Genomic DNA, 136,192 nt, shown 5'->3' with positions numbered 1-136,192 from the left:
ACCTGCATAAACATCAAGCAAGAAACAAGTGGACTTTATTTTTCTTGACTTTCGTCACATTCCCATTTTCTCTCAATCTTAGGAAACTTTTTCAGCTTTGTGACTGAGAGACAGCCAGCCTTTCAGCTGGGTGAGCTTTCCAGTTGCATGAGAAAGGGCTTCATAAGAAACCACCTACACTCTTCCCATCCAAAAAAATAGAAAAAAAGAAAGAGAAGAATATAAAAAGAATTGCTTCTCCTCCAAAAATACAGGTATTTTTGCTTTCTTTTATGCTGACTTTTTGTGGGTTACTAAGTGCATGTTTAAAATTTTGTCATTTTTATGGTTTATACAATTCTAGACAAAATACTGTTTAAAATCACACAAAGCATAAAAGATGGTACACAAATACAATGAAAATATAGAGATAGCTGTCCCGTCTGAATTCAAAAGGAGAAACCCCACTGGGAACTGACTACTACAAATAATTTAGTCAGCATTTGGCAGCCCCAGAAAATTACAAACCTGGAAGATAACAAACAATATTATGTGCATTGCATTGCAGAGCATCAGTCAGGCTTGATATGAGAAAAAAACCTTTTTAGGAAAAGGAATTAAAATTATGAAATAGAGTTGTGTACATAAGTGGGAACTGTCTAAAAACTATTAAGTAAAAATATATTTTTCCTCTTTTGAAGCCCACTTGAAACAAACTTTTTAAACGTCATTTCGAGTTTAGAATTAGGCAGGTATTTTATATTTTAAAGAGTCCTATTTACTTAAATTCCCAAGGCTGACAGAAAATTAAGGCACCCATATTGTTTAGTAGAACATGGCAAAAATTTGGTTTCATGGTTGTTTCAGGTGAGCTATCACGTTCCAAAAAAGTCTGTGTATGGTTTGGGAAGCTGATTCATGGAGACTGGAGTCAACCTGGTTCTAGCCTCTGGGCCAAAAAGAATCATGAAAGAAGTGATTACCTCAGTGACCTGATGTGATGTCAGGCTTAGTCTGCCACAGTCAGCTGGTGAACAGTCTTTGGACGGTTTCATTAATGGCACAGGAGAGACCTTGTCCACCTCCAGTAACAGAAAGAAGTGACCAAGCAAACAGCCCAATAACAGAGCCAGCCTAAATTCTTTTTTTTTTTTTTTTTTTTTTTTGGTAGTTGCAAGATTTAATAGAGTGAAAACAGAGTTCCCACACAAAGGGAGGGGACCCAAAGAGGGTAGCCATTGCCGGCTCGAATGCCTGGGTTATATCCCGATCATTGTCCCTCCCACTGTGCTCTCAGGTGATAGATGATTGGCTATTTCTTTACCTCCTGTTTTTGCCTAATTAGCAATTTAGTGAGCTCTCTTTACTACCTGATTGGTTGGGTGTGAGCTAAGTTGCAAGCCCCGTGTTTAAATGTGTGCAGTCACCTTCCCAGCTAGGCTTAGGGATTCTTAGTCAGCCTAGGAAATCCAGCTAGTCCTGTCTCTCAGTCCCCCCTTTCAACAGGAAAACCCAAGTTGGGGAGGTTGGCCGACGACTGCTCTAACTGATTCCTGCTGAATTGGGGCATGGTAGGGGTCGTGCAGTTGAGATTTCCTCGAGAGGAGTGCCTTCAATGTCATTAACATCGGAGCATGGGCTAGCAGGCCGGTCCAGGGGTCCACGGTAGATCTTAGTCATGGGCTATATCTGGGGCTCCATTTGAAGAACATTTGTAGTTTTACAGCTTTGATTCTGGAAGAGACAAACTTAACAAGGAGGTTTAAGATACAGGGATTGAAATGTATGGCCTGCAGTGCAGGGGATTATTTCCTTGGCACACTTCACAGGCCCTGACTATCTGCTTGATAGTTTTGAAAAGGCCCGGTCCAGTAAATAATAATTTGGCCATCTGATGGGTGCTATCAATGTCTAAGTGAAAGGTTTGGTGAAGGGTTTTAAGTAATTTCCATTGCTTAGCTGCAGGCAAAAGTACTTTTCCTCCTTTGGTTGCTAGCCATCCTGAGGGTAGGAAACTATGTCCTTGTCAGGTTCTCCATTCTATTTCTCCTGCTGAGTACTGGGGCTTGGTTTCCTGGAGGGGGTTACCCCATACTAGGGGTCCTTCTATAAGCATTTCTAATGGAGGGTCTTGTCTTGCGGCTCTTTTGGCTTCAATATCTGCTTGGCGGTTCCCTTCTATTTCCCTTTCCTTTCCTTTCTGATGACCCTGGTAGTGTAAGACTGCCACCTCTTTAGGTTTCTGTACAGCCAATAATAATCTCCTAATGGCTTCCTGATGCTTGATAGGTGTTCCCTCGGAAGTTAGGAATTCCCTTTCTCTCCATATTGCTGCGTGGGCATGGAGGACTAGGTAAACATACTTAGAGTCTGTATATCTATTTACCCTTTTTCCTTCTCCTAATTCTAGTGCCCAAGTGAGGGCTATTAGTTCTGCCAGCTGAGCTCTAGTTCCTGGAGTGCGGGGATTACTTTCAAGTATTTCATTAACACTGACCACTGCATACCCCGCTTTTCAAAGTCCTTTTTGTACAAAGGAACTTCCATCAGTATACAAGTTGAGGTTGGGATCAGTCAAGGGAACCTCTAGAAGGTCTCCTCAAGCGGCGTAGGTTTGAGCGATTACTTGTTGACAGTTATGTTCTATCTTTTCTTCATTGTCTGGAAGAAATGTGGCTGGGTTAAGAGTTGCACAAGTGCACAGTCGCAGCACTGGCCCTTCAAGTAATAGAGCCTGATATTTAAGTAACCGGTTATCTGACAGCCACTAGTCTCCTTTAACAGTGAGTATGCCATTCACATCATGAGATGTCCACACAGTAAGATCTCTTCCCTGTATTATTTTAACTGCTTCAGATACTAAGACTGCTACTGCTGCCACTACCCGTAAACAATGAGGCCAACCCTTTGCCACTACATCAATTTCCTTACTCAGGTATGCCACGGGTTGCAAGCTTATCCCTTGGACCTGTGTAAGCACTTCTAGAGCTATTCCTGTTTTTTCTGTGACATATAAAGACTAGGCCTTGGGCTTCTAGGTCCTTAACAATCTTTTGGAGTCCTTGTTGGGCCTCAGGTCTAAGGGGGTACTGCCTTTGGTAGGGAAAGGAGGCAGAATCTTTTAGTTTAACTTGAACAGGATGGGCATTCTTTGCTTATCCATATTGTCCTTCTGTTGCCCAGACTTCAGAAGAATTAATTCCTCCTCAAGCAAGGGACAACAAACGGGTGTTCCTTCTCCTATGTTCAGGTGTATAATGGCCCCTTCTTTTGCTAGAATGTCTCTCCCTAACAAAGGAGTGGGGCTTTCAGACATAATTAGAAAAGCATGTGAGAAGAGTAAAGTTCCCCAGTCACAACTTAGTGGCTGGGAGAAGTATCTAGTGACTGGCTCTCCTAGGACCCCTCGGATAGTGACAGATCTGGAGGACAGTTGTCTGGGACAGAAGAGTAAGACTGAGAAGGCCGTGCCAGTGTCCAGGAGATGGTTAACCTCCTGGCACTCAATGTTCAAGCATACCCGGGGCTCTGTGAGGGTGATGGCATGGGCTGGCGCTTGCCCCGGGCACCCTCAGTCCTGCTGCTGGATCATCTGGTTAGTAGCTTCTGACTCAGGACCTTCATCCCCTGGGGCAGTGGGCCTTCCAGTGATTCCCTTGACATAAGGGGCATGGAGGAGGGGGCGGCTTATTTCTATTTGGACAATCTTTTTTAAAGTGTCCTTGTAGACCGCACTGGAAGCAAGCCCTATTAGGTATTTGATTTGCCCAGCTTTTCCATTTTCCAGAGACTCCAAAGTCTACTTCTCTGAGTGCCATGACTAAAGCAGTGGCCTTTTTTTCAATCTCGTTTGTCCCGTTCCGCCTGCTCCTCCTGATCTCTATGATAAAAAACCGAGGTTGCCAAGTTCAATAGGGTTTCTAAGTTTTGCTCTGGGCCTAAGTCGGACTTTTGAAGTTTTTTTCTAATGTCTGCAGCTGACTGAGTGATAAACTTATCCTTTAAGATTAGTTGGCCTTCAATAGAGTCAGGTGACAGAGAGGTATGCTTCCTCAATGCCTCCCTTAGTCTCTCCAGAAAGGCAGTAGGATTTTCTTCCTTTCCCTGTGTTATAGTGGACATCATTGAATAATTTACAGACTTCTTCCTAGTTTTCCTTAGTCCTTCTAGCATGCAAGTTAGCAAATGTCTGAGGCACCAATCTCCATGTTCTGATTCTGTGTCCCAATGAGGGTCTACACTGGGAACTGCCTGCTGGCCTGTGAAGAATCATTTTCTTTCCTCTGTTGTCATCCTATCATTGACCTGACTGAGATACCAGAGATCGCCAAACTCTCGAGCTGCAGTTATGGTGGCACTTCTCTCATTTGGGGTTAGTGTCTGATCTAGCAGTAACATTATATCTCCATGTCAGATCAAAGGATTGTCCTAACCCTTGTAAAATATCAGTATAGCCATCAGGGTTATCTGAGAATTTACCTGGGTCTATTTTAATTTGCTTCAAGTCTGAGAGAGAAAAAGGTACGTGCACTCTGGCTGGGCTGAATTCTCCTCCTCCCACAGCTTGGAGGGGGCATAATCGGGGAATATTGGCACTCTTTGTTTCATTGTTTACCCCTTTGTCTATCTCCTTTTGGACCATTTGGGTTGAAGGGGGGTCCTTATTAGTTGGGGAAGGAGTCAGGGGGATGCTGGAGAAGGGAGGTAGACTCTGAGGGCTTTCTGTAGGGCATAAATCACACTTTTTACATAATTGCGAGTTGTCTCTTAATGAAAAGAAAGTTTGTACATACGGCACTTCACTCCATTTGCCTTCTTTTCTACAAAAAAGGTATAGCTGTAAGATGGTGTTATAATTTATTCTTCTGTCAGGAGGCCAGGTTTCTCCCCCTTGAAGAGGATATCGTGGCCTGGCGGTACTGCAGAAGAATATAAGTAGTTTCTTTCTTAGCGTCTGAGGGTCAAATTGGTCCCAGTTCTCCAGAATACATCTTAGGGGTGTTTTTGCCTTGGGGGGAACACTTCCCATCACTTTGGAGGTCCCATCTGGGTCACCAAATGTTACCGGGTGGGGGTCCTTGCTCCCAGAGCTCCCAAGATGATGGCGGGCTGCTTCCAATATGGTGGTGGGCCACTTCCAAGATGGTGGAAAGCCTTGTGCTCTCTGATCTGGAGTTCTTGGCCTCACGGATTCCAAGGAATGGAATCTTGGGCCATGCAGTGAGTGTTATAGCTCTATTAGAAACTGTGGGTCACAGAAGAGAACCATGGAACCCAGTGACTAGTGTTCAGCTCTATTAAGACAAACCCGGGCACTTAGCCATGCAGGAACAATGACAGGCCTTTAGCCCAATTGGGAGCGGCAATGGGTGCCTCATTGGATCAGGAGCACAGCGGACACCCTGCTGGATCTAGAGGGATGGAAGTCAGCGGTGGGTCTGCGATGGCGGCAAACAGCAGTGGTGGACGGCGAGCAAAAGCTCAGCTCGAGCCGTAACAAACACAGACTAGAAGAGTGTGCAGTTTCAAGATTTAATAGAGTGAAAACAGAGCTCCCATACAAAGGGAGGGGACCCAAAGAGAGTAGCCTGAGCCAGTCTAAATTCTTAAAGGGATTCAGCATCTGCTGGGTTAGATCAGAGGCCACGGAAAACAGAGGCAGGAGAGAGACCAGGACTAGTCATCCACTAGACCAGGACTTCTCAAGCCTGGCTGAACATTAAAATAACCTGGAGAATTTTAAAACATTCTGATGTCTGGGCCCCAACCCCAGGAAATTTGAATAAATTGGTTTGGGGTGGAGCTTGAGAACAACAGTGTTTTAAAAGCTCTCCAACGTGATTCTAATGGACACCTGGACTTGAGAAACACAGCACTAGAGTATCTTGAGGGCACGCTTATTCACCACTGCTCATCAAGCATGTACTGTATAATACCCAGCTCATGGCACATGAGAAATGGTATTGGGTTGAACAAAGCATAGTAAAAAACCAAAGATTTCCTTCTAAAGTGGGATCTGCAGTGTAACTGCTGCAAGTCCTCCTTTTGTTTCTCCAAGCACCTTTTTTTTTCCTTTTTAAATTTTGTCCATATGCATGTGCACTTATTTAACTAGGTCCCATAGCAGTTAGCATACTAGTCACTTAGACCTAGACAAGTAGGACCCTGTACTTGGGAGTGCCTTTCTCAAAATTTCCAATCTTTTCCAGTGCCTGTGACCAACTGGGGATGGCAGGGCCTTCTGGGTGTGGCACTGGAACCCAGGGTAGAACCTCTATTTCTTCCCTCCTCAACACTCTACCCTGCATGGGGCACAACCAGATGCCTCCAGGAGCTCGAGGACTCAAATGTACAGGGTCATCCCAGGGCCTTGGTTCCAGGAGGGTAGACTGGTTCCAGGAGCCTGGCCAGTAGAGTGCCCCCACCACTGGCAAAAATGTTTCTCTCCTGAGATCATGGGAGAGTATGCCTACAGAATGGTGCTGACGTGCTCATTTTGAGTGACTCAAATTATTTAGATAAACAGGGTCCACACAACAAATATTTGCCTGGGCCTTGCATACCCTTAGAGTAGCTCTGCCTCTAGATTATTCGTTCTTAAGTTTCTTAGGGATGAAACTGTGGGCTGTCTTACACTGAAAAGATTACCACAGTAGTAAACCTTGTTTCTTGGGAAAGAATCCAAGAGGATTTATGGAGACAAGTCAGTTAAAGCTGTTGACCACATTTTCTAGGGGACATTTTTATTTAGACAGGCATTTATGCCAGAATTTTTGTAAATGCATCATGAGAAAACGTCCAAATGCCTTAAAAAGACTTTAAAAAGAGGATAAGGACTGAAAGAGCTCTTTGCCACTCTTTTTCTCTCTGTCTTCTCAAAGCAAACCTAATAAATGTTTAAAAATATTTTAAAGCAATGAGAGAGAAAATCATGACCTTCTGAAACTCAGACTACTAGCTATCTGATTAATCTTCCTGGGAAACTTATCCTTGTTAATAATGTTTATATTGGGCTAAGTGCTGAAATAAGATTTTGGATGTATTTGGATTAAACAAAAATATATTATCAAAATTAATTGTACCTGTTTCATCTTACTTTTTTTTTTTTAAGATGGAGTCTTGCTCTGTTGCCCAGGCTGGAGTGTGCAATGGTGCGATCTTGGCTCATTGCAACCTCTGCCACCCGGGTTCAAGCAATTCTCCTGCCTTAGCCTCCTGAGTAGCTGGATTACAAGCACGCACCATCACACCTGGCTAATTTTTGTATTTTTAGTAGAGACGGGGTTTCACAATGTTGGCCAGCTGGTCTCGAACTCCTGCCTCAGGTGATCCACCCGCCTCGGCCTCCCAAAGTGCTGGGATTACAGGCCATAACCACCCCACCCAGCCTTCATCTTAGTTTTTTAATGTGACTATATGAAAATGTAAAATTACATAGGTGATATATATTTGTGGTTCACATTCTATTTCCTTTGGATAGCACTGTGAGTTGTTAAAATTTCATGAACTGTGAACATAGACATGGAAGCTTCCTTAAAATTGGCTAGACATTTTAATTCAGCCAAACCGAAGAGGACAGTCATTGGCTGAAAATCTAGTGGAAGAGAATGGCGGTGAGAGGAGAGATCGCAAGGGTTAGAAAAGTGCTTACCTATCTGAAAGGGGAGGGTTTGGGACAGGACTCAGAAATTGGTGCATCCAAAGATGACAGGAGGATGATCTGTCATCTTTGGATGCACCAATTTACTTCACAGAAAAAAGATGAAGTACACCCAACCTGAGATGTGCACTCACTGACTCGCCCTTGGGCCAAAGTGTGAGTTCCTCATTCTTAAATCTAATCCCCATAAACTTGATTGCAGCTAATTTCTAGGACATGGCACAAAACTCTGGACTGAACTTCAATCGAGGGGGGATAATGTTTCAAAATCAACCTGCTAGGAACTTAAGCCATAGTAATTTAGGCATTCAATGCACACGTGACCTTGATTTTTAGTCGGAAGCTTGTGAGATGCAGAGTTTTTTTATATTGATACAAGAAGGAAGTCTGCAGGGATGGATTGATACATCTAGCTGCTTCACGATCCAGACAAGTCCTCAGGGATTTTTTTTTTAATTTTAATGTCTAATGTAAAATGCTTATAAGAAGTAAAATATCTGTCACGCTTTCCACTTACAGTGCTTTTGTTCTTTCTGCCATTTGTCCTAACACCTTCCAGCTTCTGGGTGCTGCTGAAATGAGTGAGCAGGGTAATTGATGAGAGTTTGGGAGCTGGGAGAGCAGTGAGCTGATGCTTGGAGCCTTGCCGCGATCGGACACAGTAGGTTAATTTTCCCCTCAACATGCAGGACCATACCTAATGATTCCTTACATCAAAACAGAATACAAAGTACAGAGGATTTGACACACAGCAATTCCTACCATCCTCTTGGCCCCTCAGCCCGGGATATTGAAGCCAAAGTTGAATTTGAAAAGCACATTTTCCCAAACTCCTATTTTAAAAGCAGACACTATCTTAATGGCACAGTGATAAAAATTATATTCAGTTATTTTTTCTTCGATCCTGCCAAAGAGATGCTTGGGAAAAGCAAAGATTTTTAACATCTGGCTTGCCTGAACAGAATTCGTACTTCAGTGAAGAATGCTACATTATGAAGACTTCTCTTTCAATTCTTTTAGTTTCTGGATATCAATGAAGATATCACCACTAATGAAAGTGGTAAATCTGGGGAAGATTACTCTGAGTGGCAAGATTGCAACATTTTTCCCAGGGATTTTTAGGGACCCTCTCAACTAAACAAATAGCAGTAAAGAAGAATTACATTTTAAAATATCCTTCTAATGTACTCCATTTTAAATATATACACCTACTGTGTACCCATGAAAATTTAAAAAAAATTTTAAGTATCCTTCCAGAGGTTTTGTGGAAAGGTGGGGTTTTATTTTCTAATATCACAAATATTACTTGTTGATTCAGGCCAGTCATCTAGCCAGTTACAGCAACTTCTCAAAGCTATTTTAGGAAGAAATTTTTGCTTCTTGTCATCTTCCCACCAAAGATAAGTTCTGGAGAAGTTCATACGCTATTAACTATGACAATAACTGAGACCTCAATTTACATTTTTCTCCTTGCTACAAACTCATTCCTGGGTCACCAGAATAGACATAGATATGAATGTGTAGGCTCCATGAGGACCACACCAGGCAGGATACAAAAACACTGGAGTGTATCAGGAGAAGTGATTTGCCCTCCTCCTACCTGCCAAAGGTGGTGATTTAGAAGTGATTTAGGAGTAAGACTGGGGAGACTTCTTGAAGACATCTTGGGATATTAGAGTCATTCTATTCACACCCTCGCTCCTTGAGAAAGGGGATCATTTGCCAGGGTCCCTCATAGAGAGGATCCCTAGAGACAATCGCGCAAAGCTCAAGGGTACATCTGAACATAGGGACTGGCCCCAGTTTCTCGTTTGGAGTGTGCCAAGTGACAGAACCCATTGGCACATGCCAAGCCCCACGCAAAGGCCACCAGAGAGCTTTGGACATAGGCAGAGGGCCTCAGAAAGGGGGGCAGAACAAGTCAGGAGAGGGCACAAATCACCTCCCAGTTCTTCAAACACCCAAGGTGGTTGTAATAGGGAGTCTAAGATTCTTGGGGCCCGAGAGGCCCCATAAGATGGCTGACTGGCTGGTTGAATTGCTAAGCAAACTTCCATTCCCTGGACACACAGGAAGCAAAGGGACTCAGTAGTAATATTAGTCTCAGGCTAAAGTGTCCCCTGTCCTGGACCCCATGCTTTACAGGGTCCTGCCTTTGCCAACAAATACATTTACTAAAGAACACGCATTGCTGCCATTCTGGGTCTGAGATCAGAGCTCAGAGCTGGCACAGACCAACCTAAAACTCTAAATATTTGCTCTCCCAGCTGACATTATGCAGGCCCCAGGGAAATCTCCACTTGCATTAGATCCTGTAAATAAAAGATGGTATATGCAAAACTCTGAAGGTTTATGGGCTGTGCTGCTACAGAGGCTGCTTTGGAGTGTGAAGAGGATAGCAGTATTGTTCATATTATGCTTAAATATGTATATATGTAGGTTTAGTTATATGCCTGAAGCATAATTCCTGTTCTTTACTATGGCAATTTGATGGACATTAAATACTAGAATTGCAAATAGTTTTTTTTTTATAAAATAGGCTTTTTAATTTTAATAAATCTTGAATATTTGACATGAAATCTTAATTATTCAGAAATGTAGGAAAAGTAAATTTATTTACATTTATGTTTACTCCAATTTAAATTTTCTTAATTCATTCAAATTGCATATATTTTTAATATAATTACATTTAATTTTTAATCCATTTGATCACTGCTGACACAAGAATACAAGTTATATATGAAAATATTAATTTTATCAACACAATTAGTGACTTTGCTAGAAATGACCAAAAAATTTTGATTCTAGCAAGTAAGTACATACTAATTTCTGAATTATTACTCATCCAAACATTGCCAGCCCATGAAGAGAATGCCCAGGTACATGCAATACAAATTAAATTCAATAGTCTTTGATATTTGGCTAATTCTGGGCTTTACATATATTTTTCTAATTTGTCCTCATAAAGGTATGTGTGTCAAGTGAGGATGACAGGACATATTTCATTTAGCAATTTGTTAGTTTGATTTATAATTCTAAAAAATATATACTTAGGGAATGGGGTCTCCATTTGCTCCATGCCTTGTAAAGTTTGGGTGGACATGAAGGAATCCCATCTGTAGAGGCTCACGGTAGACCACTATCCTGAGACTGGATGAAGCCGAAGTGAATGTCAAAATGCCATAGGCATCCAAGGATCACTGAGACAGCAGGTGGTACCCATCGACCAGACTGGGTGATGACATTGGCAGCTGGAATCAGCAGACAGGTGACTGAAATCAGCTATTCCACTTCCACCTGCCCCACTGCCTGCACCAGTCAGCTCATTCTTCCTCATCTTCCCCTCTCCCTGCTGCCTTCACAAGAAGTCAAACATGAGATTCCTTCCCTGGAAATTCACCAAGAGTTGAATGCAGTTTGAATTGCAGTTGAATGCAGGGAGTGAAGGCAGTGTGAAGAGAGAATTTTGAACTGGGTAGTAATTGAAATGATAATACTTGAATTTGACTACAGATATATTACATTAAACCAGTGCTTAACAGATTGCAGTATTTTCCTGCTATAGAACATGAGTGGGAACTTATAAAAGAAAAATGGGCACCAAAATGAAATGTTTCATGTTTGCTGATATTTGGGTTCTTCTAATGCCTACCTTCTACTGGTAGCACCATGCCAGAAAATAGGACACTTTTTTAATTGGTGAAATCATCAAAGATAGAAGGATTGGGATTATTCATTTGTTGGCTTGATGCAGTGACTTGTAATTCTAGCTGCACAATAGAATAACTGAGAGCTTTAAAAATGTTTCAATTTCCAATTTTGCCCCATCCCAGAATAATTGAGTGTGAATCTCTCTGTGTACAGATTCTATATGTCTTAAAAGCAACCCAAGTGATTCTAATGAGAAAATGGTGTTGTAACCCACAGGAGATACCTGCTTGGTCAATTGTTTGCCACTTTTGTGTCTGTGCTGTCAGATATTCACAGATTCACCAGTTAATGCTGTACTCTTTCCTCTTTCCCTAGCTGTGTTGTCATGGTCCAAGACCCTGCCTCAGGCGCCTTGCACAAGAGCTTGTTTACTGAGGGGTATGTGACAGCCACATCAGTGACCTGGGGAAATTAGCCTGTGTCAAAGCCAATTAGTCACACTGTTTCCACTTTAATAAAGGAGATCAATTAAGAGGAGAGCTGCACTGGAAAATTCCCAGGCCTGCCAGACCTAGGGTGTTATGTTGTTAGGCACCAAATTCATTCATTCACTCAACAACCATATATTTAGTGCCAGCTATGTGCTGGACACTGGAAATAAAATGATAAATACAGATACAACAACAACAACAACTTTCAAAGCGCTCTCAGTTTTTTATCACCTCGGAAATCAATTTCTCACCTGCCTATTTTTTTAAAAATTGCCTTCTCTCTTGCATTGTTTCTGATACGGAATCTTGTTATCTTTATCTTTACTCTTCTGTATATAGCATGTGTTTTCTCTCAGACTGCTTTTAAGACTTTAAAAGCCCCTGAATTTCAACGACTCTTTTCTAGACTTTGGAATTTGAGAGGTCAGTAATCTTTTTAGTTAGAAGAGTTACCAGTTTTAATTGTGCAAGATAAAAAACAAAATGAAAGATTTTTTGACACACAAAAAGTAGCAAATAGATCATCTCAGTATAAGGAATTACAATTTAAATTAAATAAATTTAACTTCATGAAAAACTATACAATTTTTTTCTCCTTTTGCTGCTTCCTAACAAGCAGTTGTTTAAAACCTTCCTTACTTCCTTTTTCCTTTCTTGTTTAAAGCTTGCTTTCTTTGTTTCTTTCTTTCTGTTTCTTTCTTTCTTTCTTTCTTCCTTTTTTCTTTTCTCTTTTTTCCCTTTCTTTTTCTTTCTAATGAGCAGTACCTGTTCTCATTCTCCAAATAAATATTCTATGATCAAATTACACTTCCAGCCAAGATAGAGAAAAAGACCAGATTTACCCTCTCACCTTAACCAATAAATTTTAGAGTATATGAAACAATGGTTTTCAAGACACTGGATATCAGACAAAAACAGTGATTCCTGAAAGACAGGAGATGAATGAGGTGAGTCCTGTGATTATCCCGGTTTAATGTTTTGAGAGAGAGTCCAGTCTGTAGTGCAGGGGGGAAGAACCCAAGTCGAGCCTGGAAGACTCCCTGACTAGAAATAGAGCTAAAAGTTGGGAGTGACTAAAGTGACAAGAGTCACTGGAATGTCTACCAGGCAAGATATCTGAAGATCTGTAACTCCCTTTGAGTTTTCAGCTGAGCAATAATTAGCACATGCATGGAAGGAAACTACCTGAGGCCAGGAACAGAATCACCTGGAAGGACAGAGGTAACAGTGTCTGGCATTCACACAGAGTCAACATCGTGCTTGTACCCAGAAATCACACTGGAAAACCTCATGTTTCATAAGGCATTTGGTAGAATACTCAGAAAGGTCTTGTCTTGGTAATGGGGGATAATTAGCCCTGTAATACGAGGACTGCTCTCGTCCCATTTAATAAATCATGAGACCAAAACCTGAAAGGACTGAACTATTTTCACATACATTAACTGTGTCCCAGAACAAAGCTGATTTGGTTTGGCTGTATCTCCACCCAAATCTCATCTTGAACTATAGTTCCCGTGATCCCTACATGTCATGGGAGGGACCCAGTGGGAGGTAATTTAATCATGGGGGCCGTTACTCCCATGCTTTTCTCATGATTGTGAATGAGTTCTATGAGATCTGATGGTTTATGAGGGGCTTTTCCCCCTTTTGCTTGGCACTTTTCCTTGCTGCTGCCATGTGAAGAGGGATATGTTTGCTTCTCCTTCCACCATGAATGTAAGTTTCCTGAGGCATCCCCATCCCTGCAGAACTGTGACTCAATTAAACCTCTTTCCTTTATAAATTACTCAGTCTTGGATATGTCTTTATTAGCAGTTGGAAAATGAACTAATACAAAAACACAAGAATATTTACAGAGATATAAAGCTTGCAACAAGGTAAAATTCCCAATCGCTTTGCGTTTATACTGAGTAATGGGATTGCTGGGTCAAATGGTATTTCTGGTGCTAGATCTCTGAGGAATCACCACACCATCTTTCACAATGGTTGAACTAATTTCCATTCCCACCAACAATATAAAAGCATTCCTATTTCTCTGCAATCTTGCCAGCATCTGCCAGTCACCATTCTGACTGGGATGAGATGGTAACTCATTGTGGTTTTTATTTGTATTTCTCTAATAATCAGTGATGTTGAGCTTTTTTTCATATGTTTATTGGCTACATGAATGTCTTCTTTTGAGAAGTGTCTGTTTATGTCTCTGTCCATCAACAATAGACTAGATAAGGCAAATGTGGTACATATACACCGTGGAATACTATGCAGCCATAAAAAGGAATGAGATCATGTCCTTTGAAGGGACATGGATGAAGATGGAAGCCATTATCCTCAGCAAACTAACGCAGGAACAGAAAACCAAACACCGCATATTCTCACTTATAAGTGGGAGCTGACCAATGAGAACACATGGACACAGGGAGGGGAACAATACACATTGGCGCCTGTTGAGGGTTGGGGTGAGAGGAGAGAGAACATTATGAAAAACAGCTAATGCATGCTGGACTTAATACTTAGGTGATGGATTTATAGGTGCAGCAAACCACCATGGCACACATTTACTTACATAACAAACCTGCATATCCTGCACATGTACTCCAGAACTAAAAATAAAAATTAAAAGAAAAAAACAAAAACAAACAAACAAATAAAAATTCCCAGTTGTTTACATCGAATTAAAAATTACCAGGCATGCCAAGTATCACTAGGGATAAAGAAAAACATAACCTATAATAGGAAAAAAGCAATCAACCAAAATAAACACAGATCTAGATACATGGAAGAAATAACAGACAAAACAGTGATTACAGCTGTATTGCTTACAGGCAAAAAAGTTAAACAGAGACACAAAAGATGTTTTTAAAAAACAAATAGAACATCAAGAGATGAGAACTACAGTTTCTGAGATGAAAAAAATTCACTGGATGAGATTCACAGAAGATTGAACATAAGAAAAGAAAAACAGTAGTGAATTTTCAGACAGAGTAATAGGCACTATCCAAAATGTAATATATAGAGAAAATAGATGTTTATAAAAATGAACAAAACATCAGTGTACTATTGGACAGCTTCAAGTGGATTTATATATGTTTAATCAGAATCACTCAGAAGGATGAGAGTGGGAAGGGGCAGAGAAAATATTTGAAAAAATGATGACTAAAATTATTTCAAGTTTGATGAAAGTTTCAAACCCACACAGCACAATCAAATTATTCAAAACCTGTGATAAAGGGAAAGTCTTAAAAGCACTCTGATAGAAAACACATGCTATACATAGAAGAGCAAAAATAAAGATAACAGTAGATTCCATATTAGGAACAATGCAAGAGAGAAGGCAATTTTTATTTATGGTGATTTTAGAACACTCAACAAATTAGAAATAGAAGGAAATTCCTCAACCTTATAAAGAGCATCGATGAACAACCTACATCTAACCTCACACATGATGATGAAAGACCAAATCATTTCTCCCCAAGATAAGAAAAAAGAAAAGGATGTCTGTTCTCACCAGTTCAAGTCAACATTGTACTGGATGTTCTAGTCAATGCAATAAGGCAAGAAAAAGGAATAAAAGTTATCCAGATTGAAAAGGTTGAAGTAGATTATTTTTTTTCAAATGATATGGCCCTTTATGTAGAAAATATAATGACATCTATGAAAAAAACTACTTGAATGAATAAATGAGTTTAGCAAGGTGGCATGATATAAGAAGATTGATGCACAAATTAAATTGTATTTCTATATCGTATCAACAAACAATTAGAAATTGAAATAAGACAATGCCACTTACAATAGTATCAAGAAATAGGAAATACATTTCTTGTATAATTCTGACAAAATACATGAAAGACCTATACACTGAAAACTGCAAAACATTGCCTAAAAACAATTAAAGACCTAAATTAATAGAGATACATTATCTGTTCATGAGTTGAAAGACTCAATATTTTTACAATTGCAATTCTTTCTAAATTGATCTGTAGATTCAACACAATCCCAATCAAAATTTCAGCAGACATTTTAATAAAAATTGGCAAATTGATTCTAAAGTCATATGGATGGCATTCAACCAAGGTGGAAAGCAAATAAATAAATAAATAATCATATGGAAATGCAAAGGACTTAGAATAGCCAAAATAATTTTGAGAAAAAAACAATATAGAGGACTAACACTACTTGGTGTCAAGACTTTAATTATCAAGTTACAGAAATCAGGACAGTGAGATATTGTCATTAATACAGACAAACAGATCAATGGAATAGAATAAAGTGCCCAGAAATAGACCAACACATATATAGACAACTAATTGCTGATAGAGGTACAAAGGCAATTCAGTGGGGGAAAGAATAGTTAAGTCTGCTCTAACAAATTACCACAAGCTGGGTGATTTATAAAGAATAAAAAGTTACTTCTTGTAGTTACAGAGGCTGGAGGTCTGAGATCAGGATGCCAGCACGGTTGGATTCTGCTGAGTGCCCTCTTCCAGGCTTCCGATTGCTGTCTTCTTGATGTATCCTTACATGGTAGAAGAGGACAGGAGAGCTCTCTGAGGTTCCATTTACAAGGGTGCTAATCCCATTTATGAGGGCTCCATCCTCAAGATCAAATTACCTCCCAAAGGCACCACCTTTTAATACCATCACACTGTGGATGAAGAGTTCAACATATGAATTTTGGAGGGACACAAACATTCAATCCATTGCAGACAGCCTTTTCAACAATGGTACTGAGACATTTGAATATCCATAGGCAAAAATAAATGAACTTAGATCAATATCTTCCACTACATAAAAAAATTAACATCAATGGTCATAGACTGGCAAGCTAAACTCCAAACTATAAAACTTGTAGATGAAAACATAGAAAAATACCTTTGTGACCTGGTGTTAGGAAAAGATTTCATAGATATGATAGGTAGCATGAACCATAAAAGAAAAATTTGAAACATTGAACTTCGAAATTAAAAACTTTTGCTCCTCAAAAGATTTTAAGAGAATAAAAAGACAAACTACATACTGGAAGAAAATATTTACAAATCATATATTTGATAAAGAATGTATAAGAATGTAATAAGAAACTCTCAAAATTTAATAACAAGAAAACAACCAGTTTTTTAGGATTAATTTTAATTTTGCAAAACAAGTCTTTAAAAAAAACAAATCACTAGGAAAAGACAATCTAGACCTAGAATTTTTGGCAAATAAACTCTACCTCAATTTTCAAACTATTGTGGCTACAAGAAAATAGAAGAATAACAATTAGAATTGGAGTTAAAACTGAATAAACAAATATATAGTTACTCACTAAAATAATAGTTTTAGCCAAGTCAACTGCAAAGAGATATGCAGAATGTTTATAGAATGAGTTGGATCTTAACATGTATTTGATAATATCTTATATTCTACTGGCTACTTAATAACCTGATGCAAAAAAAAAAAAAGCTTTTTTGAAGAGTAGACAAATACTGATAAAAAACACGTGCTCAGCACTTCTGTGTACCACTCATGAAGACATCAAGGACATCCCTGAGAGTTGGGAATGGGGAGGGCATCATTCATCTACAGGAATGTGGAAGATGTAGAGAAGCCTGGAGTCATCATATGCATAATATGGCATATAAAACACATCCAGAAAATGCAAGTAAATTAAAATTGAAAATACTTTGACCCAATCCTCTTAAGCCAATGAGAATATTCTCTTTTTTTAAGAAAGTAAAGGAATGAAAGAATGACTACTCCATAGGCAGAGAAGCCGAGAATATTCTTAAAATTGCACTTTCTTAACATGTAAATTATGTCTTCCAAATAGCCTCCTGAGCTCAAAAATAAGGTAAAAATCCCTGTTGAACTAGTATTTGCTACTTTACCCTCACCGTTGCGCTGTCTCTCTCTCTGTAGGTAAGGAGAGGATGTGTTCACAACAGCTAAGAAACAAACCTGCATGCGTACCCTCTGAATCTAAAATAAAATAAAGTAAGAAATCCTCAAGATAGTATAACTGAAAAGTCAAAAATCAATGGGTTGAATGGTTGATCTATACTGAGGATATATTTGGCCTCATTACCCATACTTCATATTATAGTTCTACATTACTTTATGACAATCACAGATATTAGGAAGGAAAACCATAAGGCAATGCAGAAAAAAATTACTGTGAACCAAGAAGCCTAGATCAAATTCTCCCATTGCTTGGGGATTCTACAAGAGTTGTAATCTTCAGTTAATGGACTAAGTGGTCTGGAGGTCCTGTTGCTCCTATGTTCTTCAATGACACAAGGGACTTTTAGGTCATCCATCCATGTATCATTGGCAAAGCTTCTGGGGCTTTGTACACACCATGGTTGTGGATCTTAGCAGGTACGACACCAGTCTGGCTAGCTATTGGACTCAGGTTTAAAGCATTATTGCCTGAACCAGGGCTAAATTCTCCCAATAGAAGGGATGTAAATTTAGAAATTCCAGAAACAAAGTCTAGGACAATGTTTAGATGTCTAGTTTGTATGACAAAACAGTAACAGCCCTATGATTTGTAGGGGGTCTATATTGTCAATTCTACTGGAAAGAACACTTTGCAAAATATTTAAATCTTTTCTGCACTTAAAAAAAAACAGCAAATGTGTCTTCACACCTTCATTTTAGCTGCTAAATTTTATTGACCAAATGGTTTTATTTAATGCTTTTGCATTACATCTTTAAGTACAGTTTCTCCAGGTATTTTCTTTTCCAGGAAAAATAGGTAGAAATTTTGCCTTTGTCTCATTTTAATAAGATTAGCTGCAAGCCTGTATAAAACGCCCATTTTGCTGTTGTTATCAGGAAAATGCAATGCCCTGGATTCTAAATATTAAACTAAGAAAGACTGTAAGGCAGAACATGCATTTTACACAGCTTCAATTACTGACTGCCTTCTGCTTGTGCTGGGGCAACACCTTTTGCCCCATCTTTCTCTGGCTGTTGACCAGAAGCAGGAAGTACAGAGATACATTTTAGTGATGAAGGAAAGGGGCTGCATCAAGGGTGTCTTCAGGCCTTAAAAATATTTTTGACCACATAAATTCTCATTTCATCTAAACAGGTTTCTCACACACCTCTCAAAGAAGTCTAAAAAGCCATTCTAGCAGAGGTAATGTCAACATATTCAATTGTAAATAAACTCTGAATGTGAAGTATATGAATGAATCATTGCTTTGTCATTTGTTTTGTGAAGTTCACTTTTCAGAAAATATTATTATATTGAGGTTTACCTTGTCCAAACTCAAAGACCTGAAGACATTCTAACAAAGCTTTTGACTATTTCCCTTTGCCCTTAGCATATATTACAATGACTTTGGCTCTTTAGACTTGTACATGCCGGCATATAATTTATAAGTTGCTAGAATTCAGTTTTTCTTTACCAAATTAAGTATGTTTATACTAGAGATAAGAAAAATAAAGCTTACCAGAAAAGCATGGTCTTTTTCATATTTTTCCAGCTGTCTCTGTCAGAACTCACTGCCCGTTGCTTGGAACAACATCTTTCTTCCTGGCTGTGAGCTCCTGAGATGTTGGATTTGCTGTCTATATAATCTTTTATTCAAAACATCAAGAACTACATCTTTGGGCAATTTTTAAAAATTAAGGATACAGCAGTAAGCAGACAAAGTCCCTGCTCTTTGGAGCTTTCTTTAGATGATGAGTGTGAAGTAATGTAAATAATCAACCATACATTAGGAAGGGGTTCATATGTACTCAGTTCTGTCCTAGGGACTGTATTAGTCCATTTGAGCTGCTATAACACACACACCATAAACTGGGTGACTTAAACAATAAACACTTATTTATCACAGTTCTGCAGACTGGGAAATCCAAGATCAAGGTGCTGGCAGATTTAATGTCTGTCGAGGGCCTGCTTCCTGGCTTGCAGATGGCAGTCTTCTCACTGCCATGATGTAATTATTAGGTTGGTGCAAAAGTAATTTCGGTTTTAGCAATTTTAAAAGTAATATCTCCCCAAAGCCCCACCTCCAAATGCCATCGCCCTGGGGATTAGGCCTCAACATATGAAGTTAGGGTGTGGGTGACACAGCATTCAGTCCGTAGCAGGGAGCCTTGTGGAGTGGAAGGATCCAGGTTCCTTAGGACTAGAGCGGCAGACAAGCTTTTGCTGGGACTTCAGCTGGTGTCTCACTTTTGTAACACTGTTTTCATCTCACAGGGTAGGGACCACAACAGAGACAAGCTGGGCTGCAGCGCTCATAAACTGATTCCAGGCAGATTCTCTTTAAGCGTGTTTTACCTTTCTTTCTTTAAAACAGCCCTTACCTGTTTACTGGAGAAAAACTTCTTTCCTTTCTCTTTTATTCTTCACTTCCCGCTTGATTTCATTTCATTTCACCTACTGATGGCTTTTAAACATTAGAGTAGTATGAATAAAACATTTTAAAGCCCAAATAAAATCTGTGTTTTGAAATAAAATTAGCTAAAATTAATAAACAGTGACAGCAACCTCACCAAAAAGCCCTGACAGGCATGTAGAATTCTCCTTAAGGAAGTCTCCATCTGACTCCTTGTCATACTTTCATTGGCTCCCCTCTTCCCCAAGATGACCACTTAAATCAACCTGCAGACTTACCCAGTTTTCATTCCAGAACATGACCAATTCAGACAGTATTTAAGGATTTAAGAAATTCTAGCCACCTCTCTCCACCCAGGACTCAGCCTGAAGTCATATTTTACTGATGAATGAAAATAAATATCATTAGGCTAAGGTCTGGGGTGTATATTATTATTATTGTTGTTATTTTTAGAAGTATGCTATAATAAAGAATGTTTCTTAAAATAAGACTCTAACCAAACTTAGGATCATTTGCTGAGTTTCTTTAAAATGCCTATGTCTGGGCCTCACATCATATGGTTCAAAATTGCTGGGGTTGAGACCTGGAAATCTGTATTTTAATAGCATCCTATGCGTTTCTGATACACACTCAAGTTTTGAGATCCTTAAGGGTCCCAAACACAGTCCCAAACACAGGGAAAATATATTTGTATCTACACATAAGTCATTTTGTTTATCTGAGTATATAGGACCAGAGAAATTACACTTAAAAAATACTTTTTAAAAAATTACCTTTATAAATTACTTTTTAAAAATGACTCTTTAAAGAAATTAGTATTATGAAACTTCATGGTCATATGACTGGAACTTTTAGTGATTTTTCCCCATATTTGCATATTAATTCAAGTCCTTCTTTATATTTCAACCTCAACTTGAATTATGTTATTTTATTCTACCTGATTCCATTGAGTAATTATTTATGTATTTATTTACCAAACAACTGTTTAGGGTCACTGTGGTCCAGGCACTATGCTAGGATTGGGGATACTTTTGAGAACCTTAAAAATTAAGGGGAGATGTGGTCAAGGGAGTATTGAAGTCATCTAGGTAAGTAGGAAATTATAACACAACAGGGCAAGCATCATGATGAGAGGTGCACAATACTCATGCGAAATAAACTATTAACACAAAGATGAGCCATTTTCTTCTTCTTATTATTATTATTATTTTTTGAGATGGATTCTTACTCTGTCACCAGGCTGGAGTGCAGTGGGGCTATCTCGGCTCACTGCAACCTCCGCCTCCCGAGTCCCAGTTCAAGCAATTCTCCTGCCTCAGCCTCCTGAGTAGCTGGGATTACAGGCACGTGCCACCACGCCCAGCTAATTTTTATATTTTTAGTAGAGATGGGATTTTACTATGTTGGCCAGGCTGGTCTTGAACTCCTGACCTCATGATCTGCCCACCTCGGACTCTCAAAGTGCTGGGATTACAGGTGTGAGCCACCATGCCTGACCAGGTGACCCATTTTCTAACCACAACACCAATCCTCTGACTTCTACAGCTGCAGAGCCACCCAAAAATGAGCCTTGTCTTCGTTTTTCTGCCACCAGCAAAATGCTCTATATCAGTAAGGCTTTAGAAAAAGGAACATAAAAAGTAGTTTAGATGTAATTGTAACTGGAATAAAACATCCCCAATTCTAAGGGACTTTTTCTGAATAGGGAAGAATAAATATTTCTATTGCCCCTCTTACTTTCCAGAAATAGGTAGGTATAATAATCCTGCTCAATAATGGAATCAGGAGTTTCTAAAGAAAAAGAAGTAATTTCAAAATGTTCACTGATTCTTTAGATTGCTAGAGATGGTCTTGGAGTAAATTGTTTAGCAAAACACCTTAATCAATCTCCAGATTTGGAGACATGTGACCTGATCCTAGTTTGGTTCCAATGGATTGTAGTTAGGTCAGTTTCTCGACTGCACATTATTGACATTTGGGGCTGGATAATTCTTGGCTATGAGAAGCTGTCTTATGCATTGTAGGAGTTTTGCAGCATCCCTGTCCTCTACCCACTAGATGCCAATAGAACCTCCCTGCTCAGTAGTGACAATCAAAAAGGTCTCCAGATATTGCCAATGTGCCCTGGGAGCAAGGGAGCAAAATTACCCCCAGTCAAGAACCACTGGGTTACACGGGTTAACTACCTAACTGTAGTTAGAAAGTACTAGAAAGTAACAGCAATTTGGGGAGGTTAACCTGGCATCTGGGGAGAAACGTAAGGAAGAGGTTAGCTTCCAGCAACATACCAAGCCTAGTTTGAGAAAATCCCAGTGATAGGGAAGTTGTTGGTTTTATAAGAAGAGTAATGTCTAATAAAATTGTAAATTTAAAATTGTTTTCTGTTTTGTGCTGAACTGAAATTTCTCTTCTCTCTCTCTCTCTTTTTTTTTTTCTTTAATGTGCAAACATCCAGTAAAATTCTATTGCATAGCAAAAAGGGAATTGTAGCCTCTTCAACTTGACCCCACTGGTGACCAGAATTCTAGCGACCAAGAGTGAAATAAGCAAGATGACCCTGGAAATTGTGGGTAGGAGCCAGAGAACAATGGAGAAGCCACACTGACTTACTTAGATGAGGACGTGAGACATGCTGTCTTTTCCCCAAATACTGCAGGAAGGTAACCACTGTGGGAGAGGAGATACATTCTCTTATTGTATCTTTCTCTTTCCTGGAAAAGTTTTTGAATATAATAGCAGGTTATCATATTTCAAATGGATTAGGCACCCTATTTTCTATATGTATGAGAAAGGATTAGACAACCTCCTGGAACTTATTTTTAAATTGGTAATTTTAAAGGAAGACATGAATGCTGAAACAATGAACACTCAGTACTTTTGATTTTAATTATATTTTTAAATGAATGATTGAGGTAAGGGTGTTTTTTGGGGGGTTTTTTTGTTGTTTTTTGTTTTTTTTTTTGAGACAGAGTTTTGCTCTTGTTGCCCAGGCTGGAGTGCAATGGCGCGATCTCAGCTCACCGCAAGCTCCGCCTCCCAGGTTCAAGCGATTCTCCTGCCTCAGCCTCCTGAGTAGCTGGGATTACAGGCATGCGTCACCACGTCCAGCTAATTTTGTATTTTTAGTAGAGACGGGGTTTCTCCATGTTGGTCAGGCTGGTCTCGAACTCCTGACCTCAGGTGATCTGCCCGTCTTGGCCTCCCAGAGTGTTGGGGTTATGGATGTAAGCCACTGCACCCGGCTGAGGGAAGGTATTTTTTTAAAAACTTACTAATTGTGGAGAAACTATAAGAATATACAAAATAAATCCTTGCATTTTTTGCACATAGTCAAATTAGGATAGTGGGGATATGGATAATGCTTTTTTTCCTGCTAATTTTTTTCAAATGTCACTAACCCTTTTTAGTAAAAAAAAGTATATATATATATAAATTATATAATAAATAGCTAGTATGTGTATACGTTAGTTAGGTGATCCCACCACAATTAAGAAATTTAAACAATGGATTCAATATAAAACAGATAAGATTACCTTTATACAGAAGTGCTTCCAACAAAGTAGGATTTCCTCAGGCTGAATGTGGGACTAGGATCTATAATGTAATCAAGACTTAAACAAATGTGAAGGCCAGAAAACTGGACCCCAGCATTTCTACTGCTGTTCATGCTGAGGGAATTACTTGAGAAATAAAAGGTGCTCAGATTAGCTTGAAACATGCCATGAAGTAGGTTCATAATTCACATCAATACATAAAGACTCTGCAGAAGTCTTGCAGGAATAAGCACTTAACATTGCTTAACCCCAAATTTTCCAAGCTTACGTGTTATTCTATGGGATGTACTTTGCATAACATGACTGGTTTTAGCATCTGAAGAAAACATGAGCAAACAAGTATGAATAGAGAGATGAGAGAGGTTGGTACAGAATCAAAAAAAAAAAAGGAAAAACCCCCAAATTAACAAAGCATCATCTCTCTTTAGCACCAGGTGGAGAAGACGCTGACTGATGACCATGGGTATTTGGTTTGGTTTGTAGGCACGCACCCAGGTGGAGATGACATGCCAGGGCTTTATTGACAATAGCCATTGAGATCATTCAGTTGCTCCTCTGATTCCATTCTCAGAAAACAGCATTTTGACTACAATTTGGCTTTTCATATAACTTTATTCATAGGGAGAAAAAGCAATAATGCTATTCCTGTGTGCTTGGTAATTTCCTTTTGCAAGTAATTAACTTAGCTTTCTGGCATGAGTCTCTTCTGCACTTTATCAGCTGACTAAGTCCATCTAATCCTAACTACTTCAGAAAACTCTGGAAAAAAATCAGCTTTGTACCTGCAAGCTAAGGATTAAGCTTAGGTTTTAATGGTTCTTCCTAGTTACTCACATTTCTTTCTAGTTCTTGCCAAAAGACATGCCTAACTTTAACATAGCTATAATCACAGCAGAAATGCAATTTATATTCTGCTTTTTTCTATGTTTCCAGATTGCTACATAATTTCTGTAATGATCATTTTTAATGGCTGCATCATAGCTAATGAAAGTGATAATTTCTTAAGAATAATTTGCCAAGCCATTCTTTAATTGTTAAACTGTTAAGCTGCTTTTGATTTTTCCATAGATATATAATGAACACCTTTGCATTCTAGCCTTTTCTTTCCTTAGAATTTTGATTATTATATCAAGTGGTATAAATGTTTTCATGGTTCTGTAGATGCATTGCCAAATCATTCCTTAAATGGAGAGAAATAATTTACATGTTTAATGCCTCTCAGCACTGATTTAAATTTTGAAAATAAATGCTTAATGGAATAAAAAAATGATGTTCTTCTCATTAAAAAATAATGGATTCAACATACAGAAATTTAAAAAGAATGATTCTGTTCAAAGAAGAAATTCCAGGAATTAAGCGTTAACCTAGCTGAGAAAAAGGCAGGGTGGTAGCGCCTGCTCCCTCAGATATTTCACTCTTACCAGAGCCCAGGACAGGCGGCAAGTGGAAGGCATTCTGTTCCCCCCAGCATGGACTGCTTTTGGGGAAGGATGTAAAGGATAAAAGAAGCTGGGCGCGGTGGCTCACACCTATAATCCCAACACTTTGGGAGACCAAGGCGGGCAGATCACTTGAGGTCAGGAGTTTGAGACCAGCCTGGCCAACATGGCGGAACCCCATCTCTACTAAAAATACAAAAATCATGCCTGTAATCCCAGCTACTTGGGAGGCTGAGGCAGGAGAATCGCTTGAACCCTGGAGGTGGAGGTTACAGTGAGCCAAGATTGTTCCACTGCACTCCAGCCTGGATGACAGAGCAAGACTCAGTCTCAAAAATAAAAATAAAAACAAAAAATAAAGGATAAGAGAGCAAAGAGGTGAAGACGGTTTTGATAATGTCCACCTAGATCACTGAAGAATTGTTGTCCCGTTTACAGAGACAGAAAAATTTGTAGAAAAAAGCAGCTTTGCGTTGGGAAGTGATTCATCTCCTTTCAGATATTCTGAGTTCAAGTCTTGCAAGAGTGGAGTACAGGTTGTAAGAGTGAGAGATCAGAACTGCAAATGCAGGAGTAGAATCATTAGCTAAAGGTGATGATAATTGTATCTTTGAGAGACACTTACATGAGAGAGAGGAAGAGGCAGAGAGAGATTGCAAGAAAAGAGAGCAGAGGGCAGAAGGCTGCGTTCTGTGGATATTTTCCCAGGTTCAGGGGACAGGAGGAAACAGAGTCGATGATGGAAAGGGAGGGAGAAAGGCAGTCAGGAGGATGTAGAGAGAGGAGAGAGTTTCAAGGAGGACATGGCCAAAAAACACACCCTTCAACAAAGTGATGAAGAACTTTGGCTGGCCAGGAAAGGCTGAACTTAGCATTAAGGATCTTTGGAGAATGTGTATGGGAGAAGGGAGGTGGGAGTTGTGGGGAACAGAATCTAATTTCCAAGGAGGAAGTGCAGAAGAAAAGATGTTGGTGAACGTAGACTACTCAGTTATAGGTGATCGACTGCTCCAGGAAAGAATGAAGTGGAGAGAAAGTAGCAGGATCAAGCAGATGTTTAAGCAGGAAATACATATTTGAAGAAGGGACCAGGAAAGACGCTAAGAATAAAGATTCTGAACAAGTGCAGGGTGCGTTCAACATGCATAAACTCGCTGTGGTAAGAGCAAAGCTGTGTATGCAAAAATCTCTTAAAACCTGCTAATCACATGCTCTATAATAGTAGCTTTCAAACTCCGTTGACAGTAACCAAGAGTAAGAAAAACATATCTGAAACAAAAGTTTCACTCTGATATTTTCTATTGTTATTTTCCATTTGTTCATCATCTTCCTCTTCCTTGTCCTCCATCTCTCCCTTCCTCTTCTTTACTCCTCCTCTTCCTACTCCTCCTCCTGCTCTTCCTTCTAGTGGAGTCCCACTAAATACATTTCATAACCCACAATTTGGAAAACTCTGACCTACAGGGTGGCCTTAAAAGCAACATTTATTTTGGGAGAGTTGTATTACATAAATATTTCTCCACTATATGCAAAAATATTTTATCATAGCTCTTAAAATATATATAATTCTGATTCATATCAAATACCAATACACTATAATCTTCTTCTTCCTTCTACTAACAAGATTAGAAGAGCTAAATATTTCGCCAGACTCCCTTACAGCTATTCAGCTGAGGGGCCAGGTGTCCAAGTTCTGACCAATGAGACCTAAGCAACTATCTGCTGGGATTATTGGAAAGCATTTGTTTTCCTGCTGTTGCTGTTCTGTGCCTTTCCTTCCTGCCTTAAAAGTGAAAGTCATGCCTGAAATGGAAGCAGCCACATTGTGACCATGGATGAAAAGTCAAAAGAATCCCAGGGGTATTGGTCCTGACAATGTTGAACCTCTGAAATGAGGCCAACTTCACTTTGTGACACTTTCTGCATCACTAAACTTCAGGAGAAAATGGTCTTCATGTCCAAAGCACAGAGCAATTCTATATCTGGTCCTTCAGTTCACACATTTGCCTTATCTTCATTAAACCTGGAGGTCCCAGCCAGGTATGGATGAGCCTTGCGTGAAACAGAGAAGAGCAGGGCTTCACCATTGCACCTCAAAAACCAGAGAAAGCATCAAATGGAGCTTGTTTCATATTAGTTTCTGTAAAATTTCATATTGGTTTCTATAAAAATAGAGGGTCTTCACTACAGTGGGCTAGTTTATTTTGAGTCTTGAGAGGATAAATTGACGGTAAGCATAGAAGACCCTAGCCCTGAGCTTTACGGCTTCCCTGGCTTTTTCTTCTCACAATTAGTAGCTTTTCAGAAACACCATCATTGGCACAAAGGGTGGCAAATGAGTTATGATGTTCAGGTTTCCCTGGGAATTCTGTCCAGGTGGTGAGTCTCAGTCTTATTAATTTGCACTTCCTGTTGCTGACCTTGTGGGGAAGGTCAGAGTCTCTCCAGGTGATAAGAACAGACAGGACTGAACCATTCTTTGGGCTTAGTGTGAGTCACTCACTGCAAATTGATCAAGTTACTGTGATACCCCCTGTATTAGTCAGACTTCCCCAGAGAAACAAAACCAATAGGATGTGTAGATAGACAGATATGTAGATAATAGATAGATATTAGTCTTTATATATATGTATAATATTGATAGAGCTATAATATAGATAGATATGGATCAATTTATCAATCAATAGATAGATTTATTTTAAGGAATTGGCTCATGAAAGTATTGGGCCTGGGAAATCTGAATTCTGCAGGGAAGTCCAGCAGCCTAGAGACTCAGGGAAGAATTGCTGTTGCAACTTGAGCCTGAAGATTGTCTGGAGGCAGAACTTCTTCCTTGAGGGACCTTTTTTTTCTCAATGTTGTCAACCAATTGAATGAGCCCCACTCACATTTTGGGGAATAATCTGCTTTATTCAAAGTCTACTGAATCAATGCCAGGTGCAGTGATGCACACCTATAATCACAGCACATTGGGAGGTCAAGGTGGGAGGATCACTTGAGGCCAGGAGTTTGCGACCAGCCTTGGCAGCATAGCGAGATCCAATCTCTGAAAAAAAAAAGAAAAAAAAAAAAAAGCCTACTGAATTAAATGTTAAACATATCTTAAAAATACCTTCACAGCAACATCTAGGCCAATGTCTAACCAAATATCTGTGTATTATAGCCAAGACAAGTTGACACGTAATGGTAACCCTCACATCCTCTGATTAATAAATCACACTTCCCCTTTACTGAGCCTCTCCAAATAGGAGGACAGAGGTGTCCCTAAGGAGCTGTCTAGCTTTCCAAGTACTTTTTTCTACCTCTGTCAGCTGAATTAAGATTTTCTTCAAAGGAAAATGCAGCACTCAGATAAATTCTTTGAATTTAAGAGGTTTTGTTCAGGAACTTGGAAATAATCAGTTTATAAGTGCAGCCTAAAATATTTCTGTCTGTAATTTTAATTATCTTGAGTTTGCAGATTGAACTAAAATAGCTAGCACCTATTTTCTTCCACTTAAAATGCTCCAGAATTTCTGGCAAAACGAATAAGCTATAGGAGAAAACAAATTTTTCATATTTTCATGCATATAGATTTTAATTTTCTTATCTGCAAATTTAGGAAGTTAGACTACATTATCTCTAAAGTCCTTTTTAAATGCAGTGTTTTTGAGTTCATAATCATAATGAGTAGAGTGAGTAGCCACTTGTCCCATGGAAGAGTAGAATATAGGTGTGTGTAAGGTAGGGGCCTGCTAGGTATTTTGTTTTTACATATGGCAATGACTCAAGTCACCAAAGCACAGTTCTGGTCTTTTTCCTTCCTTGTCATCACTCCCCACACTCTACCATTCCATCGTGACTGCCAAGAACAAATAATCTAGGTTATCAATGGCCAGGTTCAGTGGCGACCCTGCCAAGTGTAAAACAAAATTTATTTGCATAAACAAGAAGACCTGGTTTGTGAGCATTGCCACTAGGATCTATACAAAGGGACTGGGAGGGATGAGACTGGCTCTTTTTGGACAGATGAGGGTTTGTGGAGCCTTCTAGCCTTATGGAAGGATGCAGGCACTGGACCTGCCCAATCTCAAGGAAGAGGCACCAGGAGAATCCACCCAGAGACTTTTGAAGGAAGCATTCTGGAAGATAGAGCTGGTATGCATTTCTCATCTTGAATCCTCTGAAAAGCTGGTGTCAGCCAGTACAGCTGAGAGACAGGAAAAACATGTCTGAGATAGCCCACGTCCCCACTGTGGGGTGTGGCAAAGGCATGTGAGATTTCCATGGGCTCAGCATGAGCTATAGAAGTTGGTGAGCCCTAGAATCTGGCTGCTACCCAGGCCTATAGCTGCGGGATGACTAGAGATGGGTTCCTGGGGGCAAGGGAAGGAAGTGCATTCCTGTGGGTCTGTCCATATCTAAAAGCTATGCAGAGGGGAACATTAAGTGCACCACACATTACAGCTTGCAACAGACAAGGACAGATCGGCTGGAGGCAGCCAAAAAGCAGACCAAAAGCCAGATGCAGAACCTCCCCATCACCAATATTCAGCCAGGTTCCTGAGGCCTCTTCCTTCTTTTTCTGAGGCTGAGGCTGCCAGGAAATGATCAGAGTGAGGGCCTGTGGGAGCTTAAGAGTCAGACGGGAGGAAGGGGCAAGCAGAAACTCAGAGGGAGTGTTAAACTAGATGAAAACTGGTAGTAATAATAATAATAATAATGCCTGTACTTGACCGAATGCATACTGGAGAGAGATCCTGTTACAGTTCAGTTGAAAGGGGCTAAAAAAATGACAGGGTTGGCCTCAGCTGTCTAAATTGTCCTGAATTCAGTTTTCCTCTCTCTAGGCAGATATGAGGACTAGTCAAAGAAATGTGCACACAGATAAAAACAAAATGAGATTTATATTTGCACATCACCGCTTGGTGACTTTGCAATGCATATACGCTGCATGGAAAGTTCTAGAATGATTCTTTTAAACCCAGCATTATCTTTCAAAGATATTTAAGCATGGCAAGTGTTTGCCACACTTGTTTATGCCGAGTGGTTTTATATGGACTGATTTAATCTGGCTGAATTCAGCCTTGCTTTGCTAATTTTGGTAACCTTCCCAGTGGAAAGAAGGGCTGAGACGATTGGAAAGAGTTTGGAAAAGGGGAGAGGGGGCTAGGGTGGTCATTAGTAAATCTGTCTTCAGACTGCTGGCTGCTACTTCTTAGAAGGACAGTTTGACCAAAACAAAAGGTCAGGTACCTGTTGTTTTCAGGTGAGAGAATGTTTATTATACATAATGCCAGCATACAGGTGGGACCCAGTAAATGATAATAGCTTCTTCTGTTATTTGCAGATGCATAATCTTTCATGGCATCATCACTGCTAGGAGACTTCTCTTAAAGTGGCTCAGCCAACTTCATACCTGAGTTCCTGGAAGAAGTTGGTCAGCAGGGGTGGCCCCATGACCTTCCAGTGTAAAAGGGCATTAGTGTATCTGGGTAGATAATCCTGTGCTTCCGATTCATTGGCCCTGTGTCTAGTTGTTTTGCCTGCATTTCTTCCCGTAGGAAATTCCTAGTATGTGCTAGTACCCAGCAAATTTACTCTGAAACATTTTTACTCCACAGGGCTTTTTTCTTCTTCATTGATTTTTGGCTTCTGATTTCAGAACTTCTGCCCCAACTAACTGGTAAATGCAGCTGGATACCATCTGGTTTATGTGCTTTCCCATCACAGATGACCTACCTCAGGCAGGTACCACTTGATTTTCCTTTCCTTAAGGTCAGCCAGTATACGGAGAGCACAAGTGGGAAACGTTCAGAGACTTTCTGAATCTAAATTAGCTTTCCTCAAAGGGTGGTATATGCTAAGCCCTGCAGACAGCGTGTAAGTGAAAGATAAGTCACCCTGCAGATAAAAAATATACAGAACAACTGCCATTTAATGTGCACTTGTATAGTCTCTAACGCCCCCAAGAGTCTTCTGGGATGAGGACCCCAAAGCGTGAGGGGATGAAAGAACTTGCTCAAGCCCACACAGCTGGAAAGTGGGTTTGAACCCAGTCCTGCCTGACTTCAGAGTTCACATTCTTGCCTCTGTGCCAAACTGCCTCCCAGGTGTCCTTGACCAAAGAAATAATATGCATTGGTTGAAAGGAGGGATTTTGTGTCGCTTCAAAGGGTAGAGGTGGAATCACAGGGTGAAGCCAAAGGAGGCAGATTTCAGTTCAGCGTAAGACAAGACTTTTAACCACGGGAGGTGGCCAAAAAAATGGGATGAGCTATTTTGCAAGCCAGTGAGTTCGTGGCCTAGAGGGATTTGTTCAAATCCAGACAAGTGCAGATCTGTGCTACTGCCCGGAGCATTCCTGCTTCAGCTGGGAGGTTGGACTGCACAATTTTTCAGGCTCTCCCAACTCAAGAGTCTATAGTTCTGTGATTTTTAGAGGACATGTCGCAGAAAGGTGACTTCTGTTCCTCAAGCATGCCAGGTTCATCCCTGAAGCTGTTGTAGGCCTGCACTTGCTGTGAGGCCTCTGGGCTGGTTCTATCCTCTGCTGAATGTTCTCTCCCACACGATTACCCCCAGGCTAACTTTACCTCCACATCTTTTCAAAGAGGCCTACCAGACCACCCTATTTAGAATTTACCCTTTACAAAAAGTGCATCTCTGCCAGCACTCCCAATTCCTCTTCCTCTGTTGTAACTTTTTTTTTTTTTTTTTGGAGCACTTATCATCACCTTTTATACTATGTAATTTACTTTGTTAATTCATTAATTGTTTATTGTGTTTCTTCCTCTGCCAGTTCTGTGGGGCCAAGGTTTTTTGTTTTTTAAAAAAATTTTGCATCCTAGTACCTAAATGGTCTGTGTGATGTTGTAGGCAATCAATAAATATTTGTTGACTAAACGATGGAACCACGCAGGGAAGTCTGAGCTCAGGCTGTGCTGACACCCAGGTAGACAATGTTGGGTAAATCACTTCACCACTCTGGTCTCAGATTCCTCTTGGCATCTGTACATCTGTAAAAATAATTGTGTGATTTTAAAATTCAATTGGGTGAGTTGTTGCATGCCTCTTAAAAATACACCAGGTAATTTCAAATGAACACCATACAAATGTAAGAAGAAAATATGCCAGTCATCACTTTTGAACCACACTTTGGTCTTTCTGCAGCTGCGTGGCTAACCTAAGCCTTTTCACACTCAGGTTCTTTGTTATTCTGAGAGCCATTTATTATTGGAAACACATCACTGAAAGATAAATCTAGTGACCAGTGCACTTCCTCTATGAACCCTTATGCTGGGGATTTTCCACTGCTTGGTTACTGCTTAGGGGAAAATTTTAGAGCAGCAGGAAAAAACATTGATGATTTGCTCCTGTTACTGGCATAAGTCATGATTGGCACCTCTAAGCACACTGGGGATATAGCAGCTAGTCTGATTGTTTGTTTGTTTTTTTTTAATCCACACACATTTTGTGAGTTTTACTATTATTTTCAGGTGTAGTTAGATGGCTTCACAAGAATATGGGGGAAGCATGTTATATGGGCTATGTGAAAGTATATAGTTGTTAGATAATCATAATTATTAGATAGCTAGATATTTGTCAATCTAACATATGTACAGTCATACGTCACTTAACAATGGGACTATGTTCTGAGAAATGTGTTATTAGGTGATTTTGTCATTGAGAGGACATCATAGAGTGTACTTACACAAATCTAAATGGGATAGCCTTTTGCTCTTAAGCTACAAACCCGTTCAGCATATTGCTATACTGAATACTGCAGGCAATTATAACACAATAGTAAGAATTTGTGCATCTAAACACATCTAAACATCAAAAAGGTACAGTGAAAATGCTGTATAGAAGATTTTTTAAAATGCTAGACTGTATAAGGCACTTACCATGAATGGAGCTTGCAGGACTGCAAGTTGCTCTGGGTGAGTCAGTGAGTATGTGAGGAGTGAATGTGAAGGCCTAGGACAATTCTGTACACTACTATAGACTTCACATACATTGTTTTCTTAGACTAAACTGAATTTATTACTTAAGAATTGTTTTTTCTTCAACGATGACTTAACCTTCGCTAAATGTAACTTTTTAACTCTATAAACTTTTTAACTTTTTGACTCTTGTAATAACACAGCTTAAAACATGAACACATTTTACAGCTACACAAAAATATTTGCCCTCTTTATATCCTCACTCTAGAAGCTTTTTTCTATTTTTATAAATTTATTTCTTCTTTTAGTTTTTAAACTTTTTTGTTAAAAATGAAGACTCAAATATACACATTAGTCTAGGCCTACACAGGGCCATGATCATCAATATCACTGTCTTCCACCCTCACATCTTGTCCCACTGGAAGGTCATCAGGGGCAATAACATGCATGGAGCTGTCATTTCCTATACTAATGCCTTCTTCTGGAATCTCTCCTGAAAGACCTGTCTGAGGCTGTTTTACAGTTATTTTTTTTTTTTTTGTAAGTAGAAGGAGTATAGTCTAAAATAACAATAAAATATAGTATAATAAATACATAAACCAGTAACATAGTCATGTATTATCATTACCAAGCATTATGTCATGGACATAATTGTGTGTGCTAGACTTTTATACCACTGGTAGCAGCACAGTAGGTTTGTTAACACAAGCTTCACCACAAACGTGTAGTTCATAATGCTATGACATTAGGATGGCTATGTCATCATTAGGCAATAAAAATTTTTTAGCTCCAGTATAATCTTATAGGACCACCATTGTATACGTGGTCCATATATGCCATTGACGTCATTCTTCGGTGCATGACTGTGCTGAATGTAGTAAAACACATACATAGATGATAAACTGAAGTAGTATTTTCCTGTAGAATAAAAGGCTTCAAGAAACTAGAAAAATAAGGACAAAATCATTCCAAAGCAAACAGAAAGAAGAAAATAAAGAACAGAAATCAATGAAATTTAAAGCAGAAAAAGAATAGAGGAAATCAATGAATAAAAAGTTGGTGTTTTGAAGAGATCAATAAAATTGATCTAGCAAGACTGACAAAGAAAAAGAGAAGACACAATTACCTACATCAGAAAGAAAATAAGGAATATTACTACAGACCCTACAAACATCAAAATAATGATAAGGGAATACTGTGAAGAAGTCTACATAGAAATTTGGCAACTTAGATAAAGTAGACCAATTCCTTGGAAAGTACAAATTACCACACTTCATGCAACATGAAAGATATAATTTGAATAGTCCCTTAACTATTAAGGAAATTGAATTCATACTTTCAAAACTCCCAGAAGATGAAACTCCAGAATCAGATGGTTTTACGAGAGAATTCTACCAAATGTTTAATAAAAAATTAACATCAATCCTACACATCTCTTTCAGAAAATAGAAGAAGAGAACACTTCTCTGATGTTCCGAGCTAGGTAAACTTTAAAATTGGCTAATTTTTTAATTATTATTTAAGTGTTAAAAATTTCACCTTTCCTTAGAAATTGGTGATAAGTTTTTCTCCTTAGGTTATACTGACACTCATAGTAGAGATTCTTGATAAATATCTATTGAGTTTTTCCAGCACTTTGCCCATCTAGACATAACTACGTAATAAGTGGAATCAAAGTCCTCTCTCTAGGCTGCATTACTCTTTGGTTTACTTATTTGAAAGCATCCTAATATTGCTTTTATTAATGTCATCCTTAGATAAAGAAAAAAAAAATCTGCTAATAAAAAAAAAACCCCCCACTATAGTTTAACTGGCCTCTCAACTAGGATTCTATGTTTTAAGATTCCTCTGTGTATCTAGAGTGCTCCAGTTGTGGCTCATAACTGTTTAAATTACCCATTTCTGTACAACAAATCTCCCCAAAACTTAGTGGCTTAAAACAATAATAATCTATTATTTCTCATGATTTTGTGAGTTGAATAAATAGTTCTAGTTTTGTGGGGGTCAGTTCTGTAACTGCAGTCAGTTGGGAGCCAGGCGGGGCTTGTCAGCTGTGATACCTTCATTCTCCTCTATGTGGCCTCTCCTTATGGCTAGCTTGGGCTTCCACACAACATGATGGTTTCCAAACAGCATTCCAAGACAGCTTCATCACATGTCTGGCATTTTGGCTGGGAAACTAGACTAGTTGGAAATCAGCCATGTGTCCTCCCAAGCAAGATACCTGGACCTCTTTACATGGTGGCTCAAAACTCTATTAAAGCAAAGGCTGCTTATTTTAAGTCTAGCCTAAACTATAATTGATTCTGCTACATTCTGTGGGGAAAAGAAATTCACTATACCATCCCAGATTGAAGGAGGAGGGACAAATAAGCTCCATCTCTCAGTGGAAAGAAAGTATAGAATTTGTGGCTATCTCTGTAGCTCTAAATCTAAATCATTTATATTCCTCTAATCTGCAAAATACACTATTCCTTCCTAACATCCTCAAAAGGCTTATTCCATTATGACATCAGGCTCATACTTAAGATCCAGAATGTTTTCATCTAAATCAGGTCCAGATATAAATGGGGTTCCGAAGGTGCAGTTCCCTGAGTACAGCCAATCACTGTGACTCTTCTCTATCTAAAGATCTCTGAATTAAAAACACAAGTTCTTTTTCTTCCCAGACACTCAGCTTACAAAGATGACACAGTAATGGGTACTCCCATTCAAAAAGGGAGGAAAGGGAAGCACATAGCAGCCTCTGGCCCACAGTAATTATGAAATCCCTCTGGGGAGAGGTTGTCAGGTCTGCTACTACAGCACGGAGACTATTCCTTGATTAGGGCCCATGTCTGCTCTCTCCTTTCTCATTTGGCTCTTTGGCTGATTTTTCCCAATCTACTGTTAACAGCTGAGTAAACTTCTCTGCCTGGTTTCTGCTTTTGTAAAGTTTACAGCCTGGAAGCCTCATTTTATTTTGTACTTTTCTGTCCCTTTTAGTCAAAACTGGTAAGGCTTTTACCAATAAAATTCTCTTTAAAATGTTGTCTATTTTCTATTCATCAAATAGCAAATTGACTTTATTAAATAAACATCACACCTGGCCGGGAGCAGTGGCTCATGCCTGTAATCCCAGCACTTTGAGAGGCAGAGGCAGGCAGATCACTTGAGGTCAGGAGTTCGAGACCAGCCTGGCCAACATGGTAAAACCCCGTTTCTACTAAAAATACAAAAAATAGCCGGGCGTGGTGGCTCATGCCTGTAGTCCCAGCTGCTTGGGAGGCTGAGGCAGGAGAATCGCTTGAACCTGTGAGACAGAGGTTGCAGTGAGCTGAGATGGCACCACTGCACCCCAGCCTGGGTGACAGAGCAAGACTCTGTCTCAAAAAAAAAAAATCCCACCTATAAACATCTTCAAAATAGACATTTTTCCTCCTTTGAACCGCAAGTCAGGGTGCTGTGGGGAAATGCTCTTAAGGATCTTACATTTTTCTGAAGTCTTATCAAAGGGTTGCACAATCACAAGTCAAGGTCATATAACCTTGATTCAATCTTTACTCTGAGACTATTTTAGTGTCAGCATCATGTATTTAATCTTTACCCTGAGACCATTCCTTATTTTGGGAACTTTTTTCCTCATGGAGATGCAATGAAAATCAGTTTTATTTTCCAAACTAGTACGTCCAGGGATGGAAACATTTTCTCTCAATTCTGTTTTAAAAAGGAATAATTTCTTCTTTGGCTCATTTCTGTTTTCCCATGCTTCGTTATAGGTGGCTAAAATAAGCTGACTTTCACTTTTGACACTTTGCCTCAAAATTTTCTTGGCCAGATCCATAAATTCATTATTGTGTTTTCTATCTTCCAGGTAACCACAGGCAACAATGTTGCCAAACAATTCTAGCACTACATAAATTTTGCTTTCTCCAGCTTCTGATAGCAAATACTGTTTTTCCAACCTCCAGTAGTAGTCTCCTTGCCATCCTACCAACTTCTGCCTACTCTACATGATCTGAAATTGATGCCACATGTTGTAGTTTTAGTTTTCGTTTGTTTATTTGTTTTGGTTTGGTTTTGAGACGGAGTCTCTCTTTGTCACCCAAGCTGGAGTGCAGTGGCACGATCTCAGCTCACTGCAACCTCTGCCTTCTGAGTTCAAGCGATTAACCTGCCTCAGCCTCCAAGCAGAGTAGCTGGGACCACAGGCACTCACCACCACACCTGGCTATTTTTTGTATTTTTATTAGAGATGGAGTTTCACCATGTTGGCCAGGCTGGTCTCAAACTCCTAATCTTGAATGATCCCCCGACCTTGGCCTCCCAAAGTGCTGGGATTACAGGCATGAGCCACCACACCTGGCCTGCTTTAGGTTTTTGTTACATCAGCATTGCACTTCTAGTTACCAACTTCTGCATCAGTTATATTTGCTGTATAACAAAAGACCCTGAGGCTTAATGTCTTTTTTAAAAAGCTATATATAGATATTGTTTCTCAGGATTTAGTGAGTTGAAAGAGTGATCTTCCAGTGGTCTCACTTACTCAGTTATGAGACTGTGTTGATCTAGCAGTTGATCTAAGGCTGCTGGCCAAGATGCCTTAGTTCTCACATGGCTGTTCCACATGGCTAACACGGGTTCCTTCACACAGTGCTCTCAAGGCTACGTTTCAAGATGGCTCCATTCACATATCTAGCATTTTGTTCAGGATGGCTAACATCCTAACATTAGCCAGGCATCTAACTTTCCCTATGTTCTCTCCAGCAAAGTAACTTTACATTGTAGCTGAAGGCTACAGCAGAACAAAGGTAGAAGTTGCCAAGTTTCTTAAAGCCTGGGCCTATAACTAGCACAGAATCACTTCTGCTGTATTTTTTGGTCAAAGAAGGTCATAGGGCCAACCCGGATATGAGGGGAGAGGAAAACAGATGCTACCTTTTAATAGGAAGCATGGCTAGAATTTGTGGTCATTTTTAATCCACCAATGACCTGACAATGACTTCAAGGATATGTAAGATCCTTCAACGTTTCTTGGTTTTTAGATTTTGTTTCATATTAGAAATGTTTACTTTCCACAGAATACTTAATAGTTCTTTAGGAGAAAAGATTGGAAGAAGAATCATTTGCGTTTCTCTCTTAGCGCCTTACACAGAGTGTGCCACTAAATATATAATTTCTGAATGAATCTTGGCTGAATGAAATATTCAGTCTGAATTTTGTAATATATGTATACTATTGTATTATAATTCCATGTGAAATGGATTTTGATTCATGGTAAACTTGCCAAATCTAATTAACTATTTGATTAATCAACAGCAGTGAATCCCCCAACTGCTGGTTTGACAGCAATTTTACTACAAGTAGAATCTTCTTAGTGAAATGAAGCTTTTCATAAACAGTCCTTCTCTCAGGCAACAGTTCTTAACCCTTGATGCACAATAGAATCATCTGGGATGCTTTTAAAACATATTATCCCAGAGCACTTTCACCTAGACTAATTAAATCAGAATCCCTAAGTGCATTAGGATTATCTCTAGGTGATTCTCATGTGAACCCAGGGCTGTGAACCACTTTTCTGGAGCTAAGGCTTTGAAATTGCATCTTGCATTTCAGGGAGGTAAGTTTAGCCCTTCCTCACCCAGCTTCAACCACAGCAGTCCAGCTTTTTTGTCTAATATACATATTCACAGCCTGTGAACAATTGAGGTCACCAAATGAATTTAATGCTAAGAAAAAGTTGAAAACACTAGGGTGTTGTGATAGCCGAGGACTCTTGGCTTTGTGAAATAGAACAAATAATCATTGAAATATTTTTCTTGGCATTTATACAACTGGTCTACATGAACAACTTTGAGGTTGTGACTGTTTAATAGGAGGCAAGATCTGCCTTCCAACATCTCCAGGGTGTTTGTTTATGCACAGCCTTCTAATCATGTTGCAGATCTGAAGCTTGTTGGTCATCTTTATTTACCCAAAGGTTACATAGGGCCTAGTGTCTGCGTATTGTAGATCAAGATAACCTTTTCCTGTTTCTGCAGGAAGTACTTTGCAAGGCTCAATTTCTGACTAACCCCTAAATCTCACTTTTCAAAGGAAAAGATACCAACTCATTTTCCTTGAACTCTGCAGAGCTAGTTCTTGTGGGGAATTTTTACGCTATAGGAAAGGGTAAGAATTGGTATGGAGAACATTTTCAAGAAAAATTATTTCTCTAAGGGCTAAACAACGCTTTTAATAATCAAATAAGATCAAGGTCAGAATGCTTTGTTATTTGAACACCTCCTGAGTTCAAAGGGTCAGATGTAATTATTTCCTGCCCTTGCAGCTCAGGTAAGTCAGTTCTGAAGATAAACCTCTACAAATTAGCAAGCCAGGTTCCTCAGGTAAAGAGCTCATTAACAACATCCACATAGGTCTTCATTTCAGGGATCTAGAAAACAATTGCTGGTCCTGTTCACATTTCCTCATCTCTCTGTTTCTTCAGTTCTTGCAATCTGGATTCTGCTCACATCATTCCATTCCAAATTCTCTGGCAAACATTGCCAAACCAAGGAGCAGTTTATGGTCCTTAGCTGGCTGTACTCCTCAGCTGTGTTTAACCAAGCTTCTCTTCTCCAAATTCTTTACTTCCTTGACTTCTCTGACAGTACACTCTCTGGTTCTCTTTGACCATTCATTCTGTCCTGTCCTTAAATTTGGGGAATATTCAAGTGTTCATGTTTGGATCTACTCATTGTGTGTCACCCTTTCTCACTGATTTCATGCATGCTCTTTGTGTTAACGAATAACAACTACTGATGATTCCTATATCTCTTTCCCAGGCCACAAGTTTCCCTACATTTGAGTTTCAACATTACATACTCTTGTCCTCAACAAATGTTTTCCAAAGCACAGCCACTGAGCCAGTGTGAATTGGTATGAAAGAGCTTCTAACAACATTCACATGTGCTGTAGCTCTCCTCCACCATGCCTGATGCTGATTTCTAACCGTCAGTCCATATACTTCCTTTCCTCAGATAAGTTTATTTCAGGAGCATGGGGGCCTTTGCATGTCGTTTCCTCCTTCCCCTGTCTCTGTGCCTCAGTCAGGTATCACTGCAGCATCAATCAATACAGTGTGTGATTTGGAAGCTTGCCCCACCAAAGGAGAGATTTACAGTAAAATTTACTAGTCTACCCTTTCTAGCCAATTAGATATACTTTGCAGGGTATCCTCTGAGTGTCTGTTTCTTAGAATTGGCATCCAATCTTTGATTTCTTGTTTTTTATATGCAAGAAGATGTTTTAAGAAGACATCCTTTTATTTTGCTCTGTCCTTCTGTCTTCATATTGCCACACATTCTCCACGCCATTTCCATAATCTTATTTATTTGAAGAAACTCGACCTTTCATCATGGACATTTTGGTAGATCTTCCCTGTGCCATGTTAACCTAGGGCCCTGGAGAAAGGGCAGTGAGCTACACTGTAGACCTTGGCAGTCCACTGCACAGCACTGTTTCAACAGTAATTAATGTCCCCTGCAGGATCCCTGTTACAGAAACATTTTGACTCTCTTCTCTTGCACAGGCCTAAATGATGCTTACGGGCTCCCTTGAGAAGCTCAAATTGATAGAAAGCACAGCCATACATTCTGTAACTTCCTGCTTTAGACATGTAGCTAGGGTTTTATCTTTACTGCACTTTGGAGACACTCTTGACTCTTGCCTATAAAAGACCCTTGGGTGTCAGCTCACTTCTGGTTAAGACTATTCTTAACCTTGATAAAGTTGCTGTTGTGACGATTTGAGGTGGTACTCTGTAAGGCAGTCTCCAGGTCTGTCTTATTCACTGCCCTATTGCTAGTACCTAGCACATGATACTTAGGGGCTCACTAAACATTTGTTGGAGAAAAAAAAAACATGAATGGCTATATCCTTATACTTCTCAGCTAATAACTTAGGTCCCCTTTTCTCACAAAGGCTAAGGCAGATGTGATGCATTCCTTAGGCAACCAGAATGTGGGTTTGAGGATTCATCTTGAAACCGAACAAATTTTGATAATTACAGAGCAAGTAGAGCTGCTTACATTTTGCTCTGTTGTGTCAAAGGTCACTTAGTCCCTAAGTCTTTCAAAGAAAAGCCTGGACAAGTTACTGAGCATGACCTCCTGGGCTGGTTGCCCAATAAATTTGCTTTAGCATTAGGTTATCCTGTAGTTTAGCAAAAGGGAGTCATCCAAGAATAGACGCTAAAAGCCTTTTGATGGGAATAGGAAATAGGGAATCTGATTTCAGGTAAGCCTATGGGAATTTCCTATAGCAAGTTAGGTCCTAGGAGTGACACATCATGGTGGGCATTTTGCCCAGGCTTTTCAGATTGCCTTGTAAAAAGTCTCAGGAGGCTAAACTCAGTTATCAGCCTCTGCAACCATAAAATTTCAGGGACACATTTCCCTCATCAAGCACCCTTCCAAGGACACTGGTGAGCGTAACAAGGTCTCCCTTCAATGAGTAATCAATACCACTGCATTTGGATCACAAAGAACTCAGACAGTTGCTCTTTTCAAATCTTTGTTTGCAGCACATAACTCTTCACCACCTGCAAGTCTCTATCTTTATATTCAAATGGCTAAAACCTACACACTCTACACCAGAATTTTCCAGTGGAATTTTCTGTACTAATAGAAATATTCTATTCTGCACTGTCCAAAATACTAGCCACTAGCTCTATGTGCTACTGAGCACTTGAAACACGGCTACTGTGACTGAGGAACTGCATTTTAATTGGATTTCATTTTTTGCTTACCTTTACTTTAGTTTCAGGGGTACATGTGCAGGTTGGTTATATAGGCAAATTGTGTGTCATGGGAGTTTGGTGTACAGATGATTTTGTCACCCAGGTAATGAGCATGGAACCTGACAAGTAGTTTTTTTATCCTCATCCTCCTCCCACTCTCCACCCTCAAGTAGCCCCGGGTGTCTCTTGTTCTCTTCTTTGTGTCCGTATGTACTCAATGTTTAACTCCCCCTAATAAGTGAAAACATGTGGTGTGTGGTTTTCTCTTCCTGTGTTAGTTCACTTAGGAAAATGACCTCCAGTTCTAGCCATGTTCCTGCAAAGGATAGTATCTCATTCTTTTTCATGGCTGCATAGTATTCTGTGGTGTATATATACATTTTCTTTATCCAGTTTACTGTTAAGAGTATTAATGTTGATTCTATTTCTTTGCTGTCATGAATAGTGCTGCGATGAAGATACATAAATTGTGGTAGCACAATTTATATTCCTTAGGTTATATACCCAATAATGGGATTGCTGGGTCAAACGGTAGTTCTGGTTTTTTTGTTTTTTGTTTTGTTGTTGTTGTTGTTGTTGTTGTTGTTTGAGACAGAGTCTCTGTCACCAGGCTGGACTGCAGTGGCACAATCTCAGCTCACTGCAACCTCCGCCTCCCAGGTTCAAGCGATTCTCCTGCTTCAGCTTCCCGAGTAGCTGGGACTAAAGGTGCGTGCCACCATGCCCAGCTAATTTTTGTATTTTTAGTAGAGACCGTGTTTCACCATGTTGGCCAGGATGGTCTTAATCTCTTGACCTCATGATCTGCCCGCCTCGGCCTCCCAAAGTGCTGGGATTACAAGCGTGAGCCACCATGCCCAGCCTCTGCTTTAAGTTCTTTGAGAAATTGCCAAACTGCTTTCCACAGTGGCTAAACTAATTTAAATTCCCACCAGCAGTGTATAGGTGTTCCCTTTTCTCCACAACCTTGCCAGCATCTGTTATTTTTTGACTTTTTAATAACGGCCATTCTGACTAGGATGGGATGCTATCTCACTGTGGTTTTGACTTGCATTTCTCTAATGATTAGAGATGTTGAGCATTTTTTCATTTGCTTGTTGGCAGCATGTATGTCTTCTTTTGAATATTGTCTCTTGATGTCCTTTGCCCTCTTTTTAATGGGGTCGTTTGTTTTTCACGTGTTAATTTGTTTAAGTTCCTTATAGTGAATTTCATCTTGATTCATTTAAGTTCTCACATGCTATTAGTGGATACTACTGGACAGCTCAGCTTTACACAATTGAAATATATATAAACACAAAAGAGAACAAGTGAAGTAATACTTTAAGTATTCTAAAATTATAAAAATAATATATTGTCAATAAAGATAAATTTAAAAATAGACACATGTAAGAGGGAAATGCTAAAAACACTCCTATCTCAACATCTAAATGTAAGCACTATTGACATTGTGACATATGCTCTTTCAGTTATTTCTCTTCCATTGTATGTTAGAAACGAAAATAGTGCAAGACAGCCAATATATCTTCAGAATGATCAAGGGAACATGAAAACCCCAGATGAACTCGGTTTAAATGGATTATAATCGGTATGCCAGGATCTGCCCCCTGCACAGATGACAGGCCAGGTGGCCGCCCTGTAGGGTGAATGACCACTCATGTCTGCACATAAATCATTTCCCCATAAACTATCTTGATGCCCTATGTTCCCGTAGTATTTAGAATGGTGTACATCTGTTAAAAGCTAAATATTATGTGCAGCACTTCACATTTCAGCTTTTAGCATTTTATGGGGGCACTATCTAGACTGTCAAACCCAAGGCTGGAGCATTTAAGGAGGCCTAGGCAGCTAATGGGCAGTGTTTGGCCACTGGCACAAACAAGGAAAGAACACCTACTAGGGAGAGCATCGGGAGACCCATCTTCATATTTTAGTCTAGGACAGGGTCATACATACTACAAAAGTTCATTCATTCATTCATTCACATATCCATTCAACGAGTAATTTGTAAGTACCTATTCTATGTCAGGGTCTTTGAGAGGGGAATGGATATATTGGAACTGTGGAGGCCAGGGGAAAATCTCCTCTTATCCGCTGTAGGTTCACTGAAAATCAACTGACAAAAGACAGATTAATAGGAGAAAAGGTATACAGATTTATTTGGTTCTAGTTTTACACGGAGCCTTCAGAATAAAGACCCAAAGATACGGGGAAACTGCCCATTTTTAGGCTTGGGTTCAATGAAGTACGGACAGCCATGGAGAAAAATGACTGGGCAGAAAGGGTATGATCTAATGTTAATAGACTGAGTAGGAAAGTCCAGCAAAGTCTGTCTGTTTAAATTCCTCTTAGCTTCTCTGTGCAGTATTCCTTCCTTCTGGGTATGCAGCAGGACCCTCTTGAAATGGGGGTCTTATGACCTACAATCAAACAAGATAAGTCAGATCATTTTTTAAAAATTTTTAAAAATTAAACTTAAGACTGGTTAGATTTTGGCTGTGTCTCTTTAGCAGCTTAAGCAGCAAATGAAATTCCTCCTGGAAGAAGTATGCATTCTTTATCCCGCCACCAGCTTACAGTGAGCCCAGGCTGGATTGCAGCGGTGTGATCTCAGCTCACAGCAGCCTCAACCTCTAGGGCTCAAGCGATCTTTCCACCTCAGCCTCCCTTGTAACAGGGACCACAAACCCACAGCACCACACCCAGCTAATTTTTGTATTTTTAGTAGAGACAGGGTTTCACCATGTTGGCCGGGCTGGCCTTGAACTGCTGGGCTCAAGTGATCTGCCTCAGCCTTCCAAAGTGCTGGGATTACAGGCATGAGCCACCACCACGCCTGGCCTAGACGATTTTTTTTTTATGGCCAGTTTTTACACAAAAAGGCTGGGGGGAAGTTAGAGTAATATTTTTAGGTTTTATGGCTGGCTTTGGGGAAAAGGGGTTCTGGTTTCTACAATCTGCCTTGGGGAAGATGGATTCTAGTTTCTATGTCTGGTCTTGGGGGAGGATGAGAGGCCACAGACAGGAGGGCAGGAAAATGTCAGAGAAAATCTTTTACTCTGGGGGATGCTTTAGAGGCCTTCATCTGGGGGTATCATTTTCTGATCCCCAACAGGACAGAATCATAGTCTCTCCCTTGGGAATTTTCGAATCAAATATGCAGACAGACAATAAACAGGGGAACAAATTTTAAAATATTCAATTACAAGTTGAGAAAAGTGCTATGAAAGAAACAAAATGTAGAAATGAGAGTAAAGGAGAAGAGGGACAGGATGGGTCAGGTCATCAGAGAAGGCTTCTTGGAGACAGGACCTTTAAAGAGAGACACGAAGGCTGAGAAGAAGCTAGTTCTGTTGTGCATGTGTGCATGCGTGTCCATGTGCAATCAAGACTGAAGGCACATGGGCTGAGGGTTTTTTCTTAAGTTTCCCCCAACAGTTGGCTATGGCCTCAAGTGCAAATTAACGGGGTGCCAAAAAACTCCAGCATCCAGATAAATAATACTTTAATGCAATATTTTAAAATCAAAATTAATGCAAAACATTCCATCATAGACAAAAATATTCTAATTGTAACTAAAGACAGTATCCATTGCAGTGAACACCCTTGTCTGGGCTTCAGTGGACCTGGGGTGTTCTCTGGTTGTGCAACATGGTGAGTCAATGCACACAGGAAAGCACATGTTCATAGGGAGGAAGAGAATTCTGGCTGGAGAAAACACGCAAAGGCCTGGTGGGGCAGAGCTTGCAGCATAGTGAATGATGGAAAGGTGACTTGACTGGAAGTTGAATTAGTAAGCAGGGGTAGATCATGCAGGCCTGCAGGCCACATAAGGACTTCAGTGTTACTTCTGAGGGAAACGGAACAATCATGCAAAGTTATAATCAGGAGGGAGATATGATTCTAGTCGCTAAGAATACAGCACTGAACACAGTCTGAGAATGTCCTCGTCCTAAAGGAGCTTCTGTTGTAGTGGGAACTGAAACCAAAGGAAAGGAAAATTGAGTTTAGAGAAATTGTGGAGAATTCAGTGGTGCCCTTGAGGGTACTGGAGGACTCTGTGAGGCAGATGATGTCAGACAGGGTATGGCTTTTCCTATGAGCCCCAGTATCTGTCTACCCTGCCAGGAAGAGGCTTTACCTGGTTCTGGCTCCACTTTGTCTGAATCTTTCTTTGCAAACTGTTGACTTGTTTCCTAACCTGATAAGCATTGTGTTCCTGCCAGACAAATCAGTTAGCTAATTGTCTAATTACATCTGAAGGCATTCTTCTAGTATTGCTGTTCCTTTCTTTCCTAGTTCAGATTATTAAGGGCTGCAAATTTCAAGCTACCGAAAGTCAAAACTCACTCTAAGCCAGTGGCAGGATAAAGAATGAGTACTTCTTCCATTTCATTTGCTGCCTAAGCTGCTAAAGAGACACAGCCAAAATCTCACCAGTCTTAAGTTTACTCTCAACTGATTTCTTGTAGAGAAGCCTCAGGAATTCACTTGGCCTGTGCCCCACTCAGCCACAGACCAGCCGCTCATCCTCATTCTTGTGACTGGCCATCACCACTCCTGGTAACACAGTGCAAAACTGAAGGGGGTGCTTAGAATGAACTTCCAAAGGGAAAAGGACAGGATGTCCAGTTCATTTTCCTTTTTAGATGTAATTCCTAGACATGAATTGGACAGTTCCAAGTTCAAGGAGGTCCAGCTGGGAGCCAGAGGGCTGTGGGCCAGGATGCCACCCACTGATTAAAGTCAGAGACCAGGCCAGGCATGGTGGCTCACGCCTGTAATCCCAATGCTTTAGGAGGCTGAGGTGGGAGGATCTCTTGAGGCTAGGAGTTTGAGACCAGTCTGAGCAACATAGCGAGACAGACATCTCTACAAAAAGTTTAAAAATTAGCCGGGTGTGGTGGCATGTTCCTGTAGTCTCAGCTATGTGGGAGGCTGAGGCAGGAGGATTGCTTGAGCCTGGGAGTTCAAGGCTGCAGTGAGTGGATTGTGCCACTGCACTCCAGCCTGGGTGACAGAGTGAGACACTGTCTCTAAAATAAAATTTTAAAAAAACAAAATAATAAATAAAAGAAACCAGGCAGCACACTGACCAGTACCAGAATCTGGTCCAAAGACAAAAGGACACAGATGAGAGGGGCTGATGGGGAAGCAGGAGAGGGATTTGGGGAGCGGCTGGGATTCAGGCTAGGGCTGTAGTTCAGGAGAGAGACAAGCATGAGAGAGGATGTGTGAGGAGATGGGAATCAAGACTGAAGGCACATGGGCTGAGGGTTTTTTCTTAAGTTTCCCCCAACATTTGGGTATGGCCTCAAGTGCAAATTAACAGGGTGCCAAAAAAACTCCATCATCGAGATAAATAATATTTTAATGCAATATTTTAAAATCAAAATTAATGCAAAAAAATCCATGACAGACAAAATATTCTAATTGTAACTAAAGACAGTATCCATTGCAGTGAACACCCTTGTCTGGGCTCCAGTGGACCTGGGGTGTTCTCTGGTTGTGCGACATGGTAACTTGCTCTACCTTTCTGCCTCTCAATTTACAGAGAAACAAACTGAATGCCAGAGAAGTGCTCATTCTTTTAAGGAGCCATTCATTAGATCAGATTCTCTTGGGGTGGGAGGAGGGGTGCGTTCTGGACATCAGTAGTTTTAAAAATTCTGCCCAGTAAATCTAATGTGCACCAGAGTTAAAAAGAATTAGGAAATGATGACCTGGCTCGCAAGAGTAATTCTAACTGAAGTGTAAGTGGTTAAGAGTAGATTCCTTTATTTCTCCTGCCACACATTGTCAGCACAATGACAGTAATACTGTTGGTTGAGGGCAGCATGACACCAGCGCTGGTCATGGGAAAGGATAAAGCAATGTTTACTGAGTGCGTACTTCCTCCCAGTCAGCATGCTGGGTGCTTTTTCATTTGGTTTAATTCCCATGATGATCAGATGAGGTTGGTATAATCACCTCCACTGAAGAGATGAGAAAGCCAATGCCTTTATATAAAGAAGCCTTTCATGAAAACCTTTAAATAGCATCACAAAGCAGAATCATCCCAGGGAGCATTGGACCTACCTGCTCATTCTACGGACCCTACAGAACTGCCCACATGTCTGCCCTCACAATGAACATTCAGCACCACCTAAATACAGCTCTCTGGTTAAATAACTGGGGAGTCACACATTCTCCAGCAGTTTCCAAGTGATTGGGGCAGAATGAGGGAAAACAGAGGTTGAACTGGCTCTGAGGTCTGTTGAGAATATGACTACGCCTGGTACGAGGAAGTCCATTTGGGGTAAATTGGCTCCAGCCCGGATGATTCCTCTGAGAAAAGATTTTGCATTCCCTCATTTTGCTTCCCCACCTCATTTTCCCCACAATCAAAACATTTGAGCTCTAAATCTGTGCCAAGCACTGAACATCCTTTGCACAATATTTTTAATCATCTTAACAAGCCTATGTGGTAGGAATTATCATATCCATGTCATTCATGACCCGAGGCTCAGTGATGCCAAGGAATTGCCTGGCTTCTCACAAGCTATAGGTAGCAAAGTTAGGATTCAAAGTCAGGTGTTCTTACTCCAGAGCATGAACTCCAAAGCATGGCCTACACTGCATACTCTTTTTTTAATGCCCTAGAACAGAGCAGATATACTGTATACTCTAATGCCTTTCTGTCAGGAGCAGCTATTTGAAATATGGTGGGCTGGAGCCACCTTAGTCAGCTGGCCAGAATGTGGTACAGTGGGTATCACTGAAGACCCAACAGCTTCTTGTTGATAAATAGCATAAAATTCCCACCATCTGAGTATTTTTCCATTTAAGGAGACAGCATATTTTACCTGGGTCAAGTGGTAGTTTATTTACAGCCCAAGGAAATACCAGAAATTAAGAACCTTCTATAGTTTGTTTGACATCAGCCCATAATTATGTAAGCTGATTTTTTAGCATCCTAGTAACTTTCCACTTCAGTCTAGATTGGAAATATCCCCTCGCCTCCTAAAAGCTGGGGTATATTATTTTTGCAGCATCAGCCAGAGGATGCAAAATGACAGCAATTTCAGTATTCAGAGTTTTTTCTCTTCCTCATATTTAACTCAAATAGACCCTTCATCTTTTGGTTTCCATTTCCCCAAAAGTGTGAGACCCAGAGAAGATGCTTGAGGCCAAGGACTGTATTTTTATCCATCTTTGTTTCTCCAGCACCTAATACAGTGTCTGACATGCTACAGACATTCAGGAAGTGAATGAATGATGTGTGCTTGGAATGTGAAGGTGCTACAATGACCCACCATTGACATACTCAGAAACATTTTTTCTAGAAGTGCAGATGATTTGCAGTAAGCCACCATGTCATCCTTTAACTTGCTTCTCCTGCTGTTTTTAACTGCTTTCCTGCAGCTAGATTTACTGACAGCTCCCCAGTGTGGTCTCAGGGTTACCCTAACCCCACTAAGTCTTGAGTAGATCATGTTGGAGGCAGGAAGTTTATCAGTAGCTTAAGTCTCCACCACCTACAGGGGCTTAAGAAAGGATAAAGTCTCCAAAGCAGGATTCTGGGTGATAAGCTATATCTTCTGGGTTCACTTCAACCCTTCAGAGTCTCCAAATACATCTAACCCTCATGACAATTGTGTAAGGTAGGTATGTGTGCCTATTAGGATTAGGTTTGCTTGTGTAAAACAAAAACCCAATACAATAGATTCACCAAAGAAGAGTTTATCTTTCTCACATGACAGGAGGCTGCAAGAGCATTCAGGGCTGTCTTGTGACTTCTCCAGAGCCATCAGGGTCTTTGGCTTCTTTTAGCTTTCAGCTCTCCCAGGCTGAGCCTGTGACTTGGGGCTTCCTGCTCACTAGACGGCTGTTTTTTCTTTCAGCATCCTGAATGAGTTCCATGCACAAAAAAGGGGGGAAAGGATAAAGGGAAAAAGCAAATGCTAACTGAATTGACCCCTTTAACACATTTTCCTGCAGCCCTTTGCAGGAATGTCTGCTTAGCTTACTAAACATACCTGGGACTCTGGGGATGTAAGTGTTTTTAATCAGTTAGACTGTTTCTAAAATAAAATTGGGTTCTTTTCATAAGGATAACAGGGAGGTGAGACTGGCATCTAACAGTGTCTTGTCACAGTATGGCAGCATTTGGTGCTCTAGGAAAGAGCCCTGGGAGCCCATGATTTTAGGGTCATGGTGATTCACCCCACCTCTGGGTAACTGAGTCTACAGCACCAGTCTTCTGTCATGTTTCCCCTCTCCTCACACACCCTCCCTCATATGTGTCTCCCTCCTGAACTAGAACCCTACCCTGAACCACAGTCACTCCCCAAAGTCCCTCTCCTGCTCCTGCCTCAGCCTCTCTCACCACCACATCAGGGTTCTATTGTCTTTGGACCAGATCCCGGTACTGGTCAGTGTGCTGCCTGGTCTCTGCCTGAATCAGTGTGTGGCATCCTTGCCTGCGGCCCTCTGGCTCCCAGCTGCACCTCCTTGAATGTCAGACTGTCCAGTTCATGTGTGAACTTGTCCAGAGGATGACCAAAGGCCTGTTTCTACAGTCAGGTTGGTTTCAGTACCCAGGAGTCAGGAAAAGAGGATCTAATGTCTTGTGGTAACAAAGTTCCAGAATGCTTTGCATTTGGCCCTCTTGGGGCTGGATGTACTACCATACTTGGAGCTTAAGTGAGGTAGCTTTCATCCCCCCTCTCACATCACCTGACTGCTGAAGTGGCATCCAAGATGTCCGGGAGGTAGGATTTCAGGGGGCCAGAAGGCATGTCATTCTCATCTAGACTGACTGTTGTGTTTTATTCATGAGAAACGGAGGTCTAGAAAGGTGGGATTAATTTCTCTAAAGGAAGCAGAGCTGCACCCACACATATGGGATCTCAGCCATGCAGCCCATAGGAGGCATGTCGGGGTGAGCTAGGTGCCTGAGACACTGCTGGGATTCTTCCCAGAGCCCTCTCCCAGCCTCCTTCACTACCAAGAAGGCAGAGGGAAGGGTGTGAGGGTTGCTACCGAGAGGATTTCCACATTCCTAACAAGGAGAGCATTTTGGTGGAGAGTTGAGAAGACAGAACCTCAGGTGAGTCTGGTGCTGTGTGATTGAATAGAGAGAAATCCAGACATTAATGGTTCCAGGGCACAAATAGGAGGTCCAGGGCAATGTGGAAATTGTTCGAGGTGCTCAGGGTTGCATAACAGAAGGAACAGTAATGGCAGGTAACATCCATTGAGCACCTACTGTGGGCCAGGCACTCTTATTAGAGCTTTACCTGAATCAACTGACTGCTCATAGCAGCCCTGTGAGTTCAGTACTGAAGGCCCACAATCCTATATCCAAAATCCTTGAGGCCAAATGTGTTTCCAATACTGAATTGTTCATATCATAGAAAAACAATATGGTGCCTACACTGTGTATTATGTAATGATTCCCAGAGGGGTCTAGGGCAGCACTTAGTAAACAAGCACATGGACATTTCTGCAGCCAGTGGGCTAGACAAAGCCCACCAAAACCATCACATTGAATGTGACACCAAATAAGTTTGAGTATGCCACTTATGAAAAAGCTTTTGGTTTTCTGGGCTTTGGGGATTTCAGAGCTTTCAGTCTACATCCTTATCCTGATTTTCCAGAGAAGAAAACTGGCAGTGTGTCTCCAGCATCTGTGCTGTTAACTATTTTGTTCTGCTGCCTGATGACAATGCGCATGTATCATACCCTGTACATCCCATGTCGCTGTGATATATGTGGCCTCGTCCAGTCCTCGAGGAAAGACTGAGGAAGGGGGAGCAAACTCTGGTACATCTCTTTAACAAATGGTGAAATCGAGGCTCACAAGAGTGGTATCTTGTTCAACGGCACACAGTGGATGGATAGAGCCGCAATCCAAAGCAAAGTGCAGGTCTGCAGGCTCCTGGCTCCCCTGACTACCTGATTCCTGTGCTATTGGGTATGTTCCTTAGGAATTATTTGAAGGAAGAGTAATAGGAAGAGAAATGTTATTATAATATTTGTGGCACTTGGAAGAATAGGTTCGCAGTGGTGGCAGAATCAGAAACATGGAAACCGATGCTAACTTTTTGAATGAATTGTAGAAGAGGAGAACGTGGTGTCTTTTTATCATCCCCAAAGGAACCAAAATGTTCTAACCAGTCGAGCAAGAGATGTGACAGCATCTGCAGCATTTGTTCTCTGAGACCACAATGATCTCTCTCACAATTGGGGTTATCTGAGGTCTCCTGCCTATCTCCAAGGGTGGCTGAGGAAGCAAACAAGCAACCAAATATTGTCCTGATGACTGAAAGGTGAGGGGCAGGAAGCCTCTGCTGTTGTGTCCCAGGGACCTTAGACTAAATGTCAGAAAGCCTCAGCCTCAGAGAGTCTTGAGAAGAGTTGTCTGTGCTACTCAGAAAGGTGTCAGAGGAGAGAGCTGCAGCCTCCCGGTCTCCCTGAGGCCCCAGAGCAGTCGGCCTCCAGAGGGAATAGGTGAGGGATGCAGAGGATGCTGGTTCTATCTTTGTGCTCAGAACACATGTAGCCCTAGTGTGGACAGGAGAACAGGCAGGGGTTGGAACAGTGGGGGAGTCAGGTGGCCCTGGGTGATCCTGGGAAGGATGGAGGTAGGAGGGACCTGGGAAGAACTTCAGGACTCTTCCATCTCTCATATCACCACATCGCAGTGCTCGCATTCCAGCAGGAATCTCTGCAGATGTTTCCTTTTCTGGCTTATAGCTATAGTTTTTCTTTGATGACCAACTGGCAGCTACCTACATGGTATTACTTAAGGGCACCAAAAAGTCCTTTTGGTATCTCACAAATATCTCATCATTAGAGGGACTCCTTTGTACTGATGCAAAAGGGACTCCTGATGCAAGAGGGACTCCTTTGACTCTGCAAAAGACATGGAAGGATTTTGTGAAAGAAATGCTTTACATATGCCACCTATCTATCCAGAATGGTCTCTCCTGGCTTTTCCATCTGTTAAATTTCCACTCATCTTTCAGACCTTCCCCAGACCTGTGGCTCTTTCCTGAATGCCCGCAATAGTATTCCTATATCCACCTCTATTAGAACTGCTGCCACTCTGTAATATTGTTCTGTTTACAGATTGGTCTTACCCACTGGATAGGGGCTATAATACAACTCACAAGGGCTAAATTGGGCAATATATGTAAAGTGCTTAGCACAGAGTAGACATCAAGCAAATAACAGTTATCTTATCTGGCCTTCTGTCAATTATTCAATTGAACTGTTTCTAATATTCACTACTTTCCTTCCTGCTTCCCTAGCACCATACTAATACATTCCTCTATTACTTTAAGAGCTTCGTAACTGCCCTCTGTGCCTCTAATATCTTTCTTTTAACTTTTATGTTTCTTACAGGCTGCTGGCTAATGAATTCCCCTAAGATATTTCTGTCTTTATATTCTTCCACTATTCAAGGACTGCAGTGGCTCCCAGTGTTCCACTGCATTAGCTCCAAACTCCCAGCAGCATGTCCAACAGTCCATTTGCTCCCCACAAACCAAAGCCCTTACCAACGCTTTGCAGGTGACCCAGTCCCCCCATGCACCAAATGTGCTGTGCTAATGACTTGCTCCAGGACCTCTGTTCTCACCTTCTAACCCACAATGTGCTCCTTACTCCACACCATCTTCCAAATCCCTCCTTCCAGATGTAGCTTACATTGGATATGCTCCATCAATCAATTACATACTTTAAGTAGTCAATTAATAATCACACATTGAGTAGTGCAGCAGGGGAAAGTATAAAGGAGACCCTCTGAGCTCTCAGGAGCTGAAGTCCACATGGAGGCTCACTGCATACTCACATCCAGTATCATTAACTTCTCAAGATAAATGCCAAGTGTAACCTACGTTTGGCTGGCCCTCTCCTCGACCTGATACCTTAGGACTGCAGTTGCCTGGAAAGTTTCGCCTAAGCATTTCTGAAAGTTGAAAAAGGTGTCTCATGTGAGGTCATCAAGAAATCCTTGCAGCTTCTCTATCAGTTAGGCATGCTTTTGGCCCTAAGTAATAGAGCATCCGATAGTGTCTCCAGCAACAAAAATATTAAATGTCTCACAACGGGAGAAATCTGGAGGCAAGCAGATGCAAAGCTTAGTGTGGGTTTAAGAATGACTGATAAATGGCAAAGTTGACTAAACTGGGGCTATGAGGTTATAGGTCTTTAAATTCTCCCTGACTACTGAAAGGATATGTTCCGGAGGCAGGCATGTACATAGGGGAGAAGACGGGAAATAAGGAATCCAGTGACCCGGTTGCAGATAAGAAAGAATATGAGCACTGATCTTTCGGGGAATAAGTGAACTAAGTTGGTACTTTAAAAAAAAAGGATGTCTACTATGCTTGACATTCTACCACATTGGTAGTCAATTGAAAACAACAAACAAGTAAAGGGGAGTACGGGCACTTTTATTGCACTATACTTTCCTATCTTCTTTTTCTTCCTAGACTCCTAATATCTGTGTATATGTTTAAAAACTCAGTTATGTGGTCAATAATCAGAGCTTTAAAGAATCAATGTCCACATATTGTGGATATTGTGTGGCTGCTGGTTAGATTGTCAGTCACATTGTTGACGGCCTACCCAGCAGTCATTCTCTTCTTTTTTCTTCTTAATAGAACTCAAATGTTCTTTAGGTCTGAAGCCAGCCCTGTGCAGCTGTGTATCTCAGAAAGGTTGAGCCTCCCTGGATGGATCCTGGCAACGTCCTTAAGGACCCAGGCTCTTTTCAACCTTTGGCTTCACCATTTTGGCCTCTTGGCCTTTCATCCTCCTGCTTGTACTTCACAGCCTCTAGACAGCTGTCATCACTGAAGACATCAGGAGTGATTGAAAGGTATGAAGCAAGTGGAAGGGTCAAAAGGCTTTCTCTTCTCAATGCTTCGTCTTTTTCTTGAGAAAGGGAAGTTGCCAATACCCAGCCATCATGTTAGAATTCCCTCCTCCAAGTATAGTTGGACCCTACTGGACTTTTTTTTTTTTTTTTGAGACAGGGTCTCATTCTGTCACTCAGGATGGAGTGCAGTGGCTTGAACATGGCTCACTGCAGCCTTGATCTCCCAGGCTCAAGTGATCTTCCCACCTTGACCTCCCAAGTAGCTGGGACCACAGGCACACACCATCACGCTCGCCTAATTTTTTTAAATTTTTTTTATAGACAGAGTCTTGCTATGTTGCCTAGGCTGGTTGAACTCCTGAGCTCAAGCAATCCACTGACCTCAGCCTCCCCAAATGTTGGAATTACAGGCCACGGTGCTTGGCCTGGAAACTCTACCTTCTTTCGGGCACAATCATCCCTTATGTTAGTGTTGCCAGGTTTACAAATAAAAATGTAGAACACCCAGTTAAATGTGAATTTCAGAGGAACAACAAATAATTTTTAGTATAACTATGCCCAAATGTTGTATGAGATATACTAAGAAGTTATTTGCTGTTTCTCTGAATTCACATTTAAGTGGGCATTGTGTATTTATCTGGCAACCTTTTCTATGGGTGCTGCCACAACTTCCTCCGGGGACCACTGTTTCCCTAAGGAACTGCCCCCACAGGTGGCCTGGAGACCTCAAAATGCCACAGCACCAGGATGTTCAATGAGAAGGTTGCCCTGAACACCTCTCTTCCCCTTTTGTTTTACTATGTTCATGCAATCCCAAAGAAAAGTCACTTGTGCCTCACTGTCTTAATACATGTTCAATGAAACATCTTTTTATTTAGCTTTTAGCCACTCCTCTTTGAGACTCAGCCCTGAGTTCTGGGAGTGGAGCTGAGCCAGAATAAAAATGCAAATGCAGACACGATGCCATTCCCAGTTTCGCCTTTGCCCTCTGGAACCAAGGTTTAGCCAGCCTTGTCTGTCTGCCTCGACTCTGACCTTTATCAGGGCACTCCAGTCCTGCTCTCTTAAGCAGCATGTTTTTAGTTCATGCAAACAGACCCAGCTGTCTGTCTACACAGGCATGTCAGAATCTTCCAAGTAGGTGCGTCTTAGTCTCAGAAGAGATGCATGCATTGTGTGCTCTTCAGAGGAGGGATAAAAAGCCTTCACTTCTTGAGGCAGTCTTCATGGAAATTAGGATTTGGCTTGGTCCTCAAAAGGAAGGGGAGGGACAAGTCAAAAGGCAAAAAGAGGATATGGCTGACAAACAGGGCTAAGTGTGTTTTCAGGAGATTGAGGAGACCAAGACTGAAGCAGGGATTGCCTGCTATAAAGTTGGGAAATGAGATTGAGTACATTCTGGGCCAGATTATGGAAGACACTGCAAGTAAGAAATGACAGTATGTTTGATTTAATAGGAAAGAGAGCCCAGTTGAATGTGAATAGAAAGAAATATTTCAGATGATATGATGTAGGCTTGTTTTTACACTTCCCCTCATTATTCCCCAGTGTAAAGGTAGATCCCTTAAAGACAAACACAGTACCCTTTGTTGAAGATATGCCCTCTTCTGCCAGTTAGGAAATCTGAGCCTTTAAAAGAATTTACTATTTCTAGCTAAAGTCTTTAGCTCCTGGAGTAAACAGTAAGATCACCTAGTATTGGAGAAAAAACCTATTTTATTCTTCAATATTAAAATTAACATCAACTTTAACTCAAACACAAGGATGTTTCAGGGCAACTTTCATCCTTACTAATTCTCTGACAGCCACTTCCTTCCTCCTGGGCCCGGGCTTGTTTACAGGGGATCTTCTGGGTGTGTGTAGTTTCCTCCCCATTTCCCACCCACTGATAAACACAGTGCTGGCCTTCAACCACTTAACCCCTGCAACACACGCAGGATTTTCTTGCCCAACGAATTGAGTGCACCCTGTTTTCTAGTTACACTGTTCTGAGAACAGTACAATTGAGCTCCCCCAAAGTAAATCCCCTCCCCTTTATGTACCTTGTCTCTCAATGGTCCCTTCCCTATCCAGGGGTCTGGTGACCTCTATCCCTAACATCCTGCTTTAAACCCTGCCCTGAAAAGGATATGATTAACTATTTCACATAATGCCTGGAGATGCTCACATGGGGGTGGGGAGGAACCTGGAAAATTGAGATGCACAAAAAAATACAATACAGCCCTCTTCTAAGACCTTTTCTTCTCCCTTAAAAAGAAACCCCCAAAACTCAGGAGGTGAGGGGATGAGGTAGGGTCAGGGGAGGATTCCTTGTTACTTCTGTTTTTCTTGAAATTTTTCCAGTGTGACATTCACATGTTTACTAGGATGTAAATGGTCACCAAAGGTCAATATGTGATTGTTCCAGCAAAACAGGAAAGAAGTCATGTCTAACATAAGTGAATCTCACAGACGACAAATATTGCATGTGCTTATTCATATGTGGGAGCTGAAAAAGTTGGTCTCATGGAGGTGGAAAGTAGAATGATGGTAACCAGAGGCTGGGAAGGAGTGGGTTTGGGGTGGGCGTGGGGAGGTGGAGATGAGGAGAGTTTGGTAAATGGGTACAATCATACAGTTGGATAGAAGGAATAAGTTTTAATGTTTGACAGCCAAGTAGGGTGGCTAGAGTTCACAACAACATATCATATATTTCAAAATAGCTGGAAGAGAGGACTTGAAATGTTCCCAACACATAGAAATGATCAATGTTCATGGTGATGGATTCCCTAAATGCCTTGACTTGACCATTACACATTCTGTACATGTAACAAAATATCACATGCAAGCCATAAATATGTACAAATATTATATATCAATAAAAAGTAGAAAAAAAATAAGTAAAGCTCAAATTAGGGGGATTTGGGCAGCAGCCATCGGAGCAGGTGCTGTTTCTTCAGGCCAGAGGAGGCCTTTCCCAAATGAGCAACAGGGCCAGGCGCGGTGGCTCACACCTATAATCCCAGCAGTTTGGGAGGCCAGGGAGGGCAGATCGCTTGAGGTCAGGAGTTCAAGACCAGCCTGGCCAACACCTTGAAACCCTGTCTCTTCTAAACATAGAAAAAATTAGCCAGGTATGCTGGCACACTCCTGTAATCCCAGCTACTCTGGAGGTGGAAGCATGAGAATCACTTGCACCCGGGAGGTGGAGCTTGCAGTGAGCTGAGATAGTGCCACTGCACTCCAGCCTGGGCGACAGAGCAAGACCCTGTCTCAAAAAAAAAAAAAGAGCTTCAGGCTTTGCTGAAGGCCGGAGTGCTCCTTGCATGGTCCTTTAGCTTCCAACCCTTCACTTCGGTCATCAGAAGGATCTTTCTAATGCAGTTACTGTTATTTTCCCACATGTTTACTCAGGAACAGATAATACATATACATGGCACAGAATTCAAAATACCTCACATGATTGAATAAAATGTAAGCCTGCTTCCTTTTCCCACTCCCTGGTTACACTCTTCCTGGAGGTGACCTCTATTATCAGTTTATTTCTTTTTTTTTTTGAGACAGAGTCTCTCTCTGTCGCCCAGGCTGGAATGCAGTGGCTCAATCTCAGCTTACTGCAACCTCCACCTCCCAGGTTCAAGCAATTCTTCTGCCTCAGCCTCCTGAGTAGCTGGGACTACAGGCGCGCACCACCACGCCCAGCTAATTTTTGTATTTTTAGTAGAGACAGGGTTTCACCACATTGGTCAAGCTGGTCTTGAACTCCTGACCTCATAATCCGCTTGCCTCGGCCTCCCAAAGTGCTGGGATTACAGGTGTGAGCCACCAATCAGTTTCTTAAATATCCATCTTCCAGAGATATCTATGCATTTTCAAAAGTAGAATCAGAGTTATTTGGAAGTCTTTGATAGGCTTATTTGCTTATTTTTTCAGATATATCACATCCATGTGGTTCAAAAATTAACAAATTTAAGAGATAACCAGTGAAAAGTCACGCACCCAGCCCTGTTCCTAGCCTTCTTCCTGGTTTCCCTGCTATACCACCACTTCCCCCACCCCATCCGGTAACTTTTGTTATGTTCTTGTGAATCAGTGCAGACGTTTTAAAGGCACATGCAACCAAATGCAATTCCTATCCCCCCTTTAAAGCGGTTCTTTAACTTGGGACTCTGTAAAGACAACAAAAAGAATTATTTGAATAAGCAAACTATGCATTAATAGAATTAACTCTATGACTTTATGAAGCAGTCAAGCTCGTATATATATTGCATATTTGTAGCTTGTTTTACATATATATTTACATATAATATAAATATATATTATATGTATATATGTGTGTATTATATATAAAACAAACTACAAATAATAAACAAATTTAACTGCCTGGGTTTCCTTCACTTCAGAATATTGTGATCCCCTTAAAAGGGACCCTCCCCGACTATTGAAAGTACTTAAAAGTTAATATTACCTGAGCCCCTACCAATCAGAACAGAAGCCCAGTTAATCAGAATCGCTGCCAACAGTGCATACAAGGGTACCTGGTGTACCACACAGCTGGGTCCTGCTACCCATGAGGCCTATTTGCCCCTGGAGCAGCCCGTGAGATTCTAGGACCAAGATGACTTACCACCTATGTCGATCTATAGTTTTGCCTGCCACACGCAAGGGTGGTGTTCGTAGAGCACTGTGGCTTCTGATGGGAGGAAGGAACTCTGCTCAGAGCCCTATCGTTCTGAGGACCACCTTATGTAGGGGGTTCCTTGGTTTCCCCCTGGCTCCAGCATCCTGGATTTTATGTAACCATTGCATTTTCTCTCATGAATTGGCCCATGTAACATGCTTTGTAGATTACTGCTGAGTTTACCTATTTGGGAGGCCAATCTAGAGAAGAATGTCCCAATTGCAGGCTTGGGATCAACTGTGCCCCTGGGGCATTGGCTCCTGCTCTACTTCTTGAAAGGCCTTCCCCACGCAGCCCTGAATTTTGAAGTCCCACCCGTCCTTTAAAATCCAATTCAAGTGTTTCCTGAAAACAGTTCAGCTCTATCATTCGAATGTGTGTCTTCTTCTTCTCGGCGGCTTATTGCTATTTCTATCATACCATCACATTCTGCAGACAGTTGCATTCCAGCTATAATTATATTTGTTTTTCCCTGCCATAAGACTGCATATTTTGTGATCTTGGCTATTTATCTTTGTGGTCCCATGGCATAGCTTAGCAAGGTGCTCAGTGCGTAGTAGGATCTCAATAAATATTTTTTTAAATAGAATTGATTGTTTGGTTCAGTCCTCATTCTTAGCATAACTAGATGGCGTAGGGCATAAAAGGAGAGGGGAAGTGCTGAAAATCGCTTACTTGACAAGTTGGGTTTTTTTGTTTGTTTGTTTTTGCTTTTGCTTTTTAAGAGGCTTTCAATATGGACAGCATAGCAGGATGGTGAAGACCTCAGTCATCTCTGGCCTTGACACAGCCCAGATCCACACTGAAATTACTATTATCTTGGGCAAGCTATTTGACCTCTCTAAACTTCAGTTTTCTCAACTGTAAAATAAGGATGAGAATAATAATGCCTACCTTATGAACTAGTTAGCACAGTGGCTGGCAGTAAACGTTCAATCATTATCATTTTTAATAGTTTTTATTAGGATGACTGTCTCTATCATCCATCTCTGTTTACACATGGCCAGAAAGCTTTGACAATAGCAGCTGAAAACAGGAGCGCTTTGAACCAAGGCTCAGACCATTTCCACTCCCAAGCTGCTATTTGCTTGGAAGGAGGGAAATTAAAAAGCCATTAATGAAACCTCAGTGAGCCTTCATTTCCCACTGGGGAAGCTGGCTGAATAATTGTGAAAGTTTTGTTCAAGTCTGTTCTTTGGTTCAAAAATACACATTCTCATTTCTAAGCTGACACCAATACTAGGAGCCATGGGGCACAGTTTTAAATTTACTATTTGCTACAATACATGAGTGTTCTTAAAATATAATTTTTAAAAATCTGTCCAATTATCTCATTTTAGTCTCAATAACAGAATGACAGTTAAGCTTAAATATTATGAAGGAAAGTTTTCCAACATGAAGAAACTACAAGGAACACTCAGATAGCAAAGGGACATGGAAAATTTACAATTTCTAAAGCTAACTTTTCAGTTAGACTGCAAATACAGTAAAACCTTGCAAAAGTTCAGGAAGCAGAGACTTAACAACTGGAAATTGCTTATCAGTTGTGCTGGAAATTTCCACTGCTTCTTTTGCTGTGGAAGGGGCTGTACAGTGGGGAAGTACTGTCTCCACGTGTGTGTGTGTGTGTGTATGTGTGCTGCCTCTTCAGCAACCCTTCGCAATGCTGTGTCATGTTCTGTTTTCCTTCCAGCTTCCTCTGTCTTCCAGCATTTCCTGCAGTCACCAGAGGGCCCTTGCGTGGCTTGTTTTCCATATGATCAATGTTCTGTGGTACATGTCTCTACTCCCACTATCTGACTATTAATACCTCCATTGCAGATGCATTATTGATACTTATTAATGAAACCGTGTTTAGAAAAGCATAATAAGATATATATTGGCTTGTATCAACAAAGGAAATATTAATCCAAGTCAGTTGACAGTTTATGCAGAATGATAGTTCAAACCCTTAGGAACCCAGGATAGCACTTGAACCGAAGCCCTTTTTTAAATTATAGATGATGAAATTGAAGCACAGAGAAAAGAAGCAATGTTCCCAAGGTCACATAGCTAATTAGAAAGTCTGGCTTTAGGACTAAAAATGTATGGTCAACCACATAAAGAATAGAGTGGTGGCCGGGTGCGGGCTCACGCCTGTAATCCCAACACTTTGGGAGGCCGAGGCGGGCAGATCACGAGGTCAAGAGATAGAGACCATCCTGGCCAACATGGTGAAACCCCATCTCTACTAAAAATACAAAAATTAGCTGGGCGTGGTGGCACGCACCTGTAGTCCCAGCTACTCAGAAGGCTAAGGCAGGAGAATCACTTGAGCCAGGGAGGCAGAGGTTGCAGTGAGCCGGTATTGCACCACTGCACTGCAGCCTGGCAACAGAGTGAGACTCCTTCTCAAAAAAAAAAAAAAAAAAAAAAGAATACAGTGGTTACCTACTATAGTCATGGCCTGCAAATTAAGAAACAGCATGGTTCTTTTCCTTAGGGAGTCATGTTTGGGAAACAAAAATATCAATATGGCATGTTTAAATTCTATTTGGGAAGTAGCACCACTAAGACAAACATTGCAGAACTTAAATACCAATATAAGTGTGGACAAAAAGAATAGACACGCCTCCATAAGTGTCTACCTTTTCTCTAGGAGCATGCCGACCAGGGTGAAGACTACAGCTAAATCACAGGTGGCTGTGGGTGTGGTCGAGAATAGGAAAATGACACATCCTGGAACTGCAGGGGCCAGTTTGTCTAGGGCTAATATGAGGGCCAGTCTGGGGGAGAGCTGTGGAGTAGAAGTTTGGCTAAAGGGGAAAGAATGGAAAAGAGGCAGGAAGGTACCTGCCTGACCTGCTGGGGCTGCTGTCTTGGTCTTTGGGGAACTGACTGAAGTGTCAGGAAATGTTCTGCTTTCCTCTCTGGGCAATTACTACATGAAACAACTTCTGGAGCTCTTCGTATTGCTCTGGGAACATGGTTCCCTGCGGTTGGTGGGGAGGCTACAGGCTTTCCTGGTCGGGGGTACCTCCCAGGGCCAATCTCACAAAGGCACAGCGAGGGACCTAGCTGGAAGCACATTCAGAATCATTCTTCCAGGTTGAGGGGCGTGTTGCAGTTGGCAGGCTGGCTCTGCACAGGGATGGCCCCGGGTTAGTACTGCAGATTCCGTCTGCCATCAGCTTTAAACTTTCCTCCAAATCAAGTCGGGATTATCAGCTGTGTGACAGGAAATGGCTGTGGTCTGCAATTGTAAGTGGATCTGCACATCAACCTTTTCAAAACCTTCCCAGACCTCCACTCACCACCAAAGGAAAAGAATATTCACCCACCAGCAGCAACAGCAGCAGCAGCCCCTAGACACCTGAAATTCCCCCCCATGATAAAGTCATTTCCTGGGATTAAGTTTATCTCATACCTCCAGAGAGAAAAACTGAAGCTCAGAAAGGGTAGGCAGCTCATTGAGAGAATCGGCATTTGGATCTGGATTTTCAACATGGATGCCAGTGTTTTGTTTTGTTTTGTTTTGTTTTTTCTACTCATCAGCACAGCTCCTATTGCTTCAGTGTGAATTTATCAGGCCAGCTCTTGTGCGTGAGGAGAGGGAAAAAGGGGGCAGACTGTGGATGGGCAGCGCAGGGACACTTAGAGGTGCAAGAGAAGCATCATTTCAGCCTAAGCTACAGCTAGCCAGAGCAAAATTAAAAATTCATTAGTGTTTGCCTCCTGCTATCCTGTTTTCCTCTGGAGGGATTGGGTTGTATCCCCCTCAGGGATATTTCTGAAGGAAGTTGGATAGCTTGGGCTATCCCAAAGACTCTAAAAAGACTTTCCTTAGCACCAATGGCCTAATGAGGTTTTTACAAAGGCCACATTTGACCAAGAGGTGGATGAATATGACATATACAAGATTCTTTCTGTCAGTGACAGAAACCCAAATCAAACCAAAATAAGCAAAAAATAAATGTATTGATTCACTCAACTGGAAAGAACGGGGACCTCAAGAGTGACTAGACTCAGAAATTTAGAGGATGCTTTCAGATCTCTGTCCATTTCAATGCCCTGCTTCTGTCTGGATTGGCCTCATTCTCTCCGACTAAATATGAGCTCCTGCAGACAGCTGCAGGCCTACATTATTCCAGTTAGTGACCCTGGAGGAAGCAGAGAGCGGCCACCTTCCAGTGTCATACTGAAAATTTCAGGGCAGGGCTCTGAATAGCTCTGTTTTAGTCAGATATCCAGCCTCTGAACCAACCACTGCAGCAAATTTCATGAAATACTCAAATTGGCCAGACTGGGATGTGTATTTGCTTATGGGATGAGGGTAGTCAAGTTCCCAGCAGTAAATAGATGGCTCACTCAGACTAAGGAACTTCAAAATCGTTCAATGACAGGACCACTCACAAAGGTGTGCCAGCATCCAAGGAAGCCAGCCAAGGGAGTGCAGAATTTCAAGGCTGGAAAGCTCTTACCATCCTGAAGCCTGAGGGTCAAGGGGAAGGGGAAGTTCCTGGAACGAGGAGAGGTAACCATATGGAAAGCCTCCCTGACAGACAGCTGCTGTGGCCTTCAGTAGAAAAGCGCAGCCAACTGTTCCCAAGCTGGCAGAGAAATCACTAGGAGAAAAAAATATCTCTACCTCCCTCTTCTTCCTTCCTCCAGTCTCCTGCCAAAAGCTTTCATGCTCAAACCCAAAGGGAAGCCAGAGAGAATGGGACCCCTTGATGCATCCGTGCCAGCCAGGAAGGTGTAGAGAGGATCTGAAAGGGCAGTTAGAATATATTCAATAGAGTACTATGATTGACATCCCCAGCATGAATAAAGAATCTTGAAGAGAAGACTTACAAAGGAAAAGCAGGTTGCTCCTACCATAAAAAGGGAGAAAAGTGCTGAGCAGTTCAACATAACAAACACCCATTACAAATTATAGGGAAGGAGCCTGTGCCCAGGGCCTGAGCATGATAATTTTACAACCAGATAAAGGCTCTGAGATCCAAAAGACATCACTGCCAGGCAGAAGTCCATAGGACTGGAAGACCTGACTCTGTCACCAATGCTCTGCCCATCAGAGCCCACTATAATCTCTCTCTCCTCTCAGTACCCACCCACTCACAGCAGAAGCCCTCTGGGCACTGCCATTTGTGCCACTGCATTGCTTGATCTCTGTTTTTACATAGGCCTTAATTCCTCAACTAGGTTTAAAACTGGCATCCAGCCTAGGGATTCATACCAAACAGATGTTTCACAAATTTGGGCAATAAAACACTGCTGACTCTAGGCAGAGAAAAAGTGTGACTTTTTTTCAGGTCTTTGAGCTCTATGTCTCCTTTTTTTTTTTTTTTTTTTTTTTTTACTCTCATTAAATAAGTAATGCAAGATAGAGGATAAAATGGGTCTGGTTTGGGGGCTGGTGAAATGGTGCAATTAAAAAATTTTAAAGGCCTGGCACGGTGGCTCATGCATGTAATCCCAGCACTTTGGGGGGCTGAGGCAGGCGATCACCTGAGGTCAGGAGTTCGAGACCAGCCTGGCCAACATGGCAAAACCCTGTCTCTACTAAAAATACAAAAATTAGCCGAGCGTGGTGACACATGCCTGTAGTTCCAGCTACTCCGGAAGCTGAGGCAGGAGAATCGCTTGGACCCGGGAGGCGGAGATTGCAGTGAGCTGAGATCATGCCAGTTCACACCAGCCTGGGTGACAGAGGGAGACTCTGTCTCAAAAAATAATAATAATGATAAAAATTAAACAAATAAAAATCAGTGGCTTGGACATTGGGAGACCAAGGCAATGGCCCAGCCCCAGTAAACTGTGTGGCTCGCGAGGCCTGTCATTCACTCTCTCTGGGTCTTGGATTCTCTTCCCTACTAATTGAGATGCTTCAGTGGCTTATCAGCTTCAGTGCTATTGATATTCTGGGCTGCATAATTCTTTCACGGGGGCAGGGGCTGCCTGTGCATTGTAAGGTGCTTAGCCACATTCCTGGCCTCTACCCACTAGATGCCAGCAGCAACCTCCACCTCCACCCCACCAAGTATGACAAACAGAAATGTCTCTAGAGATTGCCAAAAATGCCCTGGGGACAAAATTATACCTCCCTCTCCTCTTGAAAACCACTGGGCTAGATGGCTTCTGACCAGTTGAAATAAAGGCTTGGTTTCATGTTTTCGAGATTGAAAATAACAAGGACAAATACAGGATGGAAATTTTCTTTTATATCAAAGTCAGTGATGATAAGGCAGCTCTTCTCTGTCAGGTTATTAAGGACCCAGACCTCTTTTATCTTGTCGTTTTACCATCCACAGGGTTTTCTCTAGGCTGGTCCAAGTTGGTCTGCCACTGCATCCAATCAACAGGAAGGAAGAAAGGGGAGAGGGATGAGTAGGTTCATGTAATCACTCTCATCTCATTGGCCAGAATTTAGTCACATGGCCATAGCTAGCTACAAAGAAGACTGGGAAAGATAGTCTTTCTAATGGGCTGCATGATCCCAGCTTAATTCATTTAAAATCATAACTTGGACTGTTCTTTACCTACTTTTTTTTTTTTTTTTTTGGTTGGTTGGTAGGGGAAAATGTTTGGGAAATGGGTCCTCAGCGAACTTGGGGAGGTGGGAATTCAGTTCTCTCCATTCTCTTTATTTCCTTCCCTTCCTCTAACCATCAGAGCCTCCGAGGCCTGGCTGTCTGTGTCATAGATAGAATTCCAGCCGCCTGACAGATCTGTCCAAAAAGCTCAGAGCTGGTTGACTTCATACTGAGGAAAAATTCTGAAAGTCAGCTCTCAGTTTTTTAGTAGTTATAGAAAGAACTGCATTCTGCTGAGGGCTCTGGGAGTCAGCCTGAAGCCATGTTTAAAGAGGCTTGTGTGAAAAGAGAGATGGAAGAGATTTGAAGATCAAAGTGAGCCCTGAAGAGTCAGATTCTGCCCAGAATTGGATGACTTCTGATAGCAATGGTGGGAGCATCCAGAGGCAAGGGGAGAATTGAAACTTTTTGCATCTCTTAGTGTGGCATCATTAGCTTTGCCTCTAAAATTGATCATTTATTAATGTACTTAATACAGAATTTATTACATGTATTACATTAATACATCATTAGTTTATTAATAAACTAATGAATTCAATTGTTTTCTCTTCTAGATTGGAGTGTTATATATGTTAGACTGTTTCTCCTCTGCTAGCTGATAACAGCAGGGCAGAGATAAGGTTTAAAATCTCCAGTACTCTGTATTTAATAGTAGAATTTCCTCAGTATCCCCAGGAAATTGGTTCCAGGACTTTCTGTGGATACCCATATCCAAGGATGCTCAAGTCTCTGATATAAAATGGCATAGTATTTGCATACAACCTACACACATTCTCTTGTACAGTTTAAATCATCTCTAGATTACTTATAATACCTAATACAATGTAAATACTATGTAAATAGTTGTTATGCTGTATTGTTTAGAAAATAATGACAAGGAAAAAAGTCTGTCTGTGTTCAGGACAGATGCAATTTTTTCAAATATTTTTGATTCACGCTTGGGTGAATCCGCAGATGTGGAAGGCCACCTGTACTTATTACATGTGTAGTTCATTATATAGTATATATAATTACCTAATTATACAACATATAATTATCCACTGCAATATATAGTTACCTATTATATAATTACATAACTAATGTGTTTTTCCTGCAGATAAGCTGTAGAAGAAAAAAAAAACATAAACTGTAAGAAACCAAGAACACTCAATATAGAAAAAAGAGTGCTAAATTGAACTACGCTTGATTCCTAGCTCAAGAAAGCCAGGATGGGTTAGATTGTGTTTTTCTCTGTTACACAACAAAATCGGCATCTAAGTTAGAGTTTGTTAATTCTCAAGCATTTAATTTCATGTGCTTTCAGTAGACTATTGGCTATAATTACTATAATTTTAAAATTTTTTATTCCGAAGTGTCATATATCATGCAGAAAAATACACTAGTATATATATATGAATTATCATAAATGAAAAATATAAACAAATTACTATAAAGTGAACACTCATCTGTCCATCCGCGCAGGATAAGAAATAAAACACCACCGCTCAAAGCCCCCTCATGCCCTTTCCCAATTACCACTCTAGTCCTTCCTCAAAAGATAAACACTGTGCTTACTTAACAGTATAATTTCATTTGGCATATTTTTTAACTTTATATAAGTAGAATCATTTCTCCTTCTCCTTCTCCTTCTCCTTCTCCTTCTTCTTCTTCTTTTTTTTTCTGATATGGAATCTCGCTCTGTCACCCAGGCTGGAGTGCAGTGGCGTGATCTCGGTTCACTGCAACCTCCGCCTCCCGGGTTCAAGCGATTCTCCTGCCTCAGCTTCCTGAGTAGCTGTGACTTCAGCCTCCCACACCCCAACCACGCCTGGCTAATTTGTTTGTATTTTTAGTAGAGACAGAGTTTTACCTGTTGGCCAGGCTGGTCTCGAACTCCTGACCTCGAGTGATCCGCCCACCTTGGCCTCCCAAAGGTCTGAGATTACAGACATGAGCCACCGTGCCTGGCCAAATCATACATTTTCTTAAAGCATTCTTAGAAGAAAAAATTGGGTGCTTGTGCTTACCATTGAGTCAATAAGATGAGATATTTGAAATAGGGACTGCCTTGAAATGTAGAACATACAGTCAGTGAAATTTTGTCTCTTTATAAAAAAAGTCTATCTTTAGATAGACTTATAGATATAGATGATAGAAAAAAGAGCAAGACTGTGACTGCCCAGTTTAAGAGATCTAGAAGGTTTTTCTACGAGCCAGCAACTTGTCCCCAAATAAAATAGTTATGTTCTCTTTGACAAGATCCCAGAAAGTTTCCACAGCCAATCACACACTAACAGATGGGATTTAGTGACTGGGGGAAAAAAAGCATGCAAATAAAACTTCAAAGAGACAGAAAGATTGAAGAAGGAGAAAGATAAGATTTTGCCTTCTTATTTATTTTAGAAGTGGTTGTTAAATAGAGCCACTCATAATAAATTTGTCTTTTTGTTTTGTTTATAGATCAAGATAACTACTTGAGGCCAGGCACGGTGACTCATGCCTGTAATTCCAGCACTTTGGGAGGCCGAGGGAAGCAGATCACTTGAGATCAGGAGTTCAAGACCAGCATGGCCAACATGGTGAAATCCTGTCTCTACTAAAAATACAAAAATTAGCCAGGCTTGGTGTCTCATGCCTGTAATCCCAGCTACTCAGGAGGCTGAGGCAGGAGAAGCTCTTGAATCCAGGAGGCTGAGGTTGCAGTGAGCAGAGATCGAGCCACTGCATTCTAGCCTGGGCAACAGAGGGAGACTCCTTCTCAAACAAAAAAATAATAAAATAACTACTTGAACCAGGAAAGGGAGAGAGAAAATGGAAAATTAAAGAGTTAGAGTCTATATTAATCAGTTTTTGCTATGCTTTGTTGTGTAACAACCAACCTCCAAACATCAGTAGCCTAAAGCAATAAAGGCTTTTTCCTTACTTATATTACTTCAGCTGCAGTGAGCTGCCATTATGTTGCATATGTCTTTTTCTTCCATAACACGAGCTTAAGAAGCAGTTTGATCTGGGATATATCATTCCTAAGGCAGAGGAAAAAGAAAAAGAGATGGCAGAGATACTCAGTGACTATTAAAACTTCTGCTTGGGCCTGACACGTCACTTGCTGCTTAGATTTCGTTAACAAATCAAGTCACTTGGCCAAGCTTGACATTAGTTGACATTAGTCCTTTCTAGAGTCAGCAGATCATTGGAACAACAGTGCAGACCATTACAGGGCTCATTTTCAAATGAAGATCAGTCAGAAATTATAATACAAAAATCAGGGGGAAAGGGAAGTAGTTCCCCAAAATTCAACATGCATAATCAGAATCTACCCATTTGTAGATTACCCATTCATGTAAGAAAATCCACTAAATAATTCATAATATATGCCTTAGATATGTTAGAAGCCCATGTAGTTCATAAAAGAACAGTGACTTCTTTAGGAAGCATCTTTCACTCCGTGCACTGGATTTGCAATAAATTCTTTTGTTTTCCGGAAGAGTGTGAAGAATTCTCAGATGAAAGGAAGAGCCATAGCCTAATCCCTGCTTTGTACCCAGAAGCCTCTGCCTATAGCCTGGATTTTCAGTATCTCTTCTGTTCTATAATCCTCCTCCGTATGGACTCCTATGAGGATATAAATTATCTATCTTCAGCCATAAGTTTTCTGTGATGTATTTTCAGAAATTTCACAATGTCTATCCTTGCTGACAACATAAATCCTTTCTTCATACTGAAAAGACCGGAAAACAATTCTGTTTCTTTAGACGGTTCTTTGCTATAAAACTTCTTCATTTAAACAGCACTTTCTTAGCCCTTGTAGAATTTGTTTTGTTGAAGTGCTTAGTCTGTCTTTGAAATAAGCATATTTCATCTAATTTTGAATGATTCCAGCTGCTGGATTACCTATCTTGAAAGTGAGTCAGGAGACTTGTTGGTTTGGGGGGATTAGAGAAGGAAGTAGATTTCAATTTTCCAAAATGCAAGTCTGACACCTTCTGGAAAGCATGTGACTATTACACCCACAAGTTAGTTCCCTTGGTCCACTATTGAGAAGGCCAGGGGTACATGAAGTTAGATGGGCAAAATCTTGCATTTTTATTTCTATAAACTGCTATTTAATATTTAGGATTTTCTTCAATTATGAATATGGACAACTAACCATAGTAGTATTATTAGTAATGTTGTCAACAGTAGAAATTATAGATTTAAAAAATCACATTATAATTATTGCAGATATCAAAAAGTATTGTTTACACTCACCATTACTTTGAAATTCTGATAGACCTGTCATTAGATCTCGTTACTTAATGAGTTAGTATAAAACACGTGCATTAGTATTTCATATATTTGCTATTTTAACCTTATGACTTTTGAATATTTCAGTATAATTGGTTTTCTTTGAAAATCTATATATATTATTAATATTTGGCACACAAAGAATATTTTGAGAAGTTGTCTATAGTTTACAACCAAACAGCTATGGGTTTATGGTACAAAAAAGATTAAGAATGCTTGTTCTAGATGCATTCTAAAAGGGATAGAGGAGGACAAAAGAATATATAGAACTACATCTCTCTTTCACTAAAATAATGATTTTTAGTTCTTGTGTATAGAGTTAAATGGCAAGAGTATTTTAATATAAAATAATGTTTTGATATTATATAATGATTAATGTACAAAGCTTGTCTTTCCTTTTTCTTCTCATGAAAATGGACCCCAAAACTGTGTCAAGGGAACTACCCCTTTTTCCTTCACTTCCCTCCCTCTACCCCCCACCACAAAGTTGAGTTTTTAAAAAATGTCTTTTTTAAACTATGAAGTTCATTTTAAATTTTTATATCAGGTAATAGTTCCTGGACACTGAATTGCAATTGACAAAGGGAATAAGAAAAGACTAGCAAATTTCCCATCATTCATAAAAATGCTTCTACATTAGAAACAGCAGAAACACACCTGAGCTCTATGGTGTTCCTGGGCAAGCAAGGGGGCTACTGTTGAGCACAGTCTGTGTGTGGAGCTGCTTATTTTAACAAGATGGACTGGAGAGTCGGCTCCAAGTGTGTAGCATATGCTCTGAGGGAGCACAAGATCATCCAGCAGGAAGCAGAAAGAAAAAATTGGAACTTCTATTTCTGCTTATCTAAAATTTGAAAACCAACCAACTTTACCTGTATTTCTCACATATTCTGTCTGTACGTCAGCAGGTCAGGATCCTATGAGAGGCATGAGGTGTTCTCAGCAAGGTGTGGAACTTCCACAAAGCAATGGGGTTGGCAGCCACCCTTCATCCTTCCTCTGCTTTGGAGCTGCTGAGACATTTGCAGTTTTTGTGTGCCCAGTTAAGTGACTCCACAAATGCATCATCTTGTTTTAACTAAGCTTGTCTTCACAAAGTGGAGTTCCACATGGAACTGTGGGTTGAAGATATTTGCAATAATGCGACCTCATAAACTTATCAAAATACAATGGCAGAGGTTCATTTACTCCTAATGTGACCCTTTCAGAAGCAATACAAAGGAAAAAAATGACCAACTCATCACATTTAATAATTAATTGAATGTCCTAAAATAGAAGTAATCAAGATGATTTAATATACAGATTGATAAATGTTGTTGCTAATGATGACCTTGCCTGCAGTGCATATTGTGCCTTGAGAAGTTAGTTAATAGTAGCCATACATATAAAGAACTTATATATATATATGTAAGTTCAAAGATTATTTACTAAGAAAAATACATTATCAAAAGAGTTTGAATAGTACTATTATAAAGCTCCAAGAGTAAAGTTTTTGAACCAAACCATGAATAAAAAAGTTCTATTGTGAGTTTAGCATCATTAGAAGAGGGAGTGCCATGTTGGCCAAAGTGAGTTTTGCTGGCCCAGGATTTTAAATCTAACAATAATGTGGAACAGCAAGAAGACATTGTTGGTTGAAATGGACATTAGGGTATTGTGGACTGAGTGTATTTATCCATCTCTGCCTGTCTCCCTAGTTAGACTGTGGACTTCATGCAGCCAAGAATTGTGTCTATTAGTCCCACATTCCAAGCTGCTGCCTGGCATCAGTAGGTGCTCAGAAAACTTTTGCTGGGCTTATGGATTCAAAGAAACAAATAACTAAGGGGAATTTTACCTTTGGTTTATAGCACAATTTCTCTTTGCCCCTTAGCATTTCCCAGTGATGGGAAGTTATTCCAAGTTGGAAAGCAGAATTCAAATGACAGGATCAAGAGCCTGAGTTGACAGAAAACATCAGCTCCCAGAGACCTGCAAGTCCCTCCCCACCCTGGGCCTCCTTTAGCCTTTCCACATTGCGCTATATTACACCAACTACAATTTCATGCCATATTTGTGTTGCTGGTTGTCTCCCACTGTTATTTGGGGAGCTCCTGGAGGGGAGACACAGTGTCTTACTCATCCTTATTTTCCTGATGGCTAGAACAATGCCAGACACAGAAGAAAGCAGCAGGGAGCAAATGCATATGAGCAGGTGCTACCTGCTCAGCGCCAGATGATGACATATGCTATCTATTCAATTATCACACTAACCTTACAAAGGTTAAATTACATTCCCATGGCCACACAGTAAGTAAGGGATCCAGGATTTTGAGTCCAGGTTTGATTCCAAGTCCAGGACTCTTTCTACTACCCCCATATTATGTCAATAAATGTGGGATACATAAAGCGGTTGATTAACTAACATAACCTCTTCATTGTGGCTCTCAAATGACAGACACACAAATATGGCTCCCTGCCACATAGTGGAGGCCACTTCATTTTCAAGAGCTTCAATCATCAACTTCCTTTCATTGATCCAAACTCTACTTCCCTACAACTTCTACTTACTGCTCCTTGTTCTTCTCCAGAGCCACACGGGATAACTAATGCCCCTTCCACAAAATCAGCCCTTGGCTTATGAAGACAGTCACTATGTGTCTACCCCTCACCAAGTAGCTGTTTTTCCATGCCATCATGACCAATCGGCTTGCAGGAAGCAAAAAGGAAGCCTGATTTTAATCTTTTAATTGTGGATCCTTTGTCATGAATTGTGTATCTTATCTAGCCAGAAGGTTCCTGAATTTATGCTGAGCTAGACCCAAATAGGATATGCCTTCCTGGTGCTCTGTTATGCACCAAAACACGGCAGTGAACCCCCAGTTGGCCATTGCTTTTTCCTTTGTGAATGTTCACCTATGCTAGCAAGCACAGGTTGTAGGCCTGGGGGAGGTGGGTGATTCACCAGGTGTGTCTGGATGGGCTCTATGGAAAGTACCCTTAGCAGCTTCTCTCAAAATGCAGTCAGGAACCACCTGCATCAGAATCAGTGGAAGGCTGTGTTAAAATGCGAATTCCTGGCCCCACCCTAGAACACCTAGATCAGAATTCCTAGGATAAGACCTGGAATCCTTACTTTTAAATGAGCACACCATCCAGCGATGATTCTGATGCATACTCAAGCTTGGGAGGCTCTGGACTAAAGCAGGCCATGCTTAAGTGGCATGGCAGTTGCCATGTGGATAGTGAAATCCACATTGGTGGATGGCAACTAGAGTCAGTTCACATAAATAAGAAATATGTTTAAATGAAATGGGGTTGTCAATACTGATGTAATGTAAGAAAAGCAAAAGGTTCTGGCAAGGAAGCTTAGCAGCAATCACATAGGAAACCATGATTAAAAAAGAAAAAAGAAAAAAAGGATCCTGTAGTTAGCAGGGCTGGCCTAGGCAATGTAAGTGGACCCTTGTAACAGCCCCTTTGAAAGGTTCTGAAAATTCCTCTGAGTGGGACTCTCTAGTGGTGATTTATAAGGGAGTGAGGTGATTGGCCCTTTTTTTGCAACCAATAGATTTTCTTTGATTTGGAAGAACACATGGCTAAGATGGAAGATGAATTCCTAATGTTAGCTTGGACCCATCTGAGGGCTGTGTTGACAAGGGACAAAGTAGTCTCTGCCAAACTCAGTGTCTCCTATGGGGCTTTCACTGAAACCCAGTGGGTTGAGTCCTCGGTGTCTCTGAAGGATTTCTGAAATAAAATAACCCTTCATCCCCACTCCCAACCTCCTTTACTAAAAGAAAATATTTTTTATATAAATTGAATAAACGCCGAAATCCCATATGGCTCAGGTGATACTTAGATGCACTCAGAAACATCCGGGAACCAAAAGTAATAAAAAGAAATTCCATTTTTTACTTTTGTTTTTTAAAGAAATTAAGGGAGCTTCCATTTCTGTCACTAAGTACTACTTAAAATCGTCTCTCCCCTTGTTCTTTCTCTCTCATACCTCTTAGCTGCCCAAAGCCTCTTCTCCACAGTCTGACTCAGTCCTCTCTGCAGAAAGCCTCTGGACTCACTGGGGCTAAAAGGTCGCATGTAAGGGAAGGAACAGCAAGGCAAAAGCTCTTGTAGAAACCATAAGTGATGCCTTGGGAATTCTGCTCTGAGAGCTGTTGTGAGCCCTGCCTGGAATGTTTTTATCTTCTCTGGGGGTCTTGCTGTTAGTGAGGTTATTTCTGTTGCTGACTTCTCTTCCTTCTCAGCCTCTATGGTCTTGCACCTGATTAAAATAAACAGAAGCCACCAGACAGATCACTAAGAAGGTAGAAGTTCACGAACAAAACAGCTGGTGTATTTGAGCAAATATTTTTTTTTGTTTGACAAAGTTCCGCTCTTGTTGCCCAGGTTGCGGTGCAATGGCGCGATCTCAGCTCACTGCAATATCTGCCTCCCTGGTTCAAGCGATTCTCCTGCCTCAGCCTCCCGAGTAGCTGGGATTACAGGCACCTGCCACCACGCCCAGCTAACATGCCCAGCTAATTTTTGTTATTTTTAGTAGAGTCAGAGTCTCACCGTGTTGGCCAGGCTGGTCTTGAACTTCTGACCTCGGGTAATCCACCCACCTTGGCCTCCCAAAGTGCTGGGGATTACAGGCGTGAGCCACTGTGCCCGGCCACATTTTATTCTTTTAATTTCAACTGTTTTATTAAAACTCAGACCACCCTTATCTGGTGAACTGCTTGATCCTACCCAGCAGGTGAAAGGATCAGAGAAAATAGCAACCAATCAATAGATGTCAGCAGGCAGTCTCATTCCCAAACAAGATAAAAGACCATGGACTCTGAGCTCAAACCAAAATATTTACATATCTCGTTGAGGACATTATCGGCAGTTTGGAGGGGACATTATGGTGTAGACAACAAGAAAAATCACCGAAGGAAGTTGGGAATAGCCTGGGCTAGAAAAGGATGAGCTAACGTGCTGGGGTTAGGAATCTCCAGCTCTGATTTCTTAAGCAGCCATTGGAATAAGAAACTGGGCAAATTCCCAACAGGGTGGGGCAATCCCCCTGATCCCAGCCCATTGGGAAAAGGGCCTAATTCTGCTTCTCCCTTCCCATTCCCCAGCAGCAACATAAAAAAGCACAAAATGTCTCAATGCTCTGGAATTTCTTCACTCAGATGACCCTGGGTGGATTTTGCATCAAAAACACAGATTTATGAAAGAGCAAATTATTTGTGAAAAATTCTTCACTTTAGAGGAAGAACTGTAGAGCATCACCACAGGCTTATTCATGACTACATTTGAAAAATATGATTCTAGGTCAGAGATTCTGGTATACCCATAGATTTTCAGGAACATATCTTCTGCATTAGAGAAACATTCTGCAAAAAATGTCCATCAGGCCCAAGCAGTTTCAGCAGCCGAGTAGCCCATCTGGGAAATAACTCCGGAACCCCTTCAGACAAACCCGCCGAGGCTGGGTGACTTGGCAGTCCCTGAGCCCCTGCCAGCTCATTTGTGGTCTGTATTTTTCACAGACGCTCCCTGGTGTGTAGCAATTTCCGGATATTTTTCAAATGGTTTTTATCCTGCCAGCTGGGCGCAGTGGAGGGACTACAGCTTGGACAACTCAGCCGGATGGACCCATCAAATTCAGCTTGCCAGCCCGGTTAGGATTAGACTGCATTGTTTGCGCCTTGCCCTGAGGTTGGCACCTATCCCCCTATCCTGTTGATTTCCATCCCTACTCCTTCCACTTCCCTAGTCCTCTTGGCCCCTGTTATGAGACCACTAGCCTGTCATCCTACCTCTATGAAAACCTCCTTCCCAGGTGGACACCATTAATGTGCAGGCAATGTAATGGAGGGAGAACAATATTCTAAGAGTAGGAAAATGTGAGCTAGACCCAGTTCTGCTAGTAATTAGCTCCATGGCCTTGGTCAAGTTGCGTAACTTCTCTGGGTCTCATTTTCCTTTCTGGTAAAATGAAGGCCCCCATCACTACTTTCAAGTAAGGCCTTTACCAAGTCATCCAAGTTGTTCCAGTAAGTTGCACATCTGACAGCGGCCCATCCCTTACCACCTCCTCTAAATATGTTTTCTGAGATATTTCAGAAAATAAGATTTTAGAAGGAAAGCTGTATTAGTTGCACAAACCTACTTCAGTGACAGGCTAGGATTGAACATTAAAATTTGAAAGAAGACATGAATTCCCTTATTAATGCTGCTTAGGGGAAGAAGAGGCTGAAGGAAGGCAGCTTCTATAAAAATCAATGGTGAACTGGAATTTATCACCTCTGTGTGAGTCTGACCTCTCAGGACTTTTTCTCTAGAATCCCAGGATCCTAAGTAATGAATAATGAATCTAAACATGCCTTCCATGACCTTGAGGATATGCAAACATGAAATTTTGAAAAAAGAATAAAAGAAAGAAGAAAAATTCTGGAAAGTTTAACTTCATTTCTATTATCATACTCAAAATGAAAGTAACGTTTTCTCCAATTATAAAAATAATATAGAAATCTGGAGACTACCAAAAAATATAAAGCATAAAACAAAATCACTCATAATAGAGATAACCACTGGCAATGTTATGGCTGTTTCCTTTCACCCTTTTTGATTTGGACACTATCAAAACAGTTTCCTTCATGATTTTGAAGCATCAGTCTCATTTTAAATTCTCCTGGCTCATAGAAATCGCTGAATCCCAGAGAATTCCAAGTACCAATACTACTTTTGGTTTCCTTTTCCATATTTCACTCTGACCCGAAATGAAAAATAATGCTGGCCAGGCACGGTGGCTCACGCCTGTAACCCCAGCACTTTGGGAGGCCAAGGCGGGCAGATCACCTGAGGTCAGGAGTTCAAGATCAGCCTGGGCAATATGGCGAAACCCCATCTGTACTGAAAATACAAAAAATTAGCTGGGCGTGGTGGCACATGCCTGTAATCCCAGCTACTCAGAAGGCTGAGGCAGGAGAATTGCTTGAACCCAGGAAGCAGAGGTTGCAGTGAGCCAAGATTGCGTCATTGCACTCCAGTCTGGGCAACAAGAGCGAAATGTTGCCTCGGAGAAAAAAAGAAAAGAAAAGAAAAAAAAAATAATGCTAACAGGTGACTATTTCAATATGTGGTACAACTGAGACTCAATATGGATGTTTGCTGCTGCTTAGCGTTTATAAACAAGCCTTTGTCTGTGTCTCTGTTTCAGTAGGGAGTACAAGGCACATTTTTCTAATTTGCACATTTTGCTCCTCTGTTTTAAATTCTTCAACGGCTTCCTATTGCCCTTTTGATAAAATTCACACTCCTGCAGAAGACTCACAGAGGCCATCATAATTAGACCCCTGATCCTCTCTCTGGTCTTGGCTTGCACCCCTTTCTCCCACGCTCTCTGCTCCAGCAATACTGGTCCTCTGCCCAGGCTATTACTCTCCCTGTAGCATTCTTCCTCTTCCCATTGTCTGGCTAATTTCTCATTTATCCATCAGAACAGGTTTTTGATATGCCCCCACCTTGTATTCCTCCCATATGAGCACTTGTTGCATTTTATTGCTGTGGTGTATTTCTTGCCTTTCCTGCTAAACTCTACATGCCCTGGGAGTAATGACTATCTGTTTTGCTGTCCGGTGTACTCCCATCACTAAGCATGGGCTTTTTGCAAAGTGAGTATTCAATAAACACTTGTTGAATGTGTTAAAAAATAATAAGTGAATGGCATTGTTAATTCACATTAACAAGAAAGCTTTTCAAGAGAATATATACACATTATTAATATTATCTTTCACAGTGGGAGATTTTATAAGTGGTCAGTGCTGAAGAGAGAGAAATACACTTGTGCTGTTTTAAGAAAAAGGGCAGTGGTTTTGGAAGTTCAGATTAAAACTTCTGTATAGATTTTGTAACTGATGCTGCTACTTTTAAATTTCTCCAGAGTAGGCTAGGAACTACAGAGATGATCTGTGTCCTACAACCCCAGCGAGCACCATTCATAATGCGTTCTACCGTGTTACTCCAAAGATAGGTAGCAGAAGCAACCTCTGGCATTAATACCACAAGGCCCTACAATGCAGGCTTCCTTAGTAGCACTAAAACCTGATAATGATAAGCCATATATGCAGTACATTTTCAGTGAGCAGACAAATGGGGAACTGAGGCTCAACTGAAAGCAGCAGGAAATTCAAAGGTATTTATATTTAGTACACTAAACATTTTTCTATGGATGCAGCAACCAAGTCTGTCTTTATAACAATAGGAAAGGGCTCGCATTCTCTTCAGTAGTTCCTTTCCTTCATGGGTGGACCAGGGGATTCCCAGAAGAAACGGGAGTAGTGAAGGCCAGTTATTATTAATGGGACATAGGATCTGCCTACCTCCTACATATGATGCAGCAGTCCACTTTTCAGCCAGGCCAACACTCTTACTACCTTCCAAAAATGTAATAGGAAAGAGGGAAAGGATATCCCATATCCCAACTTCCTAAGGGAGGACAATTTAATCATTCTGTTATATTTCTGATAGCTATAATTATTTTTAATGAGCCACATATTATATGAAACTAAATCACAGTTCTGGTTTATTTTATTAAAATGTAAAAAAATTCCTTCTTTTATCATTATAGAAAATAAAACCATGAAGAACCACACCTCAAGGAGAGACTTACCCCCTCCACATTCATCTGAGACCCCATGACCATTCCTTTCATGCTCTGCTTATGCTGTTCTTACCCACACCATGCTTATTCCCAACTCCAAGTCATTGCTCATGCTGACCAGAAGAAATTACTTTTCTTCTTCCTTTCACACAGTTGCAAATTCAGCCTACTCCATGAGGACCAATTTCTTTACTGCCTTCATTCTAAGACCTTCCCCAATACCTCCAAACCACACTGCTCTGCCATTTCCCAGACCTTCTTTTGCACTTATAACCAGCATTATTCATTTTGGTGATTAATCACACTCTGCTTTGCAATGTCTCTTGGCTATTCTCAATGTCTCTCCTGACTCCCCAGTGGATCTCTAAGTTCCTGGAAGGATGAAGCTGTAACTCATACTCCTTTGTATTTTTATTATAGTATTAGCCACATAAAAGATGTTGAAAGATATGATAAATTGTTGAAACCGTCATGAAACTAACAGTGAACAAAAAGGTAGACCATAGTGGTAAAATTCATAATATTTAATGGTAGCCAATTAAGAAAGAATTTATTTAACAACACATAGACTAAAGAGAAACCAGCACATTCATTTTAATTAAGATAAATTTTTTATAATCCAAAAGACTGGATTAAAATGAAATGACCACATACCTCAACGTAATAACAGCCATATATGACAGACCCACAGCTAGTATCATACAGAATGCAGGAAAACTGAAAGCCTTTCTTCTAACATCTAGAACATGACAAGGATGCCCACTTTCACCACTGTTATTCAACATCGTGCTGGAAATCCTAGCTAGAGCAATCAGACAACAGAAAGAAATAAAGAGCATCTAAATTGGAAAAGAAGAAGTCAAATTATCCCCGTTTACAAATGATATGATCTCATATTTGAAAAAACCTAAAGACTCCACCAAAAAGCTATTAGAACTGATAAAAAAAATCCAGTAAATTTGCAGGATACAAAATCAACATACAAAAATCAGTAGCATTTTTATATGCTAACAGTGAACAATCTGAAAAATAAATCAAGAAAGTAATCGCATTTATAATAGCTACAAGTAAAATAGAATATCTGGGAATAAACTTAATCAAAGAAGTGAAATATTTCTACAATAAAAATTGTAAAACATTACTTCAAGAAATTGAAGAAGACACACAAAAATATGAAAAGATATTCCATATTCATGGATTGGAAGAATCACTATTGTTAAAATGTCCATACTACCTGATATGGTTTGGCCATGTCCCCACCCAAATCACATCTTGAATTGTAGTTCCCTAATCTCCACTTGTCATGGGAGGGACCCGATGGAAGGTAATTGAATCATGGGGGTGGTTACCTCCATGCTGTTCTTATGATAGTGAGTTCTCACAAGATCTCATGGTTTTATAAAGGGCTTTTCCCCCACTTTGCTCTGCACTTCTTGCTGCTGCCATGTGAAAAAGAACATGTTTGCTTCCCCTTCTGCCATGATTGTAAGTTTCCTGAGGCCTCCCCAGCCATGCTGAACTGTGAGTCAATTAAGCCTCTGCCCTTTATAAATTACCCAGTCTCACATATGTCTTTATTAGCAGCATGAGAGTAAACTAATACACTCCCCAAAAGCAAGCTATGGATTCACTGTAATCTCTATCAAAATACAAATAACATTCTTCAACAGAAATAGAAAAAATAACCTTAAAATTTATGTGGAACCACGAAAGATCCAGAATAGACAAAGCTATCCTAAGCAAAAGGAACAAAACTGGAGGAATAACATTACCTGACTTCAAATTATACTACAGAGTTATAGTAACCAAAACGACATGGCACTGGCATAAAAGCAGACACATAAGCCAGTGGAACAAAATAGAGAACCCAGAAATAAATCCATATATCTGTGGTGAACTCATTTTCAACAAAGTTTCCAAGAATATACATTAGAGAAAGGACAGTCTCTTCAATAAATGCTGCTGGGAAAACTGGATATCCAAATGCAGAAGAATTAAAGTAGGCCCCTCTCTCTTGCCATATACAAAAATAAAAACAAAACAGATTAACAACTTAAATCTGAAACTCTAACCTATGAAACTACTAAAAGAAAACAATGGGGAAACTCTCCCAGACAATGGAATGGGCAAAGACTTCTTGAGCAATACCCCACAGGTACAGGCAACCAAGGCAAAAATGGACAAATGGGATCATATCAAGTTAAAAAGCTTCTGCACAACAAAGGAAACAATCAACAAAGTAAAGCGACAACCTACAGAATGAGGGAAAATATTTGCAAACTACCCACCTGACAAGGGATTAATAACCAGAATATATAAGGAGCTCAAACAACTCTACAGGAAAAAAATCTAATAATCTAATTTTAAAATGGGCAAAAGATCTGAATAGACATTTCACAAAAGAAGACATACAAATGGCAAACAAGAATACAAAAAGCTGCTCAACAACATTGATCATCAGAGAAATGCAAATCAAAGCTACAATGAGATATCATCTCACCCCAGTTAAAATGGCTTAGATCAAAAGAGAGGCAATAACAAATGCTTGTGAGGACGTGGAGAAAAGGGAACACTGTTGGTGGAAATGTAAATTAGCACAACCACTATGGAGAATAGTTTGGAGGTGCCTCAAAAAAACTAAAAATAGAGCTACCATATGATCCAGCAAGCTCACTGCTAGATAGATACCTAAAAGAAGGGAAATGAGTATATTGAAGAGATATCTGCACTCTCATGTTTATTGCAGCACTATTCACAATAGCCAGCATTTGGAAGCCACCTAAGTGTGCATCAATGGACAAATAGATAAAGAAAATATGGTACACGTACACAATGGAGTACTATTTCACCACAAAAGAGAATGAGATCCTGTCATTTGCAACAACCTGAATAGAACCAAAGGTCATTATGTTAAGTGAAATAAGCCAGGCACAGAAAGACAAACATCACATGTTCTCATGTACCCATGGGTGCTTAAAATTAAAATAATTGAACTCATGGAGATTGAAAGTAAAAGGATGGTTACCAGATACTGGGAAGGGTACTCAGGAAGGAGTTGGGGCAAGAGGGGATGGTTAATGGGTAAAAAAAATAGTTAGAAAGAATAAATAAGTCCTAATATTTGCTAGCACAACAGGGTGACTATAGTCAATAACAATGTACTTGTACATTTTTTAACACACCCCTCAGGTTGGTTTAATTATTTTCCCATAATATACCAGATATATTTCTTTTTTTCACTTTTTTTTTTAATTATACGTTAAGTTCTGGGATACATGTGCAGAATGTGCAGGTTTGTTACATAGGTATACACGTCCCCTGGTGGTTTGCTGCACCCATCAACCGGTCATCGACATTAAGTCTTTCTCCTAATGCTATCCCTTCCCTAGACCCCCAACCCACAACATGCCCCAGTGTGTGATATTCCCCTCCCTGTGTCCATGTTTTCTCATTGTTCAACTCCCACTTATGAGAACATACTGTGTTTGGTTTTCTGTTCCTGTGTTAGTTTGCTGAGAATGATGGTTTCCAGCTTCATCCATGTCCCTGCAAAGGACATGAACTCATCCTTTTTTATGGCTGCATAGTATTCCACGGTGTATATGTGCCACAGTTTCTTTATCCAGTCTATCATTGATGTGCATTTGGGTTGGTTCCAAGTCTTTGCTATTGTGAACAGTGCCACAATAAACATACATGTGCATGTGTCTTTATAATAGACTATAATCCTTTGAGTAAATACCCAGTAATGGGATTGCTGGGTCAAATGGTATTTCTGGTTCTAGATCCTTGAGGAATCACCACACTGTCTTCCACAATGGTTGAACTAATTTACACTCCCACCAACAGTGTAAAAGTGTTCCTATTTCTCCACATCCTCTCCAGCATCTGTTGTTTCCTGACTTTTTAATGATGGCCATTCTAACTGTTGTGAGATGGTATCTCATTGTGGTTTTGATGTGCATTTCTCAAATGACCAGTGATGATGAGATTTTTTTCATGTTTATTGGCTGCATAAACACTTCTTACACTTCTTTTGAGAAGTGTCTGTTTATATCCTTCTCCCACTTTTTGATTTTTTTTATATACTTTAAGTTCTAGGGTACATGTGCACAACATGTGGGTTTGTTACACAGGTATACATGTGCCATGTTGGTTTACTGCCCCCATCAACTGGTCATTTACATTAGGTATTTCTCCTAATGCTATCCCTCCCCCAGCTCCCCAGCCCCTGAGAGGCCCCGGTGTGTGATGTTCCCCACCCTGTGTCCATGTGTTCTCATTGTTCAATTCCCACCTATAAGTGAGAACATGTGGTGTTTGGTTTTCTGTCCTCATGATAGTTTGCTGAGAATGATGGTTTCCAGCTTCATCCATGTCCCTGCAAAGGACATGAACTCATCCTTTTTTATGGCTGCATAGTTTTCCATGGTGTATATGTGCCACATTTTCTTAATCCAGTCTATCATTGATGGACATTTGGGTTGGTTCCAAGTCTTTGCTATGGTGAATAGTACCACAATAAACATATGTGTGCATGTGTCTTTATAGTAGCATGATCTATAATCTTTTGGGTATATACCCAGTAATGGGATCTCTGGGTCAAACGGTATTTTTAGTTCTAGATCCTTGAGGAATCACCACACTGTCCTCCACAATGGTTGAACTAATTTACACTCCCACCAACAGTGTAAAAGTGTTCCTATTTCTCCACATCCTCTCCAGCATCTGTTGTTTCCTGACTTGTTAATGATCACCATTCTAACTGGCATGAGATGGTATCTCATTGTGGTTTTGATTTGCATTTCCCTGATGACCAGTGAAGATGAGCATTTTTTCATACTTATACATTTTTAAATAATTAAATAATATAATTGGATTGTTTGAAACACAAAGGATAAATGTTTGAAGTGATGGATACCCTATTTAACCTGATGGGATTATTATGCATTGCATACCCGTATCAAAATACCTCATGTAACTTATAAATCTATACACCTATTATGTACCCACAAAAATTTTTTAAAATTTAAAGAAAAAATAATACAGTACTAAAAAAAGAAAGAAAGAAAGAAATGAAATGACCAGACAGGTAGAAAGTGTGTTTTCTGGATTTGAGTGTGAAATTACTTATGAGCAATTGTTATTTAATTGATTTAAAGCACAACAAACCATTTGAATTATAAAAGGGATGCTTGATAAATCTCTTTACATAATTCAGTGTGGCCTGGAGTGCTCGTTGCTTCTACTTTTGAGTAATATTTCCAAATATTTAAGACACATAGAGCAATTTTAACTGAATGAACATCTACAAAAAGCCTACATCTAACATCATAATTAATGGTAAGACACTAGAAGCTCTTCCATTAAGATCAGGAACAAGGCAAGTATGTCCCCTCTCATCACTCCTTTTCAACATCATACTGAAAGTCCTAGCTAGTGCAATAACACTAGAAAAGGAAATAAAAATTACATTGAGTGGAATATGAAAACTCAAAATTGCCAACATGCCAGATCTTCCTTACTTGCTATAGCAGTCCCAAAGTCCCAGCAATTTCTTTTGTGGATATCAACCAACTGATTCTAAAGTTTACATGCAGAAGTGAAAGACCCAGAAGAAGCAAAAAAAGAAAAAATTGGAGGAAAAAAAAGACAGAGGACTGACACTACCAGATTTCAAGACTTACTATAAAGCTACAGTGATTAAGACACTGGGGTATTGAGGAAAGGATAGACAGATCAATGGAACAGAAGAAAGACCCCAGAAAGACAGCACAATGGAACAAAGAGTATTTTCAACATAGAGTCAAACAACTGAACATTCACAAGGAATAAAAAGGATCTAGACATAGATTTTCCGCCCTTCACAAAAATAAATTCAAAATGAATCACAGACTTAAATGCAAAATCCAAAACTACAAAACTCCTAGAAGATAACATGGGAGAAAATCTTGATTACCTCAGGTATGTTGATGACTTTTTAGATACTTCAAATGGCACAGTCCATGAAAGAAATAATTGATAAACTAGACTTTATTAAAATTAAAGACTTCTGCTCTTCAAAAGACACTCTCAAGGGAATGAGAAAGTGAGCAATAATTTTGGAGAAAATATTTACAAAAGACATGCAGATGAAGGACCGATATCCAAAATATACACAGAATTCTTAAAACTCAACAATAAAAAACATGACAACCAAATTTAAAAATGGGCAACAGACCTGACAGCTGCCTCAACAAAGAAGATATACAGATGACAAATAAGCATATGAAAAGATGCTTTACATAGTATGTCATTAGGGAATTGCAAATTAAAACAACAGTGATATCACACTTATTAGAATAGCCAAAATGCAAACCACTGACAACTACCAAATGTCGACAAGGATGTCAAGCAAGAGGATCTTTCATTCATTGCTAATGAGAATGCAAAATGGTACAACCACTTTGGAAGGCAGTTTGATAGTTTCTCACAAAGCTAAACATATTGTCACTATACAATTCAGTAATCATGATCCTTGGTATTAACCCAAAGAAGTTGAAAACTTAATGTGTTTTTCCAAAAACCTGTATATGAGTGTTTATAGTAGCCTCATTAATAATTGCCAAAACTTAGAAGCAACCAAGATATCCTCTGGTAAGGGAATGAATACATAAATGGTTGTCCATTCAGATAATGGAGTATTATGAAGTACTAAAAAAGTAAGCTATCAAGCGATGAAAAGGCAAAAGGGAAGCATAAATGCATATTAATTGATAGAAGCCAATCTGAAAAGGCTACATAATGTATGATTCCAACTATTAAATACAAGACATTCTGAAAAAGGCAAAACTATAGACATAGTAAAAGGATCAGTGGTTAGCAGGGGTTAGGGAGGACAGAGGGGTGAATAGGCAGAGCACAGAGAATTTTTAGTGCACTGCATTAGTCTGTTTTCATGCTGCTGATAAAGACATACTTGAGATGGGGCAATTTACAAAAAAAAGAGGTTGAATTGGACTTACAGTTCCATGTGGCTGGGGAAGCCTCACAATCATGGCGGAAGGCAAGGAGGAGCAAGTCACATGTCACATGGATGGCAGCAGGCAAAGAGCTCGTGCAGGAAATCTCCCCCTTGTATAATCATTGGACCTCTAAGACTTATTCACTATCACAAGAACAGCACAGGAAAGACCTGCCCCCATGATTCAATTACCTCCCACCAGGTCCCTCCCACAACACGTGGGAATTCAAGATGAGATTTGGGTGGGGACAGAGCCAAACCATATCAGGCAGTGCACCTGTCAGTATGATATTATGCATGTCATTAGATATTTATAGAATCCACAGAATGTATGTTAAGAGTTAACACTAATGAAACTATGGTCTCTGAGAGATAATGATGTGGGTTCATTGATTGTAACAAATATGCCACTCTGATGAGGGGTGGTGACAATGGAGGAGGTTTTATGTATGAAGGGGCAGGGACGATATGGAAATCTGTATACCTTCCACTCAATTTTGCTCTGAACCTAAAACTGAAAGCCTATTTTAAAAATCTGGAATAAAATTTTTTAAAATTGCATGTTAAACTCAAGAATTTTTTGAAAGTTTTCATATAAGAAAATGAACTGTGTTCCTTGTGGTCTAGTAAGAATATTATATTTCCTTCCTGAAGGTGGCGTTTGTGTACCATGGTCAAAGAATGCTTCCCTCATTTGTTAAGGGGAAAAAAAAAAAAAAACCTTTCCCGGACAGTAAAACATCTCATAAAACTGTCATGAGTAATTCCAGCAGCTGAGTTGAAATGGACAGCTACTCAGAACACCTTTGCTTTTCCATGACAGGGGTGAGATTTTATAAATTAAGGTTATAGACTTACCTGCGAACACTGGGACCTATAACTCAATTTACAGATACCTTAAAGCTGAAAGAGTGTTTGCAGAGCCTACACTCTGGGATGTGTTACAGGCACAAGGAAGTTCATGAGCTAAGACAGGCCACTAGATCTAGCTAAGATGGCCCAACAAAAACGAGAGTTCTCAGGCCTGCGCAGAACCTGTGACCAATTTGCTGTTAGCCACAAACACCTGCATTGTGAGAGCTATTTGAACTTGAGAGAAAAATCCCCTAATTAAAAGGCACCTAAGCCCAAATTCTGCATAACAATTTGCTCTGGAGCATGTTAAACTCACAGATTTCTGGACTTCAGAGATCCTAATGTCAAGAGTGTCATCGGGGCACAGGAATCTACATTTAAGAAGCTTCCTAGGATGGACGATTACTCAGATATATAAATAGAACAAACTCCTGATATAAGCGGCAACATGAACAAATCTCAGAAGCAAGATTCTGAGCAAAAGAAACCAGACACAAAAGGGTACACACTGTGTGTGTGTGTGTGTGTGTGCGCGCGCACGCGCGCGCATATCTATATATACACACACATATACATAACATATAAAGTATGTGAGTATATATAGTGTATATATATATAAAGTTATAGAATGAATACAACTCACCTATAGTTATAGAAATCAGCTCAGTGGTTGTATAGGGCAGGAGGTTAGGTGGATTGACTGTAATGGGGCATAAGAGAACTTTCCAGTGTGATAGTAATATTCTACATTTTTATTAGAGTGGCAGCTACATGGGTGTATACATTTGTCAAAACTCATGTAACTGTACACTTAAACTATGCACATTTAATTGCACATAAATTGTACCTTGATAAAGCTGATTTAATAAAAGAGCCTTCCTAGGTGATTCAAACATACATCTGGGTTTGGGAGCCACTGATCCTTTGCTACTGGAGAATGACCAGATCATAAGTGCACTTGAGCCACACTGGAGCTCCTGTGTGGCATTTTTATTTCCATTGACAGAACTTCTGAGCCCCAGGGCACCCTCCAGACCAAGTTGTCTGACTTCTAGATTTTCTATATGTGTTAGTCAGGGCTCTCTAGAAGGACAGAACTAATAAGATATGTGGATATCTGAAAGGGAGTTTATTCAGGAGAATTGACGCACACGATCACATGGTAAAGTCCCACCATAGGCCGTCTGAAAGTTGAGGAGCAAGGAAGCCAGTAGTGGATCCGTCTGAGTCCCAAAACCTCAAAAGTAGGGAAGCCGACAGTCCAGCCTTCAGTCTGTGGCAGAAGGCCCGAGAGCCCCTAGCAAACCACTGGGATAAGTCCAAGAGTCCAAAAGCTGGAGAACTTGGAGTCTGATGTTTGACAGCAGGAAGCATCCAGCACAGGAGAAAGACAAAGGCTGGAAGACTCAGCAAGTCTGCTCTTCCATCTTCTCCTGCCTGCTTTACTCTAGCTGTGCTGGCAGCTGATTAGATTAAGGCTGGGTCTACCTCTCCCAGCCCACTGACTCAAATGTTAATCTCCTTTGGCAACACCCTCACAGACACACCCAGGAACAATACTTTGCATCCTTCAATCCTAATCAAGTTGACACTCAATATTAACCATCACACTATATGCAAAACCTCAAGCTCAGAAAGGTTGAGAGACTTTTCCAAAGTCACACAGTAAAATACCAGCAGATATCAGATCTGAATTTCTGACAGCTTTTGCTATTCTCAGTATCACACTGCATCCAAAGGAAGAAGAATGAGAAGTGGAGAGCAGATGCTCCTTGCTCTGATTTTGCTCCTTTACCCTTCATTACCATCTACAGGATGGAGCTACCTGGTTACCTGAGCCAAGGAAATAGAATAGAGTCCAATTTTATAAGGAATGGCTGAAAGACTTTGGTTTCAGACTTGTTTATTTACTCATTCAACGAATAACTAACCAATATTTGTTGAGTGCTTTCCAGTCACAGTTTAAGGCACAAAAGCCAGCAGTGAAAAAAACACACAAGATCTCTGCCTTCAAAGAGCCTATTATCATCAACAATAAAGAAATAAGCAAATACATGAACAAGAAAATTTCAGATGGTGGAAAGTGCTTGAAGAAAACAAACAAGGTAATTGATAGAATAACTGCAAAGGAGGGTCTATTTTAGCTGGGCTTTTCAGAACAGGCTGTGCTTGAGATAGTGACAGCGAGGAGCATGAAATATGGCTGGAGATGGTGGAGAGACTGAAGGCAGCTATCTCAAACACGTCAAGAGTTGTCATGTAGTGAAGTGTGCTTGCCTCATGCTGACTCAGAAGGTGAAGTGAGAAGAAATCTGAGCGCAAGACAGAGGTTGAATTGAGATCAGTTTAGGGAAGAACTTTCCAACCTAGAAGAAAAGGAATTAATATTTACTTGAAGCGTACTATGTCCTAGCTTCCTTATTTGTAATATTTTGTTTAATGCTTTAAAAAACTGTAGGTGGTAAGTGAAACAATATCTATTGGAAGGAGCGATCTCCCCCTCTCAAGAAGTATGCATGCTCCCTGGCTAAGATAGAGACAGATGAGTGAGGGGTTCCTTAACCTTGGGGATCCGTGCCCCTGCAGATGCTGCCCTAATTATGTCATAGAAACCAATGGAAAAAGGAAATAAGATTCCCCAGATTCCACCCCCGCCCCCGCCCCAGGTAGTGAAAAGTTAGTGAGACTTCTTGAAAAACAATAGGGTGTTTCCACGTTAACTAAGCTTTAACCTTTAACCAAATTCTCAGGAAGGGCTTCCCTGAATATTCTCCCTGTGGAATGCAGCAGAATGGCACTCTAATGCCTCCCTCAAAGAGAAAGTGATAAGGCCATGAGCTGCTCTTGAGGATGAATACCAGCAGGAGTGGGAAGGGTGCTGAGCTACCTGCGACCTATAGAAACTCTGCCTGGCTCACTTCCCTTCATTAAGAGAAAGTGTGCTTGATTCACTTCAGGAAAATGAGATTATTTATGAGAAAGAAGTACCCTTGATTGGAGGCTCTTAAACAAGTGGCTTTCCAGAGAGAACAGTTAAGTCTCCACCACAGACAGCCCTGGGAAGAAAAGGACAGCCCTAGAGATTTTGGATAATTTGGGCATTGACCTTCCTGGGGACTAGTGCAAGGAATGAAGTAAATGAGCTCGATTCCTTTCATTCTATGAGTCATAGCTTCGTCGAAATTACTCAATTGTTGATCCCACTTGGCTCCACATGGAAGGCAAAGTTCAAGCTATAGTACAGGTAGCAACATGATCCATGTACAATTGTGCAAAACACAAAATTCCCATAGGCCAGGCACACTCCCATTGCCTTTGGATGGTGGCTCATGAAGATACAACCATGTCCTCTGTCTTTTGTGCTATCCTAAGTTGTTATCTCTTAGGCCATAAACTACTCAAAGGCCCAGTCTTCCCTTCTTTCTAGCACCATGCCTGGCAGAGAGAGAGACAAAAGGCACCTGATTAGTGTATGATAAACGAATAAAGTTTCATAAGTCCTACTTTTCAGATCCTAATAATAGCTCCCAGTGCCCGGGAGTATGCTGAACACTTTACAGGTATTACTGCATTTACTCCTTAAAACAACCCTGTGAAATGAGTACTATTGCCATCATTATTGTTTGAATCATCACTATTTTCACATGAAGAAAGATCTAGACTTGAAGCCACTATGCTATAATGCAGGTTGGTTTTTACCCTGTTGATGTGGGATGTACCACAGGCAGCATGTGGCAAACCTGGAGACTGCTTTGTCCCAAACCAGAGTCAATGTCTCAACTTACACCATTGCCAGTTTCTTAGTAATTTGGGCACTACGTGGGTAGAGGTGACACTGTTGAATAGAGAGAAAAAAGCCAAAAGGCAGGAGTAACTTTTCTGCCTCTGATTTTCCCTTGCTCTTCTCTGTTTTCCAGTGCTACCAAGGGGCATACAGACTGAAATCTCCATATTAAAGTGAATCCACAACTTGTAATAACCAGTGTGTGGGGGAGTCTAGGATGGCAGACTAGGGTTTTGATATCTAATAGCAAAAGATTTTTTGCTTCTAACTTGATAAGGTGTGAAGACTTTTAGCACTTTATATATGAAGCCTACATCTCAATTTATTTTTAAAGTGTGACCATTTCAGAGTTTACTAAGTGCTAGACACCATGCCAAACCCATTCGGTGCATTATCTCAATTAATTCTCAAGACAACAAACAGCCCTACCAATTTAAATTGTTTTCCTTTAGCTTCAATGTAATGTATTGGCCTGTGGGGAAATGAGCAGGTAGTGGCGACAGCTAAGGGCTGGGCACTCAGCTACAGACAGGTGGAATAAATTTAAAAGTTTTGGCAGGTGATTTTCATCAAACAATGCAAAAAGAACTGTCTCCTTGACAACCTGCATGTCCGTCTTGGTCAACTCCTGATGAACCAAGACAGTCACAGGACTTCAGAACCCTACGCAGCCATGGGGAGGAACCACACTTGGTTCTGAGCTAGCAAATCTTTCACCTCAAAGAGTGCATAACCCAAGAGAGAGATAAGTTATCTGTTTTACAGCAGGAAACACACACACACACACACACACACACACACACACAGATCTGGGTTTAAGTTTCATCTTTAAAAACTAGGGTTCCTGAACTTCTTCATCAGGCAAAGCCATCACAAACCTACAGACCACCTTTTCTTGAATTAGAAGAAGACACCCCTTTTGAGAAAACTTAGTGAGTTTGGTGCAGTGCTTGGTGAGCAGACTGTAACGCTTGTGTCCTTTGCTCCAGGATCACGCAGCTCTGTGCCACAGTCCATATCTCAGTGAAAAAAGCACAGGTCTTTATTTCATTTCTGACTTGTCCTGTTGGCAGACACCCCCAAACAACCTGCATAAGTGTATGCAACAGGGCCACCATCAGGAACAATGTGAATGTCCCAAAGTGACAGTCCGGGGCCCCAGCCCACCCACAGATGGGTTTTGTTATCCCTAATGATGTTTGAAAGAATTTGAATTGCTTGTCAACCTTAAAAATTAGGAGATTTCATACAAAATCTAGAGTTCAAGCTTTTCTTGAAAAATGAGATCTGGGCACACTGGCTCTACATTCCTGCATTGTAAATTGAATTGGAGCTAAGCAGTGCTGCCTATTTATGTATGTACTTAAAAATTTGTATAGTATATTTTAGATTTCATTCTCCATTAGCATATAAAAAGCTACCATTTTATTATTATTATTATTATTTGTATCAGGTTTTTGAATAGATGGTCCTTGTGTTTGGCATAAAATCTAAAAGATATGAAATGGTCTATACACACTGTTCCCCAGTTCCCCAGATGCAACTGCTCCAACCATTCTTATGTGTCCTTTCAAAGGTATTGCATCCACACACTACAAAAACATATGCAGTATTTCTAAGACACCATCAATTGCAAGATGCACCATTATTTTGTGTTCACCAAGAAAAAAAATTCCAATAAAATCATGACATTGTGCCTTAATGATGGTCCTGCCTGATCCATACATCAGTCAAGTCAGCTCCTCATTGCTTTGAAATTTGTTTCATCTATTCTAAGGGGCTGGACATTTTTCCTGCCTTCTGTTGGACCACTTGGAGTATGGCAGCCAATCCTTTTACATGTATCTCAGTAAGAAAATGTAACATGGGGCCGGGCGCGGTGGCTCACGCCTCTAATTCCAGCACTTTGGGAGGCCGAGGCGGGTGGATCACGAGGTCAGGAGATTGAGACCATCCTGGCCAACACGGTGAAACCCCGTCTCTACTAAAAATACAAAAATTAGCTGGGCATGGTGGCACGTGCCTGTAATCCCAGCTACTTGGGAGGCTGAGGCAGGAGAATCTCTTGAACCAGGGAGTCAGAGGTTGCAGTGAGCCGAGATCGCACCACTGCACTCCAGCCTGGCAACAGAATGAGACTCCGTCTCAAAAAAAATAAAGAAAATGTAACATGGCTTTATCTACTCGTGGATATCTTCATTTCGTAGGTCTTAAAAAAGACTTAGTTGTTGCTTTGATAGATATGTAATTGATTGATGATATAAATTGATTAAATTGATTCCCTGAATTTATTTTGGTGTAAAAAGTAAGGTACGCATCTATTTTTTCTAGCAGCTGCTTTCAGTTTACTACAGTTCCCTTCCACTTTCAACTGTCTTACCTTAGAGAGCTTCACTTGTGTTACTTGTTTGACACCCTAATAGACATTTGAGTTTATAACACCTGGACTATTGGACAAATGGCTGGACAATGCAATTAGCAATCTTACCGGTAGTCCACTTGCTATGAGAGGTGGGGTGGTTTCAGCACAGGAAGCAAAGTCCTCTAAATAAGACCTATATAGCTATGCGCATGCTTTCAACTGGGAGAGCCCTTTAGGAGCCAGCACATGGCTAGCGTTGCTGGGGTTACCTTACCTGGGGGCTTCTAACTTCTGGCCTGATTCATCTCCCTCCTTCTTTTAGATGATGTGTCTACATCACCGGTAGGCAATGTAAGGAAAGCAAGTAAGATTCGTATCAATACAAGACAACCTAATAAAAAGCAAAGCTAAAATTGAAGCCTGGGAATAGGCTTCTACATTTACATTAAATATGTGATAATTTTGGTGCAAATTGACATGGTTGTTCTAAGACAGACACATCTTAAAGTATGCCTTGTACTCAGAAGATGTGCAGTAGACAAATTTTAGAGGTGTGAGTTCTGGGCCTTCCTCTACTAGGGTACTTTGTGCCTCTTTGAATAAGCTTCTCTCTGACACTTCGCTTATTGGCCTATTCTATGTAGAGATGGTTTAGACCAGAATCTAGATCTAGGATCTAAAGTTCTTTGAATAACAGATGTCTTTGAAATACACGTAATTTAATATAAACTTTCAGAGCATTCACAGGCTCCCTGATGTCCTTCTATTCATTTCTATACATGACTGTCCAACGCTTGCCTTTATACACATTCTAAGTTTCACTTATTTTTTCTTGTGTCACTGTCACAGAGACAACATTTAACAGTGCTTAGCGGCTGCACATTAAAGATATTTTTCAATCTTCTATTCCTTGAGAGAGTAATAACAAAACAGTCTTGTAGAGGATATTCATGGCCCTGGCATCTGACATTAGGGCACAAACACCTTCCACTTACAGAGCAAATATGCCAGATACTCACTTTCCTAGCACCTTTGCAGCTAGGGCCTGAATCTCAGTTTTGTTTCTGCCCTGGATTTAGAATTGGAAACTGGTGACACAAAGGAGCAAGACCACTCGCAAGATGTCCTGGCGAATGTGGCCACAGTGACAACATCTCCCATCTGCCTCCGGAAGCTGCAGTGGTGGCTGTTTTGATAGCAGTGCCCAGTGTGCATTAGAGATGTTAGCTGTACAGTCTGCAGCATGTGGGCGCAATTCCAGGGACCGTGGTCTCTTTGAGGGAGAGGTTTACTGTGGCATTTTGAGCATTGTCCTTGGCTGATTCTCTGGCCCAACCCAAGATTCTGCAAGTTACCAATATCCTTTCATAAATTCCTTTTCTGCTTAAATTAGCTACAAGCGGTTTCTATTGCTTACAACTGAAAAGCTGGGTGACACAAACATCACCCTTCTTAAATGGATACAATGACAGAAATTATTTTTCAAAAAAGTACTTCTTGAAAAGTTAGCTGTCACGGTAATTTGGGAGAAGGGGAACAGAATGCTGAAATGTACAACTTAATGTAACTATTTTACTCTACTTCCTTTAGCACCTTAAGAAACTGGCAAAAGTAACAGCAACGAGGATAATATTAAATAATGAGAAATCTCTTGAGCGATTCTTCCACTAGTCCATCAGTTACTTTGATGGATTTAATGATGCATTTATTTATACTTCATCAAGCAGTTGGAATTTGTCAACAAAACAGTATGCATAAGTTATACGTACATTTTTGAATGCCTATTATGTGTCATTATCACTGCTAGATGTTGGGGCTGATTCATAGAAGAAAGAGATTGGTTTTCCCTTTGAAGTAAGCAAGAAAGTTTAACATAATGCTGTAAGTGTTACAAGAGTGCAGCAGGAAGAAACAACAAGTTCAGCCTATTTTGGGTAATCAGAGAAAAATGTTTATCATCTGGGTTGTACTTTTTTCAATAGACTGAAGTGTGGTCAGGTTGTGTCTCTGAGAGTGTGTGAGGTTTCCAAGGCAATAAATAGTGGGAAATGGAATTTTATCTTTGTTATTCTAAAAAGCCACTGTAATGTTTGTGCAAAGTTTTCTTAGTGCTCCCTAAGTTTTCCTGTTCCAAAGGGACTAAAGAATTTTTGTTTAGGCTCTAGCAAGTCTAAATTCTGTTGGATTTGACTGTTGTGCCCTCCCAAAGAAGTGGCATGAGTCCCAACAATTTGGAAATGTTCAGCCTGTTTTGTTTTGTGCACCACTGCCTTGATCCATGGTAAGAACTTACCTGGAAAGCAGGTGTTCGCTCAGGTCTGATGGGGCTATAGGACAGATTTGATAAGGCTACTGATGGGACAGAAGCTCTGCTGTCACAGGAGGCTTGCATAAATCTTGCTGCTTTGAGGGGTTGAGGGAAGCTGTGTGTGGGGAGAGAAGGCAGTTAGTTCGCCAGCAGTTCTGTCACCAGGGCCACCTAAAGAAGGAAGCAGGCATTTGCGGTAATAAGGTGAAATGTTTATAGTCTTGTTTCTGACCATAACCACATTGAAAGCTTTTCCTGGAGAATCAAGCAGAAAACTTCTCAGTCCTCAATCCTCATCTCCTGTGTTTCCCATGCCAAATATTGCTTCAATTTTTCAGGAATGATTTTACTCTACTATGAAAAAAAAATCCCAAGGAAATAGGAGAAACTTGTGAACAAAACCTGCAACAAGGGATCCTGCTGCTAAGAGAGTTAAAAAGAAAATACAACTGTTCCGAGAGTTCAATTTAAGATCAGTGTTTGGAATGAAAAGCACATTTTTGCACAGCAGCCTAGTTATAAATGGTGATGGGGTTCCCAGATGGGCCAAAAAAGGACTGCTTAACTCACAATGTTACTGTAAAATCAATCATATTGTCTTAGCCCTGTATATGTTCATACCATTTGCTTTTTTCACTATATACATTCATTTTCTTTTTCTTTTTCTTTCTTTTTTTTTTTTTTTTTTTTGAGATGGTGTTTCTGAGTTTTGCTTTGTTGCCCAGGCTGGAGTGCAATGGCACAGTCTCAGCTCACTGCAACCTCTGCCTCCCAACTTCAAGCAATTCTCCTGCCTCAGCCTCCCAAATAGCTGGGATTTTACAGGCACCTACCACTATGCCCAGCCTTATACATTCATTTTCTACCATAAGCCTCATAGGAAGATATTTTTTAAATAGAGAAAAGTATGAAGAATGAAGAAAAAACTCCCCAAAGTCCACCACCGAAAGATAACCATAGAATACAATTTATTCCAGTTATTCAACATTTTTAACAGATTTATTGAAGTATGATTAACATACAATGAACTGCAATATTTAAAATGTATAATTTGATAAGTTTGACTTGTGTGTATGCCTGTGAAACTATCACATCACCACGATCAAGATAATGAGCAGATCATAAACCTCTCCCCGCAAATCCTCATATCCCTTTGTAAGCGCTCCCTCTGGTCCCCATCCCCAGGCAAACACTGATCTGCCTTCTCCCACTATAGATTAGGTTGCATTTTCTATAATTGTATATAAATGGATTTATAGAATATGTATTTCTTTTTGTCTAGCTTCTTTCACTCAGTGTAAGTTTTTGAGATTCATCGACATTGATAACCTATACCAATAGCTTATTTCTTTTTATTGCTGAGTAGTATTCTGTTGAATAATTATACAATTTATTTATCTATTCATCTATTAGTGGATATTTGGCTTTGTGATGTTTTTTTCCAACACAACAAGCAATTCTTCAGTTCTCAGACACCAACTTGATATCCAAAAATTCAATTCAATTCTGACACTAATTACCTAGGGTTAGCACAGATCCTGCAGGTTAAGGACTCATCCTACAAGACTTCTGCCACTTCAGACTCCAGCTACAAATGAGGTCCTCAGGCAACTACATTTCTGCCAGACTGACTACAAGTTCAGGGATTCTCACAACCCCCTTTCCAAGTCCTGTAATTTGTTAGAACAACTCACAGAATTCAGGAAAGCACTTACGGTTACCAATTTATTATAAAGGGAACAACTCAGAAACAGCCACATGGAAGAGGTGAGTAGGGCAAGGGGTGGGAGCGGTGGGCAGAGCCACCCTCCCAGCACCTCAGTGTGCTCACCAACTAGGAAGCTCGCCAAACTCCTGTTGTTTAGGGGTTTCCAATGGAGGTTTTATGATGCAGAAATAGTTGATTAAATCATTGGCTGTTGGCAATTGAGCTCAATTTCCAGTCCCCTCTTCTCCCAAGAGGTTGGCGTGTTGGGAAGGGAGAGACTGAAAGTTGCAACCCTGTAATCATGTGTTGGTCTTTCTGGTAACCAGTCTCATCCTGAAGCTATCTAGGGGCCTCACGATGAGTCACTTCATTAGCATAAACTCAGGTAATGTGGAGAGGGACTTGTATTTTTTTTTTTAATTTCTTAATTTTTTAAAAACTTTTCTTTTAGGTTCAGGGGTGCATGTGCAGGTTTGTTATATAGGAAAACTTCTGTCACATGGGTTTGTTGAACAAATTATTTTGTCACCCAGGTATTAAGCCTAGTACCCAATTGTCATTTTTTTCTGCCCCTCTCCCTCCTCCAAAACTCCACCCTCAGGTAAGCCCCAGTGTCTGTTGTTCCCCTCTATGCGTCCATGTGTTCTCACAACTTAGCTCCCACTTATAAGTGAGAACATGTGGTATTTGGTTTTCTATTCCTGTGTTAGTTTGCTAAGGATAATGGCCTCCAGCTCCAACCATGTTCCTGCAAAGGATGTAATCTTGTTCTTTTTTTATGGCTGCATAGTATTCCATGGTTATATGTGCACACTCTCTTTATCTAGCCTACCATTGAAGGGCATTTAAGTTGATTCTATATCTTTGCTATTGTAAATAGTACTGCAATGAACATATGAGTGCATGTGTCTTTATGATAGAATGATTTATATTCCTTTGGGTATATACCCAGTAATGGGATTGCTGGGTCGAATGGCAGTTCTGTTTTTAGGTCTTTAAGGAATCGCCACTGTTGCTTTCCACAATAGTTCAACTAATTTACACTCCCACCAATAGTGTGTAAATGTCCCCTTTTCTCCATAACCTTGCCAGCAACTGTTATTTTTTGACTTTTTAATAATACCCATTCTGATCTGTGTGAGATGGTATCTCATTGTGGTTTTGATTTGCATTTTTTTCATATGCTTGTTGGCAGCATGTATGTCTTCTTTTGAAAAGTGTCTGCTCATGTCCTTTGCCCACTTTTTAATGGGGCTGTTTGTTTCTTGTAAATTTGTTTAAGTTCTTTATAGATGCTGGATATTAGGTCTCTCTGAGGTACATAGTTTGCAAATGTTTTCTCTCATTCTGTAGGTTGTCTGTTTACTTTTTTGATAGTTTCTATGGCTATGCTGACACTCTTAAGTTTAATTAGATCCCATTTGTTAATTTTTGCTTTTGCTTAAATAGCTTTTGGCATTTTTGATATGAAATCTTTGCCCATTCCTATGTCCAGAATGAAATTTCCTAGGTTATTGTTCAGGGTTTTTATAGTTTTGGGTTTTACATTTAAGTCTTTTAATCCAGCTTCAGTTGATTTTTGTGTATGGTATAAGGAAGGGGTAAAGTTTCAATCTCTGCATATGGCTAGACAGTTAGCACCATTTATTGAACAGGAAGTCCTTTCCTCATTGCTTGTTTTTATCAGCTTTGTCAAAGATCAGATAGTTGTAGATGTGTGGCCTTATTTCTGGGCTCCCTATTCTATTCTATTGGTCTGTGTGTCTGTTTTTGTGCCAGTACCATGCTGTTTTGGTTTCTGTAGCCCTATAGTATAGTCTGAAGTCAGGTAGTGTGATGCCTCTTGCTTTGGTCTTTCTGCTTAGGATTGCTATGGCTATAAGGGCTATTTTTGGTTCCATCTTAATTTTAAAACAGTTTTTTCTAGTTTTTGTGAACAAAGTAAATGGTAGTTTGATAGGAATAGTGTTGAATCTGTAGACTGCTTTAGGCAGTATGGTCATTTTAACAATATTGATTCTTCCTATGCATGAGCATGAAATGGTTTTCCATTTGTTTGTGTCATCTCTCATTTCTTTCAACAGTATTTTATAATTCTCATAATAGAGATCTTTCATCTCTCTGGTTAGCTGTATTCCTAGGTATTTTATTCTTTTTGTGGCAATTGTGAGTGGGATTGTTTTCCTGATTTGGCTCTCTGCTTGGCTGTTGTTGGTGTATAGGAATGCTAATGACTTTTGTACTTTGATTTTGTATCCTAAAGTTTTGCTGAAGGTGTTTATCAGCTGAAGGAGCTTTTGGATTGAGACTGTGGGGTTATCTAGATATAGAATCAGTCGTCTGCAAACAGAGATAGTTTGACTTCCCTTCTTTCTATTTGGATGCCCTTTATTTATTTCTCTTGCCTGATTCCTCTGGTCAGGACTTCTGATACTATGTTGAATAGGACTAGTGAGAGAGGGCATCCTTCTTTTGTGCTGATTTTCAAGAGGAATGCTTCCAGCTTTTGCTCATTCAGTATGATGTTGGCTGTTGGTTTGTCATAGATGGCACTTATTATTTTGAGGTATGTCCCTTCAGTACCAAGTTTATTGAGAGTTTTTAACATGAAATTATGTTGAAGTTTATCAAAATCCTTTTCTGCATCTATTGAGATAATCATATGGATTTTCTCTTTAATTATCTTCATGTGATGAATCATATTTATTGATTTGCATATAGTGAACTAACCTTGCATCCCACGGATAAAGCCTATTTGATCATGGTCGATAAGCTTTTTGATGTGCTGCTGAATTTGGTTTGCCAGTATTTTGTTAAGAATTTTTGCATGGATGTTCATCAAGGATATTGGCCTGAAGTTTTCTTTTTTAATTGTGTCTCTGCCAGATTTTGTATCAGGATGATGCTGGCCTCACAGAATGAGTTAGAAAGGAGTCCTTCCTCCTCAACTTTTTGGAATAGTTTCAGTAGGAATGGTACCAGCTCTTCTTTGTACATCTGGTAGCATTAGGCTGTGAATCTGTCTGGTCCTGGACTTTTTTGTTTGGTAGGCTATTTACTACTGATTCAATTTCAGAGCTCACTCTTGGTCTGTTCAGGGATTCAGTTTCTTCCTGGTTCAGTCTTGGGAGGCTGTATGTGTCCAGGAATTCATCCATTTCTTCTAAATTTTCTAGTTTGTGTGCATATGGGTGTTTATTATAGTCTCTGATGGTTATTTGTATTTTTGTGGGGTCAGTGGTAATATTTCTTTTGTCATTTCTAATTGTGCTTATTTGGAGTCTTCTTTCTTTTCTTCTTTATTAGTCTAGCTAGTGGTCTCTCTTATCAATTTTTTTCAAAAAACCAGCTCCTGGATTTGTTGATCTTTCTAATTTTTTTTTTCAGTTGTGGCAGGCAGTGGTTGAGACAGAGTCTCTGTCACCCAGGATGGAGTACAGTGATACAATCTCAGATCACTGGAATCTCTGCCTCCCAGATTCAAGTGATTCTCATGCCTCAGCCTCCTGAGAAGCTGGGATTACAGACATGCACCACCATGCCTGGTTAATTTTTGTATTTTTAATAGAGACAGGGTTTCACCATGTTGCCCAGGCTGGTCTTGTACTCCTGACCTCAAGTGATCTACCCACCTTGGCCTCCTAAACTTCTGGGATTACAGGCGTGAATGGTTTTTTGTGTCTCAATCTCCTTAAGTTCAGCTCTGAGTTCAGTTATTTCTTGTCATTTGCTTGTTTTGGTGTTGGTTTGCTCTTGCTTCTCTCGTTCTTTTTGTTATGATGTTAGGTCATTAATTTGCAATCTTTCTAATTTTTTGATGTGTGCATTTAGTGCTATAAATTTCCCTCTTAACACTGTCTGAGCTGTGTCCCAGAGATTCTGGTATGTTGTATCTTTATTCTCCTTAGTTTCAAAGAACTTCTTGATTTCTGCCTTAATTTCATTATTTACCCAAAAATCATTCAGGACTGGGTTATTCAATTTCCATGTAACTGTATGGTTTTGAGCGATTTTTTTCCTTTTTTTTTTTTTTTTTGAAACAGAGTTTCACTGTTTTTGCCCAGGCTGGAGTGCAATGGCACAATCTCGGCTCACCGCAACCTCCGCCTCCCGGGTTCAAGTGATTCTCCTACCTCAGCCTCCTGAGTAGCTGGCATTACAGGCATTCGCCACCATGCCCAGCTAATTTTGTATTTTTTAGTAGAGACAGGGTTTCTCCATGTTGGCCACGCTGGTCTTGAACTCCTGACCTCAGGTGATCCACCCTCCTCGGCCTCCCAAAGTGTTGAGATTACGGGAGTGAGCCACCGCGCCCGGCCTTGAGCTATTTTCTTCATCTTGATTTCTATTTGAATTGCACTGTGGTCCAAGAGAGTGGTTGGTATGATTTCAGTTCTCTTGCATTTGCTGAGGATTGTTTTATGTCTGATTATGTGGTTGATTTTAGAGTATGTGCCATGTGGTTATGAGAAGAATGTATATTCTTTTGGTTTTGGGTGGAGGGTTCAGTAGATGTCTATCAGGTCCATTTGGTCCAGCGTTGAGCTCAGTTCCTGAATATCTTTGTGAATTTTCTGCCTCAATGATCTGTCCAATACTGTCAGTGGGATGTTGAAGTCTGTCACTGTTATTATGTGGGAATCTAAGTCTCTTTGAAGGTCTTTAAGAACTTGCTTTATGAATGTAAGTGCTACTGTGTTGAGTGCATATATTTAGGATAGTTAGGTCTTCCTGTTGAATTGAACACTTTACCACCATGTAATGCCCTTCTTTGCCGTTTTTTGATCTTTGTTGGTTTAAAGTCTGTTTTCTCTGAAATTAAGATTGCAACCCCTGCCTCTTTCTGTTTTTTATTTACTTGGTTGATTTTTCTCCATCTCTTTATTTTGAATCTGTGGGTGTCATTGCATGTGAGATGGGTTTCTTGAAGACAGCATACCAATGGGTCTTTCTTCTTTATCCAGCTTGCCACTCTGTGCCTTTTAATTGGGGCATTTAGCTTGTTTGCATTCAAGGTTAGTATTGATATTTGTGGATTTGAACTGTCATTGTGTTGTTAGCTGTATATTATGCCAACTTGTTTTATAGCATTACTGGTCTGTGTACTTCAGTGTATTTTTGTAGTGGTTGGTAACAGTCTTTCTTTTCCATATTTAGTGCTTCCTTCAGGACCTCTTGCAAGGCTAATCTGGTGGTAATGAATTCCCTAAGCATTTGCTTGTCTGACAATAATCTTATTCCTCCTTCACTTATGAAGCTTAATTTCGATGGATATGAAATTCTTAGTTGGAATTTCTTTTCTTTAATAATGTTGAATATTGGCCCCCAATCTCTTCTGGCTTGTAGGGTTTCTGCTGAGAGGTCCACTGTTAGCCTGATGAGCCTCTGTTTTTAGGTGACCTGACCTTTCTCTCTAGCTGCCTTTAATGTTTTTTTCTTTCATTTTGAACTGGAGAATCTGATGATTTGTGTCTTGGAGATACTGTTTTGAAGCATTTTGTGGGGGTTCTCTGCATTTCCTGAATTTGAATGTTGGTCTCTTTAACTAGGTTGGGGAAGTTGTCATCGATATCCTGAAATATGTTTTTTAAATTATTTCCATTCTCCTCATCTCTTTCAGGGATGCCAATGAGTTGTAGATTCAGTCTCTACATAATCCCAAATTTCTTGGAGGTTTTGTTTATTCCTTTTCATTCTTTTCTCTTTATTCTTGTATAACTGTCTTATTTCAGAAAGCCAGTCTTCAAGCTCTGAGATTCTTTCCTCAGCTTGGTCTATTCTGTTATTAATATCTGCAATTGCATTATTAAATTCTTCTAGTGTGTGTTTTTTTTTTTTTTTTTTTTTTGTTTTTTTTTTTTTGAGACGGAGTCTCGCTCTGTGGCCCAGGCGGGAGTGCAGTGGCGCAATCTCGGCTCACTGCAAGCTCCACCTCCTGGGTTCATGCCATTCTCCTGCCTCAGCCTCCCAAGTAGCTGGGACTACAGGCGCCCGCCATCACGCCCGGCTAATTTTTTTGTATTTTTAGTAGAGACGGGGTTTCACCGTGTTAGCCAGGATGGTCTCGATCTCCTGACCTCGTGATCCGCCCGCCTCGGCCTCCCAAAGTGCTGGGATTACAAGCGTGAGCCACCGCGCCCAGCTTCTAGTGTGTTTTTCAGCCCTATCAGATTGGTTACATTCTTTTCTATACTGGCTATTTTGTCTGCCAGCTCCTGTATCATTTTATTGTGATTCCTAGCTTCCTCAGATTGGGTTTCAATGTTCTTCTGAATCTCTATAATCTTCACTCCTATCCATACTCTGAATTCTATTTCTGTCATTTCAGCCATCTCAGCCCGCTTAAGAACCCTTGCTGGAGAGGTAGTGTAGTCACTGGGAGAAAAGAAGACACTCTGGCTTTTTGAGTTGTCAGAGTTCTTGTGCTGGTTCTTTCTCATCTTTGTGGGCCAATCTTCCTTCAATCTTTGAAGGTGCTGTCCTTTGGATATTTTTTTTTCTTTTATCCTACTTGATGACATTGGAGGCTTGATTGTGATATAAGGTGAGTTCAGTCAACTGGTCTCATTTCTGGAAGATTTTAGGGGGCCCAGGCTCAGCATAGGATTCCTGGACTGCATGCCGTTACTCTGGGGGACTGGTATCAGGGCCTGGCTTTTATCTCTGGCTCCTCAAGGTTAGGAACATGCTGCACTGGAGGGGTCAAAGTGCTTCCAAACTGAATGGCTATTCGCAACATCCATGCCAATGGATGGTGACAAGCAAAGCACTTCATAGGGTGATGGCATCAGGATCCGTCCTTGTTCACATGTGCCAGCAGCAGTGGCAGCAGAAACGTGGTAAGATGCATGCTCATCAGCTGTGGCTGGGTGCTAGTGGGTGCTGGGTTGCTGGCTTCCATGAGGGTGTTCACAGCAGCTGCAGGGCAGCACAGCTGGGTGGGGATGCCATTACCAACTGTGCACGTGTTCACAGTTGTGGTGGTGTTAGCATAGGGGTGGGGTGCTGGTGGGCACAAGACTGTGTGCACCCTCTGTGAGCATTCCCACAGGCAGCGGTGGCTGGGTCCACTGTTCTCCATGACTCGTTTTGCACCAGTGGCAGTGTTGGCTCAGGGGCAGGTGCTGGCAGGCATGGGGCTGGTGGGCTCCATGCCCACCAAAGTTCTGATGACAGTGGTGGTGTGGCCAGAGGATTGGGATAGTGGGAGGTGGATGGGGGGAGGGGGAGGGGGGAGGAAGAAAGGTATGGTCACACCAGCAGGATGCACGTGCACATGCACACTGGTTGGGAAGGGAAGACAAGGTCGCCCCAGGTGTACGCATACCAGCAAAAGGATGGTGCAGGGAGGTCAGGGGCAAGTGCATGCAGGCAAAGTGGCACAGGGGGAGGCTGCATCGGGGGCAGCACAGGTGAGCTGGTGCATGTTCATGGGGCCCACTCTGCTGGAGCACTCTGCCACTCAGGTGGTCCATCAGCACAGGAGCTATGATGCAGGCCCCCAAGGCACCAGAAGCTGCCCTGCAAGCAGGCACATCCAGGCTGGGTCCCAGAAGAGGCCAGCAGACCAAGGGGTGCTCAGGTCAAAATGGCCCCGTCTCATGGGCAAAACCTCCCTGCAGAGTTCAGGTCCAACAATTCCCCCAAAGCTAAAATATCTTATAGGAATAAGTCGAGCCTAGAGAGATGGGCATCTTGATATCAGGTAGTGATAGTCTCCACATCTGTTCTTTCTCAAAGTTGTTTTAGCTGTTCTGGGTGGTTCTTTGCATTTCCATATGAATTTTTGGATCTGCTTGTCAATTTCTATAAAGAAGTCAACTGGGATTTTGACAGCATTGCATTGAATCTGTGGGTAAATTTGGGAAGTATTGTCATTTTAACAATATTGTCTTCTCACCTATGAACATGTAACACATTTTCATTCATTTACTCTTTATTTCAAAAATGTTTTGCAGTTTTCAGTGCACAAACCTTGCATTTCTGTTGTTAAATTTACTCCTAAGTGTTTTATTCTTTTTATTCTATTGTATAAAAATATATAAAAATATAAAAATACAACTGGTTCTGTAATTGGTCTTGTATCTTGCAACCTTGTGGAAATTTCTTATGACCTCCAATAATGTGTGTGTGTGTGTGTGTGTATTTTTTAGGATTTTCTATATACAAGATTGTACCATCTGTGAATAGAGGCAATTTTACCTCTTCCTTTCTGATCTGGATAACTGTTATCCCATTTTCTTGCCTAATTGCCCTGCTTAGATTCTCTGGTACAGTGTTGAATAGAAGCAGTGAGAGCAGATACCCTTGTCTTGTTTCTGATCTTAGAGGAAAAGCACTCAGTCTTTCACCATTACATATGATACTAGCTGTGGGTTTCTCATAGATGCCCGTTATTAGGTAGAAAAGGTTCCCATCTGTTTTTATTCTCTTGAGTTTTTTAATCATGAAAAAGTGTTAGACCATTAATTGATCTTTAAAGATTAAACCAGCAGGATTTTTTGTAGATTCTGTATAGACAAGCTGTTTCTAAAATTTATATGGAAGAGCAAATGAGCTAGAATAGCTAAAACATATTCACCATGGTCAGCCTAGGCCAAGTCATCATCACCTGTCATGTGGATTATTTCCAGTCTCCTCCAACTAGTCTCTCTATGACCACCCTTGCCACCTTATAGATTAGTCTTACAGGCAGAGTGACTCTCATTGTACCTAAGCCAAATTCTGTTTCTCTCTTCAGTAATCTCCCACCTCACTCAGAATAAAACCTAACATTCATACAAAGGACCAGATATCCAGTGTCACTTGCCACCTTGCTACCTCTCCCACCTTATCTTCTCCTACTTTTTCCCATGCTTACTCTGCTCAAGCTACGCTGGTCTCTTTACTAAACTCAAATATATAAAGGATACTCCTGACACAGGGCTTTCGTTAGCTCTTCCCTCTGCCTGGAATTTTCTTCCTCAAGATACCCATATGTTTCATTCCTTCATTTCATCAAGCCTCAGCTCAAATGTCGTATTCTCAGAGAAGGTTTTCCTGCTCACTCAATAAAATAGTAATCTTCACTTCTGTCACTTCTGCTATGTTTCTTACTCTAATGTGTTTTTTTTAGTAGTTCTTGCTCCCACTCAACAAATTCAATATTTATATTATCACTTGTTCTTTTTCTACCTCTTCTTCTTAGATATTAGCTTTAAGAGAGCAGAGACATTATCTGCTATATCCCAGAATATTCAACAGTCCTTGGCATTATAATAGATGCCCAGTAAATATTTGTTGACTAAGGGAATGCTTCTGTTTTAAAGAGAATTTTTAAATTTTTGATGTAATCAAACTTAGTAACCTTTTCCCTTATGATTTTTGCTCTTGTGTGTCTTAAGAATAATTTATAAACACCAAAGTCACAAAAAATTGCTGATATTTCCTTCTAATATTCTTGAGCAGTTGTTCATTATTTAGATCTTTTGTACATTTTAATTTTGTACATTTAATTTAGTGATAAGGTATAGGATAAAACATTTTTGTACGTGTAAGATAAAAATTATTTTAATAATGCTTATCGAATTTTTCCTTTTCTTCTAATTTGAAAAGACAATTCTAACATATGCTCTTTCTCTTCATCTTACTTTTTCTCACAACAATATGTGTATTTCTTTCATCATTAAAAATGTCCCATAAACATCATTTTATTGTTGTGTAGTATTTCAACCTGTGACAATGCCAACATTTATTTAATAGTTTTTCAATAATTAGATATTTGACTGTTTCCATTTTTGTTTGTCTAACACTAAAAGGAACATCTATATAAATGAAACGTCATTCGTATTCAATTGTTTACTTAAAACATATTCTTAGAAGTAAAACTGCTTGGTCAAAGAATATGAACATCTAAAGTTCTTATACAAAGTGCAAATTATTCTCCAGAATAGTTAGACCAACTTGCCCTTGTTTGAGCATTTACCAGTAAATGAGAATACAGGTCCCACTATACATTTACCAACGCTAGTATCAAATATCTTTCTCCTTTCTTGGACATTCTTTAAATATTTATATGCTAGGCCCCAGGCTAAGCTCTTTACACAGATAATCTCATTTAAATTCTACAATTCTATCAGATAAGTACAACCATAATCTTCCTTTAACACATAAGAAAATTGAGTCTTCAACAGATTACAGGACTTGGCCAAGGCTACACAGCCAGTGAGTACTAGAGGTGAAACTTCAACCCAGGCCAACTAACACCAGAAGCAGAGCATTTTAACCAACTCTACTTTTCCTCAAATCTTTACCAATTTAAAGGGCTAAAAAAATGGCTTCTCTTTTAATTTGCATTGCCTTGACTACTAAGGAAGATGAACATTTTATTCTGGGCTAATTGTATTTACTTCTAAATCAATTCTATAGGTAGCAGTAATCTGAGTTCCAATTTGGTCATTAGAAGGTGGTATGCTGGCCTCAGCGTAACTCAGATTTTAGAAGAGTAAGATTTGGATTCCAGTTGCACTTTGTTGGCTCAGCTGTGCGGTCTTAAGCAAGTCACTTAACTACCTGGAGCTTCAGGCTCTTTACTTGCGAGATGAAGGTAGATATGCTTTTTCTCACCAAGTTGTTATGAAGACTGCTGAGATCAAAGGAGTTTAAGCACATAAGCAAACAATGAGATACAAGGCATGAGAAACACTGGGCTAGGAGCTTTCCAGTGTCTCCATTATTCTTCCTATCTCCATGAAATTGGCAGTATCTCCATTTCATAAGTGTGAAAAGTAATTTGACCAAGGTTACACTGGTAGTAAGTGGTAAGAGTACTTCTAAGTGCTTGGCACATAGAAAGTCCTTAGTAAGTGTTCATTCATCCAGGAACACATCACTCTTTGCCCCAGAAGTGGAGATGAAGTCTCCCCAGTTTCTCAAGAGATGAGGGCAGCATTTTTTCAGAGAGAAGAGAAGATCCTTTAAAGGACAATGCTAATATTATGGGAATAATAGGCATCAAAGGAAGAAATAAGAAGATAATCAAATGTTATCCAATTCCTTTCTTTATTTTACCTAAAATTCAGAAAAGATCTAATGACAATCCCCTCAGCAAACACTAAACTTTCCTGCAACAAACCATATACAAGTTGCTCCTACCATGTGGCTTTTAAGCCTCATGCACACCGACTTTTCTAGAGCATTATTCTCACGTGGTTACTCCTCTTGTGCCTCCAGTGCAAATGAGATGGAAGTTAAATAAGAGCTTTCTTATTTTATTGAATTCCCATTGATAAACATCTCCCTTGCAATCGTCTTGGCTATTCTCTCTTGTGGGAGAGACAGAGAGAGAATTAGCTATTGTTTTCTAGATTCAAACCCTCCCTTCTATGTTCTGTGATGCTGCTGTGTCATCTGACACCATGTTACACTCTACAGTAGCTAGCACTAGAGGATGACTGCAAAGTTGGCAGAGGAAGAACTGACTTGCTTCTCCCTATTGCGTCTTGTTGGGTTTCCATGGGCTTCATGGTCCTGCCAGCACAACCCTAGCAACACTTCTTTTCCCCATCAGCACCAGCAGACAGGCACTCCATCCTCAGATGTCTTTTTCTCTAGGTTTCTAAGTTCTAGAAATTCCAATCTCTTCTTTTGTTCCACAGCCCTAAGGATGGTAGCTGCTTCCTGCAGTCGCTCCTCTGTGATACATCTTTTTGACTTTTCAATTCTTCAACCCTAGTTGAAGAATATAATCATTCATATTAAATGTTCTTTGTCAAAATAATTAGTGTGGTTTCTGACACTGAGTGCTATCAAGGAGGTGGAAGAGGGTAGGACCAGGAGATTATTAAAATCCTTTCGACAACAAATGTCCATGTTCTTGTACACTGGATTCACTGGAAATCCAGTCACTGGGAATCCAGCCTAAAAGATTCAAATCCCACCATTGCTTCTTCCTAGCTGTGGGAACCTTGGCAATTTTCTCCCAAGCCAGGAATCCCTAAGTTGCAGAAGGGACTTGAGATAACCTGAACTTGGGCCAGTGAGAGGCCCAGGGGAAGGTGGTGAGGTTCCCAGTCTCTGCCTTCCCTTGGCAAGCCTTCAAGCTGTCCAGTGTCCAGTTCTACTCATCCTGGTGCAATCCTGCCAGTGATACCAAACCAGACCCATTCTACCCATCACACAGCATGCAAATCACTGAGAAGACGAGTTTTGCAGCAGAGAAAGAGTTTATTTACAAGGAGCCAAGCAAGGAGGTGGGAGAACAGGTCTAAAATCTACCTCCTTGAAGACAGGGCTTAAGGCTATTTGTAGGGTAAAGAAGCAGGGTGGTCTAAGGTGTGGGGAAATGTGATTGGTAGTGGGGAAAAATTAGGTAATTAGTGGTTTGCACAAGCATAGTTGATGTTCATGGCTCTTCACAGGACTTATGTTCAGAAAATGGTGATGTTAGCATGATTGGAGGGAAGAGTTTTAGGCCCTTTGACATCAAAAGGTCACCTCTTAGGCATTTGCACAGGCCCAGTTGAAGGGTTGGTGGTCTCAACTGGTTCAAACTGGACAAGAAACAGCTAGGTCCTAAGAAACAACTAGGTCCTAAGAAACAACTTCAAGCAGCCATTAGTGTAGTGCCATATACATCAGAGCTGTTACCTATAAGGAATCTAGTGGGGGTGTTTGTTATGTATTGTGTGGCTACATGACTTTTAGCCAAACCGTATATACAGGTTTTCAGCTCAACTAGAAGCAGACGATTAAAAGCAAGCAAGACAGGTTAACCTAAGTTTGGGGGGCTTAATCAAGTTAGCCCTTGGTTGCACCAGCAATAAAGCATGCATGAGAATGGTGGCCCCTGGGACACATTTCCCTGACACCTTAGGGGCATTTTCCTGGCATCTTCAGCTGTGGAAAGATGAGGTAGCCACCAATTCTGGGTCCAACAAAATTGGCATTAGTTTCTTTCCATTGGAGAAGAGACACACAGGAGGAAGTGTGGACAGTGCCCTACACTCAAGGCAAGGCAGCTAACTCAAACCTGCATGGGGACAGGAAAGATGTGCCGCCTCCTAGGATTAGCAGGGCCTAGATTTACTCAAAGTTGATGGTTTAACATTGATTTTAAGATTATAAGCCATGGTGCTAGACTGTCCAGATTGAAATCCCACCACTGCTTCTTACTTGCTTGGGGACCCTGCAATTTTCTCAACCTTTCTATGCTTCAGTTTCTTCATCTGTGTAATGGGGATAATTAGAGTATTTACCTCACAATGTTTTGAAAGGGTTGGATTATTTACCTTATGCAATGCATTTAGAACAGTGTCTGGCACATAAAAAGTGATATGAAATGTGTACCTACTTGCTGATGATGATCTGTGTATGACAAGCTAAGCAACAGAGACATGCACAGACACCCACGTGAACAGAGAGGTATGTTTTGATGGAATCTTTTCAGTCAGAAGAGCTACTTGTTAAGATACTTTAGGTTGCAAGAAACAATAAGCCCTAGGACAAATGGCTTGAAAGGGAAATTTATTATCTTAAACACAACAAGTTCAGAGTAAGGCAGCTTCAGCAGATCAGAGATTCCATCAAGGACACAGCTCCTTTTCATATTTCTTTTCTACCATTCTCTGCAGAATATTTTGTTTTTGTTTTTGTTTTTGTTTTTGTTTTCTGAGGCTTGACCTCTCATGTTTGCAAGAGGGCTGTAGTAGATTTCACCATCCCAGCCTTGAGACAACATACAGGGCATTAGAAGGACTTTAACTCCCCAGTGTAGCATTTAAAGATAGAGGACAGCCTTTTGCAGATGCCCCTCCTTCAACCCACCCTGCAGGCTTCTCTCTCCTTCTCATTGGCTAGACTGTTTCTCATACTTATGCCTAAACCAATCAAGATTACTTAGAACAGTCAAGAGTCACAGCCGAGGAATAGGCATGAAGCTCACCTCCCCTGAAACATATGACTGCACAGGTGGCTATATGCCCAAACAAAATCAGGGTTCAGTTAGGAAGAAGAAAGGGAAAAATGGCTGGTGGGCAAAGAACCAAGAGTGACTGCTACCATGGCCTTCCCAGCACCCTGCACAGCACACAGTCATTGGCCTGTGCATAAACTTGGCTCTGTGCCCAGATTGACCGCACTGACATTTAGGAGAATATATGGGGGAACAAGAAACGTGTCTCCCCACCTCATCAAGGATATGAGGGCCAAAATAGGTTTATTCTTCTAGACCCCAAACACACACACACACACTGTTGGGGAGTGTTTGTCAGTTAGGAGAAGTGTAAGGAATGGAAAAGAGTGAGGAGAGGAAGGGGAAGCCAAGCGCTGAATAAATTGGCATGTCAACAAAGGATGGAGAAGAGAACATTAGCGCGAAAAAGAATGGGAGCTGGAGAGTCCCCAAGCACAGAAGCTGGGGAAATGAAGGGACAAATTCAGGAAGGAATGTTATTTAAAATGTGTGCACATCTGAGGAGCAAAAAAAACAGAAGAGTGGCACAAAAGGCCAAGCCAGAGGGGGAAGCCTGGGAGCAGAAGTTGAGAGGGGGACTCTTTCAGGCAAGTGTAATAGCAAGGATACAGCAATGACCCAAGCACCAAGTCTGTTTTTCCTTAAAGTGAAATCTCTGCTGTTCTGAAAGTATATGGCTAAAAACCTGCTATATCCATGCGGCAGGAGGCTGGAAGCTGGGGCAGAGTGGCAGCCTGGGGCCAGAGATGCACAGACACCCACGTGAACAGCTCCTGACAGGGAGGGGTGGGGGTCTGAGCTGCCAAGCTCTGCCTGGGAGATCTGTTTACTTTTTCATGCCCAGATCTTGAGGGGCACTTTTGGCAATGTTTACTGGGGACCCAGACCTCACTCTTGGTCTCCCACAGTGCTAAGACAGGGGCAAAAGGCTCAGGGTGACCGTCTACTGACTAGGAGGCTTGGAAATATCTGAAATCTCTTTAACCCCAGGTTCCCTTAGTGGCTGCATTCTCTGATGAACACTTTTAGTAGTTGAATCCACAGAGGGCAAACTCAACGCTTCTGGGTACTGCTGCTGTAAAAACCAGGAGAATAATGAGAATTTATTGCAATTATTCTTTGACTAAGCATGGTATTTGTTCAGAAGAAACACTTTAATAAGTCATTTAAGGTGGTTGCTAGCACACAGCCTCATGCACAAGGACTGTGTATCATTACACAGAAGGAAGATGGTGAGATGCTACACCCTGCCAAAGTAGCTCCCCGACCATCTACGCAAATGTTTAGTAAAAGTCTATGAAACCTCACAAAACTGTGGCGCGAGTAAACTTTTTTTCTGGGACCAGAACAGAGGCTGTGTCTTGCTCCTAAGATGAAGTGGGGGTGGGGGAGTGAAATTATCAGCTCATGTGAATACAGGAGTCAGGGACAGCTCTGCTGACTCCTGGAGCCCCATGAGCAAAGCACTACCTCAGACATCTGGGCATATGGGGCCTGGGTATCTATCAATCAACCAACCAATCAATCAGAAATCCAACCAATGGGAATTTATGAGGCTCTGGCTTTATGCTGGGCTCATATGAAAGCACATATGGCAGATACAAATTACAGGAAATGAACGGCATTCAAGAAGTTTACAATCAAACCTGGGCACCAAACTCAAACCAAAAAAGGGGTTTAAAACGTGTGTTCATGACTATGAGTACCATAGAGGTCAGAGACTCAGGGAGACCAACAAAGTTGGAAGTAGTCATAGTTTACGGAGGAGATGGCTTGGAAGCAGGGAAGTATGATCAGTCTTTCCAGAGAAACAGATGGGAAGCGGAGGATTCCAGGGAAGCATAGAGGCAGGTACGAGGAGTCAGGGACACGTGTGGCGAATGTGAGGGGCTCTCGGTCTTGCTGGCATGAAACTGGATGATTCTGGGACCTAAGCATCAAGAGAGGTGAGAGGGAGATTCAAGGTCAAAACAGTCTCCATAGCTCAGAGAAGGAGGACTGTCCGCTAAGCAAACATGCTCACACCCCACATAGAGTGAGTTTTCAGAGCAGAAGAGCTGAGGAAGCTTTTTATGTGATTTATAACAGTCTGTGACCCCAGACAGCGGCACACCCCAGCCCCCAAATGCCACTGCAGAGAGCAGAGATGTGTTTTTTCATAAAAATGTTATTTTACTTTAATGCAAAAGTCAGAAAAATTAATCTGGGCCAAAAGGAGAATTTCTTGTAGAGACCTCTGGTTTCCCCATAAATTCTCCCCAAGTGCTCCCAGGCCACAGCGCCCCTGCTTCCAGTCTGCAGTCTGTTGGTATTCAGCCTCTGCCCTGGACCAGGAAATTACCAATTCCAGTCTCACACAAGGAATTAAGGTTGGAACAATACAGTATTTTACAATCCAGTACAAGCTGCATTTATTCAGAGCTTTTCATGCATGGCATCTTAAAGTTCTTTATGACCCTTTTTCTTAAAAAAAAAAAAAAAAAAAAGGAAAAAAAGGAATTTAAAAGAGAAAACCTTCTAAAAACCCAAACCCCCACTGAACTAAATGAGCCATTCAGAGTGAATAGGACTTAACAGTGGCCTTCAGAATAGGAACAGAGGTCCCACTCGGATGGAACAAGAACAACAGAATCAAAGGAAAGTACAGCTCAGAGAAGGCTGCACAAGGCCTGAAATGTACCCCTCGGCCCTTGGGGCACTGATGGGCTCTGCGATCTGTGACTGGCACAATGAGCTTTGGATGGGGATCAGAAGATGGGGATATGGTCCCCATGATTCAGTGAGTGCAGAGGGGACAAGAAGGTCACCTTTTGGCTCTGAAGATAGTCAGCACCAGCCTCAACATTTGTTCTCCCCACTTGGCGAATACCCTCCCCAAAGGCCACTAGACTAGGAAAGGAAGTGGCTATATTATGTGCCTTTGGATTCCAATCCTAATCCTAGCTCCTTCTCAGGTACCCAGAGCCCTCATGCTACATTCTGCTACAGCCCCAGCTATGCTTGCCCTTCTTGGAAATCCCTCATGTTTTGAACAACCACCACACACCTCTTCTTTCCCCCTCTTGTTGCAGTCTCTCATTGCCTGAGGTAGTACCCAGAGTCCTTTGTCTCATGACCAAGAAAGTTAAGGAGTGCAGACACCAAGGTTGGAGCGAAAGTTTAATAAGTGAAAGAAGAAAGCTCTCCACTGCCGAGAGGGGACCTGAAAGAGGGTTGTTGTTTTACAATTGAATGCAAAGGTTTTAATAAAACACTGATGAGAGCTGGGCATCTTATTTACATAAGGTGCGAATTTCAGGTAGCTCTACCCCTCTTTCCTAGTGCACGTGCAGGCCCTTAGTTTGAGTTACTCCATATTGCTTTGTTCGCCTTACTGTGCATGTGTCAGGAGATGGAATTTTCCATTGAGGGCATGTCTGGGCAAGTCACCTGTGTAGCCTTTCTTATCTGTATGTCTGTGGGCATGTCTTAGGTAAGCCCCACTGTGCAAGTTCCCTTATCTGTGCCTGCAGGGTGTTTGTTTGAAAGAATTTAACCGAGGACTCACCCTAACTGCCTGCTGACTGGTTTCTTTCTTTCCCCTCTCTCACTCTCACCCTGCTTCCAACCCCCTGGCTCTTCCCCAGGTCCTGTGTTTTGCAGAGAGCCAGCTCTCTGCTTGGCCCAATCTTATAAATTCATTCTTTTAGTGGTGTTATGGGATGACAATTATTCAAAAAGATGCTTATCTCAAAAACTGTATTTTCATGTTAAACAGATCTCCAATGTTGTCACTAGAGACCTGAACTATCCAGGGAGGTAGAAGATGCTCAAAGTAGATGTTGCTGACTAGAGATTTTCAGAGTTGCCTTGGTGTACTAGAGGCCAGTGAAGGTGTTTCTCCATGCACAGAGGAAATGTGAATAAGTTGTCTTGGGCTGCTGCCAAAGTAAAACTATCGGCCTCATGAGTCAATCCGTAGGCAACCCAGCTACTTTACATTCACAAGTTTAGGTTTTGGGTTTTGCTGTTGTTGTTGTTTCCATCTTTGTTTTTGTTTGTTTTTTTATTTCCTGCTTCTGTGTAGGAATGAAGCTTCAGAATGAGGTGAGATCATTTCTAGAAAAAATTAAAGAAATTACTTTTTTTTTTTTTTTGAGACAGAGTCTCACTCTGTCATCCAGGCTGGAGTGCAATGGTGTGATCTCGGCTCACTGCAACCTCTGCCTCCTGGGTTCAAGCGATTCTCCTGCCTCAGTCTCCCAAGTAGCTGGAATTACAGGTACCTGCCACCATGCTTGGCTAATTTTTTGTATTTTTAGTAGAGACAGGGTTTGACCATGTTGGCCAGGCTGGTCTCTAGCTCCCGAGGTCAGGTGATCCACCCGCCTTGGCATCCCAAAGTGCTGGGATTACAGGTGTGAGCCACTGTGCCTGGCCAAGAAATTACTTTTTTAAAAAAAGTTTGAAAAGCTTTTAAAACACTGTTTTAAAAATGATGACACCTGCTTCCCAGTGATTTCATGACCAGTAATAAGATAATGCCTGTAAGACACAGAGCATGGTGTTTGACAGAGTAGGAGCTCAACAGCTGCTGATTCCCACACTCCTGTTTTCTTGCCCCATTTCCCTCTCCACCCCTTAAATCCTTTGCTCCCATCTTGCACTTGTCCCATGTTCTTTAACACTTTGCACAATACCTTCCGGAGAGCGTTCTCCAGAGCCCCTGGGAATGGGCAGTGTGAGCAGCAGCATGGGAGGGCAATCAGCCCTGGGGTTGGGAGACTCTAACCAGTTTTGCGACCTTGGACGATTCCTTTCACCTCTCTGCTGCTCTGTGTCACCATCTGTAAAATGAGCTCATTGAATGAGGTGGTATCTAAGGTCCTTCATGGGTCTAAAGCACCAGGTTTTGTGACAAGTTTTACAACAATATCATTAACTAAGTTTAACCACTCTGAATTATGACACTATTGTTCTTTAAACTTCTCAACCCCTTCAGTCTCAAACACAGTCATTGTTGGCTCTATCCTATGCATACTAAGACACCGAAAATGCAATTTGGAAACAAAGGCCAAGAGAATCACAGGCAACCAGAATGTACTGCAAGATTAGTGTGTGTGATTTGCTGAAACCCATGTCCACATGCGCCCACAGCTAACAAGTAACAAGATAATGGAGATTATGAGCTAGGCTAGTCTCTAGTACTTACTATTGTCCCTAAGGCAGAAGGAACCAGCAACCCCCAGTCTCCTCCTGACAGCTTCTGTCAGTCTCCTACTGACATAAGAAATGGAGGGAATGGAAACCAAAGTTGGTGGAATCGCGTTGGAGACAGGGCAAACACCCTCCATCATTTATGTGCCTCCAGTCTGACTTCCAACTGCCAATGCACACCTTTGCCTGAAGGTTTTCACTGTGCCCAGTGCCTACTCTGCCTGGGCACACAGCAGCTGGAATTGATAACCCCCCAGAAGCAGTCTGTTGCCACACTCTGGCTCCTTAACGCTTTGGATGGGGTAGTGCTGGGGTGGGTATTCTTCACTGGCTCCTGGAGTTGCCCTGCAGCTCACGCTCCAGTTGCCCAAAGTGGTGATTTGCTGAATGAGGCATTCTTTGTTGGCTGCTTTCCCTTGCCCGTCCCACTTCCTCATTCTCTTACTGGTGTTTCCTGGGATCACTTCCCAAATAAACTATTTTGACTCAAATCCGTGTTTCAGAGCTTGCTTCTGGTGGGGATCCAAAATGAGAGAAATGGTTCCGCTTCTAAAGATATAGCTTTGTTCTACAGTTGATCCAAGTAGCTCATTTATTCATTCAACAAATATTTGTTTTGCTCCTACAAGAGCAGGCACTGAATCAAGCACTGAAAAGCTACACACACGCGTTCTGTGAAAGATCAGTAGATGGGTCCTTGGCTGAGAATGTCCCATGACAGGCAGAGTTAGCTGAGACGAGGGAAAGGATTATGGCACTACCGTGATGTACTGGCCTGCTGAGTATCTGAAGATGAAAGACCTACCCCTGAGAGTCTAATTCAACACCCACCATCCTCCCCAGCCCCCGATACACAAACACCTCTTTAAAATGTGAGGCATGAAAAGGCAGTCCTGGCACATTTTGCTCAGAAAAATGTGTAGCAGGAATAAAGAACCACGCTGCATTCTTTGTTTGTCCAGGTGCCTGTTCACATCAGAGGCGCTTGCAGGGTCTGACCTGCTCCAGGGGCTCCTCTGGGCCTTTGAAGCCAGCAGCCCTTCTGGCCATGAATCCTGCCCAGCAGACTGGGAAATGGATGTTGCTCCAAGAGTGCGCCCCTGCATGTCACAGACAGCACTGTACCCCCGAGGGGCAAAAGGAAGTGCGCAGACCTCACTGTGCCCTTTAGGGTCTCAAGGAGAACCCAGGAGTTTTAAAGAGAAACATCACATAAAAGTGACAGGGCTTCAGAGTCAAGAACCTGAGGACTCAAGCAGCTGAATAAATGGTGTCCACATATTCACCAGCCTGTCCCATCACCTCCCAGGAGGCCCCCAGGGTTGTGGCGGATGAGGTCTGGCCTCAGGGATTCCTCCCATGGCTGTGTCCAAGGCACCAGAGAGGGCCTTCTTCCCTTTCTCCATGCCGCAGAGGAAGCTGACTGGGGACATGTCTGCACTGTTTGTGTGGGGTGCTTGTTCCAACCCCGTTCTGGAATTTCTTCTTAGATTTACGCAAGCCAAAATGACATTCTCTACTCTCAATTTTAATAGACATCAGTAACTGGGATCATGAATTGGGCTAAAAGCTGATGAAATTTAGTGTTCAGATCAAATAACAAGTGTCCATTGAAGCACATTTTAAAAATTACCAACATAATATTGTTGTAGGAAAACCCGGGTTATTGTCACACTAGCAGGAAAGATTATGCAGATCCTTTGAAGGGTGAGGGGGCCAGAATTTATCGGGTGAAAACGAAAAACAACACAGCAAAGCGAGAGAGGAGTTCCTGTTAACAGGCCCTCATCTCACAGACTAATTCCCAGGTTCCCACGCAGGAACAGGAGGGGCCAGGCTCCTCCCCGCCGCAAGGTGCAAACTTCTGTGGTTCCACCCCGTCTTCTCCCAGTGCGCAGGCCTGTCGGAGATTCTCCAGAGAACCCTTTATACTTGGATGTCTCAATACGTAATTTGAAAAAGAACAAATTGTCTTTTTGTCTCCTTCTTTTCTTAAGTGGCTCTAACCTACTTCTTTTAAGTTTGCCCTAAAGCCAGATTGTCTTGTGATTGGCCGCACCAAGAAGGCCTGGAGCAGAGAGAGTGGGATTCACGGCTGAGCCTCTTCTGTCACCAACTCCATTGCACCACAGACTTGGGAGTTGTCATTCTACTGCTGACTGCCACATTAAAGAAGACGAGATGATCCTAGCAGGAATCTGTATTTCTCTTGATGAGAAAATGGAAATATTGTATTATGTTCAGAAATTAAGTGTGAACACTTACTAATAGATTAAGTGACATTTATTCAATGCGTCTTTTTTTTTTTTTGAGATGGAGTCTCACTCTGTCGCCCAGACTGGAGTGCAGTGGCGCGATCTCGGCTCACTGCAACCTCCGCCTCCTGGGAGCGATTCTTCTGCCTCAGCCTCCCAAGTAGCTGGGACTACAGGCGCGCGCCACCACACCTGGCTAATTTTTGTATTTTGTAATTTTTTTTAGTGGAGACGGGGTTTCACCATATTGGCCAGGCTGGTCTCAAACTCCTGACCTCGTGATCCAGCCACCTCAGCCTCCCAAAGTGCTGGGATTACAGGCGTGAGCCACCACGCCCGGTCTATTCAATGCATTTTATTTTAGAAATTAAAGATCAAATATTTAACAAATATTTGATGGGTAATAAAGTTTCATGTTAATGAAGATGGTACAAGAGGAGTGGGTGAAAACAGGAAATACATCTCAGATTTCCAATTGTATTTCTCCCAGTAGGAGCATGAATGCTGACTGTGTGCCACAATTTTCAGGTAAAACAAAATGAAATAAGACATTCTTCCAACTCAGAAAGCTTACAACTCAGGGAGGTAAAGAGACTAAGGCAAATATCAGAATAGTACAGTATATGGCTGGGTGCGATGGCTCAAACCTGTAATCCTAGCACTTTGGGAGGCCAAGGCAGGCAGATCACTGGAGGTCAGGAGTTCTAAACCAGCCTGGCCAACGTAGTGAAATCTCATCTCTACTAAAATAAAGGAAAAATAATAAATAAAATAAAATAAATAAATAAATAAAAAATAAAAAATTAGCCGAGAATGGTGGTGCACTCCTGTAATCCCAGCTACTCAGGAGGCTGAGGCAGGAGAATCCCTTGAACCCAGGAGGCAGAGGTTGCACTGAGCCAAGATTGCACCACTGCACTCCAACCTGGGTGACAGAGCAGGACTACATCTCAAAAAAAAGAAAAAAAGAAAAAAACACATAGCTGGGCGCAGTGGCTCACGCCTGTAATCCCAGCACTTTGGGAGGCCAAGGTTGGTGGATCATCTGAGGTCAGGAGTTTGAGACCAGCCTGGCCAACATGGTGAAACCCCATCTCTACTAAAAATACAAAAATTAGCCAGGCATGGTGGTGTGCGCCTGTAATCCCAGCTACTTGGGAGGCTGAGGCACAAGAATCGCTTGAACCTGGAAGGCAGAGGTTGTAGTGAGCTGAGATCGGGCCACTGCACTCCAGCCTGGGTGACAGTGAGACTCCCTCTAACAACAACAAAAAAAGTACAGTATTAGGACTATAATAAGTGTCATAAAAGACTAGCCATCAAAGCAATGTGGGAATTCAGGAGAGGTAGAGATCATCTTGGTTGCGGGTGATTCATTCATTCAATAAACAATACCTAGTATGGCCAGTTCAATGTGTAAGACATTGAACTGCAAAGTGAACTAAACAGACCCGCCCTCATGGAGCTCACAAGCTAGCAGGGAGAGACAGGCTGTATAAACAATAAGCAAATCAAGTAAGTCAATTAAATGTTTGTTAAAGAGGTTTTTGTTTGTTTGTTTGTTTGTTAAAGAGGTTTTAAATGCTAAGGGGAAAAAGGAAATAGAGCAGGGATCTTGACCTTTCCTCTGAGTGGAATAGGCTGTCAAAGAGTTCTGAGCAGCAGAGTGACATAACCTGATTGATATTTTAGTAGGATCACTCTAGATTGAGAAGCGCTTCAGAAGATGTTTGCAAGAAATATTAAAACCATCATCGTTAATGTGTATCGAGCAAGCCCTGAGTGCCAGACACTGAGAATCAAGTATCCTGAATTCTCTCATGCCCTCTCCTATCAACACTTTGGGGTCGATATCATTATAATCTCTAGTAAGCTGACTGAAATTGAAGCCGACAAGCTAAATAATTTGTCGAAAACCTCACCACCAACAGGAGGAAGAGCCACACATGCCAAACGTTCCAACCGCTAGCCCTCCGCCTCCAGGTGGTTCTATTCTAGGTGGTATCTAAATGCAACCCACTTTCCTACAATCCACTTTCATGAGATGGATTTCGCGGAAAATCTAAAAGGGTTCCCAATATTTGAAGCTCTCCTTTGGGAAGTTTCTGTGCAGAACTCAAACAGGAACTCTCTGTTCCTCCCAAGCCAAGAAATACATGACTATAATAGTCAAGATAGGAATATGAATGATAAAGTATATCACCTCAAAGATTTTTTAATGCAATATAGCAGAAGTTACAAGGTATATATCTATGTTTTAAAAAATAAAAATAAACAAACAAACCATACAGACCAGGCAAAAATAGCTAGACAGACAAAAAGCCAAAGGAGTTTAGGACTCCCAGCTCATTGCCACTCAAACGTGCCATGTTCATTTATCACTTTATGCCTGGCTCTTGCACACTTGTCCTCACATGTTTTTATTCTCATTAAAAAAACTTGTATCTGAGCACTAATTGTTATCATTCCCCAATTTATAGGTGAAAAACCAAGCTTAGAGATAATTGCCAAGGTGGCATTTTACAATTCAACACCATTTTTGTTAACTCCAAATTCCATAGACTTTTTACTTGATCTCACTGTCATTTGGATGGAGGAAAAGGAGAGGAGAAGAGAGGGAGAAACATTGTCTCATACTAGGAACAAATGACTACCAGCAAAGTCAATGGCTACCTACCATAATACCCAACTAGATGGTGATGCAGGATGAGGTGCCTCTTACCCAGACACACAGTAACTAAAGGCAAATTGTAAGTAGGGCAAGCTGAGTCTGGAAGGGGCCAGGTGCTAAGAAGAGTGGTCCAGAACACAGGACATATTTGGCCAAAGCCCAAGCATGAAACACAAACTGGTGCTACTGGGACACAGGGCAGTAGAAGACATGGGAAGAAACTTGGGGCAAGCGATGGGTGGTCAGTGTATTGGATAAAAAAGAAGGGCACAAAATGTGACATAGGGGACTTAATAATAATTCTTGAGTTGAAGTATGAGGGAGAGGCAGGACCTCTGTGAGGGTCTTAGGCCAAATGCTGGCTTCATGAATGGGACAGGATGACGTGGGTAATGATAGATCATGGGTAGGTAGAAGACATACGTGGAGGTGAATCCTCCCAAGTGCTCAGACTGGGACTCAGGATTCCCTCTTCCACCTACCCATGGGGAGGCCCTGCAGTGTCTGGGGCCCAGGATCTAAAGGGTGATATTTATTCTCCAAGGTGCCTGACCACACCTGGCCATTTTATATCATTATTTAACTCAACCACTACCAATGTTATGGGACCCTTAAAAAGGGATTGATTGACTGATTGATTTACTTATTTATTTAAGAAACCGAAGCGTCTCTTCCCTATGTGAATTTTGTCTCAAAAAGGATTCTGTTGTATATATTTTAGAACTTAATCTTATAATATTGCAATATTTTTATCCAAGTCTTTTCCAAACATTGGATTTTTGTGAGATTTGAGGATTAAAAAAAAATTCCTCTAACTTCTACCATTTTGCCATCTTTTGAGGATATAAGCATGTGAGGAGCAATGCATGTGAGTCCTATAAACTCATATTTCTTATTTTTAAACCCTGGCATTATTTGGGCTGACATCTCCTCAGCCCAAATGATGAAAAGTTTTGGCAACTGTTTATTTTACCATAATCAAATCCATGCAAGATTCTGAGTCCTGAAGAATGCTGTTTAGAAAAAATTCTAGTAAGGACAGATCATTATATTCAGCATCGTGGCACCTTAGATGTCAAGTGCTGTCTTCCCTTGTCAATGCCCATCGCTGCCACTCACTCATATGATCACGTGGTCATCCTGTGAACAAGGCAGATTAGATGAGCAAGCTGAGACTAAGCTTTCCGAGACTGAAATTTTTCCTTTGTCAAAATTGGGTGAATACCCAATTTCCTATTCAAACATTAATATAATTTGAGCTAAGGTTAGGATTATCCAGCCCCCACTCCCACGCATTGTCTGGGCAGATAAACCTCTCAAAGGAGAAAACTGGAAGGGAAATAAGGTACATTTAAATTTCAATCTCTGGCTTGATAGGTTGGTATTAAATTTGTCTTTAATGACTCTTATCCTACATTCCTATCTTATTACAGTCAGCTGCAAAAGAAACAACAATCCTGAATGTACCTTAAAGGGCACAGGAGGATTAAATAATGGATGAAGAATGTCCTGACAAGTCTGTCAGGCTTAAACTTTGGAACATGCAGAACATGCCTCAGAGTCTCAGGAGCAATGGGCCCAATGAACAATATCATTGACATTCTGGCTTTGATTTTTTTTTTAAGGAAAACCTATTTTAGGCCTTCAAACTTTTATTTTCATTTTACTGTATGTTGTAAACTCGAGCTGCACTGTTCTTAATGGAAGCCACTGGCCATTCATGGCTTTTGAGCACTGGACATGCGGCTAGTCCCAGTGGAGATGAGCTGTAAGTATAAAAAATGCCCCAGATATTGAAGACTTCATGCTAGACAAGGAAGTAAAATTGCTCATTAATAATTTCATATGGTTTACATGGCAATATTTTTGATGTATCATGTTAAACAAAATATATTATTATAGTTAATTTTACCTGTTTCTTTTAGTTTTCTTTTTTGAGACAAAGTCTCACTCTGTTGCCCAGGCTGGAGTGCAGTGGTGAAATCTCGGTTCACTGCAACCTCCACCTCCCAGATTCTCCTGCCTCAGCCTCCCGAGTAGCTGAGATTATAGGTGTGTGCCACCACACCTGGCTAATTTTTGTATTTTTAGTAGAGATGGGGTTTCGCCATGTTGGCCAAGCTGGTCTCTAACTCCTGACCTCAGGTGATCCACCCGCCTTGGCCTCACAAAGTGCTGATATTACAGGCACGAGCCACCACACCCAGCCTCTTTCAGCTTTTTAATGTGGCTACTGTAAAGTTTAAAATTATGTTTTGGTTCACATGAGTGGCCTGCATTGTATTTCTTTCACATAGCAGTCGTCTAGAGAACAATTATTTCTTAAGAACTGTGAAGAGTTTGAGATTTTATCCCACTTGCAAGCTAAGAAGTCACCCATCTACAGTTTCATGGATGCTGGTAGAAGACACCAGACTCCTGGGTCAAAGACAAAGGATAGTTTATAACTGACAGCAATAGCAGTAGCCAGAGTATCAGCATATTTGTACCACCTCACCAAGCCCCAATTTCCACAGGGCCAGATGACACCTACACATGTAGCGTATTGCATTACAGGAGAAAAACTTTGAATGTAGAGAACTTAAATCTTTTATGAAGTTAAGTAAGCAAACCTACTATTTGCTCTGGAGAAAGACACTAACTCTATTTTCTAAGGCTGTTAACTATACAAATGTACTTGAAAAGATAATCCAGGAAAGAGGATAATCAGTGTATTCCTTGCAAGATGTACAGAAATGTGAGAGACTGATGGAGAATTATCTACTAACATTCTCATTTCCACAGGTCTGCTTTTCTTAGACTGTACATTTCTCTGAGAATGTTGTATTTCTACAGACTAATTTAATATGTATTGTTCAAAAGCCAACATTAATCCCTAACTCACTGTAATTTCTGGAAGGGTTTGTAATTTTCTTACTGAATTGCACACCCTGGTCTTAACCCTTGCTTCTCTTCTTTGAAAATAACTGATTTTTCGGAAATCATTGGATTACAATTTCCTTAATGTACCTTTGGCACTGTGTAGAAAAGTAAGACAGGAATGAAAAAACCCAAATAAAATAGGCTGATTCTCTGGGCACACACATGGAAGACACATTTGGGAGCACTGGCACTTTAAAAACATTGGTTTAACTGAACAGTGATTGGAAGTTTCCTCAAAGTCTTGACTCCAGAGCCTCAGTTCCCATGACAGCATACAGGTCTGAACAGGCTCTGTATTGCACCTTGGAGCATGACACCTTCAAAGTGTTTTACCAACATCAAGTAATTTATTTTCACAATGCAGTGGAGAGCTTGATCATTAAGTACTATTATCCAGATTTGACTGGCTTAATTCACTTGCCTCAGGCTCCAGCAGCCAAGTCAAAAGCAAGAGGTGGATTCAGAATATCTGGCTTCCATCCTGTATAACCCTAGGCAATGCCTATGTTTTTGCATATAAAACCACTCCTCCCTGTCCTCTTAAACACATAAATTAAGTAGCAACTCATTCAGCAATAATATATTTTCTTATGCTGTTGCTTATAGACTATTTTTCTCCAGTTCTTTTAAAATGATAACTATTTGACTTTTAAGTGTTTTCATTCATTTAAATAACAGATGCACATGAAAGACAAAAGCGGGGCTGTGTATGCAGTGAAAAGCATTTTACATTCCTTGCCGGTCATTCAGCCACTTAATTCTCCCTGGAGGCAGTCCTCCTTATTTCTAGTGAATATTTCCAGAGATAGACCATGCATTTACAAGTATGCCTATATCTTATCTATTATGTAATTAATATGCATGCTATACATACGTTTCTGCATCTTGCTTTTTTTCAATTTCACTTTATTTTTTTCTTTTCTTTTTTTTTTTTTTTTGAGACAGAGTCTTGCCCAGGCTTGAGTGCAGTGGCGCAATCTCGGCTCACTGCAAGCTCTGCCTCCCGGGTTCAAGTGAGTCTTGTGCCTAAGCCTCCCAAATACCTGGGATTACAGATGTGCGCCACCATGCCCAGCTAATTTTTGTATTTTTAGTAGAGACAGGGTTTCACCATGTTGGCCAGGCTGACTTTTTTCAATTTTCAACCTTGGAAATCATTCTATATCAATACTTTCAGTGCCTCGTTCTTTGAACTGTACCATGTGTTGTCAGTATCCTCTTTGGGAGCATGGAGATCATGGAGATTGTTTCTAATTTTGCTATTACAAACAGCATCTATTTAGCCAATACTTACCCGTACTCACTTTGTGCCAGGCTTTCCAGTGAATATCCTTGTACTTATGTCATTTCTTGCACTTCTGCTATCCTTTTGCAAATTATATCTAACACAAAGTAAGTATATTCACTGTAGTTGTAATTTTCATTTCCCTAATTATACATGAATTTGAGCATCTTCTCAATTGTCTGTTTTGCTATTAGGTTAATGATCTTTGACTTATTGATTTGTCACTTCTTTTAGAATTATGTGTATGCCCTTTGTTTTTGATATGCATTGAAAATATTATCCTGGTTTTAATTTCTCATTTCATTTTGTTTATTTTTTCTCACCTTGTAGATATTTTTATTATTATACAATCAAATTTATCAATCCTTTTTATATGACTCCTAGGTTTTGTGTCCTACTTGGAAAAAAATTTTCTTATTGTGAGATAATTTTTTAAAATATTTTTTTTCTGGAATTTTATACTTTCTTTTTTTCTAGTTAAATCATTGATCCATCTTCAAATAATTTTGGCCTTACTTGAGGCAAGAATTCCATTTTCTTTTTTCCAGATGTCTTTTAGTTTTTCCAATACTGTAAAGACAATTTAAGAAAAAATAGTTTAACTTCAAAGAGTTTTATAACTTATTAATAGTACGATATTTCTTTTACCCAGTGTGTATTCTATAGGAAGATGAGAAGATGTGTGTCTTTTCCCATCCAGTCCATTTTAGTAATAAGTCCTTCCTTAATGGCCAGGGCGTAACTTGCCTATTTAATGGTCAAAGCATACTGGCACTCAGCTGCAAAAGAAAGATACCAGGAGATGCAGAATCAGAGGACCCAGCTAAGCTGTGCCTTGGATCCTGACACACAGAAACTATGAGATAATAATTGGTGTTGTTTTAAGCCACTAAGTTTTGGGATAATTTGTTACACAGCAATAGAAAACACAATGGGCACAGATGAAGGTAGAGAAGTCCATATAGAAGTGGAAGCTGTTAGATATGAGGTCTAAATTTCTTTTCAAAAAATCGATATGTCAGTATGTTCAATACTTTGCCTTCTACTTTTAAACTTAACTTCCTTATAAAGCAACCTTTTTCAATTATCTGCTCCACCCTGACGCATTCTGATTACCTGCTCAACCCTGACTCATTACCTGCTCTGTCATAACCATTTATCCCCCCAAATCACTCACCCCATCACTCTCTTTAAATTAGCTAATCGGAATTAGTTTAGCCTGTGCGGTCTAACCCTAGCCAATAGGGGAACGACACAGCAGCAGGGGCCATGTGCGTCAGGGATAAGAACCCCTTCCCCTCCCTTGTCCAAGTGTGCACTCACCATTGCTCCATCTGTAAGGGCGCACCCTTCTATAGAAGTAACTTGCCTTGCTGAGAATTAAAAAGAAAATTTTATATTCAAGTGCTATTTCTTTTGCAGCACCGAAACTTTATTTATAACAAAGCCAATGGTAGTTCTTTTCTGATTGCTTTCATTTTCTCAGTGACAAGGTCATCAGCTGACAGTGAAGGTGCAGCAAGATGTAATAGAGGTTAAGGAGAAATGAGAAGATACCAAATAGATGCATGGGAGAGTTAATGGACCAGGAAAGTACAGTCTGATTGACAAGTATCTTAGAGGCTAATGATACTTGTGGCCATAAATGTAATGTGAGAACAGTCAGCATAGCTGCGTAGTTACCTGCAGCCATATTCCCCTGCGTGAGTGCAGGCACAGAGCCAGCAGAGATTTGGCTGTCGCTAGAACTAGGGTTTTGCCAGGTGAGCACGATAAAGGAAGAAGAGGCAAGGAAATTGAAGGTGTATGCAAAAGAATAAATATTATGACATACCATGGAATATAGGCTTGGTACACTGAAAATGAAGAGTGTAAAAAGACAGTGCAATCAATCATTATAGGTCCTAGACATGGCTAGGCTTTTAAAAATCAGAATTTAGCCGGGCGCGGTGGCTCACGCCTGTAATCCCAGTACTTTGGGAGGCCGAGGCGGGTGGATCACGAGGTCAGGAGATCGAGACCATCCTGGCTAACATGGTGAAACCCCGTCTCTACTAAAAATACAAAAAAATTAGCCGGGTGTGGTGGCACATGCCTGTAATCCCAGGTACTCGGGAGGCTGAGGCAGGAGAATCACTTGAACCCGGGAGGCGGAGGTTGCGGTGAGCCAAGATCGTGCCATTGCACTCCAGCCTGGGCAACAAGAGTGAAAGTCCATCTCAAAAAAAAAAAAAAAAAAAAAAAAATCACAATTTAGTGGAAGTGAGCTGGAATAATGAAAAATGATGTACAATTATTTTAGAAAATAAAGTAACATCATTGTGTAAAATTGAACATGCTTATGCTCTTTGGTTCATTAACTGTGCTTCTAGAAAAACTTTTGCAAATATGCACCAGAGACAAGTACAAGTTATTTACAGAAGAAGAGTTAATGATACCAAAAATGTGGAAATGGCACACAGAAAAAAAAAATGAGTGAATATATTTTGGTAAATTCACACCATAGAATGTTATACAGCAGTAAAAACAAACTTCAGCTATGCACAACAGCATGGAGATGTAGTATGTATGGTATGCATGAATACAATATATAGTATACGTAATGTGTGTATGGTATACATAATGATACGTAAAACATGCAAGTTACAATAGACCACATGCATATAGTAGACACTACGCACTACAACAGACCACATACAATATCATTTTTATGACGTTCAAAAATAAGCACTCTACTGCCTAGGAATACATACATATATGATAAATTCATTTTAAAAATCAAGAGAATTAAAAGCATAAAATTTGGGATAGTAATTCTTCATGCAGAGGGGATAAGGAAATGATGTGGTAAAGGAAAACAAGTAGATGTAAATCAAACAAATAATATAAGAAATGGTGGTCAAATATTGGGATTCTTGAAGTTGAGATTCTGGAGTGGGTAAGATTACTGATAAAAACAGGGCCCAGGAGGCATGAACATAGGACTGAGTGACTGAGGTAGAATGGAGGATGAGATGTTGGAGGAGGGGAGGCTGAGAAACTGAAAGCTCAGTGTATGGGAAGACTTCTTTGTGCGGATATCGAAATCACCAAAAATACGATGGGTGTAGTGATAGAAAAATGACGGTGATCCAGGAGGGAAGGGAAGTGATGTTAGAGCCAGCAGATGGTTGCCAAAAGGAAGGAAGGTGGCAGACAACATAGTCCCATGTTGAAACTGGGTGTTTTTATGGAGGATATGGGACAATGGCTTGGGAGCAGCACTGAGATGCAAGGAAGACACTCATCCTATTCCAGGCCCTGTGGCGCCAGGCACGTGGCTGAAAAACCAGTGACCTGTATAGAGGGCTGCAGGGGAGCAGTGTCTTGAGGGAGGAGCCAGTTAGAACAAGGACATGAAATAGGTATTTTAGAAATGAGAGGCCGGGCATGGTGGCTCACGCCTGTAATCCCAACACTTTGGGAGGCCGAGGCAGGCAGATCACCTGAGGTCAGGAGTTCAAGACCAGCCTGGCCAACATGGTGAAACCCCATCTCTACAAAAATACAAAAATTAGCTGGGCATGATGGCAGGTGCCTGTAGTCCCGGCTACTCAGGAGGCTGAGGCAGGAGAATCGCTTGAACCCGGGAGGCAGGCAGAGGTTGCAGTGAGCCGAGATTGTGCCACTGCACCCCAGCCTAGGAGACAGAGGAGACTCCATCTCCAAAAAGAAAAAAAGAATGGAGATGGTTTCATGTCTATACATTGAATTCCAGAGGCACAAGGGAAGAGTTTTGAAGGCTGCAGAGGGATGAGATATGGCGTCAATAAAGCAGATATACATATCTATTAGAAAGGAGCATCTCGGGGGTGAGGAATGACCAGGGAGTCCAGGGCTTCAAGTGGTAATTGGCTTACACAGAGCTGAAGGCAGTAATGAGATTAGTCCAGAGGATCTCAAGGAAAATAATGCCATGGAGACTGTGGGCATTAATGGATAGGGATGAGCAGCGGTCCTGCAAGAAAGAAGCAAGAAAGTCTGGGAGTTTCTTCAGCATTGCAATGGAGGCAGGAAGACTGGGGGAGGGGCACTCAATTGGTCCCTGTGCTATCCTACTCTAACCTCCTACTGAAAGACTGACATCCAAAGGAATGTAAAATGGCTTCATTCCAATTTCATTCCTGTATGTTGACCACTTCCCTCCTGCATTCTTTTCCAGAACCATGGCCAAAACCATTCAGAGCCAGCCAGCTGTTACATAATATTCACCATTTGTTTTATTTGTCATTACCCATCAGAACTATTGGAATGATACCCACTGGCCAAAGACCCCTGGGCCCATATTCAAAACCAAAAAACTCAAGAATGAAATAACTGGAAGACCACTGATCTGGGAGCTATTCCTTAGGGTAGGGAGTGCATCCTGTGGAACAAGGAAAGCAGCTGGGAAAAGGAATTACTCTACTCAGGCATGGATTCGGGCTGAGGCTCCAGGGTTAAGGAGCCACTACAGAGTCAGTCAAATCCCTTTGGCTGTTTCCAACATTTCTCATGAGGCGTTTTGCACAAAGACTGTGGTCTTGGCAGGCCACTCACCCCTGAAGGGCTCAGAGTAACAGGATAATTCAGTAGTATGTGGTTACAAGGTGCCACAACCCTCCTGGATAGCTGACATTTTCAAGAGCAATAAAAATACCTGGATAAAGGTTAGAAAGTTCAACAACATAACTCTAGAAAGTTCAACAACATAACTCTAATCACTATCATCAAAAATAACCACTATTAATCATACGTGTGACTTCTTCTGGAAAGAGTAAAATTTTTGGCTATACAGTGATGTAAACTTAAAATCTGACCATCACCCCTATTTTAATTCAACTCAACAAATGCAAACAAATATTTCTTTAGTGCTTATTATATACAAGGGCCTGTACTACGTATTGTGTGAGACAGGAAAAAATGGCAATGCTTTTTTTTTCCATCAAGAATCTCACAAGAGAGATGAATGAGTAGTGAGTTATCTATATTACAAGGAAAAGGCTGGGCGCAGTGGCTCATGCCTGTAATCCCAGCACTTTGGGAGGCTGAGGTGGGCGGATCGCTTGAGGTCAAGAGTTCGAGACCAGCCTGGCCAACATGGTCAAACCCTGTGTCTACTAAAAGTGCAAAAATTAGCCAGGCATGGCAGCATGCACTGGTAGTCCCAGCTACTCAGGAGGCTGAGGCAGGAGAACCACTTGAACCCAGGAGGTAGAGGTTGCACTGAGCCGAGATAATGCCACTGCACTCCAGCCTGGATGAAACAGACAGACTCCGTTTCAAAAAAAAAAAAAAAAGAGAGAGAGAGAAAGGAAGAGAGTTGTCTACTCAGGATTCAGCCAGATGCTGACTCTGGAACAAAAGTTCAAGTGCAAGTAGTTGGGACAGGAAGGAGACATTGACAGAGGACTGAGACAGGAAGGGAAGAGAGCCAATAAAGGAGTTATCAAGCCAGTTGCCAGCATAGGTGTCTGAGCTTATTCCCACTAGGGAAATGCTGGGGGGTATTACTGAACACATGCTTCAGGGCTATCCCACCCTAGTGCAAAGTAGCTGAGGTATTTATCCACCATCTCCTAGTCATTGGTTGAGGGCAGCTCCTGGCTTGTGTCAATTCCCCCATACTTTCAGCCTACAGCACTGGCAAATGTAATGAAGCTAAATGGCCAGAAAAAGCCCTCAGGCAAGAAAAAAAAGTACTGCCATGGCAGTTGGAAATCATGAACTGAAATAAGGATGAGGAGATATGGGAGAGGTATGAATCACATCTGCTACAATTGTAACTCGGCAGAAAGGTGAATACCTGAGAGACAACACAAAGAGCTCTTAAGTCTTGTTGTTATAGAGACTTTACAGGTCAGGAAATTTTTTTGACTCGACCCCAGTGTAATGAACATTTATCATTCTTACCTGGCATCTCTGCTATTTGAATGCCCTTCCTGTTTAGAGGGACTTTCTCACTTTAGAGGTATGTGTCTCCTTAAGATAGAAACAAAAACCTCTTTTCCCAGCTTCCCTTGTAACTACAGAGTAGGCATGTGACCTAGGCTCTGCCAGTCAGATGTACCCATGCAAGACTTCCCTTAGAGGCTCATAATGTAGATGAAGCACCAATCTGGTTAGTCCTGATGAGGGTGGTAGCAGAGATACCAAGCTTCCAATACAGCAGCTGGAAATGGTCTAGCACCTCCTAGTGTCAGAGATGAAAACTGTGTTATTTGCGTCCAGGCAGCAGGGGCGCTATCTACACTGGACCAGTCCTGCAAAGTAGCCTTTAAGTTAAAAAAAAAAAAAAAAAAAAAAGTTTCTGTGAAATACCTAATATCCTTTATAAATTACTTATCTAATGAAACAGACTAGCATGTGGTTTTTGTTTGTTTGCAACAAGGGAGCTTGATGATATTTAAAAAGGAAAAAAAAGATTTGTATAAGCAGAGAATTTGGGGCAAGGAATTGCAAGGTCAGGAAACAGCACGAGGACAGGTATGAATGTGTGAAGATCCAGAGCGTGTTGTTAGAAATATTTGCTGATTGGTGTGGCTGAGGAAGAAAGGAACTCAGAACTAAGTGTTGGATGGTTGGATGGTTCATTAGGGATCCTGGCAGAGAGCAGCACTGTGAAACTGAAACCATACTTTGAGAAACAGAGGCTTATATCCAAACTGGACACTAACTGTGATGAGAAAGAGCAAAGTGGTTGGAGTGGATTTTGTGGCTTCACAGCAAGTGTGGTTGTTAAACAAAGGTAATGCAATAATCAGCTGGACAAGGCAAAAGGGGGAAGGTCAGAGTGGCGCTGTGGAAAAGGATTGGGCTTCATTATGCTTCAGATCTCGGCTTGAATTCTGTGGCCCCGTATTACCATGACATCTTGAATACTTCATTTAATCTTCTTGATCCTCAGTTTTCTTATCTTTAAAAACATAACTAACAAAACCTAGTGTCCTACCCTAATTAGCTTAAGACATGTAATCCAACAGAGCAGATTCATCAATCTTTGCAAAGACCACACAGCAGAAAGACGTCTCATCAAATGAGAAAAAAAGATAGATTTTTAAAAAGGGTTTCGGGGAAGGGTAGAGTTAAGTAAAATTTATCTGAGCAATACTTTGATAAACTCAAAGAAGTCAACATCAAGTCTGGACTGCAAAGAGAACCAAGGGTTCTGTTTGCTAAGAAACTACAAAGTTAAGATGAATGTGAAATACTGCATTCAAACATTTTATCTGCCAAACATCTGAGTAGACAATAAAGGCCACTGCCCTGTGTCAAAGTGACTTGAATCCTCCAAGCAAGAGTGAGATATTTTATTCCTACTACCAAAAAAAAAAAAAAAAAAGCTGGGCATGGTGGCTCAGGCCTTATATCCCAGCACTTTGGGAGGCCAAGGCGGGTGGATCACCTGAGATGAGGAGTTTGAGACCAGCCTGGCCAACATGGTGAAGCCCCATCTCTACTAAAAATACAAAATTAGCTGGGCGTGGTGGTGCGTGCCTATAATCCCAGCTACTTGGGAGGCTGAGATAGGAGAATCACTTGAACGGGGGAGGCGGAGGTTGCCTTGAGCTGAGATTGTGCCATTGCACTCCAGCCTAGGCACCAAAAGTGAAACTCCATCTCAAAAGGAAAAAAAAAAAAACTTTAAACCAATTAAATTTAACAGTTTAATTGAGCAAACAACAATCTGTTAATCGGGCAGCCCCCAGAACCAGAATATGTTCTGAACTACTTTGGGGCTGCCACATGATTCAATAATTTACAGACATTTGATAATTTACAGACATTTGATATGATAATGGCTTTGTAGTAGCATTTAAGACTTTGTAGATTATATATTTGAACAGTGGAACACACAAATAAGAAAAGAAATATTTGGTCAGAGTTTGTAGTATACTTAATCAAGAGACCAAGATCAACATCATAACATATATGTAGGCTAACATCATATAGAATCAATGTAACAATGTGTGTCATACAAAGTTTGTCATGAGGATTTTTGTCATTATGTGAATATTTACTTTCAAATATAATTAAGTATTCTAGCTGTAACTGAGTAAAACACTCCTTGTGTGCTTTACATATTGAAATTCTACCAGCCAGTTAGGGTTTTAATGTACATGTATTTTTCCGAGAATAAAATGTAACAATAATTAATGTGATTACATGAATGCATAAAACAATTCACCAAGCTATACACTGATGATTAATATACTTCATGCTTGCTGAACCTCAATTTAAAAGTTTTTTTAAAGAAAAAAAGAAAACATCCCTGAAGATAAATTTCTTGCCCAAGATTATACCGCATTTTATTGCAAGAAAATGCAACAAAAATTACTGTTTGACTAATTATTAAAATGTACTTATGTTTTAAAGTACTTATCTTTTTAACTATTTGTGTACATGAAAGTAATAACATCAACAGTCAAGAAATTTCCAAAATAAATAAATAAGGAAATTTGTAGGACATTCACATTTTAAGAGACAGTATGATAGGACAACCTGGGTTCAAAGACAACATGATAGCCTAAGTCTTTGAACCCAGGTTGTCCAACTCCACCTCCTGCATGATCAATCCCTAAGGTATATTACATGAATACAAAATATATAGTTGCCTGTGAATATTTTACATATAGTCAGCCTTTTGGAAAAGTTGACTTCCCAGTCTAATGGATATAAGATGATAGCCCAAATTCATTAGAAGGGCTAAAAACCAAAATGAGATATTGCATTAAATGAAGAAAATCTGAAAAAGAAGCTTGACATTTCTCAAGGTTTTTATGATCCTCGAAAGAAGAGATAACTGAGAGGAAAGATGAGTGCCCTTAAATATTTGAAGGTTCTCCAAATGTCAGATCAGAAAATATTACACCCCAGCCTGCAGCTGGTAGATCACAAAACACCACAGCTCCTGTGAGGACACATTCTTGTGGTCAGGAACAGGCAGTATCTTGATCTACTGAATGCCGTTTTTGCTGAATCTGAAGTTGAGGAAATACACTTTCCCCTAGAGGTATTCTTTATAATCTACTGAAAAGATTAATAGTGTCATTCAAGGTTAATTAGATAGTTTCTGACTCTTACTCTCCTACTAGGAAAGGCCACCAATGCCAGTCATAGACCGAACTTCTCCAGTCCCACACCCCAGGATTTAAGAATCCTGAAGCTGAACTCATCACAGACTGGAAGCCCTACTCAGGGTCTCAGCAGTGATGGGATGAATACAGCATGCTACCATTTGCTACACCCCATGACACTCCTCATACTGACAGCTTTCAGAACGAAGGCTCCACTGCTCACAGCCTCTTCTCAGTGTCACTATTCCATCATGTGGCATTGGAGGCATGGAAGGTCATTACACAAAAAGCTACCTAAACATAGGTCCTATTTGCTAGACTAGTGGCTGGCAGCCTCTCAGAATGGTGTGTTGACTATTCTTTCATCCCTAGTGTGGAGGAGACAGGGTAGCACGAGAGGAAAGGTTGAATCCTGAAGTTTCCCTTCTAGCAGAAGCTGCAGAGTGAGGTACCAGCTGTCCTTCACAAGGCAGAGTCTCAGACAGACACCAAAGAATAAACACACTTCCCCTAAGAGGAAACTGCAGAGCAGGGGGAAAGGGTATAGAAGACCCTGGGCAAGAATGTTAATTGAGGTCCACACATTTCTTATAATTTTAACCAGTAATATGAAGCTGCCGGATTGTATCTGACCTATTTGAGTTGTGTTGTTGATGAGAATAATTTTGTTGCTCGATTAAATTGTTTTGATCAGTAATTAGATAATTTGCTATCTTTTAAAATGGCTAAATTGAAAAAAAATTTTTTTAACTCACAATACCAAGGTCTAGCAAAGATGTAGACAGAGGGAGACCCTCATACACTGCTGATGGAGGTGCAAAATTGTGCAGCCACTTTGGAGCATACTTTGGTAGTTTCTTCCAAAGTTAAACATACACTTACCATATGATCCAGCAATGCATGACTAGGTATTAACCTGAAAGAAATAAAAACATATGTGCACACAGAGACCTGTACAGGAAAGTTTATAGCAACTTTATTCATAATCATCCAAAACTGGAAACAACCCAAATGCCCATCAACCAGTGAATGGATACCTTTATAAAATAGAGTATATGGCAATATGGAATGGAATTGAATACATCAGCAATGAAAGGAAATGATCAGTTGATACTTGCAATGACATGAATGACTCTCAAAAGGATTGTGCTAAGCACAAGATGTCAGACACAAAAGACCACAGCATATACTGTATGAATTCCATTTACATGACATTCTGGAAAAGACAAAACTATACAGACAGAAGTCAGAGAAAAGTTTGCCAGGAATTGGGGGCTGGGGAGTGAGGGTGTGGATAGACTATACAGGGGCACAGAAGAGCTTTCTGGGTTGGATGAAATATTCCATAGCTTGACTGTGGCCATGGTTATGTAATAGTATACATTTTGTCAAACATGTAAAACTGAACACCTAAAAAGGGTGACTTTTGCTATCTGTAAATGATGCCTAAAAAACTGACTTTAGTAAAAAGAATTGTTAATGTTGTATTTGCAAATTTTATGTGGGTCATACCTGATAAAAGCCTGCTCACTTTCCTTTTTAGTCATTTTTAAAAATTTAAGCAGACTGCTTCTTTGAAGATTTACTGTTTTTCCTTTACAGCTTTTCCTCTTTTCTGAACTCTGCTTTTGTATTTTCAATTTGTCACAATTGCAAATTGTACTCATTCCCAATGATCTAAGGCAGCAGTCTCCAACCTTTTTGGCACCAGGGACTAGTTTCATGGAAGACAATTTTTCCAGGGGACAGGGAGGGGGACGGTTTTGGGATGAAACTGTTCCACCTCAGATCACCAGGCATTAGATTCTCATAAGGAGCACAACCTAGATCCCTCGCATGTGCAGTTCACAATAGTGGTTGCACTCCTATGATAATCTAATGCCACCAGTGATCTGACAGTAGTGGGGCGCAGGTGGTAATGCATGCTTGCCCGCTGCTCACCTCCTGCTGTGTGGCCTGGTTCCTAACAGGTCACATACCAGTACTGGTCCAGGCCTGAGGGT

The 136,192-nt window shown here is 40.8% G+C and overlaps 1 long non-coding RNA gene across 2 annotated transcripts; it reads right to left on the bottom strand.

Annotated features, from left to right (window-relative positions):
- Positions 1–30,843: 30,843 nt before the first annotated feature.
- On the bottom strand, positions 30,844–116,285 carry LOC117980308 (uncharacterized). Of its 2 annotated transcripts, none has more exons than XR_004671576.3 (3): positions 115,957–116,285; positions 95,092–95,221; positions 30,844–32,102 (listed from the first exon to the last, which is right to left on the bottom strand). It is a non-coding gene; the product is annotated as an uncharacterized LOC117980308 (long non-coding RNA). The 2 variants fall into 2 exon arrangements; XR_004671575.3 differs by lacking the exon at positions 30,844–32,102 and adding an exon at positions 43,923–44,207 and having other exon boundaries at positions 115,957–116,281.
- Between the last annotated feature and the right edge of the window lie 19,907 nt (positions 116,286–136,192).

This window comes from Pan paniscus, chromosome 4, assembly GCF_029289425.2.
Source record: "Pan paniscus chromosome 4, NHGRI_mPanPan1-v2.0_pri, whole genome shotgun sequence".
Taxonomy (NCBI): Eukaryota; Metazoa; Chordata; class Mammalia; order Primates; family Hominidae; genus Pan; species Pan paniscus.
This window is presented reverse-complemented; position numbering and strand designations above follow the sequence as displayed.